The 142,848-nt window shown below is 42.0% G+C and overlaps 6 protein-coding genes across 10 annotated transcripts; 4 read left to right on the top strand and 2 right to left on the bottom strand.

Annotated features, from left to right (window-relative positions):
- Positions 1-33,399: 33,399 nt before the first annotated feature.
- On the bottom strand, positions 33,400-43,622 carry frk (fyn-related Src family tyrosine kinase). The gene is made up of 8 exons (XM_018743809.2): positions 42,937-43,622; positions 41,113-41,234; positions 39,804-39,967; positions 39,355-39,523; positions 38,990-39,148; positions 37,243-37,424; positions 36,388-36,553; positions 33,400-35,227 (listed from the first exon to the last, which is right to left on the bottom strand). The coding sequence occupies exons 1-8, from the start codon at positions 43,299-43,301 to the stop codon at positions 35,016-35,018; spliced, it is 1,539 nt and encodes a 512-aa protein (XP_018599325.1). The 5' UTR covers positions 43,302-43,622; the 3' UTR covers positions 33,400-35,015.
- Positions 43,623-44,990: 1,368 nt separating this feature from the next.
- Positions 44,991-100,750, top strand: nt5dc1 (5'-nucleotidase domain containing 1). 2 transcript variants are annotated; one of them, XM_018743826.2, is made up of 12 exons: positions 44,991-45,439; positions 46,223-46,314; positions 46,875-46,946; positions 48,128-48,237; positions 48,814-48,893; positions 49,004-49,085; positions 83,606-83,780; positions 86,487-86,584; positions 90,555-90,676; positions 94,464-94,637; positions 98,105-98,273; positions 99,256-100,750. In XM_018743826.2, the coding sequence occupies exons 1-12, from the start codon at positions 45,347-45,349 to the stop codon at positions 99,366-99,368; spliced, it is 1,380 nt and encodes a 459-aa protein (XP_018599342.2). In that variant the 5' UTR covers positions 44,991-45,346; the 3' UTR covers positions 99,369-100,750. The 2 variants fall into 2 exon arrangements, with proteins under 2 accessions (XP_018599342.2, XP_029109581.1); XM_029253748.1 differs by lacking the exons at positions 83,606-83,780; positions 86,487-86,584.
- col10a1b (collagen, type X, alpha 1b) lies at positions 49,482-57,760 on the bottom strand. The gene is made up of 3 exons (XM_018743824.2): positions 57,601-57,760; positions 57,066-57,192; positions 49,482-52,032 (listed from the first exon to the last, which is right to left on the bottom strand). Exons 2-3 carry the CDS (start codon positions 57,175-57,177, stop codon positions 50,189-50,191), a joined length of 1,956 nt encoding a protein of 651 aa, XP_018599340.1. The 5' UTR covers positions 57,178-57,192; positions 57,601-57,760; the 3' UTR covers positions 49,482-50,188.
- Positions 100,751-102,580: 1,830 nt separating the features above from the next.
- Positions 102,581-121,331, top strand: dse (dermatan sulfate epimerase). 4 transcript variants are annotated; one of them, XM_018743889.1, is made up of 6 exons: positions 102,581-102,895; positions 105,257-105,717; positions 108,949-109,202; positions 114,470-114,709; positions 118,354-118,561; positions 118,766-121,331. In XM_018743889.1, the coding sequence occupies exons 2-6, from the start codon at positions 105,296-105,298 to the stop codon at positions 120,501-120,503; spliced, it is 2,862 nt and encodes a 953-aa protein (XP_018599405.1). In that variant the 5' UTR covers positions 102,581-102,895; positions 105,257-105,295; the 3' UTR covers positions 120,504-121,331. The 4 variants fall into 4 exon arrangements, with proteins under 4 accessions (XP_018599405.1, XP_018599407.1, XP_018599406.1 ...); XM_018743890.1 differs by lacking the exon at positions 102,581-102,895 and having other exon boundaries at positions 104,697-105,717; XM_029255268.1 differs by lacking the exon at positions 102,581-102,895 and having other exon boundaries at positions 105,682-105,713.
- A 2,541-nt stretch (positions 121,332-123,872) lies between these two features.
- On the top strand, positions 123,873-126,620 carry ndufaf4 (NADH:ubiquinone oxidoreductase complex assembly factor 4). Its single transcript, XM_018743637.2, has 3 exons — positions 123,873-124,147; positions 124,520-124,614; positions 125,378-126,620. The coding sequence occupies exons 1-3, from the start codon at positions 124,015-124,017 to the stop codon at positions 125,678-125,680; spliced, it is 531 nt and encodes a 176-aa protein (XP_018599153.2). The 5' UTR covers positions 123,873-124,014; the 3' UTR covers positions 125,681-126,620.
- A 1,012-nt stretch (positions 126,621-127,632) lies between these two features.
- Positions 127,633-136,895, top strand: gpr63 (G protein-coupled receptor 63). The gene is made up of 2 exons (XM_018743632.2): positions 127,633-128,036; positions 135,190-136,895. The coding sequence occupies exon 2, from the start codon at positions 135,455-135,457 to the stop codon at positions 136,583-136,585; it is 1,131 nt and encodes a 376-aa protein (XP_018599148.1). The 5' UTR covers positions 127,633-128,036; positions 135,190-135,454; the 3' UTR covers positions 136,586-136,895.
- The last annotated feature ends 5,953 nt before the right edge of the window (positions 136,896-142,848 follow it).

The following is a 142,848-nucleotide window of genomic DNA, read 5'->3' as shown; positions in this document are numbered from 1 at the left end:
CAGAAAGATAACGGAACCATACAATGAGAGCCTGCCAGTGAAATCACTTCACTATTTCATTTCTGGCAACTTCTAACTTTAAATGCTGAAACATTAAAAAAAAACTGATGTGGAAAGCTATGGAGAACATAATTCCATGAACTGGAGACATTTAGATCAGTTAAAGGGGCTGCACTGGCATTAGAATATGATCTTTTGCACATCTGAACTAATCTCACACACCGTTCCTGCGATTCAGATGACACTCTCATTTGAGGTTGTCATATATCACCAGAAGAGCATGTCAAAATTAAACCAATTTTCCTGAAGTATTCCCTCCAGGAAGTCATGCTCGGCACCAGGCGCCACGCAATGTATCCTTAAAATGTTCACGTATCCTGACATGGTTCTTAGACTGGGGCTTTCTTTTATGAACCATGTTTCTAGAGTTTGACAGAATTAGATGAAGTTTTGTGGCTATTTTTACCAGGGGTGAAAAGAAGGTATAAAATTTTTAAGCACTGGGAGCAGATGATCTCGTGTGTGTATCAAGGCTATAAGTGCAGTCCCCCTCAGCGAACAGTTTTAACTTTATTATCAACTTGTCCTTGTGCCAAGGTGTCTACACTCACAATAGAAGAGCTTCATTAATCTCTTGCCCAATGCTGGGGCCATATTTCTTCCTTAAAGAGAGAGTTTATTTTGACAAACCATGGGATCGACCTCCGTGATATTATAGGCAAGTGTACTTGTCTTTGAATCTGATATGGTCTCAGGTTGAATGCTCATCCTTATCATTACACCCCCCAGAGAACAATATAAAGCAACAAGGTAACCAATGGAATTGCTAATATTTTATGGTTTTTTTTTTTTTTTTTTTGCAGATGTTGTTAAGGTTTATTGCTTCCACTCCTAATACATATTTTGCTCTTACAATTTGCAGTAGTGTACCAAACAGAATATAAGGTTCAAACTAAATCAGACTGCATGCATTAAGTTATTGGAAGAAGCCCATAAAATGTAATTGATTCAATGGGTTTTGTGAGGGAACATATCAACGTGGACAGTTTATCAGGGGAAAAGTATGTCAACATTAATATTTTTTATGCTGACAACAATAAACATGTCTTTCACAATAGAAAAGGAATATGTTCTTTTCTCCTTAAACTTGTGTCTCTTTCAGTTAGAATTTGCACAGAAGAACTATCTGCCAATAATTGTTATAAAACCAGAAGGCTTGATACAAGCAGACAAAAATACAATTCCTCATAGGACGTCACCAGCTTCTGTCAAATGTCTTCTAAAGCAGTCAGATCGAAGATGCAAAACAGTGAGTAAAAGAGAATATATTTAAGCACTGGAAAAAAAATATTATTATTTAGAATCCTCTATTCTAGTGGAGAACAAGCTCTCTTTAATATATCGAATGTGTTGAAGACAACATGCTGTATGGAAAACTTATCAAACAGTTCAGCTACTGACTATGTTCGAAAGCGCAATAACCATGGTCAACATGGTATGATAAGTTCACATGCTGAAACTGTTCCTATGAATCGGTACAGTCACATTTATACCAAGACCTCTTGCCACGCCCAGTGTCACTGGGAGGCAGGGAGCCCGGGTTGGCTGCCTTGAATGAATTGCTCGGAAATCCAGCAGAATAAATCAAACTTAAGTCCCCCTAATGTATTTATCAGTCCACGGCAAGGAGAGCGCCATTCGTCTGGCAGACCCCTGAGAGTCTCTCTGCGGGTGCCATTATGGGAAGACATTAGGGGCGAGATAAATAAATGAAAAAGGGCATTTGTTGGGGAGGGGGAATGACTCCAGCTCCGCTTGTTCTTTGAGCTTAATTCTCTGAGTGTTGCCGCCTCCAAAGATCTGATTGAATTTCTCCCCTCGCATCCAAGAGCCGAATGATCATTTAGATGCAGTAAATAGAAGTTTGCCTTCCAAAGGATATTTCATCATTTTAAAGGATCCATTTTTTGTTTTTCCTCCATGATCACGTGAGAAACTGCAAAAATATCCAGTGTGGACTTGAACATCATCTTTGACCCAATGTTGTACAGACCAGTTAAAGGTGACATAAAGGAAATACTTGAGTTTTCAAAAAGTCTTCTTATGTATGTACTAATATATGAATATTCATCTACAGAGAATCACAACTGGAAGACTTGCCATAACAAATCAGTGTAAAAAGAAGGAAAGGAATAATTTTTCAGCAAAAACATTCCTATTCCAGCTTTGGTAATGATCATAGCCAGAGCAATTCAAGGTGCTGAATGCTAAGAAATACTCTTATAAATAATGGAGGAATAATGTAATGTTATTCCAGACATGTTTACTCTGCAAATATGTTTAAAGGGACATCAGTCGTGGCTTTAAACAGGGTCATATCATGCATCTCATTCTTCCCCAATGGATTTGACATTGAGATTTCTAGCCATATTTCATGTCTTTGTAGCTTTTGCAATTCTTCAACATTCATTTCAATGTCATTTTCAATGGGTTGGAATGGAGGAGCAGAAGTTACCTCTTTCTTTTTGATGGAGAATGATCCCTCCCAATCCAGATTGAATTTAGGAATGGCATAAAGAGAGAAGAAATGCTTGATGTCACGTTTCAGTGTGTGAAGATGATATGGGGTTAGGTTCTGTGGCATCATAACCTCAATTCTGATAGGAAATGATGAAATCAGGGCTTAATACAGACCTCTAATGCTTGGGCTTAGATTGGGGAACCAGAGGTACAACTTTTTGACGAATATTCCTCCAATATAAGGTAGTGCCTATAGACGTGAACGCTGAGAACATGGAATATTTAGACGGGGGAGTTGTTTATTGCCTTTTTAAATAAAGATAAGTCAGTCAGAATTCATATTTTACTCTGAAGTACAACTGATACCACAGGTAGGTGCAAAATCAAAAAAAAAAATGTTTTGGCAGCTTCAGAAAATGTTTTATGTTTTAAAGAAGATCCATGGTGGAAAATTATTGTTTTTTAGCTGATCTGCCATTTGACAATATAGCAACATTCCCATATTTTCTAACTTTAAAAAGGGAAACAATTGATGCAACCCTTGAAGGAAGTACAGCTTTTCATTTTTAGTTTGCATAGTCCCTGCTCTATGAGTCCCCCTGGTCGTAACCTGGGTAACTGAGGTGGCTCAATTCTAAGGCCTCCCCTTTTTGTGTGCCCGTTGTAATGAGAGGGGAACCAGGGCGTATTGATTTTTTTTCATGGCTAAGCCTTCTATTAGAATCTGACTTTGGATTCCCTCATCCTCTGTTATGATACAACATGTTATGTGAGACAGGTATTGGAAAACCGTCTGGCGACAGCTGCGAGGGCGGTCACCATTCCGCCTGGGGAGAATTAACCCCAAATGACTCCCATATCCTGCATGTCGACCAAATTCCTTTTTGATAGTAAGAAAGCGTCTGTAATGCATTTCAGATTGACACTTTTACATTTGCAGTGTCACAATGGATTCGTTTCACTAGTTGTGGCTTGTGTAATAGAGCGGCGAAATGTAGCCCCCGGGTCTCAAAATGTCCCATCTAGAGACGAGAACAACAGCTCCTGCCTGACTTTAGCACTCATTTCTTGTTGTGGCTCTGTAACATTTTTTCCTTCGACTTCGTCACTGGTTCCACATATCCACGGCAGCTGCTACCTTCCAGCCCTGTACACAGGCCTTCCTGCAGTGCTTGTTTAATCTCAACCAGCAGGGAGTGTAGCAGCGAAGGAACTGGGCCAGAGGGCAAACAGTTTGAGGAGGTGAACAGCTTCTGTATCTATGAGACCTGTCATGAACCTTGACTGTTTGTGCAAAGATGAAAACTGCAAAAAAGGTAAAAACTGTAAGAACCGAATGTCAGTAAGGTTAAAGAGCTAACTGTGGAAGTAATATCATTTCTTATCATCTTTCCCATCCTTCGCAGTAGACCCATCTTTGCTTAAAGCCCAGCCCCCACTCGCTCAACCTGCTTTTTCCTGCCCTGATCCCTCCAGGTCTTGCCATAATTCACAGCACGCTGGAGCTAATTATCTTCAAGAGTTCACTTAACCGTGTGCCAAAGTGCCCCTGGCTCTCTCTAGAAGGGAACTACTTATGGGGCAACATCAAGAGTCTGTGGCACTTGGGAAGTCTTTGTTTTTGTGTAGGAAAAATTTTATCATTCAGGTTATCAACTGTCTTACTGGAAAGACCTTTCCAGTAAGCTGAAAACTAAATTACTTATTAGTAATGTACACTACAACAACAATAAAAATAATTTTTGTAGAACTAAATCAGGTATATTTCACAGGAACAAATCCAAGCAAATGCAATATAAGAAGAAATACAAAATAAAATGGAAAAGGAGGCAGTGAATTATTTTTTGAAGCGTCGCCTCTATGAAAGCTAAAAAGATTTACCACTGGCAGTTATGTGAGCTGCTTTATTCCCATCCGGAGTAGCTTGAAAGGAGAAAGGTAGCAGTTTAAGAAATGGAGATGGTTATGGAGAAGACTCGAGATAAAACGGCCCAGTTGTAGACAATGATCTCAGCATACCTGAAGGATGCAGAGAAGATGAAAAAAAAACACACTTTTGGAAGAAATCTGAACTTTTTACCTTGCCAGTAAATAAAAAACAAGGGCTTTTAAAGTAAATCTCAACTGAACCTGAGGGGCAGAGGGAGTGGGAAAGTAATCTTGTTGCTTGGAAGAAAAATAGCAAACCAAGATGTGGATATGCTGTCTCAAGTTGAGTTAACTGTGGTAGAGCATAAGAATGTGAGGAACAGGATCATAGTTGTCCAAAGGGAACAGCACAAGGAAGTGGCCATGCAGGGTGTGCAGCATGTAGAGCAGGGCTATTAGACTGCTGCCCTGCTGGATCTGAGGCCTGGGGTCTTTGTTCGAACCAGACGGTGTCTCATCTGATTCATCTTGCTGTCTTGACAGAAGGCTTGGAAAATCTTCTGAGCTAGGCTCTCGAGGACTGTGACCTGAATAGCTCTCATGTAAAGTGTGTACAGAGGGTGTTTTAAAGATGCTGCAGTGTGAAGCATCATTCTCATTGTATTCCATCAGTCTCATTGTGCTGTTTTATGCTCGCCTGTTCTGTTCTTATGTCTATGTCAATTGAAAATTGATTACAACATAATAAAAGAGTAATGTTTAATAATCATCATGATCACTAATTTGATGATAATGATAATAATAACCTTTTTGATTTCAGACAGTATTAATTCCATTCAACAACTTAATAATATGTAGGATTATTTAAAGAACACAAAAAGAGGAAGAACTATAGCAGGAGTGCCAGTTTCTAGATATTTCACAAGCTCTTAATGATCTTCCCTCATTCCCTATGGCTATGGGTTAGTTTGGCTTTGCTGTTAGAAATACCTCTGTGCCTGAGTTGCTCTTCTGTCCAGGGAAAAGTGATAGATCATAGTTTCCAAACTTAAGAACAAGCATAGCATGACCCCCCTGTCAAGCCTGCAAAAGACAGATGCACAAGGGAAGGCGGAGCCTGGTACTGAGAAATTAGCATACAGATTTGGCTGTGGAACGGGTGCGGTGGCACAGTGAGTTGGACCGGGTCCTCCTCTCTGGTGGGTCTGGGGTTCGACTCCCGCTTGGGGTGCCTTGCGGCGGACTGGTGTCCCGTCCTGGGTGTGTCCCCTCCCCCTCCGGCCTTATGCCCTGAGTTGCCGGGTAGGCTCCGGTTCTCCGCGATCCTGTATGGGACAAGCGGTTCAGAAAATGTGTGTGTGCGTGTGTTTCGGCTGTAAAGTCCCAGTGCATCCCCTTGATGAACCACCAGCACCATGAAGCCAAGTCTCTTCAGCAGAAAGCTGGCAGATCTCTTTAAGCAAAACGTGTGTTTCCCACAAGTCATTGCACATTCATTGCATCAGCCATATAGGTGTCATGTTAAGGTTTGCCTTGCTTTACCATCAGTACTATTAGTGTTGTGTCAAAAGGCAGCGAACACAGTCATTCATGGGTTAAGTGCAGTTACTCTTTCTTATTTAATTCTGGAGGTCACACTACAAACAGAGCTTACTGCATTATTGTGTGCTGGTTAAAGCTTCTGAATTTGATTAGATTCTAATGCACCTCAAAATGGCAGTAGTACATGTCACATGGAAGAATGATGTTATTCATTGAAATCACATGATCAGAATCATTTTTCCTCCGAAGGGTTTTAGCCCAGCATCTATTCCAACAGTAATCAGCAGATACATTGAGGAAATATTTATATTAGCGACATGGTGGTGCAGTAGGGAATGCTGGTGTGTCACAGGTATTGGACTATGGGTCAGGATGTGGTTTTTAATCCGGCTCTGTCTTTGTGGTATTTGCATGTTCTCCCTGTATTTGGGGAGATTCCTCTCATGCTCCAAATTCATGGGTTTCAAGTGAACTGGTGACTCTAAACTGCCTTTAGTGTGTCATAATGTGTGTGTGTGTGTGTGTGTTAGTCAATAACAACTCTAGCCAGCTTTGGAAAAGAACCACTGCGAAATTAATAAATGTTAGTGTGTGTCATGATGGAACACAGGAGACCAACACAACAGACTCAATCACAGGTGCTTTATTCCAGAAAGGAGAAGACAAAGGTGAGATCGGTGACTAGCTAGGTTTGGTCAATCAGCGAATGTCGTTCGAAGGGTAACAGAAGAGCCATGGTCGAGGATACAGAGCCAAGAAAACCAATCACAGGAGCACAAGGATGGGGAAGGAAGCGATTGGGGAGTAAATAGGGAAAAGCGGTTGTGGAGCGGTAGTAAGTTGCATCTTCTGAAGGTGAGGTTTTGCGAACAGGTGCTTCCAGGAAGCCTCTTTATACCCTGTCGCCCAGATTCCTCACACGTGCAATCGTCAGGCACGCGGTTGGGGGTGTGACAGTGTGTGTCTTTTCTGTTCACACATAACTTAAGCTGCTCAGACTTCTCATGTCAAGGGTTATGGAATGATAATAAGCCTGTATACTGGAAAATAAGTATGTCAGCCACAGCAGAACTTGTTCATGTCATACCTTCTCTGAAGACATTAAACTTGCAAGGAGTGGCCTCTCATTGAATCATCTTCCTAACGAAGAGCACACAGACTGTCCTAGTTCATTTCAATTACAAATGTGTTAATTCCGCAGCTAGTAGAGACTCCCAGGGTTTCTCAAATATATTTTGCAGACACTCTGGGTCACGCAGGGACATTATTTACTGGGAGAAGGTGGGTGGAGAATGGCAGGGGGTGTAGTAGTGATTTACTTTGGCAGGGACTCACTGATGGCAAGGCCTGTAATTAAACAGAGGAGAAATTTATCTCCTCGCTGCCGTTGCGCTCCCTGGGAGGCTCAGCTGGAGCTTGAGGTTGCAGCCACTATCCTTTGCTTTTCCGACACCTTCAGGGGTCAACAGTGATTTAAACTGCTGCGGCTCTGTCAGAAGATTGGCATAACATAACACAGCTTAGTAGAAGCACCTGTGAAAATGTACCCTCTTTTAAGGCCATCTAAGATTGTGGTTTATCTTGTACTTACTAAACATGAACTTATCATTAATTTCAAACTGTCCTGTGATTATGAATTTAATCGCTGACAGCAACATGATAATTAAGGACAGCTACAAATGAGGACACAGCTGAATAGAAGGACAATGCATGTGTCTCTCATATGTTAATGCAATTTGGTGGAGTTAGAGGGCACTTTTTGAGAAACAAAGTGGTTGGCTGACTGGTCCAGGGGAGACAGCACTGGGAGGAATCTAACTGGTTCTAAATTGCTCACATTGGATGTACTCAGTTGCAGGAACCACAGTGTTGCTCCACGGTCCCATGGTTCGATTTGAGTCATGTCCCATTGTTATCATAATCACAACATCCCAACCTCCTAGCAACTCACTGCACTGCTGCATAACACAAAGCCAATGCACTGTTGTGCAGACACAGCTTTGCATGCTTTGCAGATACGATACTGTTTTTCATGCGTCACACCGAAACTGAGAATACGCCTGCCAAGGGCATGCGGCGTCAGGTCCACTCACCTGCAGGGCGATGCATCATTCGCTCCAGCAGGAGTCGAGACACGGTCACAGCTGACACACTAGCCGGGCAATTTGTGAGTGTCGTGATCTCCTGTACCTTCCAGAATCTTCGTGGGTCATTAGCGCTGATATGCCTGAAACTTCGTAATAATGACCTCTTCCACAAGACAACACAGAATATACTGTCTGCACAGGTGACCTGACATTATTCTTCATAATCTATATAAAGTGTTCTATATAAAAAATTATGTGGATGTTACAACCTGTTTAATTCTACTGGTCTTCATTTCTCTTGTGACATCGGAAGAGACAGTTAACAATGCAAAAACAAGTCACTGCATGTTCCAGGCTGCTTGTCAACGATTGAATGGGAATTTCAGTCTTCTCTGAGCATTCAAAACAAATCGCTACCGATAAGGAAGAAAAATGGACAAGAAGCATTTCTGAAATTCTTCAGGACTGACTGGGCCACTTAAAAGAGATGGACACCATCTCCAAAGAAACCTTGACCTTTCAGAAGACATGTTCTAATTTCCTCTGAAAGGTAATTGAGGTGATGATGGATGCTTCGGACTTTCATTGTGTTGATTCATCCACTGCATTTCAAACTCAAGCCGTCAAGGTATCTTTTTATAGTCCTCCATCATTTGGGTTGAATGACCCTCTTAAATGGCTTTAATTGATGCTTAGACCACAATGAATTATCCAATGAGAGTCTTCTGACATTGCCTCACCAAATGACTTGTTTCTCCCAGCAAGGCACATTGATACTGGTTGAGTTTCAGGTTATTTGAACTGAGAAATCCATTCACCACACATAATCTGACCTGGTTTATGATAATCTATTCTGTATTTTGGAACCATAAAAATGACATGTAATCAAAGCACATGTTTTGTAAATTAGAAGATCTTAGGCTTGCATTTCATAAAGGGATATCCAGAAAAAACTATTCCACCAATTTGCTTTGTATCATCTAGAAATTTACATCGGTTTAACTGGTTAACAGCATCTTTCTGAGCCACAATGTTTGTTACAATTTTCTTTGTGCCGCTCTTAACTTCCTTCTTCTTTACCAATAAAGTGTGTGAATTCTGTAACAGATGAAACTGTCTTGTTTCCAGCAGTGTGGAAAATGAAAGCTGCCAGTGAAAGTGAGGAAAAATTCGTAAGGCATCCCTCGAGCACTATAGATGGAAGGACGTGGCCCTGTTTGCTGATAACTGGGGAGCCATTAGCACACACCCTGGCCCCCGCCGCAGGCCTGCTCTTAAGTCTGCGGGCTCGTCCTTCGGGACTCCGGATCTAGGGCCCACTTTTGCATGCATGACAGAAGGGGTCGGAGCCCTGTCAGACTTGGCCTCCGACCAGGAGGTTCCAGGGGAAATGTCGTCACAGTGAATAATCCAGGAGGAGTCTGTCTCCGAGACACACTACTACCCATACTGAGTTAAACTCGAGGGCAAAACTGCTATCAATGGCCGAGAGAGTGTCTTGTGTGAGTCCTGCTGCTTTGGCAACTCTTCGTAGTTATCATTCTGGTCTTTGTGACAACCACGAATGATCTGAGTGTGATGGACAGGCCATGACCCCTTATGTAGTAAGGAAAAAGTAAAGTGAGTAAAGTCAACAGTCAAGATTCTGTCTACAGAAGCTGTGTCTCTCGTGATTGTTGTTCTTTTGCAACATGCTGGGAACCTTAAAGGAATGCCACAACTCCATACATGCATCTCTGTATGCATATCTCATATCATGAGCGCTCCTAAAAAGGCAGACTAATTCTGCCTGTAACCTCAGAAATGATCTCCAACAATTCTCCTTGCTTAACACGGACCTCATCTGTCCATATATACCAAATGAAGCTTCAAAGCAGGGGTTTAATTGCGCATGGAAAATTTTCATCATTACACTAGCATTGCTGATTGGATTTCTTCAGCATAGATGGCAGACAGGAGAAGCCCTGGAGTCATAAAAAATGCCCAGTCATGTCTCAACCATCTCATAATCACATGCTCAGGACACATACACAAGTCCCTTTATATCAGATGAGGACAATAAATGTCAGGTTCTATCCAGTTTCAGCAGACAGCTCCATTTAGTAACCTTTTGAGTTAAACTTTAAATCTGCAGCTGTTTCAAGCAAGATAATAAAAAAATTCAGCTGAACAAGCATTGTGTATAAACTGTGACCAAAAGTAAGTTTACCATTTTACTGAAATGTTACATGCCAGGGCCTCTGTTGGAATATGAGTTCATTCTTCTCATTACTGAGATTTGCTGAGTGCAGTTCCACTACTCAACAGCTTATCTCACTGTTCTTTTAGGAATAAACAAATGAACAGCTGTACCTCTGTTGCTATTCTGTTGCTATAATGTATAACGTCTTGCTGGATGTGTTCCTGATGAGAACAGCACCATCTTTTCAGATTGTCAAAGAGATTCTGCCACGGCACATTTGTAACAATTATTTGCTCCCCACTGTATGTCTCACCAGGCTCTCAGTATGAGCAGAAGATGGATATTTCCCCACCTCTTCAATTCTGTTATGTAGTACAGGTTTTGTCTCAGAGAAAGGTGTCCTTATTTGTCCTTGCAGCTGTTGGTCCAGTGAGAGATGAGTTTCAGACTCTATACACTCAAATGGAGTGGAAAGGACTGCATTAATTTATTGCAAGACTGAACAGATGTCCAGGATATAGAGGAAACTCTTTAAAAATATTGCTGGGGCCCATTTTGGACTTTATGTAGTGCCTAAATAATCTGTGTTAATATATCCCAGATTTTCAGATTTGGGATGTTGTATCAACAATGGCATAGTGACACTGAAAATATTGACTTATGCAGTAACCTTATGGAGGATTTCTAAAGAAAATATTTTCGAACAAATTTGAAAGAACTTTCATAACTCTATTCATGGATTGAGAGCATTCTTGAATGATTCTATGATCGTAGATAATGTTTTAGACAGAATATCATTGTCTTTTTTAAATTCAAGCTTTACATTAATTTTAAACTCTTGTTTTCAGAAGGCATAAGTAAATCTGTGTAAACCATCTTTCCGAGGAAGTTTGAGTGAAAAACGAGTGATTTAACATGACAAGCAATGGCCTATTTTTCTTAAAAATTTTTGACAGAAGTAATCCACACACCTCACAGACTGTTGGAATGTATGTAAATCCAACCTTCAGATTGCTTTAATTTTCACAGCAAGGGGAAATTCATTTGAATATGTCCACCACTCAGTGGCATGTAAATCCACTTATAGGACCTGTAAATTCTGCAAGTGTGGGAGGCTTTGCAGAAAAGATTTGTCTCTGTAAATCTCAGTGTAACCAACATTTATTTAGTCAAAATGCTGAGGTTAAGCCCCACGCAAAGGTGTAAGGAAATAACAACCCTCCTGGCACTTGAGCATCTGTGATGCATGTCTAGTGAATGTCTAGTTCCTTGAACTGCACACTTAATAATCCCTTGTTGTATGATGAATAGGAACAAATATGGAAGATAATGAGTAGAGATACTCTTACAGCCCCAATTGTTTACCGCTGTTCTTATCAGGAAAAGTACAATATTTAATGGAGATTAGGTCATTCTATGCATGTCTCCAGGTCATATGCCCTACCCTACAGCACACTCCCACAAACACCAGAGCCACCCCTCCCAAAGCCATATGCTGTGATCTGTTGACAGGGTGGGAGGGAGGTGTTGGGTCTCACTCAGTAAATTTACAAAGGGCACAGACCTTGGTGTGACAGTGTCAGACATGGCTGTCACCTGACTGTCCCACTGTGCCCACCGTTCAAGTAAAGACCACATCAATGACAGTGACTCCATCTCTGTTGCCTTGCCTTGTCCTGGACTAAGCAGAATCAGTCTCTTCCTGTGAGTCGACTTCACCAACTTCAACATATGTGCAGGTCAGCTTTACCTTCTCATGCGCCTCATCTCTACATGTCATAATCTAAAATACATGAGATAAAATAGTTATTGTTTTATTTATTTTATTCTTTTAAGAATAGACGTGTTTTTTACATTATTAGATGAAATAAGACATAGTTCATTCAGTTAACACTCTGGCACAGTGTTCCAGCAGGACATAAAAAGCACTTTAAGCTTTTACATTAGATTATGAATAATTGAACTCAGCACACCTTATGGACCTTGCTGAGCTGTGCCAAATGGACCATCAGCCATGCCAGTCTTCTTAAATATCCTGCAGTCTGATATCCATATAAGCCCCCCGTCATAAATACTGCCCACATCAGCTGGGCTGTGCTTGAGAAAACACTTCCATTTGCATTACAGCAGTGTCCCACCCATATATATGGCTATGTTAAAGGTGCTAACGTTAGCCTTGCTAACAATGGACTTTTACAGAGCACGTTGACCTCTACTGCTAAAGTCTGACTCTTTTTGGACCTCCAGGGACCTATTCTGGTTGGCAAGTGGAGGTCCTCTACTGGAGTGTGTGCTGTCTGTCGCTGAGTCGGTGCCAAAACACTGCTGCAGTCAGCTCCGGCCAGCAATGTGCAACATCGATGCCACTAGGCTCGGTCCCCAAGCAATCTCATTCTTCACACAATCAACTTTGAACCAGATGGACCCGAATAGTGTGAGCTTAATTTCATCTCTTAAATCCAGTGCATAATTGTCCGTAGCTAAGCTGCTCCAATTAATATGTTTTCACCTTGAAATGACATCCCTCCCAATTACCCTTCTCCGTTGCGGATATGATGGTCTTCTACGAAATGCTGTTCATTTATACATTCCATGCTTTTTTTCCTTTTCAAGATTACGAGTAAGTCACATAAGCTTACGGAAAGGTTCAAACTGTTTGCTTTTGCTGTATAAAATGAAGACAAATAATGCAGGAAAGTTAAAACTCTTCATTTCAATGGAGTAAGTGGAAATATCTGGCTGACCGTGTACTGTACAAATCACACTCAGGAAATTTCCCTTTATTGTTGATATCCTTTGAAATATTACCAAAAGGTATGAAACTCTTATTCATTCCCAAAGTATTGTCAGTGTTTTTCTTTCTCCTGATCTGTGCCTGAATACTGCTTGTAAGAAAAGCTTCCTCGAGCAGAACAAAGAAATGCATTAATCATTCAGAAATGGCTTTTGCCATCCACTGGGATTTAATGCGAAAATCTGTTTTAAGAAATGTTTCAGAAACTCTTCCAAAGGTCAATCAGATTGATATAAAAAAGGCTGATGAAATAAAAGACCGTGAGACAAAGCATTATAAAGTCTGAATTATTCTGACCTTTTTTTGAATTTCTTTGTCATCAAAGGTATGCAAAATATAGTTGAGGCCAGCATTCTATGACCCTCTGGAACAAAGTCACCAACACTGCTTTGGCTCATTATTGCAACCCCTCAATAAAAGTCATAGGTACAGATGGATGGCTTAAATGAGGTACATCCTAGGACACACAGTTTTAATATGAAGAGAGTTTCATGGTGGTATTAGCGGTCTGTCATGTTTTAAATTTTCAGATGCTCCAGTCTGATCTGAAGTGGTGAGAAGCTTTGCAGACGAGAGAGCAACATTTTGTAGGGCTCCTTCAGTGCATAGTGATTAAAGGGTCTTCGTGCTAATTTCCCCCGTGGTTAACAAGCTCTCCATCCCGTTCCCCAAAAGTGGCCTTCTCTTCAAGAGACTTTTCTGGGGGTCATTTTGCAATTTGCTCAGAAAGGGCATCCATGAGACTAGGGCTTTCAGAGTAAGAGTTCTTCAACAGATCTTATTGCTCACAATTAATGGTCTCTTCAAATTCGATAAAAGACATTTCAGTTTGAGTGCTTCATACACCTCCCATCTGGATATTCTAATAATGAAAAATTTTACAGTTCTCATTTTCCTGACAGATTTTGACAAAGTCTGCTTACAATTCAAGTATTGTACTGAAAATATGTGTGACACAAAGTTAATGGTGACCAGAAATGAGAAACCCTTCATGATGAAATTTTGAGGTTTTTCTTCAGTATTTTAACAGTTAAGATGTGAAATTCAAGGGAAATATATAGAAATGAGTAGGTCCAGATGCTCTCAGTCTATCTGCAAAAGAACAAAACCGACACTCTGTTTCTCGTCTTCCCTCTTCATCCCTGGAGAATCACTTTAATGGTCTTTTAAATTGTCTGAGCGTGGGCTCATTAGCCTTACCACCCTCAAGTGTGACTGCCTGGCCAAAGAACAGCAGCATCACATTTTTGTCACGGCATTTTTCATTCATAGTATTTCTACTTCTTCCAGCCAGATTATGAAAATCTAGGAGCATGATACAATTCCTGAAGTCACAGCTCTAAATCAAATGTCTAATCAAAAAACAGAAATAAGATGATATAGATTACCTGTATTACTGCAACATTTGTAAATATCTTTGGGAGCCATCCTGCTTTGTATTCTATGGGTGCGAAGTAACAACTTCAACAGATCATTAAATGGATTGAATTTTTTTAAAAAAAAAGATTAACCATAGAATAACCCAAACAGTTTTATTACATTAAGACTATAATCTTGATTTTTCTGGTCCGAGATGTTTTAATTAAAAGAGTACTTGCATTAATGGTGGTTGGATAAAGCAAACAAGAAACATGCTTGGAATTTGGCCACCCTGACATTGCCAATATTAATTCATTGCACCAAAAGTAATTTCTTCCATCTGTGTTTATGTGGAAATCAAATTTACAGTTAAATATATATTTTTGTGCAGTTGGAAGATCCTTCATGAACTACTGCTGAAGCAATAAAGCCAGTCTGTCTTTTTCTCTCAGTCATACCTGATCTAGTTAATCTAAAGCTTTAAACCTAACGTTCTCTTTTCTTAATTAACTTCTATAACTGCTTCACTGATTGAAGGAAATGATAACAGTAGTGCATATAAACATTTCTTACTAGTGTTTTTCTGTTTGGGAAATACCATTATATGTCCATGTACCTTTACTCTTTTCTTCAAAGTTCATTAGCCAGCTATTCTGAAAAAAGCTCATAAAATAAATATCAGTTTGAGAACTGGACATGTTAATATTTTACTCATTGATATTATGTTTAATGTTTACCTAAGAGGGGAGTGTGGTGGTGCAATGGGTTTGGCCAGAGTCCCCCAGTCTGGGGTTTGAGTCCTGCTTGGGGTGCCCTGCAGAGGACTGGTGTCCCATCCAGCATGTTCCCCCCGCCCCCCTCAAGCCCTGCGCCCCCTGTTGCCAGGTTAGGCTCCAGTTTGCCATGACCCTGCTCAGGACTAGCGGTAGTAGACATTGTGTGTGTGTTTACCTAAATTATGTTGGTTTTGAACATTCATTTGTTGTTTCTGAGCAAAGAAAGAGCTGCATGTTGCTATGCTGGTATACATCCAATGTCAAGGTGTTCTGCAAGCGAACACTTCATCGGTAAGAGGAAGAGAGCATAAATTCATCATGATCAACAGCTCACTTTACTTCGTTCCAGGCAATGATATTTAAAACATTTATCAATGCTGAATTTCATTGTCACAGAATATAAATGACTTGAAATGTTAATTCAATTTAGGTCCAACGACCATCCATTGTTTTATGCTTAGTATGTGATATATACTTCATGTGATCTCTGCCGGTACAGAGCGCCTTACATTGTCCTATATATTTCCTGATTGACATGCTAATATTGCAGCCCCTGTAAAATCATCTATTGCTTGCTCAGTTTGGAAACACAGAAACACATTGATTAATTACCCTGCTCTATCTGATGTGGCTGTTGTCTAAAACCAAAGTCTGGCTGTCTTGCATTGTCTTGAGCACAATAATGTATCACCGACTGATGCCCTTTAATTGAGTTTCAAAAATGGCCTCTGTAACTTCAGACTGCTCTTCTGCAATAATTTTCTATGCATCAGTGGCGAACACTGACCCTGGTGGGAAGCCTTTGTGCCAAGAAATCTTTCTGCAGTTTCCGATTGGGGGCTTTCTCCTCGGGCTAAATTATTTACATTAGGAGACTGCGTAGGTATCCTGGCCATATGCAGTGGACCCGCTCAAATTCCCTTGCAGTTGTAGATCAAGTGTTTCTTCAATCATGCACACGGAGCATACAACCATGGCAATAGATGTAGGAGCGTTTTTTGCTGCATGGTGAAAACATGGCTAACAGCGACACTAAAACAGAACACACATTAGCCCCACCTCCTTTTGCCTCCTAGTCATACAGGCTCATTGTTTCTTGCAAGAGCCTGCAATGTATGAAAAAACATGCACTGGGTTTGACAACTTGTAAATTCAAAAAAGGTCAAATATTCTGCAAGCATTAAGACTGATGGACATGAGGGAAAAAATACTGTATTTCTTATTTATTTTTCTGCAGTTGGTTTTTATTTCATGTAATAGCTTGATAATAGTCACTGTACAGCAAACTCCAAGACAATCTTTCTCAGAAGGAATGTGTGGGGGTGGCTGAAGGGGCAGGAGAAGGAGGAGCTTTGCTCACTTCCTCAGTATTCCCTATTCCCCACTCTACCACATTAATTAACAGATTCTGAAATGAAGAACTCTAATGGAATTACAGTTTAATGGTGTTTCATGTTTTTATTATGGTAATTAATTAGATCGCTGTCATCTTCTCCTCCCAGAGCTTCCAAAATGAGTAGCACAGACCTGACTCTGGTCATTGTGGTGGTGCCCTGCAGTGACTCGGTGCTTTGAGCTGTGGCACTGTCACCCAAACACACTTTCCTAGCAGCTCTCCTAGGTGAGAAATGCCCTCGGGTCCCTCTCCACAGTTTGCAAAAATGCCAAAACCAAATAGGTGATCCTAACCCCCATCTTCAATGCATTAGTGAGCAGATGCGCTTCTTCTCGAATGAGTCGAGAATTCAAGATGAAAACAGCACAGCCGCTGCTTCCTCTGCAGCAAATCTCTAAAGACGCATCTACTATAAGCTCTGCGTCTTTCTACAAATGCTTTGAAGCTGAGCTCAGGAAGATGGCCATCTCTGAAAAGTGGACGTCTCCCCGTTAAAAACACTGTCTATACTCTATACAGTAGATGGGATGAAACTAAAATCGGAAGGCATCTTGCTTTCACGGACAAAATGACCTTTTCAATTTGCAGTGATACTGTTAAGAGGATAGTCATCCTTAAGAATGGAGTGCCTGGCCCATCACTAAAAAAGCAAACCATCCATGGGCTTTGTCAGGGCAAGTGGAAATAAACATCCCAAATGAGCCACTCACATGGCCAAAACGTCCTTGCTTAAGTGCTTTCCTAATCCCCTCGCCTGATTTGCCAATTCGATCCATCACTCTAATGATGTGGCAGCAGGCCAGTCCAATCAAGCTCAATTACCTACTGTCTCATTAGTGACTGACAGCATAACTGCCATCCTCCTGATTGGACAAGGTCATGTCACATGGCTGATGATATCGTGTTGGAACTTCAGCAGACTGCATACCAGAGACAGTTAAAATGCATGTATTACCTGGAGTGCTTTGTTCATTCATTCATTCATTTGTTCATTTCTTCATTATTAATAATGGATTGTCTAACGAAGGTACTGTAACATTCAGGAGATTACCCAGAAAGCACAGAACACAGTCAAGTACAAAAATTCGTTTTGATTCTTCAAATTATTTGGTCCATGATAAAGTTTAAATAATTATTCCTATTTGAGCAAGAACAGCAGCAGCAGAGTAAAAATTATGATAATGTTTCGTTGCACTTTTCAGCTCAGGAGAAGCATTATTGCAGTGATGAGAGAAACAAACTTAATACACTGTCATATATACAGTGTTTTGGCAAGGAGCAATGCCTCTTAAGTGATTCATAACCAGATTTAAAAACATCAAGGCCAGCTGGTACACTGAGGAAATACAAATCAAAGCTGTTTAGCATTTGATGTTAAACAAAAAGTCAAGCTAGTTTTTCCAATGTGTTTATCCATGTAGGTTTGGATGCTGGACAGCTTTGACTGGGCACGCCTACACAAAGTGTTTGCTAGTTGAACGCGTGTAGAAGCATGTTCATGAAACCTTCAGCACCCTGTCCAGTGTTTTGTTCCTTAACGCTTTGTGTCTCATACCAATGAGTGGCAATCTTAGAGGGAGTGCCCAACGAGAGTGGCAGGGGGTAAATGATACGGTGCCCTTTGCATGCTGGGACTCCAGGGTCTGTTTTGTGGGTCACAGATGGTGCACCCTGCTAGAGTGGCTACTCCGGCTGTTCCTGGACACTCTGCTCCGCAGGTCAGCTCTGTCACACCCCTCAGCTAGATGGCCCCAAAACCAGGCCCTTGCACTCCATCCCCCCTGCTACCCATCACTGGAGTGGAAAGATCTGTATGTTGGATGCTGTTTGTTCCAGCCTTAATTCACTTTTAAACATTCGAGTCACTTGGAGGACTGGGGGACCAAATAAGTCTCGTTGGTTGAACCAGATCAAATCAAAGCATATATAAGTGTGCTGTGATTCTGGGAAGTGCCTTTGCTTCACACATACCCTGGTGCTGCACTTTTATTAGTGTACAGCGGGTCGCATGCCTGGCAAGCGCATGGTCTTTCATGAATTTATCACTGGGAGTGCAAGAAAAATCAAAAGAAATCTCATTAGGTCATCGTGAAATGCTTGCTCTTTTGCAGTTTTGGCTTTGAACAGTCTTACAAGAAATTCAGAGACTGTATCATAACTGATCTCATTCATGTCCCATTTCAAAGAGAATTGTAAAGTAACCTTATTTTTTTCAGCTCTTTGTAATTTTTTACTTGTTATTTATAGATTTCACTCTTTTGAGTCATAAGTTTTCTGTTGTCACTCCAGAAAAGCATTTTTTTAAGTTGTTATGGCTAAGATGTGTTTACTTACTAAACACAATTTTCATTGACTAAAGGAGTGTGTGTGCATGTGTGTGTGTGTGTGTGTGTGTGTGTGTGTGTTTGTGTGGAGAGAGAGGAGACGGAGAGAGAATGTTGTGTACTGGGTATTGGCCTTCTGCCATGAAATTACAAGTGTTTATTTTTCACATCAATAAAATTTCAACTGAGGTCAAACTCCTGGCAATGTACAGTGTATATAAACTTCCACTAACCTCCATGCCTTACGTTCGCTGCTTTCCAAAAACCAACCCCCTCTCCACCTCCACCTGTTTTTGTACAATGGGTCTGAAGTGGAGCCTCAACAACGTCAATGAAACCGACTCTAGGTCTGCATGGAAAGTACACTAAACATCTGGTCAAACACATAACCAGTCTTCTAACTCTTGAATGAGTAGTGAAGGTATGTCATAGTACTGGTCTGTGGAGTCATAGCGGTTCAATCCCCATTCACTCTGTGTAGACGTGTGCATATTCTCGTCATGTTCATGTGTGGTACCTCTTGCAGTCCAAAACTGTGTGTTTCAGGTGTACTAGTGAATTTGAAAATTGCCCATAGTATGTACGTATTTGTGGGTGGACTGGTGTCCCCTTCAGGGTATATCCTGCCTAGCCTTTTGCTTCCAGGATAGGCTCCAGACTGCCATAACCCTGTCTAGGACAAGCAGTTACCAGTGATTTCCTAGATGGTGATCTGTAGGTCTGTAGTCTTTTTATGCGGTGGTACTGCTTTTGTTTCACGAGGCTTTGGGAAAAAAAAAAACTTCTTGAAAATTAATAAATCTAAATATTAACGTAAATGTACTGGTATCAAAATTTGAATTCAGTGCATTTGTCAAAAATACTACTTTTTTCAAAGAAAAGCTCTAATAATATAAACTTGCAATCGGGAATATAAATTGGATGTTGACCTTAAACACCTCACGGTTTCGCTCACATGTCTATTTAAATGTCCACTACACAGCACTGAAAATACTTCAGTGTGTAGAGATGTTGTCTGCCACCAGCATTGTGTACAATGAAAAGATTAGGGCCTCTCAGATGAAGCCCTGAAGGACACCAGAAATGGCAATGGAAACGTCATTCACCAAACATTTCTAAGATAATGACACCATAAATCAGAACAAAGAGCTTTCAAGCAAACAACCTCTTCAAGGCATTTTTTAACACATTAATAAACTTTTACAATTCAAAAAATGTCATTTGTATTACAGTATAGTGGTTTTTAGGTTTTGCATACTTTTATCACAGGTTTATCAGGGGTTTCAGCTCGTTGGCCACCCCCTTGACGGGCCTGCTGCGGGAAAAAGGGACGAGGCTGAGGTGGACGGTGGAAGCAATACGAGCCTTCTCGACCCTCAAGGAATGGTTCACGACGCCTCTGATCCTACGACACCCAGACCCCGCGCTCCCGTTCGAAGTGGAGGTGAACACATCCAAGGTAAGAGTTGGAGTGGCCCTCTCTCAACGGCAGGGCAGCCCACCAAAGCTGCACCCATGTGCATTTTTTTCACGGAAGCTAATGCCAGCGAAATGTAACTACGACATAGGCAACTGGGAACTGCTGACCATAAAGGTGGCGCTAGAAGAATGGTGTCACTGGTTAGAGGGGGCCATGCATCCCTTTCTTGCCCTCATGGACCACCCGAACCTTGAATATCTGCAACAGGTGAGGGATCTAAATCCTCGCCAAGCACGTTGATCATTGTTTTTTAGCCAGTTTCGGTTCACAGTGTCCTACAGGCCGGATTCTAAGAACACCTGGGCAAATACCCTGTCCCGAGTGTATCATGAATACCCAGGCCCGAGGCCACTCAAACTAATCTTACTGGGACGATTGGTGGTGGCTCCGATCAGTTGGCACTTTCAGCAAGAGCTCCGAGCGGCCCAAGAAGAAGATCCCGAGCCAGCAGACAAACCAGAAGGTAAGGACTATGTCCCAGTCAATCTCTGACCCTCTGTCCTGCAGCGGGCACATGACTCGCCAGCGGCAGGGCACCTGGGCCACTGACGGACCTTCTCCTTACTCAAGGGCGATATTGCTAGCCGTCCATCTGGGAGGACGTGCAGGAGTATGTCAACGCCTGTGAAATGTGTGCACAGACCCGGACCTCAAACCAGAAACCCGCTGGACTACTTCAATCCCTACCAGTCCCAGCACGGCCCTGGTCTCACATCTCCTTTGACTTCATGGTGGAGCTCCCAGTGTCCCAAGGTAATACCATTATCCTCACCATCCTGGACCGATTCTCAAAGGCCTGTCGCTTGATTCCCTTACCATGACTCCCATCGGCCTTGGAAATGGCGGAAGCCCTATTTCAACACATCTTCCGCATCTACGGTCTCCCGGACAACGCTGGTTCAGGTGAATGGAGCCCCAGTGTATGCAGTTCAGGAGCTCCAGGACTCCCAACGCCGTCGCAGCCGTACACAGTACCTGGTGGATTGGGAAAGGTATGGCACCAGGGGAGCGCTGTTGGGTCCAGCGGCAGACATCCTGGACCCCGCTCTGACTTAGGCCTTCCACAGGGACCATCTGGATCGCCCGGTGCCCCGGCCTAGGACCAGAAAGGTGGCTGGAGCAGCTCGTGGGGTGGGGGGTACTGTCACACCCATACCAGCAAGCTCAGCGACAGCACCTGTTGCTAATTAGCACGGCCAGGTATAAAGGCAGCGCCGTCACAGCATCGGGTGCGGAATCTTACAACGCCCACCTGAGCGGCTTGTGAATTCAGCGTTTTCTTCCCTACACCCTGTTCCCTGTTCCTTGTTCTTGTTTCTCCTGGCTTCTGACCTCTGCTTGTTCCATCGTTTCCTGAGTATTGCCTCGCCCCTGAAAACAACGTCTGCACCTCGGAATACCCATGCCTGTCCCTGACCAACGATTTTGTCTGCTCGTGTGTTTGGCACGGAAATAAACACACCAGCACTTGAGTCCAACCCTTACCTCCGGTCTCCTGGCCTCGGTGCTGACACTATGACATCATTCTTGTTTAGGTGCTCTCGAGGCACTTACTTCTTTAGCTATATAACCTAGTTTGCAACCTTACTCCATTTACCCCGTCAGTTATTTTTAAGTGATCCAGGTTAAAGTTAAATATTTTTATTGAGGTACAACAGCAGGGCTGTTCCAGGAATGTGATCTAGCCATGTTTTGGTCCCAAGTCTAGGTCCTTAACTGGTACACTCCCCACTGGCCTCACTCACTAATGCATGCCAAAGGAAAACAGATGTGAGTGTCACTAGATTATCTCACCAGTGAGAGCACATAATGAGGCCACTTGTCTGTTAGGAAACAGACGCAATTTTGAGAAAGTCGAATGATTCATTTCAGACCCGTAGGCCATTTATCTGCGTCAGACTTTATGCGATGCACCCAAACACTACGGCTGGCCCCCTAACTTTCCTGTCTCCAAGCTTTTAAAGCCAAATCAATCAAAGTTGCCGATGCAGGAAAGTGCAGAAATAAAGACACAATGAAGTGGAATGAGGAGAAGCAGGATTGATAGCATTAGGGGGATTTGGGACAGGTTGTGAAGAATTTCACGCTTAAGTGTTCACAGTGGACAAAAAATAAAAAATAAAAAATAAGCAACCTAAAACAATGCTGAATCAGAAATATCTGGTGGGATGTTTGAGCTGCTGATTGAAAAGCATGTTTTTTTCAGCAGGCCTCTTGGTATTACCAACTACAGTAATGTACTTCTTACTTTCAAAAGAAGGTCTTCACAACAAATTGATGCGTACAAAAACAATATTAAAATTTGTGTCCCAACCGTTGTATTTGGGGAAACCACTCACAGCTTTGTTTTTAGAGTGTTGTTGAAGTGAAGTACTTAAAATGAAATAACTGGTATTTCTGAATTCTCAAAAGAGGCTTTCAACCTTTTCAAAAGACACTGGTACAAAAGAGCCACATTTTGCACTCAGGAAAGTTACGATATGAATGAGAAATTATGGAAATTCTGTTGAACGCATTCATCTTAGGCAACGCACAAGCAGCATGAGATCACAATGTTTCACAAAGGAGAAGGGAACCTTACTCACCTTGCTGGACAGTTCTGAGCTGCACCAGATTTACCTATCACTTGAGCACTGAAACGAGACAGCTGTATATTTTGGGCAGTGCTGATCTGCATACCTGACTCCTCCCACCTCCCATCTGCATGCTACCCTGTACCTTCAAACAACCTTCCACTCTGTTGAAGGGGATCCTAAAGCCTACGGAGCAAAAACTGAGTCTGGTGGATTAGAATGTACAAGCACCAGTGTGTCCAGTTTTGGCACTGGGCATGGAGCTCCATTTCATCCACAGACATCTGCAGTTTTGTGTTTGGCAGGAAGGCCATGTTATAATCAACGGGTGGAGCAAATTACGGTTGGATTTTCTCACTTCGCCCAAAATCTTTCAAACTCATGTATGGTGTAAATGTTCATACACCGTACTTTATAATCATCCCCAGATAAGCCTTTATGCAGCCGCTACTCCTGCATTGTATGTGAATGTTTGTGTACCTTGTTAAAAAAAAATTGTAGTAAGGTTATCAGGATTCATCTCTCCTGCGTTTTATGCACCTACTCGAGCGATGGACATCGGTGCATCAACTAGAAAGTAACAAACTCATTTACTTAAGAATCGCATGTCTGCAGTTATGTCTCTTTCTCTTAATGTAATGCACAAATTGTATTTTTGCTGAGATGTACGTCGCTTTGGAGAAAAGCATCTGCTAAATGAGTAAATGCAGATGTAAATGTATTTCCCCCTACTGCCAAGTGGTAGCTGCACACTTACAGGAAAAGGACTATTTTTTTATAGGAAACTCAGCACGAGTGTGTCGGTATAAATTAAGTTTTACAAAACCTTACAGGGTTCATTACTGTCATTTATGTCATTGTAATGTACACTCTGCTTAAAACAGATCTGACCACAATTGCTTTCATCTATGCGATGGACATCAAACCTAACAGCTATTTTAAGAAGAAAATTACATACGATCTCTGCTTTGATCTTGGTTGAACAGCTTGACCTAATAATTTACAAGCTTTTAGTATTATTTAAATGTTTTCTTGTGCAGGTGTCCTCATGATATAGGAGAACAGGACAGGACTTGCTGTAAAAGGGTGTTGCGCAAATGTTAGACCTGACGTTTCCTTGTCAGAATAATTTGATGCAGCTGTTACCATAAATGTGACAGCATATGTGCTAAAAAAGACTCATTAGCAATATTGTAGATTGTAGCAATAAAAGATTTATTAAAATGTTAAAGTGCACTTTGCAAGTGTCAGGAGGGGATATATGGGCTTCTCCTACATATGATCTTTAAATTATAAAAGGCATTCTCTTTAACTACCTTCTGCGGAGAGCAAAGCTGCAGTCTTCATCGTTTGTGTGTAATTTCACTGTAAATCCAATTCAGCATTAAGCTACTTAAAGCGGGCAATTAGCCAGAGCTAAATGAAAGCTGAAGCCTTGGTTTTTGTGTTTTATTAAGCATTTGGCCTAATATGTACATTTCCTGATTTTTTTAACAGATGTTTCTTCTACCTGTGACGGCCACAAGGTCTATTGTTCAAGTGTAACCGTACACACATTGTAAATGTGCAATTTTCTTTGAGATTAATTTTTTTTTTAACATATCTATACCTATGGGGGTGTGGTGGCGCAGTGGCGCAGTGGGTTGGACCACAGTCCTGCTCTCCTGTGGGTCTGGGGTTCGAGTCCTGCTTGGGGTGCCTTGTGACGGACTGGCGTCCCGTCCTGGGTGTGTCCCCTCCCCCTCCGGCCTTACGCCCTGTGTTGCCGGGTGGGCTCCGTGACCCCCTATGGGAGAAGCGGTTCTGAAAATGTGTGTGTGTGTGTGTGTGTGTGTGTGTGTGTGTGTGTGTGTGTGTGTGTGTGTGTGTGTGTGTATCTATAACTTCACTAGTGAATGCATTGTGTTATGTTTGTATTCAGCCTTCACCCACCTTACAAAGCTAAGGTGTTCCTGAAATTCTTTCCAAAGGTTAAATTCTCACAACTCAAAGATGTAATTACCATTAGTTTTAATGCTAAAAAAGTATTAAACTCTCATCAAAACCTATTAAAATGGACATAATTACTTCAGTAATTGACATTAGCTAAAATAACAAGGCAGTTTGCCTTCTTTAATTACTGTGTAATACTGAATGGCTGGCTACCTGTTCTCATTCAGCTCTTTTTTAGCAGTATGGGTTTCCTCAGGGTCCTCAGATTTTGTGTCTCAGGTGAATTGGTGACTTTAAATTGCCCATAATGTGAGTGTGTGTATGTATGTACACTATGTGTGTGTGTACTTATTATGTTGTTCCAGTATATAGATGGTGTATATCTGTAAGGAGAGGGTAGTGTAGTCTATCCAACATTGTGAGTTACCTTGGATGAAGGAGTCAGCAAAATACCACATAGCAATTCTTATACACCACTTTGGAGAAAAGCTGCTTTATTAATAAATTTAAATTTCTCTTGCTGCTCAGCTATCAGGAGGTACTCAAAATCATAACTTGGTCCTTGTAAAACAGAAAAGTAGAGGCATTAAATGATACTCCTTATCAAGTCAAATTTTTATAACTCCTCTGAGAGTACCTAGGGATAGGGATGAAAAAAGGGAAATGGCTGTACTATGCCACTTACAATTATTTACCTATTCATACAGCTGGGTAATTTTTATGGGAGCAATTGAGGATTTATCAAGGGTACTGAAGCAGAAGCAGGGATTTGAACCCCGGTCCTTTGATTTCAAGGGACCTACTGTCCCCAGTGTTATTATGTTTAGTAATAATGCAGTCATTCCACAAGCATTGCAGCCATAGTCAGAGTCTGCAAGAAGATAGCAAGTTGGAAACGTAAAAGCCCTGTGCTCTTTAGCCTCAATCCTGAACCACGCTTTTAGTAAGTGAGCTTTCCGTCAGTACAGATCGAACGCCCTGCCAGGTTGACTTAAAGGAGTGCGTCGTCAGATCCCATCCAGTCGGTTTGCAGCTTGCGTGCTTAATGAGTGTCTTTGCCAGAGTGGATGAACCATATGGTGGACTGGCGGGATCCTTGGGTAATTTAGCCCCCGTTGCTGCCCGGGCTGTAAACGAAATGATCCAGAGCGTCAACCTCGGAAACCCAGGAGGTCATGGAAGCCTGCCCCAGTGAGAAGGCCCCATTCTGAGGGGGGGGCCCACACGCTTTTCACACTTCTGCCCAACGGCTGCTTTGCGACATCTGCTCATTTATGCAGACCATGGTGCGCGCGAAGTGAGCAAAGGAGGAGTGGAGGAGAGCGCTTCGCTCCGGCTGACTCCATTTGGAATATGACGTGCCAAGGAGGCTCTGGAGGCCCATGGAATATTCTCCAGCTGTTTACCTGGCGGAGCTGTGAAAATGCAGCGCCACAAGCAGCGGGGGCCTCCGCCAGCTCACAACAGCCCAGTCACCGTCTGGAAATATGCTATATCCTGCTCTGAGTTTTAAAACACGACAAGCAGTAGCCATCTCTGATTGAGAGATATTCCAACAAAGCTGCAGGCAACTCCCGCAGATCTGACTGATGATGTAAAAAAAAAAAACTATATGGATGTTTTAAATGGTCTGAATGAAAACTACATAAAAAAAGTAACGTGGGGTTCAGCTTTCTGTGCCCTTATGGTTTGATCACCTCCAACCACATCACTGCACTAGATTAGGGTGACATTTGATTGCAGCATATCCAGAAACTTTGGTGTGTTTTGATAATTGACTTTCACCTCCGAGCAATGATGTCATCAGCCGAACTTGACAAAATGTCTCAAACCTTATCATTTAAAATGGTTTTTCCTAAATTATGAATAAATAATGAATGGGTTGAACTGCTGGTGAACTTTTGAAATGGGCTAATAGAATTATAGTCCACATATGTAGATATTTGATTTTAATTGAGGTTAAAAACAGATAATGGCATATATTCTGAATGCTTGTCCTGATTACCAGCCCAAAAGAGGACAGCAATTCAAAATGAACTGCATGGAAAATCATTTTAGTAGGCTTCAAAATTAATTTTTTGAAATATGGACTTGTAAGAGTAATACATTTCGTACACCAGGGAAAATGCCATATTTATTGTTTCATTTTTTGATTTTGAATAAAGCCGAAGAGAAAGAGTCAGCCTCCTTACATAAATACGTACCATAAATGTTTGTTCAATGGAAGCCGGAATGAAAGACATCTTAAAATGGGTCAGGCAGGCATTTGGGCTTCTGGGCGGGGTGGTGCCCACCTGCGGTCCGTAAACAGATGTGAAACAGAGATCTAGTCTTCATTGCATTCTTTGATCAGAGCGAGGCTCTCCGGGGCCCACGTGTGGGACCTTTCCGGATGCTTCAGTAGTAGCCTTCTAGCACAAGGTGTTGGCTCGTTCCCATCCTGTTTTTTGCCGGCGGCAGACGGGCATCCCCCGTATGGGGCCTTCCCCCCGTAGGGGGCGCTGTTCCTTCGACAAAAGCACCACCTGCTCTGTGAACACTCAGGCCTTGCAGATGTCGGAATGGGCAGAGAAGCTGGACAGGCAGGAGGTCAGAACAACTGATAGTGACCGTGTGTTATGCAGGCGTGCCACCTGACAAAGCCCCCCCACAGCAATTAATGTATAATGAAGACATTAAGGCTGTCTGTAGAAACTACCCCCCACCACCACCCATCCAGAAGAAGGGGATGGACTTTGTCTGGAGCCATTGCTCTCCTGCAGGATGATCTCCTGCCCCTTAGTAGGCCATTAGGGACAGTGGAATCGATGTGCCCAGTCTTGTTGCTGTCCATCCATCATGTCGCCCGTGAGCCTGTCTCCTCCTCGCTGGATCTGGCCATCTGAACCAACACTGACCTCTCACCAGTAACATAATTACATTCAGCCTCTATTCCCAGACAAAAAACAAGAATTTGAACTATGGTATTTTAAAGTCATGAATCATGTATCTTCACCATTATAAGTCATTCATTGTCCTCACGGTTAAATAAGAAATCTAATGAAATCGAACCAGAGACAAATATCTTTGAAATTTCCCTACGGTGGTCTACTTAGGAATTCACTTGGTGAATGGTCACTTTGGCTCTTTGGCTTTCTAAATGAAATCATCCATATCTCATGTACTCACATCTTTTAGAAATAAATCTGATATGTCAAGGTTTATTTCCAATTATCAGGGCAGTGCTTTATTTCCCCTTTTCCTATTAAAGCCTTGTAAAAAGTGCCGGCACCCGTGATCCCCGAGTTCACTACGTAAGGCATATCTCAGAGACCATGTATAAGATTAGATATCGACCAGAACTGTCATTTCAAGATTGCATTTACCTGGGGAATTGCACAAGTATCATTGTGTTGCATGACTGGTAAATACTACGTTCACCTCACCCTCAGCCTCAACCGCATCAGCATCAGTATCTATGCTCACTCACCTTCCTTAACTGCTTGTCCAAGTCAGGGTTGCGGCAGAACAGAACCTATGCTGGAAACAGGGGACACAATGCTAAGTAGAGTACCCCCAGGATGGAACATCAGTCCATTGCAGATCACTAAAGCTAATAATAAATGAAAAAAGGAATAACTACTGTAATATTTAAGGAACACAAAAAGCTGCATTGTTTACATTTATTTATTTAGCAGATGCTTTTCTCCAAAGTAACTTCCAATGCACTCTATGTAGTGTTACGATCCCACACACCTTATTCACCGTGGTGACTTACACTGCTAGATACACTACTTACACTGGGTCACTCATCCATACATCTGTGAAACACACACATTCTCCCTCTGTCACTCACACACTATGGGAGAACCTGCACAGCATGTCTCTGGACTGTGGGACGACAGCAAGTGCAACATGCAAGTTTGACAGTTAATGAAAAACATGTTTGTGTATTTATAAATTGTGTCACTTTTTTGTAATAAACAGCAGCGAGGTGCTGGTAATTTTTGACTTTGTGTAAACTTTGTGTAAATTTACATTTTTGTTGAGATGAAATGCCTGTAGTAAGTGGGTTTACTTTACATTGATGAGATAGCATTTTATTAATTGCTACAGTGTTGACCACTTCTTCAGACTGTTCAAAGGGACTTATCTTAGACACACTGCGATTTTAGTGGTTTGGGTTGTAAGTGATTGATCCTTCGTTAAATGGCTGGAATATAATATGGCGAAAATCAATCAGATGCTTATTGATCTAACAAAAAACATGCACAATCTGAGTTCCGGATCGGAAATTTAATTTACTTGATCCCAGAGGTGAAGAATTTCATGATCTTAGAAATTATTCCCGAAATTGCAGTAGTATTTTGGTTGCAAAACAAACTGAAATTTTGATCACTAAAACTTTGTGTAAATTTACATTTTTTAATTTAGCTGATGCCGTTGTCAAAAGCAACTAAGAATGTTGGATTTTTATACTAAGCTTCTTACAGTTATTTGCCCATATTTACAGCTTGGTAAATTTTACTGTTTAAATATAAGGTAAGTACCAGGGATACAAACTCGGGATCTTCAGTTAATAGTTACAGCTACACTACATACAGTGTAGTACATGCAGTAAATATTGCAAACTTGTCTTCTGCAATATAATTAAAATGGAATGTTAAAATGAAGTATATAAAATGACATTTTCAAATTTCACTACAACACTTGCAGTGATTTACGTCATGCTACTACAGTCTATTCCTTGTATGCTATACAACCAAATTATTTTTAAATGGCTTTCTGCCAATCAAAGTGGAGCAAACAGGATTTATGACAACAATAATGGTTTCTTTTTTCCATGCCGTAAAAAGAGATTTTCAATTCAATACATTTTTATTGTCTTTGAAATAGATCTTTTGATATGTAGGCCTTATATTGCTGACGCAACGACTGCTGGTCCTACAACTGCATTAAACACAGTATCGAACAGCACGTGAAATGTGTACTGTTTGTATTGCTGTTTGTACTCATCTGTTGTCACAGTCAATCACAGATACCTTCACTTACTGTTCAAGCTGGGGGAGTCAGACAACTGCTGGACTATGTCAGAAGAGGCTCATTCAACACCAACTTGGTATAAATTGACGGTGTTAGCATACTTAGACCGCTTGAGTATATTATTAAATAATTATATTATTTACTCATTCACGCAGCTGGTGCTTTTTATCAAACATGCTCACAATATTGGGTTTGTAAAAAAAAAATTGGTTTTCAGTTATTTACCCATTTTTACACTTTTTTGATAATAATAAAATCTAATAATTATATATTTCATAATAAAGGAACAATTCTGGATGAGTGTCTCATCAAGGCTACTCGAGCAGGAGTGGAATTCAAACCTCTGACTGAAGGGGAACGGGTCTAACCACTACGCCCCCTACTGCCCAAGATATTTTTAATCCTTCCTCACCATAAGTATATGCTCTCCTATTACTTTCTGGCCTTTCCCGATACTTTTCTTGTAAAGTCCATCGTTGCTGCTAATTACTAAGTCCATCTGTTTTATGTGCCTGGGCTGTGTCATTGGACATGAGCTCAATCCCTGCTCTGTCTGTATACAATTTGCATGTTCTCCCTGTGTTTGCATGTATTTCCCGTGGGCTGCTCCATTTTCCACCCATAGTCCAAAGATACATGTTTAAGATCAATTGCCTGTGTGTGTGTGTGTGTATATGTGTGTTCCACGGCTCTGGCGTAGGAACAGGTGAATGGCTGTAGGGAGTCCAGTGCAGTGCATCTCACACTGTAAGTCATCTTGGATACAAGTAAATATTACTGTATGTGATTTCAACAAAAGCATCTGCGAACTGAATAAATTTAAATGTAACCGTTAAGTGCTCTGAGGCAAGCTGTTGGGAAGGGTGCAATAAAAAATGAGCCGAACAAACTGAATAATGGAAGTTCCGCAAATCACGGAAGCATCTTCATGAGCGCAACAAATGAGTCGGTATACATAATGTTCTGGGGGAAAGAATAACAATGCTAAATTACTGTCCTATTTTAACAGCTCCATCTTTTTGAGAATCTGCCTTTCTTTATGCAAACAAGAGGAACTGATGTGACTAATTTTCCTTAAGCCTGTCTCATCCACTTGCTTCCTCTGCGGAGAGCAATCGCCTCACGTGTCACCTCTGTAATTTATGACCACGGTCAATTGCAGGAATTCATAAAAACATGTACTTTCCTCGGCGCTGTAAATGGGAAGGAAATAATACGCATTTTAATGGGAGCGGACAGGTACTCCCCGCAGTCCCTGTTCGTCCTTGCGCTCGCCAAGATGCAAAAGAATGAAGATGAATCATATTGCGCCATGACTGATGACCCTGAATTCCCGTGTACACCAATGACATGAGTGCGGCTCGGAGTAAATGCATCTGTCGCTTTTGACTTTGAAAAGAGAGCTCAACACTGACCGTCAGCAAGCTCATGGAACAAGTCCTTTTAATACATACATACATATACATACTGTATATATACATATATATGTGTGTATGTGTGCGTGTATACAGTATATATACTGGGTAAATCTATGTATGTATGTTCTTTTTTCTATTTATATGTATGCAGCTGAAAAAAAAACTGGAGGATACTTTTCTGGGGGTGTCGTGGTTGGAGCAGCTGCCTTTGGCTCCGGAGGTTGCCGGTTCAATCTCCGTCTCCGGCTGTAGTGCCCTTGAGCAAAGTGCTTGCCCTGCAGTGGCTCCAGTACATTTGCCTGGGTACCTAGTCGTGGCCCTGCGAGGAACTTGTGCCCCCCACCCCTTCAGTCTTGTGCCCAGTGTCTCAGGGATAGGCTCTGGCTTACCGTGACCCTACTTGAGACATGTGGTTATTGAAGTTGGTTGGTATTTATCTGGGATACATTTTTTACTACAGTCTAGTCAAGTAAACTTTCCACTTTCATATTTAGTTGGAAACAGGAATGTCAGTCATGGGATGTCACCAAACAAATATTATCCCTGAGGTTAATTCTATTTTGGTTGATAGCGGATGATTTGTTTTGTCTAGACAGTCATCTGTGCTAAGGCTGAATGCGACGCCTTCTTATGATGTTGGGCTGGGTATATTTTTTTAAGTAGGTAAACACAAGATAAAAGGCGAATACATTTCTTTTATATTCCAACACAGGGGAATTTTTCCATTTCTTTGCCCTATTTACTAAGGAAAAAACTACCTTTTTATCGCTAATTCATATCTAGGATACATAGGACAGCAGCAATACCAGTGTGAATGGAGGCAGGCCAGTTTCTGAAAGGTATGCATACATTATGGAGTAATGAAAGGAATGTACACATACTGAAATGGTGGAGGCAATAGAGTTCACATACTGTGTGCTGCATACAGTAAATGTAACGAAGGAAAAGCAGGGTGGGTTTGCGGTAGAGTCATGTCAGGAAATGGCTCCGGGTTTGCACTAAGCCTTTCTGGCTCAGTGGAGTTCATTTATGTGGTCCTACAGAACAGGTCTGAGCTCCATGGAGCAGCAAGGAGTTTACTGTGTGCGAATTGTGGTGCAGGCAGTATCACCTCCTAACAGTCCCCCCCATCTTTCGACCAGTTCTCAGGCGGAATGGAAGAACAGGCCAACAGCCGATCTCAAATTCCACGCCCGTTTCTGGAAGGTCTGATTGGCGTACGGAGTCCCTCCTTTCCAGATGCTGAACACTTGACCATTTGAAACAATTTATGGGTCCCTTAATCCTGTAAACCTGTTTATAATTACTGTGAAAACAAGACAAAACATGCATGAACTTAGAGTGTGAGGACAAGCTTTTTGGGTGGAGACATTTTATAATACTATGCGTTACGATGGAAGCGCAACCAAGTCAAAGCATAACAACCACTATGGTTCAACAAAAGCGGTTGGTCAAAACATTCTTACACGTATATTTTCAGGGTGTAAACACACAGAGAACATGAAAACGCCACACACCCGGAGCAGGATTCAAACCCCACCCCCACCGAGTAGATCAACAGCGTTAGCCGCTGCACCACTGTGTTCCGAAGAAATATTCTACATACCGCGCATTCTCTGTGATTCTGATTTACTCTTTTGTAGTGCAAATGTGTCAGAATATCGGATCTTCATATACACAACACTCATTAGGTTCTGAACATCAGTGCAGACAGAGAAGCTGTGTAGGTTTTGGTTTTTTTAATGCATCATTTTTCATACACAGAGCTACTCATGGATGAATGTCAGTCATGCAACTAATAAGATCATATGATGGTGAGGTTGTGATCCGTGCAACCCTATTTCATAACGTCTTCACGACCGCACTCCTTATGACAAGTCAGGACCAGCTGCCGCAGTACAGGATGTGAAAACATTCCCATGGTAAATTCAGCAGGTAGAGTTCCACGTGGAAACTTGTGCAAAATAAGCTAATTGTAATAAACATATCCTTGCAACTTGTCGTAGGGGTCACGGTGGAAACGACACCACGTGTTGCATAACTGGCATTGTTCATCTGGCAAAGCATCCTCAATAAGATGATGGCTTGCATTCAATAAATGAGTATTTAGGCACTGCAATCAGTCTTTTTGCTGCATTCACCATTACATTTATTCATTGTAACCCTTGCACTTGTGGAATTACAGAAAGTCACACTGGAAGGCTAGAGACAAAGTTTTGTTTACAAAGCTGGCTTATCTTGATTTTCTAAGGGCTTCCAGAAATTCCTGTTCGGTTGAATGACGTGTGAGAAACTTCTAGACAGTTCACAGAAAATGTGTTACCGCCTCCTGGTGGACGGTGGAGGGAAATACAGTCACTCAGCCCATGAGGCCTGGGCTATTAAAAAGCATTCAAAGAGAAAATGAAAACATGTTTTGATAAATTCAGTAATTTAAGTGATTCAAACTAAAAATATAAAATGCATGCAAGTTTTAACATGCTATTACTACAAAATATTGTCCATTGCACTTGTATTTAATAGCTCCACACAACGTACCATTTTTGCTAGGTTTTACAAACAGCCAGATATTGTTTTAATACAGTAGTAATATTTAACACCTGATGATTCACAGAATTAACTTTGACATATTGCTGTCATTTCTTATATTGCAATTCTGATTGTAATTCAGTGGAAAAAATTCACTCTAAGCATTAGAAAGAAATGTACAATGATAACAATTAAATAAGTTGTATAAATTCTTTACAAATTCTCAAAATAATGCACCATTTGTTGTTACTCTGGTCTCTGAAGAACTCCGAATAAAATTTATCCAAATTTTCTATCAACTGATCCAAAGTGATCGATATGACTTTTATACATATGAAATAAAGTATTTAATAAAAACAGCCACAGAAATTCTACTGCATGATTTTATGAGCCTAGTCAGATATTCCTCTCTACCACTTTATTCACAGCAGTGAATCCAAAAATGTAAAGTTTCACCTACAAATATTTGTGTTCTTGACTGCAATCACCCTTATTTTGCATCAAAACATAACTCAAATTGCAGGGAAATTGGCTTCACATGCTTGCAATCACAACTTCAGGTACTTAGCTGTGATTATCTTCATGTGTCAAGAGTCTGAAAAGGAGACACATACACAGCTCAAATTAAATATCTTGCTGGCTATGATTCAATCCCCTAGTCTGTGGCAGCTGATAGAAGTCCTTCAGAAGCAAATGTTAGTTAATGTCTAGTATTTAAAACAAAAATGCTTAAGTACAAATTTGAGTTGAGATCTTTCAGGAAACATATCCAGAGACAAACGAAACACATATGCATATAATCACAGCTGTTGACTACTATTAATAATGTACATGAGTACAGTACTAATGTTAAACTGCACCTGACTAAACAGGTAATTTGGCGCTTTAACCAGGCATTCTAGGTCATGCCAGTCTGTGTGATGCACACGTGTTCAGATGAGGACACCTCCTCAATACCATACAGACCAAAGACACGACACACTTAGAGCAGGAGGTGCACTGTACCCTTTATGGACCAATGAAAAGATCTTCATTTTTCCTCCATTATTTCCACAATTTTTACTAATTGACCCAAAAAAAAAAAAAAAAAAAACTTTTGCCTTGTGATAAAGTTGAGAAACTTCAAAATCCAGTCCAGCAGAGGCAAGTGTTCAAAGACCACAAAGACTTCCAGATTATTCCTCCATTAGTAGGACTGGGGGGGGGGGAGCACTAAGGTATACGGTTGGTGTCTGCATAAGAAGTCACATCCAAGTCAAAGTAGTCCTCCAGCTTCCACTGCAGCGTCTCGAACGTGGGCCGGTCAAAGTCATTCTCCTTCCAGCAGTCCATCATGATGTTGTAGAAAACAGTGGGGCAGTTGGCAGGGCAAGACATTCTGTACCCGCTGGGGAGCACCTGGATCACCTGGTAGTTGCTCATGGCTGGTTCATATGGAACAACGACAGGCAACAAAGCATTAAGGACCAAACAAGGCCTAGTACAGGCCAACAAGCAGCACTCGAATAGTACGAAGACTAATGATCACAACTAGTGTCTGCACAAACATTCCACAATGTTAAATTTCAGAAACTTTTTTCTGTCTGCTTTTACACCAAAGTTAAATTTTAGCAGGACTTTCCTCTGTGTGTGTTTTCCCTCCCCCCCAACCTCAATGTGCAGCATTCTCAAATTTTTGAGACATTATTTAAAGCAAGACTCTGGTAATGTTTCAGCATGTTTTCATTTCCAAATCACTACTTTATTATAACACTAAGTCCATGGTTCAGGTCAATTCAAATTGAATTTTTTTCCATCCATGGTGGACACAAAAATTATCCTTAAAATGACACTGTCGTCTGAAGTATTTACTTCATGGATATGTGTCCCATTTCCTTTCGTTTTGGCGCAGGTTGGTGAAATGGTTCTCTAAAGCCGTTTAAAGGAATAATCACTGCAACTGAAATCTTCTGAGCAGTCAGCTGCAGGGCACATTACTCAAAAAAAAAAATTCTTCCCAGCATCCTCCTCCATCTCGCTATCGCAGTCACCTTATTTATTCAGCCATTTCCTCACTCATTCTCCACTCCACCCAAACCACCACCGCACTTAGTTCCTCTCTTACTCATTCTATCAGGGCTGGATTGTGGTGTTTGTAGCCTTGGGCACTTCCACTCCAAACTCCGAAATGTACAAAAACAGGAGTAAAAAGCAGAGTAAACGCCAACTGAATTACACTGATAGACATGAAGCACTTAAACTATCCCAATGCTAAACCACATGATAGATGGAGAAGCCAAAGAAAGAAGCTTTCTGAGGAAATGCCAAGAAATTCTTGAATTATGTTTTCAAAATGTAATTTAAGTTTCAGCAGCACTCATTTTCTGTCAGTATTTTTCCTTATTCTGTCCTTAATTTCTCATTTTTTTCTGCTTTTAATTTTTTTCCCCCCCTTTCCTTCCCAGGTCCTAAAAATTTTGTGCGCCTACAGTGCACAATGGGAAATCCTGCGCTGCACTGAATAAACATGCAAAGAAATGGCTGTTCGATAGTCACAGTATGAACTGAGATTCAGAACAAAAACAATTACTGAAAGCAGTCTTACTTGGATAAGGCATCTGCCCAAAGGTTATGATTTCATACATTAGGATGCCAAAGGACCAAACGTCCGATTTGATGGAAAACTTGTTAGCGTTGATGGCTTCGGGTGCCGTCCATTTCACTGGGAACTTGGAGCCCTCTTTGGCTTCATACACATTCTCATTGTCCACCTTGCCCAGAGAAAACAGTACAGCTTTAGTTTGAATCCATCTGTGTGGAGCTGCCATGTTCTTTGTGTCTAGTTTCCTTTGGGTGCTCTGGTTTCCTCCCACAATACAAAGATGTGTGTTTCAGGTGAAACTAATTTGCCCTTTATGTGTGTGTTAAATAGCTCTTCTGTATAGATGGGTACATAAGCTTGATGTAGGATATCAACTATGTTGCCTAGGACCAAAGCATTAGTTAAAAATTAATATATCACTAATTTATCTTGACAAAGAAATACCTCAAACATTAATCTGTAACAGGGATAGAAATTCAAAATACACATTCTAACAAATTCCAAATCACTCTTTGGAGCTATGCATGCACATCAAAATGTGAATTCACCCAGATTTTCACCAGCAATAGCAGCTACTGAAATATAAATGACCCTCTGAGGGCCATCAGACTCAGAAGTCAGTTCTTTTACTTTGATTAACACAGAACCCAAACTTGCAGCCTGGTTGTGTGAAGAAAAATTTCCACCATACATCTAACGCTCGTTCATTTTGGAGGAGTGAGCCTCTACAAAAAGACACCTTCTCTGAGGTTTGTCTCAGCTTTTAGACACTTCTCTGACTGTTCTTTAGAATTATACCAAATAATTTGCAGAGCAAATGGCGGGAATAGTATCCATCACTACGGGCCAAGGCCTCACCTTGAAGACCCTGGCTAAGCCAAAGTCTGCAACCTTGCAGATGTTGTTCTCGCCAACCAACACATTCCTGGCAGCCAGGTCCCTGTGGATGTAGTTCTGCTGTTCCAGGTAGGCCATCCCTGCAGCAACCTGGGCCGCCATCTCAACCTGGTCATGGAACTGAAGTTCCTTCCCCTTGTCCTCTGGAGAAGCAGAATGAAGGGTTTTCTTAATATGACAGATGACATGCAAGGCAAATACCAATGTGAACCTACAGCTAAAAACTCTGGACATACTGTGTCATGTCCATCCACTCAGTGGACACAGGGTATCTGTCCCCAACAAGTGAGCACAGAGTAAGATAACACTTGGAGTCATAAGGGTTAATACCATCTTCTCCATGTTGTGAAAGGTGTGTCACCTCAACTAGCATGGCAGGTAGTACAGTGGTTAGACATGTTGCCTTGCACTTGAAGAAACCAAACAAATACTGAGTACCCCTGGACAAGGTCTTTATTCTGAATCATTCCAGCTTTTTTTTTTTTTTTATTTAAAAAAAAAAAAAAAAAAGTATATAAATTACACATCTGTATAAACAGGTAAACAAATTAGTAAGTCTGGCTTTGTGCTTCTAAAGCCCTTATGACAGTTAATAATTCAATGCACTGGTGACTTACAACATATGACAATTAATGTTTTATTAAGATAAATATGTAGTGTTGCAATGAGCACAGGGCAAATTAATGGATATGAACTGTATTGACTTGTTTAATTTTAACCACAATCTCAGTCAAGCTGGCAGTAGCTGTGTGACCAAGCCCTGTGGCTCCACCCACCAGCCACACACACACACACACACACACACACAGATAATGTGTCAGGCGCACAGGAGCAACCAGACAAGAACAACAGGAATGGCAGCTTAAATTCATACAAAGTCCACTAAGTTTCAGCGGATGACGCAGGAGGTATCGTTTGGGAAGACGAAGATTTAAAGACAGACAGCATTACGTCTCAAATTTTATCTGTACTCAGATTGATCATTTTGTCCTGAGCAGGGTTGTGATGAACTGGATCCTATCCCAGAAGCATTAGGTGCAAGTTTGAGGGGAGGACACCCAAGATCAGATGTCAGTCAGCAGTGAAGATGCAGGTTCTAACATACAATGCCTGTGAGAAAAAACTCTAAAGTACAGTACATAAAAATTAAGCATATAACTAGTTACAGTAAAGCAACCTGTTTTACACTTCCTAATGGCACGTTTTATCTGTAAACTCATGTTACATAAGGCAATTTTCTGTATTAAGCTATTACAATGATGTACCCATTTATATAGCTGTGCAATTATTCCAGAGCAATTCAGGGTATGAACCTTGATCAAGGGAACTAGAGGGAGTAGGGATTTAAAACAGGTTTGCTTGATTGAAAGGCTATAATCACTATACCATTTGCTGTCCTTAGAATAATATTGTATGAAAAAAAAAAAGTATTGTCCTCCTGAGAGCCCGCTTCCATTTTTGGCCACTCTAGAGGACACATTTTAAGTGCATCTTCCAAATGTTACACACTACAATGCTGAGTGTTAATGTGCTTCATGTTTTGGAGTGGGGCTTGGGCAATTTCCCAGAAACCCTAAAAATATAAATATTTTTTGCTGGGTTCTAGCTGCATATATAGATCAGTTCTGTTCCCCCTGAAGTTTCTCCTTGTCCTCGCCTTAATGGTACCCCTGACATGGATTGTGTGTGGGAGTCAGAGTGCTCTTACTCTGTAGGTACTCCAGCAAGCTGCCATTCTTCATCAGCTCCGTGATGATGTAAATTGGCTCATCCAAGGTGCAAACAGCATACAGCTGAATCAGTTTGGAGTGTCGCAGCTTCTTCATTATCTGAGCCTCCCGGAGGAAGTCATTGGGATCCATGTTACCTGCAGAGTAAGCATAATTATTGTCATGCCTGGGAGAAAAGGCAGGCAATCTAAAGAGAAACCTTTTTCCTCACTAGACAATGTGCCTTAATCATGTTATCGCCATGGCAGCCCAGTTTGCAAAGATGCAACCGAGCATGAACTCTTGTAGAGTCGCAGCAGCAAAGCAAGGAAGGTTTGCTGCCATTTTAGAGTCTGAAATTTACCACATCTGAGAGTTTTGACTGCAACCGGGGTGGTGCCATTCCAGAGTCCCTCATAGACCTCCCCGAACTGTCCAGTACCCAACTTTTTCAGCAGTTTAATGGAGCTGCGGCTGATTTCCCAGTGATCCACTGTGTTGTAGGAGAGCCCATGAGTCTGGGGAGCTTCCAGCTGGAAGAATCAATACATGTAACACATCTGGGGTTTGACCTTTAGCATTGCTGTTCACTGTTTCACCTCTCTGGCAATTAACTAGTTAACTGACAAGCCAGCTCCTGAGTAACATTATGAAAATAGTTTTTTGCCAATACATCTTTGTGAACCCTTAAAATTCATTCAGGAAAAAAAAAAAAAAAAAAAAAAAAAAAAAAACAAAACATTTATATATATATTCATATCATGCCCATGCATGGCTTAAGATGTAAAATATTAATACAAAGCCATTTCATACCTTCTTACATGGTTCCCCAAGCTGTACGCAGAGACCGTGGTTATTTTCTGAGTAGTACTGAACAAGCTCCTTTAGTGTCAGAAAACTTTTTGCTGTGGACACGTAGTACCCTCCATTATCGAGTTTCCGCACTTTGTAATGTTTCACCTTCCCATTGTCCAGTACTGTGACAGAATAAAACAACTGTATTGGTACTGTTTGCACAATTCATTTTAAGAAAAGTAAGAGACCAGGTAAATAAAACCAGTTACACCAGAGTTAGTAAACAACACTGAGATCGAAGAATCTATTTTCTAACAACACCAGGATGACCAGTTGGAAATTTGTGGCCTTGCCAATTCAAGACCAAAGGCACATAACAGAGGAGAAACAGAATATTGGTGCCAAAGTACACAGAGCAAGTGACACACAAAACATAGAAGCCAACGCGGGGGGGGGACCAAAATATTTCAGCGCTAAACATTACAGCCAAATAGTGTCAGCTAGTGCTAACTAATCAATACATGGCCAGATTTATTTGACTTGTCACTTTTGGTTCTCTCAAGCAACTGGGGAGGGAAAAAAGTGAAGCTCAGTATTTTATTTCACTGACAGGAATAAAACATGCATTTTATGCAGAGGAGGAACTGTTTCAATGTGTGTTCTGGTTTTTATCAGATTCTGATTGCTTTATGAGGACAGAGGTTACTATTATTTGCTGTGCTTTATGGTCCTGTAACGGGGGCGCGGTGGTGCAGTGGGTTGGACCGGGTCCTGCTCTCCGGTGGGTCTGGGGTTCAAATCCCGCTTGGGGTGCCTTGCGACGGACTGGCGTCCCGTCCTGGGTGTGTCCCCTCCCCTTCCAGCCTTACGCCCTGTGTTGCCGGGTTAGGCTCCGGTTCCCCGCGACCCCGTATGGGACAAGCGGTTCAGAAAATGTGTGTGTATGGTCCTGTATATTTAGCACTGTATGCTTTCTACACTTCAAATCATTTTAGCCCAGCTCCTGAAAAATGCAGAAGACAAACACTGATGTGGAATGAGGAAATGTTTCAGCTTCTTTCACACTCTTATCAGCTCATTGCACTAGTACAGTTCATGAAATTACCATACCATTCAACACCTTTTTTTTTTTTTTTTTTTAAATGTCACTTACATGTCACCATTGCAATGTGGAAACCTATCTTGTCCTGTGTGTTTTTTGAAAGAGAATGTTCCGATATACCATATGGCAGGACTCAATCATAAATAACCGAGTTTGAGTATCAAGGGTGGAATTCTGGTCCTTTGCCCCTTTTTTACTTCAATTTCCTTATTCCACAGAAGTTACCTGAAAGCGAAAGTTCTCCTTTTTGACTTTCACACTGTCTGATGAGGAAGGCGCCTGTCTCATTCCCCTCAGACAATAGCATCTTCTCAGCATCTACCCTCTTAGTGTCTTGAAAGTACCACCTATAACCAACAACAAGGGAAAATAACCAGTTAGGAAGCATGAACAAAGTTGTAAATTAATGGTTTCACCAATTCCGGTTCTCCATAGTGTGGAGTTGCCATGGCTCATACCGTCTTGAACGCCTGTTAACCTCAAATCTACCATCAATCAGACTACTACTAAACTCGTTCATAGATGATTTGTTACTCTCTTGCCTCCCTGTTCCTCCAGTCTCACCTGGATTGGCTAGAGGGATGTTAAAATCTTCCATAAACTACTGTCAAGTGTGGATCTTTTAAATGACACATTCATAAACTTAAGCCAGAGTGGAAATCAGATTAAACTCTCATTCTGCCTGCTTTGTCCTGTTGAGAATTTAGTCGCAGATCAATAGTCTCCGCTTTGCATGTCCATAAATTTTGATTTCTCTCTTGGAGAGTTTCCTCACCACATAATGTTAATTTTCAAAAGAGGCTCTGTGATGAACTTTAAACTATGCCCAATTTAAGCAAAGTAGTTCCTGAAACTTGATAATTATTAACCAAGTCTAAACTGGTGAAATGATAACATAAATATGATAAAAAGTTTACAGATTTGCAGTAATACACTACAACCGGAACAACTTCATAGACTATAAAATGGTTCAATTGACACTAGGTGAATGTAGCTGCTCTTTGCTCACTTGTGCTCAGTGATGTGCCAGGGGGCAATTAAGTAATTCAGTGGTAAGGAAACACTTCCAGTCCGAGGATATTGTGGAAAACTGAGCTATTAACACACCCTCATGCCATAGTGTATCGTCTCCGATGAACGTGCTCTGCAAATTGTCCACTTTAACTTATCACAGTACTAAAAAGAAGAGCACTTATGAAATACACCAGCAACTATGTAAAACGGAAAGGGAACAAGATCTTTTTTAAAAAAAAAAAAAAAAAAAAAAAAAAAACACACAACACTATAGCATGTGTGTATGGCAAACACCCTCAGTTTTGCTTAAGTACTCCAGTTTAACCATTAAACAATAACGCAACCTGCTCATTACCTTGAGCGTCTTGTTGGAAATACACAGTTATTCTTCATGTGAATCAGCCCATTCCTCATAGTAAACAGAACTGGATAAAACTGCACTTTGGGAACCCTGTCTTTCTAAATCAGGCCAGGATTTATGTATTTTTTACATCGCAATAATTAAAATAAAAATAAAAAAAAGAGTCACCACAATCAATGTTTGAACAAGAAGAGTACACAAAAAGGCTATGCGAAGGAACACTGTTCTTACAACAATGCCAAAAGAAGAATATCCTCATAGAAGCGTGTATGGCCTGACGTGGTCGGTGGTGTGTTTCAAAGGTGTGGAATAGTATTTTAATCGTACAAGAAATGACATTAAGTACTGTCTCTGTGTTTTTACTCCTTTAGGTAACACTGTGACTGGAAGAGTGAGTGCTCTGTGATTTGTAATAGATGTATTTCAATATAATAATAATAATAATAATAATAATAATAATTATTATTATTATTAATACAAATGTACTCTTATTTATTCTTTTTTAGTCTCTAAATATGCTATTTTATTATGCGTCAGCTATCTATCTTCTATCATCATCATCATGTCTGTACTGAAAGCAACAAACAAAGCTGAAAGCAAATTCCTTGTGTACGTCACTGAAACCTCAGTCTGATTCTGATTCTGATACTTCTAAGAAAAACAAGAGGACTCACGGCTCGGCGTAGAGACTTTCCTCCTGGGCCACATAGTTGGCCGGGACGAAGCCCTCCTTGTTGGCCGAGATGCCCGTGAGCGCCCTGGCGAACCACCAGGGGCCGGTCTTGTTGAGCGCCTCCAGCCGGTCTCCGGCCCTGAAGCTCAGGTCGTCCGCCGTGCGGGCCGTGTAGTCATACAGGGCCACGTACATGTCCCTGGGGGGCAGCGGGGGCAGCGGCCTCTTGGGGGCGTCCACGTGGTCATTCTTGAGCACCACGATGTCTTTTCCCTTGGCCTTGGGCTTCGTTTCGATGTCCGCGGACGACTTGTCGTGGCAGCAGTGGCTCCGAACCCACAGGACGAACCTTTGTCCGATATCCATGACCGAAGGTGCAAGGTGCCTTGTGGTTTTTTTTTTTTTTTTTTCTTTCGGCGCAGATCAGCTCAGGTCATGACGCCGTGTGGGGAGAGCGCAGGCAGGGTGCTGGACTGGGGGACCCCGGACCGCGCCCCCCTTCTCATTTCAGGGAAGGTTTCGCCCCAATCCTCGCAATTTCGGGGGCAGAACACAAACCGCTTGTCTCCGTCTACACCTGAGCGCTGTGTGGGGTATTTCCTGCTTTGCTCCGTTAGTTCAGGGCTCGCTCACGTCATTTACTATCACGGATGACCGCCGCACCTTGAGCAAAACCAGCCCAGCAGCCGCGTATTAACTCTTGCAGCGCTTCCAGGGAAATACCTGTCTGTCACTAAAAACACGCGTCTTCCGTGTGTGTGTGTGTGTGTGTGTGGGTGGGTGGTGTGCTCAACACACAAAACTTTTTTTTTTTAATGTTAATCATGGCCATCTTCCCAGAGCACGGTTTCTTAATCCCAGGCATGAGCGAATACAAAAATCATTACACATAATTTAAGGTATAAATAAGCTCTATATGTTGCACAATAGGGGGGGTGCGGTGGTGCGGACCACAGTCCTGCTCTCCCATGCGTCTGGGGTTCGAGTCCCGCTTGGGGTGCCTTGCGACGGACTGGCGTCCCGTCCTGGGTGTGTCCCCTCCCCCTCCGGCCTTACGCCCTGTGTTGCCGGGTTAGGCTCCGGTTCCCCGTGACCCCGTATGGGACAAGCGGTTCTGAAAGTGTGTGTTGCACAATACTTATCTATAAACCCTGCCTCTTATCTTTAACAGATTACGAATTCCCGCGTGTTATCCACCCCTTAGCCCTTAATGTGGTTAATTTGTATGAATCATTCAGTCTTGAACTGATCGGGCTTGATAAGATATTAATTAAGAAAACATTCAAATGATGAGGGAATCTGCTTGTTGAAAATAACTTGCAGTTTGTACTTTCACCGTAACTTTTTTAAGCCTGCATAAAATATAAATCATAAGGAATACTGCAGAAGCCCTAGCCTAGGCTCCTAGGATACTTTTTTAAAAAAACTTCTTGACCGCTTTTAAACTTGTTGTACTGTACTTTAAATGTTAATAACATGCGTAACGTCACAAGAGGTAGAGACGAGTATAAGCCACAAGGAATGTTTGGTATGAAAATAAAAGGATCCAGTCAGTCAGTAGGGTAAGACGTTGAAACCTTAGTTAGGGCGTTGAGAGCTAAAATCTTCTACAATTTCTACAATTTTTCTGAGTGCTGTTTTTTGCTCACAAATATTGCCCTATTAGTAAATTCTACGCGGTGCACGCGTGTTTAGTCCCAGAGACTGTAACGAAATAAAAACAAAATAAATTTGTAATAAAAAAAATTAATTAATTTCCGAAGGCAAATGCTAGTGCAAAATAGTTTCAAAAGGCAGGTGAAATGCAGCAAAAGGTTTCAGGTAATAAAGTAATTTAGGGGATAAGCCTGCAGCATACAATTCAGATGTAACCCGCAGAAAATAAGGGTTTGAAAATCTGAAGAAGTTAACCGCATGAAAATTTCTAGTAACTGCAGCCCCCGTCAAAATTAATCTCATGTCTCGACATTTTGCGCTGTAATTTTAGTTGCTCCTTTCACTGTTATATTACGGTATCGTCACCCGGAAGTGCCCGTATTACAGGCGCTTAGATTTTATAGCGTCTGTTTCCCAAAACCTCAGAGCACCTCTGAAACGGAGGTGCATATTAACCGCGCGGATTAGTTGTGCCGTAAGGTTTGGTCTATTGTGACCCTGTGGAAAGTCCGGCAATTTAGGAGGTGGCGGTGGGAAGAGGCAGGCTAGCGGAGATTATATTGCCGGGGTTTGAGAAGGCCACGTGTTGCTGTCCGGGCGAATGCATTGGAGGCTCCGGTGCGAAACCCGGTGTATCCGCGGCGGTGACATTGTGAGATAACGGCGCTTCCCGCCCGGCGTGCGTTCAAGTTGAGATCTAACACGACCAGGCTGGTTTTTTTTGTCACTATCAGATCTGCTCTTCGTCCGACACCATGAGCGAGTATTTCTCCCTGTCCGAGTGTGACGTTATCGGCTTTGATTTGGACCACACGCTCTGTCGGTACCATTTAAAGGAAACCTCCAGGGTGAGTTCCACAGCAAAAAAAAAATAAAACGAAAAATGCGTTTCATTCGTTTGACAATTTTTGAATTGACCGACATACACGAAACATCTTCCACGCATAAATCATGTGTGCATTAATAATTTATGTAAAGAGAGCGCTAGTTGCTACTAGACTAGTGCTGTCAGTGACTTGTCTTCTCTGCGGGTTTTGTGCCGCGGCCGCCCGCCCGGGTTCCTCGAGCGCTGCGATCCACGCGAAAAGCACATTTTTCGAAACAATCACGCGCGTCATTGTTTGACAGTTCTGCGTCATTTCATTGCGGGAACGCGGAAGGTGATCAATCATGTAAAGCAGCGCGTGCAGCAGCGAGTGAGAGATGCTCGTGCGCCAAACCGGCATGCAGTGCTCCCTCACTGCGCTGTATTTTAGGCCCTCCCAAACAGTGCAGTGGGGGTGGGGGCGGGTTGAGATCATTATTATAGAATCATTTGATTTATTAGCTACAGCATGGCATCCCTCTGATCAATATTGTGGAAGCACATCACCATCATCATCATCATCATCATGATCGTGTGTGTGGGCTTTGGTGCCTCTCCGGGATGTGGCCATGTGCCTGGAGCGCCCTGCAGAGGTGTCATCTGTGAGCATCACTGCAGCGGGATGCGGCCGGCCTCCTTCTCTGGGTCCGGGCCATGCAGAGTGGCGGTCCTGCTTGTGGGGCAGTGCTTGGTGTTTTCCGGCCCTAAGGTGCATTCCGGTGGTTCCCCTCGAGTCACTCTACCTCTGTGACGTGTTCCTCCGCAGCTCATCTACGAGAGCTTCGCCAGGTACCTGGTGGAGCACAAGGGTTATGACAAAGACCTGCTGACTCTGAGCCCGGCCACGTGGGATTTCTGGTGAGTCTCTTCCTCATAGTTGAAGGTGTTGTTTCTTTGCTAATCGGGAACTTTCATCCATGGCGGTTACGATGTGATTCGTTCATACGGCCAGGAATGTTATGCTAGCAATTTTGGAAAAGTCCCATAATCAAGGGAGGAAGCGTTTGGTAGTTTCGGAGCTACGTTTCGTCACCAAACCGTTTGATGGTCTGAGAGGAACCTTCTGTTGTAGCTTTGAGTGGGATTAATGTTTGCTTTAGGAGAATATCTTGCGCTAAGAGGAGGAAAGAAGTTGACGTGAAAAATTCTAGATAATTTTGGGTAAATGTTGCTGCTGAGATGTTAAATTTGTCACTTGTTGTTGGATGGAGTCAGCATGCAAGTCACACAATGGCTGAAGGTCTTTCCAAGAACTTCTCCCCTGCAAATGTATGCTAACATGTAGGATCATCCCAAAAGGTACATGATATTAGTTGGGGATATACTGATGAACAGTATTCCCATTGGAGGGAAGTGGACATGGGTAAAAGAACTGAAAGTTGTAAGAGATGCTATTTGAAATATTTACCTGTGTCCAGTTTTAAGGGCTTAGTGGTGGATCTTGAAGATGGAAACCTCATTAAGCTGGCTCAAGATGGAACTGTTCTAAGGTATGTAAAAAAAAAAAAAAAAAAATAAATTATTTGCAAAGTTTTGTATCAAAGGTCCCTTCACAACATTGTGATTTATTTATTTATCCCCTCCCCACTCCTTTCAATGGTTACAATGGTGTGTGCATGTGTGGCAGTGAAAATGAATTATGGCAAAAAAGTGATTAAAATACCTGTAGTGGCGAAGAAAGCAGAAATCTATGTTTCTTTGTGTGTGCAATAATGAGGTTGTGTGTGTTTTTTTGCAATGGTTGATTAGAACCCTTATCTGTTTCTTGTGTGTTTTTATTAATTTCTCACAGGATTGGAACAAGTGTCTCTTATAATTGGTTATAGCTCAGTTTTATAGTGTTGCCTATTTGCACGGTAATGTATTGCACAACACAGCCTAATGTACAGTATATCAGAGTACATACAGTACATCAAGCTTCTTTTCTTCCTCTAGGACATCAGTATGCCTTATAAACATTTTGGACTCTTTGTGTAAGTCAGTCACGCACACGTTTGTGATGTGGAAAGGCGGACAGGGCTCCGTTACCATTAAGCAATACTGCTGTAGCAGAGGAAGCGATTACTGACAGATGATCCACCGATGGCGGATGTTGCTTGCCAGCTTTGGAGGCTGCATTCAGGCAAGACTGGTACAGCAGTAGATGCCTTTGCTTCATCAGAGGTCTTTGCACAGAACTGATGCAAGCCAGAAGCTGATCCATTCGTTCTTTTCTCATGTAGGACAGGAACCTCTTTCTTTAACTGGGTGCAATAGAAATGTGGCCCACAGAGAGCCCCTGAGGCCTGTTGTGTTGGTCTGAGATGTGTAACACCTCTGAAGGAAGTGCCTACTGTAAATCCTTGGCAGCAGAAAGGTAGTAATCTTAGGAATGTGGCCAAGGTTTTTGTGGTTCAGTCCCAAGTGGGTCCGTGCTGTCATTCTGAGCAGGCACTTAGTGTGAATTACATTTTTATCCAGATATGTAGCTGCATATTTCCACTGCTGCTATTCAGACTGAGGCTTTGCTTGGTAAATCCAACAGCAGGAATCTTCCTTGAACCTGCACCAGAAATGTTCAGGTTACAAGTCAGTGTCTTTTCCATTGCTGCATCTGGCACCGTGGCAGTAGGTATTAGTACAGAGGGAGCCCAATAAAACCATTCTTTTTTTTTTGCTTTTGCTTGTTTAGGGCTTCACATGGGACCAGACACCTGAGCACTGAAGAGATTATTAAACATTATGGTCCTAAGAGAGAATGGAAGCACTTTGAAAGCCTCAATACCTCTTATACCAGATCAGGTGTGGTTATGTATATGTAAAACCTAGTATATTCTAATTCTCTTCTTAGTGAAATAAATTTCTATTTTTTTTTTTTTTACTTCAAGTATTTATTCAGATATTTCATTTTTTCCAAGTTAGAATTTGTTGAACCATGAGGTAATGTCTCAAAATGTATAACATTTTAAAATTGATGATGTGCATTATATTCCTGCTGATAAAGAAAAGGAAGGTCAGATTATCATAGAGAAAAACCTATTAAGTCGATTAAATCACAGTGATATAGTCACCTATATTCAGACACCAGGACATTTATAATCTAATAGTCTTATCAAGGAATTGATCATCAATTAAAGTCAAAAGTGTTGCAGTTTTATGTCTTTAACTTGGGGACACCAGATTCTTTTTTTTTTTTTTTTTTTTAAAAAATCAATAAAATTCAGTAAAATTATTGGGGTGTGAACTCCACAGCAATGTTCTTCTGTAATTTTTGTAATGTTTTTAATTCTGTAATATAATATTTCTGATTCTATCTGAACAATGTTTTGAATAGTGTTGGTGATGTTAAAGTAGAGAAATTTGTTTTTTGTGTTACAGCTAAGTACTATTTTTATGACAACTATTTTGACCTTCCTGGGGCGCTCCTGTGTGCCAAGGTGGTGGATATGTTGCACAAGGTAACAACTTTTTTTGTTCATATTAACCATGCATATATCTTGTTTCTTCATCAAAGTTACTGTTAAAAAACTCATTCTATTCATTCTGTCACCTCGATTTTTGTTTTCAGCGTGGGAGTGAGGTAACGGTGGATTTATGGAAAGATATGGTTGCTGCCATAGACCACAATTACAATACATCTGCATTTAAAGGTAAGCACAGTTTTCATCTAGAATTACAAAGCAAGTCTGTTAATAGAATAGTTTAAGTGTAATAATCAGTGTCTTTCAAACAAGCGAGTACAAAAGTCATCTTAAAATCTGTTGAAGAAATTTGATACAAGAACAGGGCTCAGTACTAAAAGTCAATTAGATGTAGTGGTCTTTTGAAAGGGAACTGTGAATAAGGAATGGAGGCTATTTTATGGCACTGAATTGCGATCACTGCTGCTGTGAATGTTTATTTATTAACAGATTTTGTTGTAATAGTAGGGAGAGCCACATTCCTGAATTACAAGAAGCCAAAACACAGACAAAATATTTGGAAATAAGGCAATGATTTTTTTTTTTTTTTTTTTTTTTCTCATTATTTATTTATTTTTTATTTTGGTCAATACGTTGTACATAGTGTAATGCATCTTGAAGAATATAACAATGTTGGTGAAATACAGTGTGAATTTCAATGGCCATTTCCTTCTCTGTATTTTACATATCTTACTTGAACGTTTTCTTAGAAATCCAATACGACATTGTGTACAAAAATTGTGTACAAATTACTTAATATGCATGTTACAGATAAAACCTGCTGAGACAGACTAACACACAAAAATAAGAATCTGCTGTAAACTTTACAAGCAGTGAGCACCATGTATTGATGAATTTTAGCAACCTATACATTAGGGAAAAATTCTGGATCTCTCAACTGAAGGTTCTTAAACGTACAGAAAGAAGGGAAGAACTGTTGTACAGATTTTTTTTTCTTTCTTTTTTTTTTTTTTTTTTTTTTTTTTATTTATTTTAACCCAAAAAAAGAATAGCGGTCAGTTTTGTTTTCAATATCCTGTTCTATACATTGCTATATTGTCATCTTTGGTAAAAAGCCTAGTTAATGTTTTCCCACCACTTTACATTTCCTTTATATTCGGTTAAGGTCATACTAAGGGAAATCAGAACAGCCATACTTGTTTTGCTGACAATTTTCATTTCACAAAAAGAATCTGCCATTCTTGGGCTCTGGGGGTACTTAAAAGGGAGGGTAGTTCTTAAAGAAGATGTTCTTTGATTTTAAAATTATTTGCGGATTCAAGGACTCCGTATCACGTAGAAGCGATCAGGAATCCACCGAAAGAGCAGTGGACATTTTCGGCAGCAAAGACACCATTGGCTTCCTCATCAGGCACCTGAACATAGACAGTGTCATGCTCATTAAGCAGAAGGACAGCACTACCAGACATCTGGTCCAGGAAACCATTGTTGTACTCATCGTAGGTGAACATAACAGGTTCGCCGTTTCTGTACAGCGCCACCAGTGCATTGGCCCCATTGACATGCAGATGGTAGGCAAAGTAGTAGATACCTGGGATGTGGCAAGTAAAGATTCCACTGTGAGGATCATAGTGGTTCTCAGCGTTATAAATAACCTGGTCAAACCGAATGGGTTCACCAGATGGAGGGTAAGCCTTAGTCAACACGGCAGTGAAGGCAGAAACATGGGGCTTCAGAGGCACCATTACCTCATGTGATTTCAGGGGCACGCCTTTGTCATAAACGATCTCACCCGGAGGGCCAGGTGGGCCAGGAGGTCCAACTGGTCCGGGAAGACCATCATGTCCTCTAGCTCCTGGAGGGCCTGGGGGTCCCTGAGGGCCTGAAATTCCCTTAGCCGCTAGTCCTGCAGGGCCAGGAGGCCCAGGATGACCTGGGTGGCCTTTAAGGCCCTGTGCTCCTGGAGGACCAGTGGGCCCAACTGGCCCTCTTGCTCCGGGAACTCCATTATCTCCCCTTGCTCCTGGTTCTCCAGGTCTCCCTGGATGTCCTTTTAGTCCCACAGGTCCTGGGCTACCTGATTTACCAGGTGCACCAGGGTGACCTTTTTCTCCTGTGCTACCTGGTGCTCCAACAGGACCTTTTGGACCCATAGCGCCTGGTGCTCCTGGAATTCCTGACTTTCCGTCTAAACCTCGTGCTCCCTTGTCACCCTTGTATCCCTGTGCTCCAGGTATTCCCATTTCACCAATGTCACCTTTAAGTCCAGGAAGCCCTGCCTCTCCCTGTAATCCTCTTGCACCTTGAGGACCTACAGGTCCCACAGGTCCAACAGCGCCTGGTGCACCTGTGAACCCCATTGGTCCGGGTTCACCTTTCTGACCAGTAGTACCTGAGGTACCTGGAACTCCTCTCTCTCCTGGCTGTCCAGGAATGCCAGGTTTTCCTACACCTGGTGCACCAGGAATTCCAGGTGCTCCGCTTGGCCCTGGGGGACCTTTTGCTCCAGGATTGCCAGGCATACCAGGAGCACCATTCTGACCTGGCTTGCCTGGGGATCCTATACCTGGGATTCCATCAGGACCTTTTGGTCCTGGCCTTCCCACTGGCCCTGGGCTCCCATCCCTCCCTGGAACACCTGACTTTCCAGGCTCCCCAGGGATTCCAGCTGGACCAGATTTCCCAACCCCAGGAATACCCGGCTGACCTGCAGGACCCATTGGACCTATTGGTCCTCTCTGACCTGGAGTCCCAGGAATGCCATGTCCCATGTCCCCTTTTGGACCAGGAAGTCCAGGAACACCAGGGTGTCCCTTCAAGCCTTGCTCACCTCTAGGCCCCATTGGTCCAGGCAAACCATGTGGTCCAGGTTTACCAACAGAAGAAAGACCTGCAGGTCCAGGGATCCCGGGAGCACCGGTGGCACCCCTTGCACCTTGGGGTCCAGGTGCACCAGGTGGTCCACCATCACCAGGCTTGCCATTGGCACCAGGCTTACCAGGTGCACCTGGAGTGCCAGGTTTACCAGTTGCAGAGTAACCAGCTGGCCCTGGTGGCCCTGGTGGACCGTGAGGGCCTGGTTTTCCATATCCACTCTTGCCTGGAGGTCCAGCGGGCCCAGGGGGTCCAGGTGGTCCTGGTTCACCTTGGGGTCCTGGCTCACCTGGTGGTGGTGCTATTGTAAATACAAGACAGATGTAATTTATTAGCACTGGTTGTAATTATCAACTTTTTTCAATTGTTTCACTTATATAAAACTTACAATAAATTTTTGAGTTTTATTTTGCTTACTTTTGCAGTATTTTTCTATTAAATTAATAAAATATTTTTCTTGCAGTGATTTTCATGACCTTTTCAAATATAGGAAGTTCATTTTTGCCATTTACAAGAAGACAGTGCAAAGGAATGACTTATGACAATAACAAAACCCATTTATACTTTGTTCCTTGAGAAAAGAACTTGATGCTTAATTAGTTTACAGTTGGTCAGTTTATTTGTATGCGTAATTGAAACTTCATAAACTACATGCTGGTCATCGGATAAGAATATTAAATTAGCCCTTTGGATAGCTGTTCCCTGTGGACATTGTGTCTTCATTAATTTTATTTAAACCATGCTGATAGAGAATTAATTTATTTCTATTTCCATCATGCGTCATGGAGTTTATTTGAACTGTTGTCCTTGGTACTGAGGCTAATATTGACTTAAAGCTTTCATGCTCATCTTCTGCATGCACTTCATAGATGAAATGTTATTTTGTCCTAGACTTTGCAGAATTTTATTCATATTAGAACACAAGCTCATGTATATCTTTAGTTTTTTGGATTTGAAGCTGTTTAACAACAAAATAATTCTCAAGATCACACAGGTTTGTGTTAATTTTGAAATATTTAACAATAATGTAAGGGTTAGGCATTAGCTTTGTAAACTGGCTGTTTCTGTGTATGATGACTTTAAGTTAAGCATTTATGGATACAGCTCACAAATTAGGTTGTGGAAACATGCAAATAAAAATAACTTGAAGGATTTCTGGAAATTTTGAAATTATGAACTAAAAACAATATGGTTTATTAAGGTTTTCTCTGTAGAGCTCCACAAATGACTGTACAGTTGCATCTGGGTTTCCTCATCAGGATTGATAAAATTATTATATTTCGCCTCGGTTAGCAGGTGTCCAATGTGCCCTTTGGATTATAGTTTTGCTCTTGTCTGTGGTTTTGTGCAAATAGGTGTGAAAGTAATCTGTGTATTCCATGCTAATGCATGTTTATAAGACGTGTACAAAATTTCTGTCATTTTCTGCTTTTCGAGTCATGTAACGGATTCCTGTGTTGAACTTTAGTGAAGCAGTAAGCAAATGATCAGTCTTGTTTTGAATTTTCTGTAACCTTAACAACTTTTCTCCTTGCTTCAGGCTTTTTTTTTTAAATTTATTTATTTATTTTTTTTTATGAATTACTGGGAACATCTGCTTGCATCAGCGTAACGGTTCAAGTACTCGGTGAAACGAGTTTGTTCGGTTTTTGCTCATTTAAATTGCATTTGTGAGCCAAAGCAAATTCATTATGAACAGACGCATTGGCTGTTTTATTATTTTGTGTCAGTTTCTGAATCATTTTTTTTAAAAAAAAAAAAAAAAAAAAAAAATCTTTGAATTGGCATTTTGAAGATCGTGATGGATTGTTTGGACATGGCTCTTCAGAGCACAGACCATCAACAGTCATTTATTAATCAATATAATTACAATACTGTACTAATTCATTACATTATGTTTACATTTATTCTTTTAGCAAACACTTCTCTCTAAAATGACTTCCGAAGAACACTATGTAGCAGTATCAGCCCACACCTTTTCACCCACGGTGCCTTACGGTGCTAGGTATATTATAGTACAGTGAGTTACTCATTTTATACACCAGTAAAAAAAAAAAAAAACACTATCACACACACTACAGCCAATGTGGTGTTACCAGTTCACTTAAAAGCATGTCTTTGGACTCTGGGAGAACAAAGAACCCCTGGAGAACATGCAAACTCCACACAGATTGAGCAGGCTCGAACCCTCGTCCTCTCACACTTCCTAGTTGCTGTGAGACGACGTCACTGCTTGCTGTCCCAATGTACTACGCTGGTAAATCTCCATTTAACACTGGAAGTATACATAGATAAATATGGCATTTTGTCCAGTGATGGTTAATTGTGTATTTCCTGATTTAATTTTATTGATTAAAGATATTTGTGAATCAGATGTCACGTAGTTACCATACAGAGGGTAAATCTATCAGCAGTCTCACTCAGTGTTTTTGCATTTCCAGTGTTAAGTGGTGATTTACCAGTGTACAGATTTCTGCTAAATGTGGAGGTATTTCTTTAAATTAGCACAGGCACAGTCTTCAAAAAAAAAGATCACAGTTCTGTGTTAATTTATGTTTTTGTTCTGTGGTTGAACTACGCACTTCCATTACTACATATAATTCCATATTGTCCAGTATCAAGAATGACATTTTATTCTATACAATATTATATAAAGGGTTAAATCAAATTTTAATGTGCCGATCCTCAGGACTCCTTTACTGCAACTTGAGACTACACTGTCCATTATGGATTTTGGAAGTATTAGAATTTTGCATTTGTAAACAAGGATTAATATTTGATATTTTTCTCAGTGCTGTATTTACATATTTACCCTGCTGGTTACAAGATGCGCTGGATGTAATGTAAAATTGACTCCAGTCTCTTTAAGTGGGGCAGCTGTAGTGTAGTGATTAGACCTACTGGCTTTGGCCCCACAGGTCGCAGGTTCAGAACTGACTTTCAGTCATCATACCCTTGAGCAAGGTACTTACGCTAAATTGCCCTAGTAAAATAACCCAGCTGTGGAGATGTGTGAATTGCTGTCAGTAGTTTAACATTGTAAGTCACTCTGGAGAAAAGCATAAGATTAATGTAATAAGTGATTTATATTAATTATGTGTGCTGAGGAATATATATATACGTTACTAAATCTCGAATGTACTTTGTTCTGGAGCAGAATACGATAAAATTTCAGAAGCTGTGCAACCACTTAAACCCTATAAGCAGCGACATTTTTGAAAAAAGCCTGCAGATTAGTGCAGATTCCAAGGGCAACTCTGATGTAACTCAAGCCTTGAACCCAAACTGGTCAACAGCCTCAGAGTACAAGCAAAGCTGCTCAAGTTTGCTTTCTTAGCTGGTTTGCAGCTGCTAAAGAGCCAAGGTGATCTGTGTCTGATGGTTGCAGAGAAATCAAATGCACATCGAAGGCAAGATTTTTTTTTGTATTAAAAGTAATTTTGATAATCTAGTTCAGGTCCATTTAAATAAAATATTTATTTAATGTATTATTAAAAATGCTAATTAATTTTGTTGTGTATATATATAAATATTTTAATTGTTCTTCTGCCTCAGTACTAATGGAAAAATTGTTCCATGTTATATATAGTTCCAGGTTGTTTAAAACACAAAGTGTAATTTCTGATATAAATGCTCAGGAAACTGGGAGCGTTGGGTGTGTCCGGCCTAATGTGGTCACATCTGTTCCGGAGGTCTATCGGAACAGTGTGTGCGTAAAGGACCTTGGAAGGCAACTTGTTTGTGACCCACTGAAGCCACACGGAGGACTCTGAAACTGAATCCAAGGCATATAATTCTATCTGTGTTCAGTAGCTGCTCAAGTCCTTAGCTCCTGCCCCATTGAAGTAACTGCTGCACAGTTTTACTGGGGGGAACACTGGCCAAGTTGTGGCTGGGGTGACATGGCTGAGATTTCGTCCAGCGAAGGGAGACCCGGGCCAAGGGGGAAGCTACTGCAAATGGCCAGCGCAGGGGTAGCTGCTCATTAAACGGTGCAAGCGGTTAACGCTCCTGGCGCTCACTGCACGAAGCCCTCAGCAGTTGGGCCCTTGTCCACAAGGCTCCCGTTGGCTTTGTGAACCTGACAATCTTGCAGACCAGCCTAACCCACGTCCACGTTAACTTGTTTTTGTTTTTCGTCTCAAAAAACTTGCTATTTTTTTTTTTTTCTTTTCCAGAGCAAGCAAAACATACATAATAAAAAATATAATTTTTGCTCATTCTGTTAAAAATCTAATTACACTTTGTTTTAAAGGTTGCCAGCACACCCTCCCGACCCAAGTACACATTAATACAGATATGGCAGTGGAAGGCATCTATGCATTTTTTTCTGGTTAAGTTGAGATCCCTTCATAAGTTCTCAGTTTTTTTTTTTGGTGTAAATCAGCAGCAGTAGCAATAGTAGTTTCTGGTTTGCTCTGCGGTCGATACGGTCATTAAGCACAGTGTCTGATGAGCAGTAATTAAATGCTATAGAACATATGGAGTTGTGTGAGTCTGAGATGTGGCACCAGTTCACTGCAGCACGTACAGCTCCTCTTTTTTTTTTTCTTTCTTATAAAAGAACAGTGTGGAAACTTAAAAATGATGCGAAAGAGACGGGCCATTGCAAAATGAAGTATTAGGTGCTCTGAATGTGCATTGAAAATCGCATTCATTGCCCCCGAGTGCATTTTAGCTTTTCCCTAAGACACTTTTATCGTCGAGTTGGTGTAATTGCTTTCTCTTCCTTTTTAAATACTGTATATTTAAAGGCTCAGAAATGGCTCCAGAATTTTTCATATGTTCTGCCATTGCATGTTTTTGTGTGGGCTTTATCTAAGTATATTATAAATATAGGGGAAATATTTTGGTGCCATTCTAAATTATTGACATGCATTTACAATGGTTTAGAGATGGATGATCATAAAAATAATATTCTGCTTTTAAAATTGGATCCTGAGCTGCAGAAATGCCTAGTACAAGAAGTACATTTTCGTTGTCTTCTAAATTTTCAGACTGGAAATAATGGAATTTTTTGTGAAACAGAATCAGGTGAACTTGCTTAGAAATGTTTCAAATAAGAAAACACAAGAATAGAGCATCATAGCAGGAAGGCCATTGGCCAAACCCACCGTTCCACCCAACCAGTCTGCTCTCCCTGCGTCTGAGAGCATCATCTTTAAACGTGTGTCTATAACTAATGTTGTGCTGCAGGATTTGAGGCCATTCTGTGAACAGCATCTCTGAAAACCACAGGTCCCTGGTGTGTTTAAGTCACGGTGTGTCTCCTGCACACTTTCAGCACTTGATCACCATGGACTTAGGAGGCAGTAGTATCGTGTGCCCACTTACCGTGAGTCTTCTTTGGATATGGCTCCTTGTGGACTCTCACATGGTATCTGTCTGGAGTCGCATTAGCCAGGGCCAACAGAAGGAGAGCGACACTGATCACGCGTATGTCCATCTTCTGAAGCTAAATCTGTGAAGGAAAGCAGCACGAGTGCCTCATTAGTGATGCTTTTGCGAAGATGCCGTAGAAACCCATGGGAACACAAGAACATCAAGAACGCTGCTCCTTTTCTTACATGAGAAAAGTGGAAAAAATCAATTTCAAACCCATTAAACTGAGTCATGATACAGCAGCAGCGTCCCTTGGACCCAAAACCTTCCCCGCTATGAGTCCTCTCACACTTGTCCCATCCGGCCTCTAAATGAGCCTCTGGTTACATACCAACCGTGGAGCTGCCCTCTGGCAGCTCCAGTGCCCAGAGCCCCTGGCAGCACCCCACAGGACCAACTGGGAAGCGTGATCCAGGAATGGACCAGGCTTCCCAGTATGGGGGAACCCCCAGCGCATGGAGAAGAATTGCAGAAGGGTGACACGTACCAGCATGCTTTAGCTCCAAAAAACAGAGGAGTCGGGGAGGGGTCTCTGTGCTGCCGCTGCTGTATATCCTTAGGTCTTTAGTGTGCTGAAAGAACTGCTGGGGTTCAGTTCGGTAAGGCAGGTATTTATACTGTATCTGCCCTTTGCCTCACTACAGAAGGGCCCACTATACAAGCACCTCCCTCCAGAGATGGAAGCCTTAATTAGGGGTGCACTTTGGTGAAGGACTGTCAAATCAGGATGGTAGTTTGCTCTAAACGTGAAGATCTGTGGTTACCTCTCCTTTATTCTCTGCAAACTGTCAAGCCACAAAAAAAAGGCAAAGGCAGATTTTTGTGTCCTCTGTAGCTTAAATAAAATTGCAATTTCTTCCTTACCGATTTGGTCTTCTGTGTTGATTTTCAGACCTGCAAAATTTAAAAGTGGAGTAGAGCATCTGCAAATACAAATTTAAATTAATATTATTGAATATATAAAATAATAATGAAAATACTTAGTTTTTTTCTATATTTCATATTTTAAAAGGTAGTGTTATATTATTAGCTACAATTTTCTAGTAACTTTTTCTTTAGCATTGTAATTGTTCCAATACTCGAAAACGTCTTAGATTTGCTGACCTGGATGAAAGAGATCTATCTGTCTATCCATCCATCAATCCATCCTTTTTGACTAGTATAGCCATTTGCCTTTTACATTTTCAAGGTAAACGGTAGGCTAATAAGGGAGGATTCTGAGTACTTAATGTTTTGACTATGCCCCCAGTGTTGAAATAACCAAGTAGCAATTACCTTAAGGCCTAATATACTTGACCAAAAGCAAACATTTTTTGTTTTACAGTGCAAAATAAAAGTGCTCACTGCTTTCATTCTTATTTTACTTATCTGTTCTGGAACATGGCAAATCTTTCATTATTCCTGTCTTTCACTTCACCCGGTCTATAGATGGTTGAAGCAGTAGTAAAGTAACAAAATTGAAGAAAATAAAAAAGCTTTAAAACAGAGCAGGCAGATGTGCTTATGTCTCAGTTACGGCTCTGCATTTAGAAATATGTAACTTCTTGTGTGTGTGATTTTTAACACCAGATTTGTGATCGCGACCTTAAGGAGTTCTAGTACTTGACTGGTGCACCAGGGGGCAGAGCTGAAGAGGGTTTTTTGCACTTATTTCATTTATTGGTCTTTGGTTGTTATTTATAGAATTATAAGCAAAATGTGAAATAAGTCCTCAGGTCTGGAATTCATATTTCACACTTTTGACATTCATTCATTCAGGTGATGCTTTTCTCTAAAGCAACTTACAGTGTTAAGGTATTTACAACTATTTCACAGCTGGGTAATTTTAGTGAAGTAATTTAGGGTAAGTACCTTGCTCAAGGGTACTGCAGTTGGAGGTGAGGCTTGAACCTGGGACCTTTGGGTTCAAAGACAGCAGCAACGCTAACCACTACGCTACCAACTGGCCCTAAGGGTGATATTTTAATAATGTAGTACCCTATAAATTCTTTCATTGTAATTACCCCACAGAAATACCTACTATTTATGTATAGGGTTTGCTTTGTGAAATCACCCCATTTGGTGAGCTTCCAGTGTAAGGGGGTAAAACTACTATTGTGTTTTATGGAGAAAAAAAATTGGCTCCTGAATGAAAGTATTTCATCTAGAAAAATATGCATCTATCAGACAATCTTCTCCCATGCATTGTAAAATGATTATTAACTAGTATTTAGCTAAAACCTTTGTCCAAGGTGGCTTACAACGCTAGATATACTAACATAGCAGAGCAATGTTAACAGATAGATACACACACTGCGGGCAGTTAAGTTTCCCCTGTTCACCTGACACAGCTGTCTTTGGACTGTGGGAGGAAATCCATGCGGGCATGGTGAGAACGCGAAGACTTGACGCAGATTGAGCTGGGTTTAACTTATGTTTGAATGCACAACCCCAATGCTGTGAGGCACTAGTGCTACCTGCTGCACTACTGCCTGGTATTTATATTCATGACACAATGACACCATCACAATTTATAATATAAAAATAATTTTATACCAATATTATATGTAATCAGATTTATTATATATAATAAAAATTCTGAGTTTTAGCTTGTCCTTTAATTTCATATTTCTATTAATTCATTCATGTCAATGACTACTTGTCCAATACAGGGTCTTACAGGTCTGAAATCTATTCCAGAAGCATAGGGCACAAGGCAGGTTACACCCTGGATGGAGACATTTAGATAATTTGGCTCATGGATGTATATGATATAGACAGGTAAATTTATCAGGGTCGCTGCCTATGTCTTTCACTCTGCCAAAGATGTGGATACTATGCCATTACCGATGCAGTGTAGCATAACAAATGAATATTGGATGCTAGAGGGTCATCATATGCTTGCAAGATGAAGGTCTTATTTACAATAGTAGAAGGGCATATGTCATTAAAGCTCTTATATTTTTTCAGTTTTTTGTTGTTCAGGACACCATCGTATGAAGCCCGAATATAACAGTAGACTCTCACAAATCATAATTTTAACATGCAGCTGAAGTTTGATACATTATCTTTTTATGTTATTTGCATAAATATTTGCAGTAGAATGTGTCACATCCTGTAGTCTTTTTCTAGAATTTTAAATCCAAGGAATCCTCCTGTTTATTACTGCTGTGATCTCTAGCACTGTTTGGTGTCTGCCCACAAACACTATAATTAAATATTCCTGGAGCATTAAGATGCTTAAAACCTTTCCATTTTTAGAACTAAATTTCATTGTGTATAATTTACATAATTGGTACCTTAACATAATGTGTAATTATGTTACCTAATTTCTGTTGATAGGTATTGTTTGTCCTTGCACTGATTGTATTGCTGACTATTCAACTTTCTGTTTAAACAAACGGTCCTATCAAAATTTGTTAAAGTGGTTATAAAGAATTGTTATGAAATTTCATTGCTTTTAAAAGATAAGTTCTATATCCATGTGTATGATTTTTTTTAAGCATACAAAGCTTACATGAAAAAAATTTCCTAAATGGGTTCATCAGCAAAACTAGACAGTCAGAACATGTTCAATGGCCAAAAATGCAGGTCCAGTCTGTATAGTCAGTGACGCATGAACAAATTTATGAAATGTAACAAAAAGGCAAAAATAAAGGGGAAAAGCTTACATAAAAATGAAAATTTATCCAACATAATACAGTTCCTAAGGGCACATCATTATTGCAAATTATTTCTTTGACCAGTTGTCTTTTGATAAGCTTTTTAAGTGCTAGGCTGAAAAGTGTTGTGTTTGAAATGCTTAATTTTTACATGAGTTTTAATAGATCCCAGCAGAAGTGATTTGTGTTGGGTACTTGGTGCACCTGTTGATCTCAGCCATTTTTACATGGAGGCTATTGTGTATGTCTGCTGGACCCACTGTAAATCCATGGTAACATCTTATCATCTAGCATATGTACTCTTTAGGTTCCCGGAAGCCTTAATCGCATTTTTTTCCAGCATATTATTTTGAGCCCTCTCTGTGTTTTATTGCCCACAGTAAAAACTGATGGAGCTCAGGGCTTCTTGGTCGATCCCTTTTTAGCTAAATGAGAGAGCTGCAACAAGTGAAGTCACAGCTTAACAATGTCACAGGATCCAGTAATTCCGTCTTGTTTTCATTCTGAAAACCGTGCAGACCGCACAGTGGCAAGGTTTTTTTAAGCTGAGGTTTTGTTTGGGGCATGTGCAAAAAAGGCACCCCTACCTTAATTTTTTTTTTTTTTTTTTTTTTATTATAAACTTTGCAACCACAACATTTTATGGCCTACATCCAAATTGGCTTACAAGACTGTAGATGTTGACATTTCCGTTTGGTGATACTGCCGCTTTCACAACTGTGTGAATGAATTTTCCACCATTATCAATAGCTTTCTTACAGCTTTAATACTCTTAATACTAGCGTCAATAGCAGAATTTAGTCAGACCTCTTATACGTACTTTTTGGGTTTTACAGCTCTGACCTTCCGTTGAAATGAATTAGAATGAAGAACCAGCTCAATTCTGAGATCCTGTAGTTGTGCATATTGCAGTCATTTTGATATATCTGTCCAGAATGCTGTTTGAATTATTTTCCAGACATGAGTAGTAATTCTTTCTCACTACATTTGACTGTGTAATTTTGGAGGAAGTAAAAACAATACATGTGGAAAGCTATGACAGTTGTAGTTTACTCCTGTATAAACCACGTTATGTAAATTACCTACATGTGTTACATACAGTCTTTAGTGTCAGGGTGGCCTCCCGTGTCTGGTGTACCAAGCAGTTCCTGAAACACCATTTCCTTATGTTTGCTCACAAGTTGTTCTGTTGACTGGGACAGCTGAGATGCATCGCACCACACTTTGAAGGCATATAGATTGAGAGCAACATGAAGCTTGGCAAACCGTGACTCCTGACAGCTAGGAAAACACCAGGCCTCACAATAGTTGCCGAACTGCCCTTGAAGAGTAGTCAGGGTTACACAGTATGGATGTAAATTTTGGTGTGATATAGCTACAATGCATTGTATACGATTGTTAAAATAGTATGCATTTTCAACAGGTGGTGTAGTCGTTAGAGCTGCAATGTTCTGATCCTAAGGTTACGAGTTCAAATCCCTCCAACTGCTGTAGTACACATAAGTAGAAATTTGCCTTAAATTTCTCCAGTAGAAATTACCCAGATGTATAAACCGTAAAATAAATCACGTATGTAGCTTAACTCTTTTAAGTTGCTTTGAAGAAAAGCATGGGCTAAATGAATAAACCGAAATCTAAACTTTATGCCACCCTTCTTGTGTAAAAAGTATTTGGGTTGTGTCGATTCAGATGAATTCCTTTTGGTTTATACGTTGACCCATGTCTTACATTAATGTTTTCTACATTCTGTGGGTGGGTAGATCAATTTCTGCATACCCATTGTGAAGAGGAGGTGAAGGGAGTCAATCATTACAGTTGGAATGAGTGTGCGGCATGATAAGAAATATTTAGCACAACTTAAAATACTTTTTTTTCTACATTTGGGCTTGGAGCTTTGCTTCCAGTCTTTGTCCTGGTAACATCAAGATGTGGCACACCCCAAAAGGAGAAAATAATAACAAGCTAAATTTTCTTTATAGCTTGCTGTTCGGTGGGTGGGGGTTTGGGGCATCACACTACACTGAATTAATTGTGATTTAACATGTGAAAGGTGCTGATGTCATTTTGGGAGTCAGGAGGACGGTTTATTTCAGAATCTTTTACGGAAATCAAATTTTAAAAAAAATTCACCTTTGTGCATACATAAGTGTTGTTGGTGTTAGCCACCAAATGCTGTATTTAGAAAACATAATAGGTATCCAGAGTTTGCTTGCTTATGAAAATTACAGGTTTTCACTGTCTGCATGCAATCATTTTAAGTATTTCACGACGAAATATGATGCACTGTCACAGCTGGCAGCAAGAGATGTGTAGTACACAAGTGTACACACAAGTTTGGATTGAATCTTCTTCCATGACCTCTTATCCTAGTTGTTAAGAGCACAGACTTGTAAGTCGAGGTTTGACAGAAGGAAGCTAACCTGAATGCTGTGTATTTAGCTAAATTTTCTTTGCATAAACACGTCAGCAAGGAAAGCATGCTTTAAAAAAATTAAGTACACATGCAGATGCTGTAGCCTACTGCTGTAATGTGCTTGTTACTGAATCTCTTGAAGGCTGTGTCATTGAACTGAGCAGAAGAATGGACCTCTTTTCCACCTTGTTCAAGTTCTGCTCTGAGAGGGCAAGGGCAGTCCACATGCTACCTGAGTGATGGCTTCTAGGAGGGTGCCACGCAGCAGGAAACCGCCAGCCGTGGTTGAATACAGTTCCACCCCAGGCTATGAGGACTGGGGGGGTAAGCCTAAGAGCTCAAGGCCCTGGGCCTGGTTGGACAGTGTGCCAGAGAATGCTCCATTGGAGGTAGTACTGGAGTTAGTGGTGATCTAGGTGTTAGACGCCAAAGCCACCGCCAGTCTACAGCGTCTCGTTTTTCTTTTTCTCCAGTTTTTCTTTATCCTTTTGTTTTTCTGGAAGGTTCATATGTGTTTATCAAATTATGAACTTCTCAAAATAATTATGGTGGGGAATAAAAAGAACGATGTAGGAGAAAAGTTAACACCAAGCCAGCTAGTCAGACAAGTTAACCACTTCGGCGGTGGCTGTGAGTTGAGTCTCTAGCAGTGAAGTGCTGCCTCTGGCAGAATGAAATGGATGGAATTCTTGTTCAGCTTTCTGTTGTTATATTATTATTATTATTATTATTATTATTATTATCACACACTGTCTGAAACCACTTGTCCCGAGCAGAGTCGCGGCAAACCAGAGCCTAACCCAGCAACACGGGGCGCAAGGCTGGATGGGGAGGGAACACACTGGGACGGGACGCCAGTCTGCCGTAAGGCACCCCAAGCAGGACTTGAACCCCAGACCTGCCAGAGAGCGGATCTGGCCAAGTCTGCCACCCCACCTCACCCCCCATTTTTATTATTATTATTATTATTATTATTATATCATATAGCTTCATAATAATATACAATATTATTTAAAAATACATTCATATCATAACATATTTTAAATAGAAAATTAAAAAATGTTGTAATAATAATAATAATAAAAAGAAGAAGAAGTAAAAAGCTCCCTGTATTTTTTAAAGACTTTTTTGATACTACTGAACTTAACTTGAATCCTATAATAAACTTTTAATAGTTTAATATAATAATAAATAATAAACAAAATTAATTTGTCCCCACATTGTACTTGTTTATGTTCTGTCAGACACCTCTTTTTTGTTTATGCCAATCTTAATAATAGTGCAGAATGAACAGAATGGATCCTCACAGTAACATTTTTTTTTTTCAATGGGATTTCCAAAGACGTCTAGCCTGGTCTTTTTTTTTTTATTTGCTGTTTTTCTTGTTTTGCTTTTGTTCTGTCCATGAACCAGATAGGGTTTGGCAGATTTGGTAGAAGTTTTTGGATGATGTGGAAGGGTTTATGTGTCTGTTTTTGTCTGTGTTTTTGTGACGCAGTGTAAAATTAGAAAACGTTCTGTGTTTCTTCTCCTGTTTTTCATACTCTAGTCATAGGTAAAGAATTATTATCAAACAGTTTCATGATATTGTCAAAATCTGCCTAGAATGGTAATGATGAAAAACTTGACATTAGCTCAAAATAAATTTAAGAACCATAAATAATTTTCTCTTCTTATTTACACGGTATTTATTTTACAGTTGTGGTCATTGTCATTACATTAATTACATTCAAGGTAACAGCATTTGAAGTCTTTACTATAAAGTCTTTGAAAATTAACAATGAAAGTTCATCCATACATACTGGACTCCATTAACTGTAATTATGTTAAATTAGCTGTACACTAGTTGATGTCTTTGTAAATCTGAAAGCCACATGTCCCAGTTAATAAAACCTTTATTTTTTGGAAGCATCTTGATGTATTTAGGGGTAAGTTTTTGTTTTGTTTTTTTTTTTTTTTTTTTTTTTTGATCTCGGAGATAACTGCAATAAAATTAAATTGTTTGTAAGAGTGTATCTTTTGTTTTTTTTTAAACTTTGAGCTAAATTAAAATTTATGAAAATTGAAATGCCTCAACAAAGTTATTGTGGACCAATTCAAACTATAAATGTGAATAAATCTTTTTATAGATCTCCAACATTGATGAACACTAGAAATGATCTGTGAACACTGTGGAATAGAGCTTATTTGATTTGGTTGCACATTCCTGCTCTATGCATGTGTTTTACTGATACCCGTCAGCTGGGTATGGAAACACGGTCCACATTCACTGTGCAACAGAGAAAAATTGTAAAAAGTGGATCACTGAAGACAATAGAATTTTTTTAAAGTGTGAAATATTTAATCTATAAAATATTTGGGGGGTGCGGTGGCGCGGTGGTGCAGTGGGTTGGACTGGGTCCTGCTCTCCTGTGGGTGTGGGGTTCAAGTCCCGCTTGGGGTGCCTTGCGACGGACTGGCATCCCGTCCTGGGTGTGTCCCCTCCCCTTCCAGCCTTACGCCCTGTGTTGCCGAGTTAGGCTCCGGCTCCCCCTGACCCCGTATGGGACAAGCGGTTCGGATATTGTGTGTGTGTATTTGTTTCTAAGTGTGTGGGTATGTCTTTAATATACTTCCCTCAATGTACTGTACATTTTGTATATTTAGTCTCAGTGTGACATGTCGGAAGCAGCAGACGGGTGGATGGGCTTTTAGAATCGGTTTCTGCGGAACTTGAGTCTGTCTGTCGTAAAAAAAGGTAGTACTATACATACAGGACTCTAGTGATCTGTGGAGCTCTGCTCTTTGTCATTGTTTATACTTTGGAGTATTTCTTTCATAGCATCTGTATCAAGCTGTTTAGTTTTCTTATGCTTCACATATTTATAGGTGATGTGTGTGAGTGAATGTTCACCGGGCATGGACAGAGGCTATTGTTCTCAGTGACAGGTTTTAAATATACGCTGTCAATTGTCTTGCGAGGCCTTCTGAGTGACTGTGGAGGTGGGGAAGACTGGGAATGAGGAGACATGGAATTTCTGGCCATGTAGACCTTTGACTGCTGGAGCGAAGAACAGAAGTGAACCTTTAAAGATAGAGTACTGTTCCTTCCTCCCAAAATGGGTGCTTCTCGTGTCCAACACGACTATTACAGGACGGCTTCAGGGGAGAGTGCAGACAAAGTTGGCCGACGAGATGCCTATTGTCTTCTGAAGTAATTAGCAAAGTATGTGTGGCATCAAGCCCAAATTTGGTGTTCTTCCACGTATACTTCCTTGCTCAGTAACCTGAACAGCTCTAACTAATCTATTCGGCAAAGTAATTTTCTTAAAATGTATTTAGTTAAGCAAAAATAAAATATGTGTAAGATCAAGTGACCTCCAACCCAAAGAATGAAGAAACCGGTACCTGGTGTATTGTAAATAGAAAAATACCAGAATATATATTTTTTTAAAAAAGTTTCTTCTTCTTATTTATTATTTTCTCCAAAGTCATTTGTAGTGGGTTTCTAATCTGATTCTAATGATTTATCCATTTATACAGTTCAGTATTTTTAACGGGCATGAATCAAGGACCATAAGTACCTTGATCAAGAGTTCAAGTAGGAGCAGCAGGGATTCAGACCTGAGTTGTTTCATTGGAAGACGATGGATGTTGCCTCTGAGACACCTGTTTTGACACCTGTCAAAATCATTGTTAGAGATACAAGATCATTAGAGAGATTGACTATCTACTGTACTGGCATGGAATGTGCATCCTGCGAGATCCTACCAGTAGCTTCCTCCCACTACGGAAATCTGGCTGAGCTCAACTTCTGCAAGCCGTCCAAGTTCAAACATGACTTTCATTACAGTGGATGGAAGAGAGCAGTCAGTGAGTAAACCAGAGCTAGGCACATAGAATGCCACCAGTGACCCTTTTTGGGCTGAACTGAAACATAGGGCGTCCAAAATGAACACAAGTCTAGCCTGTCCAGTGCCGAGGTCATCAAGTTAGTTTCTCCTGATTGCTAGGATCCTTCCACAAATAAACCAAAACTTATCTAGAAAGAGTGAGGCTTTGAGTCAGTGCCTCATAGTAACTGTCTTAGGATGGTAGTTTAATAATTTCTGGCGAGGCCATGCTAACCAGAATGAATTCATCCCCTGCATTTAATTTTAGCTGATTTTTCTATGTAGTTTTCTCAGTGGTAGTACTTGGTGACAGATGAGGACTAATTTTCAAAGGATGCGAAACCCTACAGTTTGTCCCTGATTTGTATTTACTGAAAAGAGCAAAATTCAACTCTGTGTTAATGCATTTTTGCCCCCTTCTGTGCTTTGGAGTTGCTGAAATGCACAAGAGGGTGTTTTAAGAATCTTTTTTTCCCCCCATTTTACTTCACTAAGTTAGATATATTTAAACGAAAGTTAATGACAGATGACAAGCTTTTGGTACAGACACTTGATTGTCAAAGCACAGTCAGTTTATCCAGTACAGGTGGTCCATGACTTCCAACAGGGTTCTGTTCAGATGACCTTTGTCATAAGTCAACTTTGTTGTAAGTTGTAAACACCTCTATACTGTATTATGTAAACCGTTATGTATACCAAACACTTAGCATGCATAAATGTTATGTTCTTTTTCACTAATTTCACACATTACTCATGTTACAATATTACTAATATGGAGTAACAATAATATGAATACAGTACAGTGTTATATTCTGCATTTTTTTCACTTTCGTTTCTAAATCCGTTTTCTTTCATTTTTTATTTACCACCACAGAACTCACATTTTTGTATCGTCACTACTGTAAAAAAAAAAAAAAAAATATGAGTGGAATCACAAATGAAAATATTCTGTGAATAGCATTTTTGTAAATATAAAAAACACAGCTACTGATAGACATATTGACTGAGTTAATAAGAAGTATGGGTGCCGTGTGACAAAGTGTCCATTGAATGTTATTGCAGAACACATGGAGCGGTCATGGTCAGACATTAGCACCAAACGTCAGGACTCAGAAATAATAAGACTGTCATCATAAGTCCGGGTTCTATTAAGTAGTCAATGTTCTAAGTCAAGGGCTGCCTGTACCACTGTTTTTGATGCTGCGCATTACATGAGTACTTGTAGAATTGAGGGAAAATACAAAGGTGATCATGATAGATGACGTGATGCAAGTTTACAGAGCAGTTAGGAGGTTAGGAGAGAAGTGGATCTCAGATGTGTTTTGAGGCTCTTATTTAATTTTCAGCAGTTCTGAGAGAGAGGGAGCTCATTTCAGGAGCCAAAACTGAGAGCCTACATACTTTTGACTTTGAACCTCTCATAAGTGGGACCACCAAGCAACCAGAGGTGGAGAAGCCCAATTGAGGTGTAGAGTGATCAGCCCTGTAGGTTCCATGGTGCAAATCCATTAACTCTTCATGCTTTGGGAGAGTCTGCAAATATTTATATTGAATAATAGTATATTGAGTTGTATTGAATAATTACATTTATGCGTTTAGTAAACAGTATGGGGGCACGGTGGTGCAGTGGGTTGGACCAGGTCCTGCTCTCCCGTGGGTCTGGGGTTCGAGTCCTGCTTGGGGTGCCTTGCGACGGACTGGCATCCCGTCCTGGGTGCGTCCCCTCCCCCTCCAGCCTTACGCCCTGTGTTGCCAGGTAGACTCCGGTTCCCCCGCGACCCTGTATGGGACAAGCGGTTCAGAAAATGTGTGTGTGTGTATGTAATAATAAACATTTGTTGAGTTGTCTTAAATGACATTTAATTGATATAATTTTTCAGACACTATACTGTTTGATTGCAAAATTAATGGCACACATAGCCTCGCATTTGTTGTATCTTTTTGGTTTTTGCACTGTTTGATGGAAGGATGGTTAAGCAGATGACAGATTTAGATGTCTGTTTTTAATTTGCAAAGCTGCCTCACATTAACATGTGCCAGACAATATTCTTCTGTGGAGTGCAATGGAAATACTTTGCTGTTTGTCTCTTAATCTCTTTACAGGGACATACATGGTGTGAAAAACAAATACCAGAAACATTCCTGGTCAATCTGTTTTATGTGTTTCCATTTTGATTTTGGTTTCTTCTTTCCAGACCTGTTGCGTATGTTCATATTACTGTATTTTAGTTGGAACATTTCCATGAAAAATATGTAGTAATTTTTAACAACAAGATTAAAGCTAATAGTACACAGGTTTCAGATATGAAATCTAGAAATACAGGTAGTCCCCAATTTATGATGGTTCGACTTATGATTTTTTTGACTTTACAATGGTGAGTTGATGATAGACATTCAGAAGAAATTGTACTTCGAATTTTGAATTTAGATTTTTTCCCAGGCAAGCGATATGCAGAGCGATACTCTCTTGCGATGCAGGGCAGCGGCAATAATCCGCATCTCCCTGTCTGTCACACGGAGGTGTGTGTTAGGTGTACTAAATGTATTTTCGACCTACAATATTTTCAAATTACGATGGGTTTTGCGGAACGTAACCCCATCATAAATCGGGGACCACCTGTAAATGTATGCTTTAATTTAAATATGATATTTTTTTATGCTGTGTACCTTTTGATTTTTAGGCCTTAGTCAAATGTATAATATGTTAAAGTGTTGAAGCTCACATCACATTGTTACCATAACCAGACAGTGAACTCCTCAGGTTCCTCTAACACCTGCTCTCAACACTCCCATTAGGGAGAAGCTCTGACAACACTAAAAACTTGCATGTTATATTGTTTTTCTTTTGCAGTAAACAATAGGATTGTTGTAATTAACTGAAAAAAGAATAGCATGGAGATAATCTGCCTATATAAATCGACAGCAAAATTCTGCCGGCAGCTCCATATTTTCCCATAACAATTAGCCTGTGGAGTTGGTCAAGGGTTTTACAGTTGGAATACCGCTGGAATGTGCTCAGACCTCTACACCAAGCGAGTGTCATGAATTGGCTGTGTTGTAATTATTATTTTACATGAAAAAAGCACATGTTGCACATAATGACTTTCTGTATGAGTATTTAAGTATGTTCGAACTGTGTACATGTTCCAGTTAGTAAGATCACGGTTTTGCATCATATGCTCTTCACTTCACTGTGGCCTGTTTGAATTTTGCCTTCAGACTATTGGTTTGGGCTGTATGAACACAGAAGCCTTTCCCACATCCTTTGCTAGACCTACAGTTGTAAATGTATTTATACACAGAGACAACGCTTTGGTTAAAACAGATTTGTGGCATGGGTTTTGCTTTGTGAGCATACTGAAAACTTTTTGGTTTACAAACAAATGTTTTAAAATGTGCTCCTGTTAAAAATTTAAAAAAGAGACGTTATTGAGGAGAGTGAGAATTATCATCATCATTTTATTTTTCTAAAATAACTTAAACACTGATTAATAAGAAAAATCCATCCAATTTCAATAACCATTTGTGCTATGCGGGGTCGTGGTGGTCTGGAGCCTGCCCTAGAGGCATAGGAAAAATCAGCGTACACCCTAACACAGGATGTCAGTCCATCACAGGGCAGTTACACACACATTCACACACTAAGGGCAATTTAGGGTCACCAGTTCTTGTGAAATCCATGTATTTTGGCTGAATCCACAGCCCGGGAGCTTTGAGGCACCAGAACCTCCTGCTGTACCACCATGCTGGTCTTATAAAGGGATAATGTGAGGTAATTCCAACATTTGAGCCAACCATTGCAAAGTCAGGGTCCCATACATGGGAAAGGCGCTATCTAAATACAGGAACAAGGTCATGTTTACTTCATCATGCCGCCTATCAACAGTGCCTAACCTTTGATGTCTGACCAGATTTAAAAAAGAAAAACAGGATAGTATTTTTTCATCTCGTTTTTCATTCTGTTTCCAAAGAATCATGTGATTAACATTAAAACATGTGGACCTTCCATACTGACAGAAAGCTGAAAAACAACCAAAAGCCATCGATCTTTTGTGCTTCAAGTACTTTGTTTGTGCTCTTGTCGCCCTTGTGCATATCTGTCGAGCGGGGTTTCTTCGGTCGCCCTTCTTTTGTTTGGGCCTGAGCAGCAGATGCAAGAAAATTTGTGCTTAATTGTACCAGTAAATGGAGGGGTACTTGAGCGATGCTAAAATATCCTGCTGGGTCTATTCTGGTTTCCCAGGCACCCAGTGAATCTAAATAAAGCCTAGTTACAAGTCAGCTGATCTCGAAATGTGGTGTTTAGATGCTGAAACATCCGAGCGCTCTCAGTGACCTTGCTGTGTTTTTCACCAGGCTTCCTGTGCATTCGCCGGACGTGGGTGATATTTATCTACGTAGCTGATGCTTTTCTCTAAAGTGACTTACGATAACGTTAGCACTGCGCTCTTCACACTGTGCTATTTACAACGTTTCACCCATTTATACAGCTGACTAATTTTTTACTGGAGTAGTCTGAGAAAAGTGCCTTGCTGAAAGATAGTACAGTGTAAGGAGGGATTCAACCCCAGAATCTCTAATCGCAAAGCGACGGTATGCTAACTGCTATGCTACCTGTTATCCGTGGACATCTCGTGGCAAAGTTGTTTTCGTTGTTTGGAACCATGTGACATCTTGTTTCCCCAAATAAATTAATGTTCTTATGTAACTATACTTTCAAATGTGCGGTCTATTTCAGGCATGGCCTGAGGACAGTTTGTAGGGGGAACCTGCACAAATCCAGTGAATTCTTGGCACAGAGCGCTAACTTAGACAAGGCTAGTAGTGCAAAGCAGGTGATCAGGACCCGCGCTGCGTTCTAGAATGTACTGATCCGATGCCCAGTTGTACTGTGCTGTAAAGTCTCTGCATAGCAACACGTTACCAGTGTCACAGTGATTTTGCTGTAGTTTATGAATGTTCTGTCACATTTCTGGCAGCCATTGCAAACTCGGGGGTCCTATACATTGGAAAGGCGTCATCTGAACACAGGAAACGAGGTCATGTTTGCTTCATTCTCTTGCCTATCAACAGTGCCTTAGTTTTGATGTCTCACCGTGTCGAAAAAAAAACCAGGAAATTTTTTTTTTTTCATTCTGTTTCCGAAGAATCGAAAATAGCTGCATTTGCATAGCTGTAAGACCTCTTCCAAAGCAACTCCAGTTCTCATCAGAATGTAAGGCTAAGTTGCTTATGTCTCTTTTCTTTCCTGTTTCGCTTCTCTTTTTGAGTGGACCAGCAAAACAGTTACAGTATGCCTGAGGAATTAAACATTGTGCACGTTTTTAGATTCTCCATTTTGACATGATCAGCATTTTGTTTTGCGCGCCGTGATAACGGCTTCCGTCTGCATTGCGCAACATCAGATGGCTCTAGTAGGATTTTGGTAATGAGGCAGAAATACTTCTTATGCTTTCACAGATCTTACACGTGGTCCTAATGTGCTTGTGTTGGCATGGACAACGTCTGTTACGCAACCGTTTAAAGTGGACGGGTCAGCGAACGGGACACCATCAAATTTGATAGTGGCGAAAGGATGTTGGGCAGAAGGTAGCATAGTAGTTTGAGCCATTTCCATGCAATTCAAGGACTCTGGTACTTACCCTGAATTAGCACACTATAAAGCAGTAAATCATTGTAAGTTGCTTAGTATACAAGCATAGCATTATAAGTCACTGCAAATAAATTTACATTTACATTTACATTTATTTATTTAGCAGACACTTTTCTCCAAAGCGACTTCCAATGGATACTATGTAGTGTTATCAGCCCACACACCTTATTCACCGTGGTGACTTACACTGCTAGATACACTACTTACACTGGGTCACTCATCCATACATCAGTGGAACACATTCTCTCCCTCACTCACACACTATGGGTGAACCTGAACAGCATGTTTGTACTGTGGGAGGAAACCCACGCAGACACGGGGAGAACATGCAAACTCCACAAGACTGAGTGGGGAAGGAACCAATGTCCTCTCACACCACCCAGGCGCTGTGAGATAGCAGCGCTACTAATTTGTTAACTAATATATAATGTGAAATTTTAATTTTTTGGGGGGCCAGCATGATCCTGTTTTATGTACAGGTTTATGGAGTACTTTATGTAGCTGTATCATCTTGCCCATCAGTTGTTCAGTTTTTCACCACCCAGTACCCAAAGCGACAACTCGGAGTGTACAAAAATGCAACTTTTTAAGTCCATCTGTGGTGAAATATAATTTTAGGCCTCTTTCAGCAGATGAATCGAGACTGAAAAGTTCTCTCTTTATTTGGCCCACTTTGGTCTCAGTTTATAAAGGACAGAAATAATAAACTGAACTCAAACTTCAGATGTCTCGCTCTCTCTGACTACATAGTGCAGTACTCATGACATCTGGAATAGCACCAGTGCTCTGTCTAGTTTAGATCAGAATGTAATTTTTTCTTAAATACCCCAAGGGTTCCAACAGCAAAACTTCATGGCACTACTGTGGTCCTCTTATTGAGCTTTAAATATATTAATGGTTTCCTCTTATTGGGGCTTTGGGTATAATAAGTATAGGGGAAGTAAGATGACAGTAAATATTTTATTATGTTTCTTTTCTTGTGGCGGCAAAAATACATCTTTCTGAAACTTGGTTTTATTGATAATGATGTTTTATTTAAGACAGGAGCATTGATGCATCCTGTTACCAATGAGAGCCTCTATGGAGTGGAATGGAGAGTCTGGAGAGTTTTTCCTCTAACCTTAGGATGCCCCTCATAAGTCAGAGGAAATTTAATTTCCATTTTTTCACTTTTCATTTTGTCCATCCACTTTTCATTTTGCCCTCTTTATCTTTCATTGTGCAGCCCTGAGGCTGGTCCAAATATATTTGTGTCTTCCTGTGGCAGAAATTTCAGTCTGTGAATGTACTGGATGACTTTTATAAATTAGCCTGTTTTTATAGAGCCTTGTTTCTCAGTGTTATCCTAAAAAATATTCGTAACTCTATTTCTAGGCATTTTAAAGTATACTGGCTGCTAAGTATGATTCATTCCTTGTGTGTTGTGATTAATCTGAAATATTAATTGCTGAATAAGTACTGGGATCATGATATGCTTAAAGTTTGTCAGATTTCTCAGAATTTTTCTTGCATAACAACAGCTTCATCCATCAAAGACAATGACATATCACTCATTAACAGCAAAAACACAGAGATATAGGCTGCCAGACATACAGTGTTGTACCATTAACTCATACATTAACACAAAACATCACAGTACGCACACAGAACAGGCCAGAACATTTTGCACATCAAATGTTGAATAGAGTCCGTTGTGAATAGTGTTGGACTTTTTTCCATCAGGGCTCTGGTTCTGCCCACTGCCAGAATGATCATCAGGCTGCCTGCTGTGGCCTGCACTTTCCCCATTTCTAGCTTGAAGGCGCTCTTTACAAAGATTGCGGCGTCGTGCCACAGGACCATTCATCAACACAAAGTGCCATAATCCAGTGGTAATTAAAAGGAAGAGAACAGGCTCAGTTTGCCAGTGCCATTTGCTGTTCTTGTCGCTGTTTTAAGCCTTTTTCCTCCTCTGTCTTGAGTCAGCAGCTGTGACAGGCCTTCTTGACTGCGCGTGTCTCGGGTTGGGTCTTTTGCCATATGGGCCCTGATGGTAGGGTCCAACTCAGCAGCACTGAGCCGCTCGATCCCAATTTTTCTACGTCACCTGAAAAACTATGCAGTATTGGTAACAACATGTTGGCTAGTGTGGTAGCAGCTGCTGGCATAGTGGTTATGACTGCTGCCTTTGAACCCAGATGTTACAGGTTTGAATCCCCTCTCCAGCTGTAGTAGCCTGGAGTGAGATACTTATGCTGAATTGCTCCTGTAACATTACCCAGATGTAAAAATGGGTAAATAATTTCAAGTGCCTTAACAGGTTGCTTTGGAGAAAAGCATCAGCTAAGTGGAAAAAAATGTGAATGTAGTGTTGTGAAAGGCTGATGTGTGGTATATGATACAACTAAATGAAAGCTGAGGATCTGAGTAGAGATATAAAATCTGAAGCTTTGCATGCCTTCAGTAGGGACAAGTTTTAGAAGCGGTGATAAGAACATTGAGCTCTGCATTAGCTGATGTCCTAATGTCCATCTGGAAGAGTCGTGTCGTGTATAGGTAGCGTGCTGATCAATCCAGGAAGGCTGAGAAAGAACTCGTTGTGGAAACAGCCAGAGTCATGCATGCAGCAGTAACGTTTCTAGACTCATCTTCACAAATTGCTGGCAACAGTACAGAAGTATTACGATACAGAAACTGGTTTGTAGAACACTGTTAGGGTTTCATTGGGAATCTATCAAGAACCAGTATCTGAAGACGGGAAGAAGGCTTGATGGTTTCACTCAACTATTCAGAATATTTGGAAGTTATCATGAAGGACTGTCTTTGCATTTCTCATATTTTCATGCTGCTTTAGTTAAATTGAGCTCAGCTGAAACACAGCGCCTCCATGAAGGGCCCGGGGAACAAGGCGAGACCCCATAGCCTCCTCTGTTTGTCCTGCTCCCCATAGCCCTTTGAAATCCATGGTCTTCATTGTGACCATAATTATTATTATGTATACGCTCATACGGCCACTTTATTAGGTACACCTGTTTAACTGCTCGTGAACGCAAATATCTGATCGGCCAATCACATGGCAGCATCTCAGTGCATTTAGGCATGTAGACATGGTCAAGATGATCTGCTGAAGTTCAAACTGAGCATCAGAATGGGGAAGAAAGGTGATTTAAGTGACTTTGAACGTGGCATGGTTGTTGGTACCAGACGGGCTGGTCTGAGTATTTCAGAAACTGCTGATCTACTGCGATTTTCACACACACCCATCTCTAGGGTTTACAGAGAATGGTCAGAAAAAGAGAAAATATCCAGTGAGCGGCAGTTCTGTGGGCAAAAATGCCTTGTTGATGCCAGAGGTCAGAGGAGAATGGCCAGACTGGTTCGTGCTGATAGAAAGGCAACAGTAACTTAAATAACCACTCGTTTCAACCGAGGTATGCAGAAGAGCATCTCTGAACGCACAACACATCGAACCTTGAAGCAGGTGGGCTACAGCAGCAGATGACCACACCGGGTACCACTCCTGTTAGCTAAGAACAGGAAACTGAGGCTACAATTTGCACAGGCTCACCAAAATTGAACAACAGAAGATTGGAAAAACGTTGCCTGGTCTGATGAGTCTCGATTTCTGCTGCGACATTCAGATGGTAGGGTAAGAATTTGGCGTAAACAACATGAAAGCATGGATCCATCCTGCCTTGTATCAACGGATCAGGCTGGTGGTGGTCGTGTAATGGTGTGGGGGATATTTTCTTGGCACACTTTGGGACCCTTAGTACCAATTGAGCATCGTTTAAACACCACAGCCTACCTGAGTATTGTTGCTGACCATGTCTGTCCCTTTATGAACACAGTGTATCCATCTTCTGATGGCTACTTCCAACAGGATAACACGCCATGTCACAAAGCTCAAATTATCTCAAACTGGTTTCTTGAACATGACAATGAGTTCACTATACTCAAATACACCTTTGGGATGTGGTGGAACGGGAGATTCGCATCATGGATGTGCAGCCGTCAGATCTGCAGCTACTGTGTGATTCTATCATGTCAACATGGACCAAAATCTCTGAGGAATGTTTCCAGCACCTTGTGGAATCTATACCATGAAGAATTAAGGCAGTTATGAAGGCGAAAGGGGGTCCAACCCAGCATTAGCAAGATGTACCTAATAAAGTGGATGGTGAGCGTAACTATTATTATTTTGATACCTGTCTGATGAAACCAGATCTAAAAATTCCATCCATCCGTTGTCTACAACTGTTTGTGACGAGCGGGGTCGTGGCAAGCCGAAGCCTTACCCAACAACACAGGACGCAAGGCCGAAGGGGGAGGGGACACACCCAGGACGCAACGCCAGCCCATCACAAGGCACCCCAAGCAGGGCTCCAACCCCAGACCTGCCACATAGCAGGCACTAGCTGAACCTGCCACACCACCGTGTCCCCAGATGAGGATATGAGCATAAATATAAAATTATGTATTTTTACAGGAGCAGCTCAGGTGAGGTGGCCAGGTGAAGGGTGCGGGTCAGGTCTGGGAGTTGAACCTGCAAGTTCCCCATCAGGAACACAGTAGGAAGGACCCAGCAAATCAATTTCATATTAAAAGCGCCTAAAAATAGATTGTTGATATTTTAGGCAGCGTGTTTATGCTGGCGCGCCATACTCGGCTGCAGTATTTGTTAAACCCTTCAGGAAAGGCAGGAATTAAAAAACACTCCCCGCTTTAGGTTTTCTCGTACCTCGCCATTATTGTTACCAGGAGTCGCAAATTAAGATTCTCCCCGTCTTTGAGCAGCCACAGAGAGATTGAAAGATGCGTCATGTGGGACGCGATGCGGCAATTTGCGGTGGCTCTTCTAAAAAAAGGTCCGTTGCATTGGTTGTGTTCCCCGCGGCTTTCCTTTCCCAGGGTTCAAGCAGGTGCAGAAAAGAGCTCGTCTTGTATTCGGTGACAGATGTCTGCAGACAAGGGTGTGTGATATGAACAGTGTGACAGTTTGTAAGCCGTCACTGTCACCAACCAAATTGTTTGTCCTATAAAAATAGTGTGTATTTTAATTTTTTATATTTGTTTTATGAGCGCAGGTGGACTCAAGGAGTTATGTGGGAATTTTGAGAACAACAGCGGTCTTGTGCTTTACAATCCCACACCTTATCCACCTTTCCAAAGTCACATTTTGTTGTCTGCTGACGTTTTATATGAATTTATCTGACTTTTTTTCAAGGCGACATAAACTGCTGTGTTTCCGTGCTCGGATACTAATGATTTACCCATTTATAAAGCTGAGTAATTCAGGATACGTACCTTGTTCAAGGGTACTGGAGTGGGAGTGGGGGTTCAAACCCAGTTCCGTCTGGAATATATTTATTATCCTCTTTCAGTTCCTTCAAGTAAGTCGATTCACAATATGGTTTATTGCAACATAGTTCTTTTATCTCCAAGTTTTTTTGTTTTCTTTTTTAAATTGGAGCTGCACCCATGGAATACTGTAATTTTTCCGTACTCTTAATTTCTTTCAAGCTAAACAGTAAGTGAGGGAAGCTGTAGCTGCTATTCATCGCTCCGCTCTGCAGATCAACATGCAGTGTGTAAGCAGAGGTGATGATGAAGATGAGTTATGAGATGCCTTTTCTCCAAGTGCCCATGTGTCTGCATAATGCTGTACATGTTGAAGTTTCTGTATATTATGAGCGTCGATGAACTGTCAAGCTCAAGAGGCTATAATATGGGCTACAGATGCTCCCCTTATATCGTCCTTGTGTAATTGATGCGATTTGGTCCTGTTTGTCCTGTCCTGCTCCAGCTGAGCCCACCTTCCAGGTAAGAAGGAAGGAGGAACTTGATTTCTGGAAGAAGGCTGATGAGCCTCACATGCGCCGCCTCCGTTTACCGCCCGTCGTGCTGAAATAATCCAAATTGTCTCGTGACGTCATCTGCATGACTTCGAGATGTTTATTGTCTCCTATTCAAGGAACCTTTTTGATGTTTGCGGGTCGTTTTAGTGTGAAAAACTGGATCATTCTGGCCTCGCAATTGCATGTAATGCCTCAAAAATGAACGTACGGGAGTAGGAGTATTAAATCTGCTTAACACTAATGGCACCGAACCCTCATTTTAGGCAAATTCCAGTGCCAAGAAAAGAACTATAAATTTTCTTTAGTGTTCGGCCGTTGGCGCAGAAGCACGCTCCTGCCGTCCGTCGAGTGCCACTGCTTATGACACCAATTCCTAATATGTGTCCCGCTGTATTTGTTTCTGAATGTTGATCTTCATTATTCGCTTTAAGGTGTAAGTGGGTCCGTGGGAACGAGATCCCTGCGGGGAAGGGGGGGGGTGAACTGGGCAGGCCAGGGGGTGACCCAGTGACCCTTCGTCCTCTGAACCCGGGCTGCCGAAGCAGCGACGCCGGGCAGAAAAAAGTAACCCTTTCCCTTCCCCCGCAGCCCCTCCAACTCCACATCTGGATCTGTGGATTTTGGAAGGGAATATTGCAGCTGGTGTTCTTTTTTTAATGTAACAGGGCATCTTAGGAGTGGGGCTTTTTGCAGGACTTCGAGACACACGATGCAAATTTGTTGGGCGTCGTCTCTTTCTGCGCTGAGGAGTCAAGCTGATCCGATGTATTGCAGAAATATGGGCCTGCTGCTTCCTCGTGGGAGGAAGGATGACTCCTTGTCAAGTTCCGTATGCCAGAGTTGAATTCCAGACGCTGCGTGACATGCCGTACCCATCAATCATCTGCAAAGATGATCTTAATACAGATCGGAGCGTAAGATTTTCCTCCTCTTTTAACCGTGCCATCTCTCACGCAGCTGCCAACTCTCCACACGTCGTAAGCGTGAAAGCTGAGGCAGAGGCGCATCGTTTTTATCATAAATTTCTATCAAATGCCGTCACGTTTGTGACCCATTTGCGTTGTGTATGTACAGCAGGGTAATTTTCACTGGAGCAATTCAGGGTAAAGGGTACCGTTCTCGAGGGCACTACTGCAGGAAGCGTAGATCGAACCTGCAACTTCTGAGCCCATCTGTTGTTGACACGACAGTGTCCCAGTACAGGTGGTTGCCAGCGAAGGATAAGATCTGCCTGCCGGGAGGAGGGTGCAGTCTGGCACGACCCCGTCACACACAGCGTCACCGACGTTTAACGGGAGGGAAGTGGCTGTAACGTACAAACTTGTGCTGCTTCTCTTCTGCCTAGTTGCTGTTGGATCCAAGAAAAATTAACACATTTACTAAGGGATAATAATCGAGATAGGGGGGCGCGGTGGTGCAGTGGGTTGGACCGGGTCCTGCTCTTCAGTGGGTCTGGGGTTCGAGTCCCGCTTGGGGTGCCTTGCGACGGAATGGCATCCCGTCCTGGGTGTGTCCCCTCCCCCTCCAGCCTTACGCCCTGTGTTGCCGGGTTAGGCTCCGGTTCCCCGCGACCCCGTATGGGACGAGCGGCTCTGAAAATGTGTGTGTGTGTGTGTGTGTGTGTGTGTGTGTGTGTGTGTGTGTGTAATCGAGATTTTAATTTAACCTCATTTGGTGCGTTAACCATTTAACTGTGATTCGTTCCTGTTAAGGTGTATCCCAAACATCTGTGTCTTCGACAGCAGTCAGACCATTACTAGTGGACCTTTGTGGCTAGTGCTTCCGTACTCTGAGTATCTGTATGAGGTTTGCATGGTTAATCTTTTTAATACAGGAACAGCAAAGTAGATGTACAGTACTGGTCAAAAGTTTGAGTACGTTTGCTGGAGAAACATGTCCTCCCCCACGCAATGCATTTAGTTCACATGTTTGGTCAAAAAATGAGCCAGCATGTCTTCGCAGCTCTTCTGCAGCAGTTCCCAGAGATGTTAAATACTGATGGGTTGCTCTTTGCTTTCACTCTTCTGTTCAGTTTGTTCCATACAGGTATTGCTTAGTTTGCTCAGCTGTACTCAAACTTTTGACTGGCAATGCAGATTGGCAGTTTTGATGTCAGTTAATTTTCCAGTGCTGATGAATGAATGTGTGTGTGTGTGTGTGTGTGTGTGTGTGTGTGTGTGTGTGTGTGTGTGTGTGTGTGTGTGTGGGGGGGGGCTCCTTTCTGATGTGTTTCCCCTTTATGCCATCAAGCGGTGATATACGGCAGTGCCACCTACTGTCTGTTTAACTAACAATGAGGGTTTGGGTGCTTTCGCCACCAGAACATGGCACATGCAGGACGCCTGACATTTCAGAGCACTGGCTTGACATTATATACAGTCTTATCATCTTTACATTGCTACCATGGTAAGTGTTTTTAGCTGTCTTTATACGAGTAGGCAACTTCTGTGACATTTTGTCTATCCCTGCGAAGAGAAACTTTATCTCTTATGATCCTCAAGTGTTTAACCACCACTGTACCTGCTATTAATACTTTAGCTGTTTTTACAACAAGGCTGTTTAGCTGTTTCTGCCGGTCAACTCCATTATAATAATGAGTGATAATGAGTAAAGGGGGCGCGGTGGTGCGGTGGCGCAGCAGGCTTGGCCGGATCCTGCTCTCTGGTGGGTGGGGGGTTCGAACCCTGCTTGGGGTGCGTTGTGACGGATTGGCATCCCATCCGGGGTGTGTCCCCTTCCCCTCCAGCCTTGCGCCCTATGTTGCCGGGTTAGGCTCCAGCTCCGGCTTGCCACGACCCCGCTTGGGACAAGCGGTTTCAGCCAGTGTGTGTGTGTGTGTGTGTGTGTGTGTGTGATGAGTACTCTGCTTTCAAAGTTTATCAAGATTGTCAGTGTTTCTCTTTCACAATCTGTGTCTTGCACACTTTGTTTTTGGTAACCGTCTGATCTATAAAAAAGGAACATTAGATGGATCCTTTTTATGGAATCAGCATCCATATGTGGCAGTTAAAACTGTGTTCTATATAAGTAGTACAATGTATGACCACTAGATGGAGATGTTGAGCAGCTGCGCTGTTGTCTAGTCACCACAAGGGGGAGACAAAGTATGAAATATTTGGAGATTCAGTCCTAATTTTTCGACCTCTGGACATCAGTTTATTTGCGACATTCTTACGCACAAAAATGCCAGGGTAAAAGTAAAAGGCCCACGTTCTTCAATTTACGGGTCTGAATTATAAAATAGAAAGGGCAGCAATGCCATCTTAAAAAAATATGGTCTAATTTTTGGTTTTGCTCTGATTCTTTGCAAAGATGTGAGACCATGAGCATCTGAACAAGGAATAGAATTTGATGAGGGGGAAAAAAAAACAAATCAAAAATGGAGTTTCTGTTAAAGTGGTTAAATCTCATATTTGCTCTGGTTCTTGGCTCGGACGGGTCTCCTGCTCTCACGACGGGGACGGCTGGAGGCTTCAGGTATATCCACCTGTCTCTCTCTGGTGGACTCCTGATCCTCTCTCTCACACACGATGCATCACGTGTGGATGTCATGGAGGTAACAAAGATGCCTGGACATATGTGTGTGTGCCCTGTGTGTTCTGCGTCTCCCTGCGTGCCACACTGCACTTCCACTACAACTGGAAATTCAGCAATACCCCAAAAGGCCTTTTGTAAAGAACAGAGCGAGGGAGGATTTGACGTGTAATGAAGTTTTCTGTAACGTTTTCCTTTACCGCGCTTCCTATAAAAGAAAGGGGAAAAAAAAGTCCGCAGTAGTTAGAATAATCGGTTCAGTGAAATTCAGTTTATTTGTGCACAGCGCCACTTCCAGCAGGTTGTGTTGGAGCTCCTCACTGGCCATGATACCAATAGCAGAGATAGACATACGACCGGTGCCATCTCCTAAAAGTGACACAGGAGGAGAAGCTCTCTGGGGGTCTGAGGCCAACTGGCTACCCACCCCCCGGCCACGCCGACACCGCTCACTTCCCGAGCAGCTGGCGTTTCAGCAGTTGGTGCGATGGGCGTGTGGTCCTTCCTGCTCGGCAGCTGATCTTCAGCAAGTCGGCCTTGCAGCTCTCGACCTGGTGAAGTTAACTCACGGCGTGGTCCCCCCTGTGCTGAACACCCCACCACGGCATGGCTTGGTGGCCTCAGATTTGTCCCCACCCAAAAAAAACGCTCCCGTGTCCTTGGCTCAGGAAGGCTGTTGACACCGTACGGGGATTTGAAACCCTTGTTGCTCTCGCAGGCGATTATCGTGACCAGCAGGTCCCTCTGCAGCTGTTTAAAGAAACAAAATGGTTTGTGGGGTGAAGGCAAAACTCTCATATTTCCTGTCCAAATACAGTGGGGACAAATATACTGATGACAACATAGTGCATCAGCATCCCTCCCCCCATTTTTTTGTTTTTTTTTAAATGTGTCGCCTGTCTCCACGCGGACACCCCCACTGGTTCAGTCAGTCAGTCTTTAGGAAATGTGGTCGAGAGGTGGCTATGAAATCACTCAAACACGTACTCATAAACCGCTGATGTTACATTTCTTGTTCTTTCCGGACAAATGAGCAGCGCTTCCAGGTTCTGGTCCACTCCCTGGTCAATAGAAGGAATGCTCGGAGAGAACCTCAGCACGTCCCGATGTCATACGCGCCGTTTTGACACGAGAGAGCTCACTTAGTTACACCGCTCGCTCGTTAAAGTAACCGGGGCGGGGGGGATGTGGTCGCTCGCGCTCCGTGGTTTGTCGTTTTCATACAGGGTGAATCGAGCAGATAAGTTTGTCTGCAGCTCATCGCAGTTTGGTGCACGGTACTCAAGTAGCTGGTCTGTGAAGTGAGAATCGAACTGGAAATAAAAATAATCACGGCAAACACAACGCACATTTGGGTAGCTGTCGCCTGGTCAGGAGTAGAACAGCAGAAAGCCGGTCTTGTTAGCCAAACGCTCGCAAGGAGCACGTATCTCTAGGAAAAGGTGAAGGCCTTTCAACAAGGTGTCGCATGCTTGGGTTGTGTGCCGCGGTCCTCGCGTGGGGAGTCACGAGGGCGTCTCCGTGTCTGCATTTCGTCCCCAGAGGATGCGGGCTGGTACTTCCCCAGCGTGAAGAGGGACCCGGCCAGGTACCTGCAGCCCTGCTCCGACTCCCTCAAGGCTTGGCTGCGCAGCATGAAGAACGCAGGCAAGGTGCTGCTCCTCATCACCAGCTCCCACAGTGACTATTGCCGGCTGGTCTGCGAGCACATTCTAGGGTGAGCGTGAGGCCGGCCTTGGGGAATGCGGGGGGGAGGAGGAGGAGGAGGAGGGGTGTTGTGTTTGATCACCGGCGACGACATGATGCTTGGGGAAATGGGCTCACAAACACACGGCAGCATGCTCTCGAACAGGTAACCCCATATTTGAGGACAGTGACCACGCCTGCATCCCGTGGCACCACGGAGCGTGTGAGTAGTAGGTTAGCTGGTAAGAGAACGGTCACTGGGGCTCTTGTCCCCATTGTGCTCACATTATTTACAGTCCCGCTATGAGCTCTTGTGCAGGTCCAATGCTGTCCTGGTGGTCCTGCGGATCCTGGAAGGCCGATCTGGGCCGGATTCACTGGGGTTCCCTCTTTGCAGTATGAACAGCTGTGGGATTTGGTCTATTGTTCATATCTAATCTCATTAACAGCCCTGTGACCGGGCAGCTAACAGCCTAGGAACTGTGTAGACAATCTGCCTGGTATGATTATTGTGGGAAAGAATGCATAAATACAACACAAGTGGACTAATGCATAGCTGTGGCTTAAGCTATTATGCTATTAACTGTCTAACAGTTTTTCAGTTCTCAGCCAACCTTACTGTTGATGACATGAGAAGACTGAGCTTCTTGTTTCATACATTTTACCTTTACGTTTATGCATTTAGCTGACACTTTCATCCAAAGCGACTTAGTGTTTAGCTACTTATAATTATTTACTCATTTTTCCTACAGCTGGGTCATTTTCCTGGAGTAATTTCAGGTTAAGTACCTTGCTTAAGGGAACTACAGCTGGAGGTGGGAAGCGAACCTGCGACCTTTTGGTTCAAAGGCAACTGCCACTGTACTACCAGCTGTCCCCAGTTATGCAGTTACAGGAGGTATCAGAATACAACCAAAGATGCAGTACAAGGATTCATATCTGAGAATACAGGAGGTCAGAAGGTCACAGTTCCATCAGCCTAGGGTTTCAAAGTTGGTATGGTTGTTGGTGCCAGTTTTTGACATGAAGCTGTAGATGCCAAGTTTATAATGTCTCAGATATTTCAAAGGGTAAAAGATTGTCCACCCTAGAGAAGCAATAGAGGAGACCTCCATCACTAACTCCTGCTCTCCAGGACACCAAATTTTTCTTATGCCGCGATTGGTGGCCGTAAATAAATTGCAAGTTTTAAATTCAAGTCTCTGTCTCACCAACAGAGTGGCCACTGGTCACCTCTTCTCAATTGTCGTTGAGTGTTTGTTGGGATAGCTGGCCATCATGTATAACTGGAAAATCTGGATGCCTGCTGTGTCTCACGAGACCTCTGTGGCTGAGCTGCTTTCCACAGCCATTTCCTGTCCAATAAGATGACCGCAGCGTGTCATTGTTCTTTCACTTGTGAGCGGACTCCGATTTCTCCAGTCGCTCCAGTCATTTACTCCCACATCTCAGCATCTGTCTGAGTCACAGCGTTGGGCAGGGATTCCGACACTCGTAGGCGAGAGATCACTGAGAACGTGCTCCAGCACATCAGTGTTTGAGTCGGTGGATACCTATCCCACGCCCAAGGGCACCCAGTATTGGAGTCAGTTTTTAAGTCTTTAAATACCAGCTCAAGTTGAGCTCTATATGAATAATAAAATGTGTCCTAGTAATGCGGTTAAGATGAGGGTGACGGCAGCGTATTTGCTTTTGGTTGCTTCTCGTAGGCGGTGCAGGTTTGTGTTTGAAACCTTCTTGGGTTTCAGGTAGGAACCTGGATGAAACTGGAAACTCTATTCAGTCCCAAGTCAGGATCAGACCCAAATTTTTTGGGTCATGATCTGATGGGTGGTTCATTATGCTTGTTGGGGAGGGGGAGTTCTGAGGGAGCGGCCCTCTCTAGAGTAATAAGTAGGGCTTCTTCTGCCCCATTGTCATGGAGGTGGCTCCATATCTGCCCCGGTGAAGAATGCCCTGGGTTCCGTTCACTCTCTGTTATGGAGCATGACCTCCGTCCCAATAACATTTCTCTGGAATGAGCCAAATCTGCTGTCTCGACACTGTGACCCCTGCAGACTTAAGTTCAAAACCTTAATGAGATCAGGCTGTTTTCTTTTCTGTTTTCTTGCTCTGGTAACTGCATTGCTTCACTTAACTCACCCTATGAGAGACTCTTGTGTTTTTCCACAATGTTGTTTCAGGTGTTTATTGGCTGTTTAGTGAGAAACTTTGGCTCACCGTGCCTCTGAAACAAGCAAATTCTCACAAACTTCATGAGCAAAACATATTATGTAATGACAAAGTTGAGAAAAGGTTTCCTCAGAAGAAGTTTAAAAAAAGGGACCTTGCACGTCAGATCTCGAAGGCACTGGGATGTTTGGACCCTTACTGTGCTTGCAGTGAAGAGCTCCGTTCATGTAGCTGTTCAGTGCTGGTCAGGTCGAGCCAAACCAGACAAGGGAAGGTGCAGAGTACACCTTCATGATAACAAATCCATACATAGGAGCTTAACAAACGCTTTTTACTTATGTTCCACTGAGGACGATGACTAATATTTTTATCAGAAACTCTTCAATTCCTGTTTGAACTTCGATAAACTGTTTAGCATTTTTATGGTAAGTGTTTCTCAGAAACCCCAGATTGTTTGTTCAACTGTTTGTCCGTGTACTGAAAACTGTAAACCACTTTTGATGAATTTTCCTGTAAGCTCTCAGTCGGCATGCAGCAGAACGTTGATTTGAAATGGTTGTTCCAGGAGGGATTTCGAGGAGCTGTTTGATGTCATCATCACCAACGCCCTCAAGCCCGGTTTCTTCTCTCTGGTACCCCAGCAGAGACCTTTCCGGACCCTGGGTGAGTGCATATGGGGTCCACCCCTCCATCAACACGTGACTACAGTCGTCGGTTTTCAAATGCACCTGGCAAGAGAAAGGAACTTGTGTATGTTACGATTGCAGGTTTTCCATTGCATCTGTCCCGTTCCTTCCTCATGCCGCCAGTTGTGAAATGTCCGATAAATTTCCAGACTGGAGACACAAACAAAAATTTATGGCGAACAATATTATTTATTAACAGGCATAAAGAGTGCAATGTTTTGGACTGGCATGAATATTTTTAATGTCAGCAGTCCAGACCTTACTCTGAAATATGCTTTTGTTTTTGTTTCAGAATAAAAAACGAGGGCAAGTTTAGTTAATAACGGATTTTCAAAGCGATTTCCTTTAAACCTTTAAGGTGTGCGCATACCGTTACCATCTTTCTGGAATGCTCCTGCATCTGGACTCATTTCCTTCCAGAAATAACGGCAGAGCGGTGCGTAATGCCTCAAGCAAAAAAATAAAAGAAGAAAAAAAAGACCAAATCGGGGGAAGGTTTTAGCCCCTTTAGAATCCTGCCACGTTGGCGCAGCTAGCTACAATAGCGATTTTGATTTCTGGGCCCACCACATCGTTTCTCTGTTGTTACTTTGGTACTTGTAAGGAAATACTTACAGGAGATGTTTTATCACCTTCTGCAATGTTAATCTCTGTTTTGTTGGGGAAAATGCTAAAGATCTTGACTTGAACGCTACTGATTCAGGGAGGCTAACAACCGCCAGCGATAGTTCTACGTGAGAACATTCCAGCTTCCAGCGAATCTAAGTGTCGGCCTTCTGTCGTTCTGTTAATGCCCACGTGTTTAGTCGTTGCCGCAGCGATGAGCCGCACCTGTATGAAGTTGAAATGCAGTAGGTGTGTCTACTAGCAGAAAGAATGTCATCTTAACATTTAGGGCAGAGAGTGGAGCTCTTGAGATGTTCTTGGAGCTCAGGGGTGGTTTCAGTTACACCGCTTTAACCTTTAACCTTAATCATAGAGACATAGCGGTATTTTCGGAACCAGACGAGGGTCTCTGACGTGACTGTTTCCGATGATTATTTTCACGGGATGTACTGTATGTGTGACACTTACAAGGATAGAACTTGTGTAACTTCTTTTGTGGTTTATGTAGGAATTTGGAGGCAGATTCCAGAGCCCCATACCTGTCTCTTACTGTTAAACTTTGGCACGGGTGGTTTTTTTTCTCTTGAGCCGCAACTGTAGCTCTTTGGACTGGAAGCGTCTTGGTGTGTGTGCCGGCTTGCAGCACAGGCGTCGGTGCAGCGCCTCGGCGGCACATACCTTTCGTTTTACTTCCCGCGGAGGTCCTGCGGGCCCCTCAGCTGCTGCCACGTGTGTTCCCCCAGCCTTCTGTGCAGTATTTACAGCATATTTAACCTTTGTGTGAACCTTTGCTCGATCCTCCCTCAGAGAACACCTTGTTTCTGCAGGAAGGAAAGCAAAGGTGCTTTCTTTGCCTGCTTACGGAGTGTTATTAGGGTCTTTCTAACAGCCGTATTGAGCCAGCTTCAGTCTCTCCGGTGCCCTTTTTGCCGGGCAGCAGGTTGCTTGTAGACGGAGTCCAGCATTTGGCAGCAAGCTTCCCGCTAAATTATTCTACAGTGGTGACTCAGAAATGGCGTGAGAAATGAAGAATTTATAGTGCATTTAAGGATTTCATTATGTCAGAAAGGGTTAACAGCACTATGTTTGCAGCATTGCGTGAACAGTGGGTAACGTGGAAAATGTTGAGCTGTAACAGTGGGGTCAATTTAAAGGCCAACGCAAAGACCGACTTTGCTGGATACCGGCATCCCGGTCCCAGAACTCTTTGGGAGTTGGTCCGGAAAAGAGCACTTTCTAAAGTGTATTTGATCTATACAAGACGGAATGTTCCGGGTTCTCTCTGGTGGATTTCGGCACGGGGGTACTGCAGCAGGGAGTCACAGGAGTCAGATTCCAGTCTCCATGTGTCTTATCTTGGCTGCAGTCCACTGGGAACCCAGCCCCCGAGAGAAACTGGCTCTAGTTCCCTCTTTAGTGTGGCTTTGTTCCACAGAAACCAAACCCACCAGGAACAAGTTCTTCTTTCTGTAGAGTCTTTTTCTTTTTCTATGCATTTCTTTACCAAGCCATAAGGGCAATGCACATGAATTCAAAACATTATCTGCAAAAGCATGGGGGGCATGGTGGCGTGGCGGGTTCACCTGGCACCCGCTGTCTGGCGGGTCTGGGGTTCAAGCCCTGCTTGAGGTGCCTTGCGATGGACTGGCGTCCCGTCCTGGGTGTATCCCCTCCCCCTCCAGCCTTGCACCCTGTTTTGCTGGGCTAGGCTCCGGCTCGCCGCAACCCCACTCGGGATAACAAGAGGTTGCTGCCATTGGATGGATGCATGGATAGATGGATAGATGGATGGATGGATGGATGAATTTGCAAAGCCCATAAAAGTGTGTCTCTCTGATTACGTCAGAAATAGGTTTTACCCTGAGGTGTAAATCTGCCCCATTGTAGATCTCTCATTGCTATAATTTTGTAACTTTTGGTTTTTATGAATTTCCCTCAGTGACTATGTTGGGCATGAAAAGGTCTATGTGGTAAACTGAGGAAAGTCACAACACGTTGGTAAAAGTGCACTACATACAGAGTAAAATCTGCTATCCAATACCAGGGATTTATTCTCCTGGAGACCTACCCCACCATTAATTGAAAGCAAGTGGCCCTGGAACCTATTCCGCCTACCTCTGTAATGACGCTTCAGAAATTCTACAGAAATTTGTCCAAGAAGCTGACATGGCACTGATCCTTTTTTTGTGTTTTTTCCCCTCATAGTTCTCAGTTACCCTTCTCATTTTACTCTGTATCTAAAAGTATGTCTGTGAGTTGTGTTTTAATGTCTAATTTATTATTATTTATTTTACTCTAAGACATGCTATTTATTAAACATTTGGCCAAAACTTATTCAGGTGAAACTGTAAATATTTATGGAGTTCATTTATTTCAATAAAGCAGTTATTAAAAGAGTTCCAGTTTCGGGATTTGAACCAATATCATTATCGGTTCACAAAATCAGCAGGTGACATGGTCGTTACGGCTGCTGCTTTACAGCCTGAATGTTCCAGGTTTAAATCCCACTCCTGCTGTACTATCTTAGATCAAGGTACTTACCTATAATAGACACAGTTAGAATACTGCTCTCTCAAATGGTAAATCATTGTAAAGTTGAAGCAAGTGGCCCTGGAACCTATTCCGCCTACCTCTGTAATGACACTGATTTCTTCAGAAATTCTGCAGAAATTTGTGCAAGAAGCTGATATGGCACTGATCCTTTTTTTGTGTTTTTCCCCTCATAGTTCTCAGTTACTCTTCCCATTTTACTCTGTGTCTAACAGTATGTCTATGAGTTGCATTTTAATCTCTGTTTTATTATTATTTATTTTGCTCTAAGACATGCTATTCATTAAACATTTGGCCAAATCTTATTCAGGTGAAACTGTACACGTGAAATTGTACGTATTTATGGAGTTCAATTATTTCAATAAAGCAATTATTAAAAGAGTTCCAGTCACAGAGTTCCAGTTTCGGGATTTGAACCAATATCGTTATCGGTTCACAAAATCAGCAGGTGACATGGTCGTTACGGCTGTTGCTTTACAGCCTGAATGTTCCAGGTTTAAATCCCACTCTTGCTGTACTATCTTAGATCAAGGTACTTACCTATAATAGACAAAGGCTGCAAAGGCTTAAAATGAATAAGAATCATTAGATCCGTGTGTTTATTTTTGATGCCACCTTTTTTATCCGTTCCATCCTTATTGTGCTGAATTTGCTTCCGTTCAACCTCACACTGCTACGGCTGTGCTGTGTGGTAAGGTACTCCACAGAGGAGGTCTTTGTCACGCTGCGATGCTCCCGGACGCAGCACTGCAGGACCGCGTTCTGAAACGCGACTCTCGTCTCTCCTGCAGTGAACGATGTGGAGGAGAGCGAGGGGCTTCCCTCCCTGGAGAAGCCGGGCTGGTACTCCCAGGGTAACTGGCCACATCTCCATGAGCTCCTGAAGACCATGACAGGGAAGCCAGAGCCCAAGGTGAGATGAGGAACTTTGTTGTAAAATTTGTGGCGGCGTCCTCTGTGGGTTGAATCTGCGAAATATGACTCCGTAGATGGAAAACATCACGCTATTCTCCGACAGCCCCAAACAGTTGGTGTCCTTATGGAAAATCTGGCTTCCGAAGTTTAACAGAATGATCCCGGTTTTATGAGAATGCAGTGGAGATGTGCATTTCCCACCTCAGCTATACTGGCCCCGCCATGGTTGCCCTGGTCTGTAAAAACCCAGAGGCATTTGCACTGAAGTGAAGAGGGGTAGAACAGTGTACACGTACGCATGCCCTCTGGTGTGAGCGAGGAAGGGTGCCAAAAAGAAGCTGAGAGTTGGAAAAAGAAAGGAGTCGAGGGCAAAAAGCCTGTGGAGTCAGCCAGAGGTGCCAGTCATAATCCAGAGGAGGGCCACCTGTGGGCCTGGTCCCTCAGGGGCCACACGAGCTGGCTGAGTGAGGCCTGCTTAGGGCGGCCCCAAGGCAGCGGGACCTTGGTGCGGCTTGCTTCTTGCACTTTGTCAACCAAAATATTATGATTATTTCATGTTTAAGCTATCTTTTAATAGTGATTAGGGCAGCTGGTAACGTAGTGGTTAGAGTCCTTACTTTTAGACCCAAAGGTCGCAGGTTCGAGCCTCACCTCTGACTGTAGTACCCTTGAGCAACGTACTTACCCGAAATTGCTCCACTAGTATTACCCTGTTGTATAAATGGGTCAATAATTGTAACCTCAACACTGTAAATTGCTTTGGAGAAAAGTGTCAGGTAAATGTAACTGGTTACTTCATTTGAGTTGTTTATACCAATAAAGGTCTTATCTGTTTTTAATGAGGTTTTACTGACTTATTTGCATAGCCCATTAATCTGTAAACTTTACATAGCCTGAATTTTCTTTCAGAAGATGCCATGTGTGGTGTTTTATGTGAATGTTTTTCTTTCTTTAAAATCATTTTGACAGCTCTGCTGGCTTTTTGGGATGATGGGGTACCACAGATGTCTTTGTTTGACATAGTGTTTGCAACTTTATTTGAAGCTGGGCGAGATTTCAAACTGTAGGTGGTGGCCCGAACTCTCAAAGTGGAGTTTGCGGTCCTTCTTCCTTGCTCACTCCAGCTGCAGGATCTAAAGGTCTCTTCAGTGACAGCAGAATAAATAGAGCTTAAATAGGAGATCCGTGGTAAGCATCATCAAGCAATCTTCACCGATGGTGGTCAGACGCACCAGTGCCGTTTGTTAGTTTTTGCTTCTTATGTTTGGTGTAACCAAGGCAGGATGCCAGGAGCACATATCGGTGTCAGTGGTGTGACTGTGTGCCATTCATATTTCATTTAAAAGATTGAAAATATTTGTTTCGGAATTGGAAAAACAAGCATCTGTTTGTATTTATTTCTTTATTTACTTTTTATTATTTATTTATTATTATATAACAGATCATGTAGTGAAATTTTATGGAAAGGACATCAGGACAAATTTGGGTCTGAAAGTGATGTTTTGGAGACCCTTATTGAATTTTAAGAGGGATTCAGCAGTTCTGAGTCGGAGAAGGACCCCACCATACGGGATCCAGTACCAAGAAACTTTGGATTTTGGACCTTCTGTATGTGGGACCGGCAGGTGGCCAGAGGTGGAGGAATGTAGCAGCGGTGTGGCTCGGGCATAGCAAGCGATCAGGTCCTGTAGTTATTGGAGAGCAGATGTGTTGATGGTCTTGTAGGCTGTAAACAGAGTTTGCAACTTGATCCAGGCATCTACAGGAAGCCAGTGGAGACAGACCAGAAGAGGAATCACCTTGCACTCTGCCCATTCCCAAGATATGAGCTTTTCAGAAAACAAGCAAACCATGATTTCCTGCCAGTTCACAATGGGGCAGGTCTGTGGGTCAAGGCAAGAAAGCAGCCCCTCCCCTGGTCAAACCTGCCTCAAGAACCCTGCTTGGAAATGAGACCCAACAAGCCTTCCAGAGCCTTCCACAGAGGCTTGTCTGTGCTGTTTATTTTTGCACCCCCACACGCGCCAGAAGCCTGGTCACCCCTGTTCAAAGAGGAGCTGAGACGCATTCCACTACAGCCTACCAGTGTGTAGGAGCACGTGAGCTCACCCCACACCCAGCCTCTTCCTGATTTACTGCCCCATCCAAATCCCACCCCCAACCCACATTCCTCACAGGAAAAGCCACTTCTCTTCAGCGCCAAATGGTCTCGCTACCCGGTGCTGCCGGGCCTCTGTGTTGACTTTTGATTTTTAATGAAAGGCCCCCTCAAAATGACCCTTTGAGAATTACCCGCTGCGTTCTTTCACGGGGTGTTAAAAGTTAAAAGCGCGCGTCTGCCCAAACTGTCCGAAAACTCAGACGTTTCTCTAATTCTTAGTGCGCCGGTGTGTATCTATAATTTTAATTCTAGTTAAGCGGTCTTTTTCAAGCGAGTGTTCCACTGCTTGTGTCCCGCCAGGAATAACGTACTTCGAGTTTTTTCCATGTCAACTAGGTTTTAGGAACAATTAGGAAAGTGTGCCGTCAGCCAGCGTCTCATTGCTGCCGCCTCAGCGGCGTGTCTGAGCTTGCGCCGTCTTTCCAGTCTTGTACAGCCAAGCGGGACACGGCGGTCGCCACGCTGATAGGTTCTCCTTTACAAAGCTGGCCGTGTTTCTGTTTTTTTCTTTTTTTTTCTTTTTTTGAGAAAGCAGGATGTGGCAGTCAGATTTTGGCGTAAAAATTTGACCTATCGTTAAGAAGATAAAAATAAAGGAAATTGAAATAATCCTGGGTGAGAACGGCACAGCCGGTTGTGGGTTTTGATGTTGATTGGAACCCTGCTGAACCTGTGCAGATTTTGTATACTCTTCCTGCGTTCGCACAGTCCAAGGAGACAGGCAGCATGGTGGGACAGTGAGTAGCGCTGCTGTCTCACAGCGCCTGGGTGGTACGACAGAACATGGGTTCGATCCCTCCTCGGTCTGTGTGGAGTTTGCATGTTCTCCCCGTGTGTGTGGGTTTACTCTGGGTGCTCTGGTTTCCTCCCATTGTCTAAAGGTGTGCTGTTCGGGTCCACCATAGTGTAGGAGTGACACAGAGAGAGTGTGTTCCACTGATTTATGGATGAGTGACCCTTTGTAAGTAGTGTATCTAGCAGTGTAGATCACCTTTGTGAATAAGGTGTGTGGGCTGATAACACTACATAGAGTTCATTGGAAGTTGTTTTGGAGAAAAGCATCTGTTAAGTAAGTAAGTGTTTTAGGTGATGTGATGTCCCTAAATTGCCCACAGTGTGTATATATGTGAATACCTGCGTGTGTGTGATTGTCTTGCAATGGACTGCTGTTCTGCTCCGGTTGTACCTTACCTCACACCATGTGATTCCAGGAGTGTCTCCGGACCACTGTGACCCCTACATTAGACAAGCGGTTATTGATAATGGAGTGATGGGCTGGAACGGGGGGCGCGGTAGCGCAGTGGGTTGAACTGGGTCCCGCTCTCTGGTGGGTCTGGGGTTCGAGTCCTGCTTGTGGCGGACTGGCGTCCCGTCCTGGGTGTCTCCCCTCCCCCTCCGGCCTTACCCTGAGTTGCTGGGTAGGCTCCGGTTCCCTGCGACCCCGTATGGGACAAGCGGTTTCAGACAATGTGTATGTGTGTGTGTGATGAGCTGGAAAGTTCTGGACATTGGTTCTAGGGTATCCATACACCGTATCTCTCTGTACAGAGGATCAGGTTTTTTTGACAGAGAACCTGGTGACTTTTTTCTTCTGAAACAAATCTGTGCTTTGGCCTTCTCACAGGTGGTCTACTTTGGGGACAGTATGCGCTCAGACATGTTCCCAGCCAGCAGCTACGGAAAGTGGGAGACGGTGATGATCGTAGAGGAGCTGGAAGGGGAAGGTGTTCAGCGCAACATTGCTGCCAAACCTGCAGAACCACCGCTGGAACCTCTGGGGAAGAAGGTGAAGTATGAGGTGAGGAGCACATCCACCAGTTCTGTCCAGGTCTGCTGCTTCTGAGAAACACCTTAATGTACTGTGCGTGCGTGTTGTGTGCGCGCGCGCAAATTTCATTAACATTTTTGGGGTTCTAAAGCTTGAAAAATAGACAGTAAAACTGATTTAAAACAAAACTAATTTCTTTGTCAGTTTTTGCAAGGATTGAGGTGGGAGTTTACATCAGTAGTATGAGAGTTGAAGTGAAGTACCTGCAACAGGAATGCCAGTATGAATACATCTCTGTGTGTGTGTGTGTGTGTGTGTGTGTGTGTGTGTGAGAGTGAGAGAGATAGTGTTAGAATAACATACGGAATTCCTGTAGCCTCTTACTTTTCCTGTAACTGCTCACCTCTTATGCGCAACAGCTAATAGCAGTAGTTCTTCTGAAAGGAGCAGTTATGTCTCATCTGGTTTATTCCAGGAAGGTTTGACTGGTTTTGTCGGGAGCAGTAAGGGAATGTGGAAATCACAGCGAGCAATTACACAAGAAAGGGAACTAAACATTAAAAGGCATAGGAGTCCGCGACGCAATGAGACTTCTGCATGCTCTTTTTTATTTTTGTTTTTAAACCGAGTTGTCGCCCAGCCTGCGGACTCAGCCGCTCTGAGGACCACAGGATGTTTTGTTTGATATGACAGGAAAGAACAAATCAGGTCAGCATTTCTGCTAGCTCTCGGTGATACAGTAAACATTGAGAGCTTCCTGCCCCAAAGGACCAGGACTATGCAGGCTTCATCCACCCCACTCCCCAAACCTGCCCCCCACAGCCTTGGCTCTCTCACTTGATGGTTCCCTCTTCCTCCAGTACAGTGTCTTACTGTCACTGATAAAGTCAAACCAAATGGAAGGGATAAGGGTGCAGGTTTTTGTTTATTTTTCCCAGCACCATGTCCTTGAGAGGGATCTCCTTGGTCAGTGTCAGGATTATCTCCTGAGAGACCTCTTCCTCTTCACTTGAGTGAAATGCTCATAGCCATTTCACACTGCAGCTGATAATAGTAAACACATGTCAGGAGCTGTGTTTGAACAACTGAACTGAACGGTTGCAACATGCGTAGTACCAGAATCCTTCAACCTTCCGTCACTTTGATCCGACTATTTTTTTCCACTTCTTCATAAGACTATGTAATGCTTTGGAGCCTTTTTTATTGTGACTCCGAAATGACTCACAAGAATTATTTGTATCTAAGGGAAGCTACTGAAGACCAAACCAGTGCTGTGGTCTTGCTGGTTTTTCAGGGTCTTGGGGAAAAAAAGTTATAATAAATATTTTTATTTCAAAACAGTTTATCTCAGCTGAATGCTGGTTCTTTGATTTTTTTTTTTTTTTTTTGTAAATGCCCTGTAAAGTCAATAGGTAACTTATATACTCTTCTCTTGTGCTTGAGTGATAGAGAGAGTGTTCCACTGATGTATGGATGAGTGACCCATTGTAAATAGTGTATTTAGCAGCTTTGGAGAAAAGTATCTGCTAAATAAATAAATGTAAATGTAATGAAATATAATGTCTTGAGAGTAATCAAAAGGGCAATGTATTTCTGCTGATCTTACCGGGACGAAATCAAGAGTTTCTTCCAAGAAAATGTTGTTTTTATACGGTGGAGTAGCAATGTGCAGATTTTTAGAAGAAAACAAGATGTTATGCTAAATAAGAAACATTTCTTTGTATTCATGGGTGTGCATGTGTACAACAATGAAAATATAGTTGAATATGTATTAAATAATGTATGATTAATTTATTAAGTATTTTTATCATTACTTAATTGTTAATGTAAACCCAGTTGGTATTTACAGTTTTTGACACATTAAGCCTAATGAGTATTTTTATTGGACCAGTGTGTACATTGACTAAGTCAGCAGTAATGAGGAGTGAAGCGTTAACTAGCAACGTTCAGGTTACACATCCTTAACCATGTCCGTGTCCACTATACTACACCTTTAAATTATAAAGGTGACTACCCATTCGCCACACCCATTTCTTTCTTCAAAACATCCCTTGCTTTTCATACTTGTTTTGCCTTCTGTCCCAGGGATGTCTAGTTACAGGAAGTCCCATGAGAATATCAGAGGTGAAACTGGAGTGAGTTTGTTTTCTGCGACATGTATATTTGCACCACCTCCCATTTAAAGTAAAGTTACGTTCAAACTGAAAATTAACGCAAATGCAAATGCGCTGGTCTCGCAACTTAGAATTAGAACAAGAAGTTTGTATGTAGCTTGATTTGTGCACAAATCCAAAGTCACTTTTATCACTCATTCACAAGCAGTAAAAACTTCTGTTTTTTTTTTTTTTTTTTTATTATAGTTATACAGATGTCCGTTGATTTATTTGCTGTTTAATAAAACCATGGTAAATTAAGCATTCTCTCTTTTAGTTTTTTTCTTACTTTTTATTGACTTCAAACGGCATTAAAATTACTTTAAAATTGCAGAAAATAAATTTGAAAACTGTAATCTCCAAAAACTCCAGTCATTTGTGATGGTTGTCCAATTCACGTCATAAGAGTGCACAGTGTTTGTCAGCGTCTGGCCACATTCAACTTTCTTTTAATGTAGTACATTACTCATCTTGCTATTGAACGCACACACTCGAGAGCACCAGACATGAGCTGTAAACACAGTGGTAGGGAGTTGAATGAAAGCCATTAAGTACTATCTTTGTGCCTATTACTGTCAACTAATGGCTAGATGTGGAAATGCCAATTGCTTTTACTCCACCACAAACTGTGTTTATACCTTCAAAACTTTGTAAGCCAAACAAATATTCAGTTTAGGTAACAGAATAATAATTTTTTATTTCACATGATTCCATAAATGACTGAGACACAGGTTCTAAAGTGTAATATGCAGAACGTACGGTACCAGCAAAAAGTGAGTCACTTTTTCCATGAGACATTTGATTCACAAATTTCAGCAGGAAGTCAATTGAAGTCTTTCCAGCTCTTCTGCACCAGTTTCCACAGACATGAGATGCTTGTGTGGTTTCTTTGCTTTCAGTCTTCTGTCCAGTTCGTCCCATTCTGAGGCTGTCCACATGTACTTTGACTTTTGACTGACAGTGTATATGGAAGGGTTCCACTTTGCTGTTGACATGTTGCATAACTGCAGCCTGATCCATCTTCTGTAACTTCATAATAGAACATTTATTCAATCGGATGTACTGTGTTTTTCCTTTCAAAGGAAAATTGGTTCCATGGACAAAGAGTGCATCTGTGCAATCAGGTGAACTATTGAATTAACATGTCATAGGCATATGGAAAATGAGATTGGAAAGACAGCATGTATGATTCAGTCCTCTGGCTTCTTGGGTGAATGAGGAGCTGGTTGTGAGGTTGAATTTTAGAATAGTCGGCAAGACTTGGCAAGTTCCAGAGAGGAGCTGTCAGGTTCCATCAGGGGCAGAAGGCCTGTTTTTGCCAACAGTTGGTGCTTTTATTTCCAGGATCAGGGCATGAAGACACCCTCGGCTGCGTCAGAGCAGTGGGGCTCCTACTTTGTGGACGCACACAGGAGCGAAAGCGGCGAAGACGAGGTGCCGAAGCTGACCTGGTGCTCCTACAGCATCCACACGTACAGCACCGTGGCCATCCCCAGCGTGGAGGCCATCGCAGGTACGGCCAAGGAGAACACTGCCTCAGAGCACAGCTCTTGACAGTCGTTTCACTGGTACTGCAAGGAGTGGGCGGGGTCATGCCTCACCCCACCCCTTCAAGCCCTGCCTCTCATACATCTTTTCTTCTTTCACTTGCATTGCTTCCCTTCTCATGGCTCTATGAGTTAGTAGCAAATGTTAGAGAGAGTGGATGGGTCAGGGTTGAGACATGGCAAACCCTCAGAGAGCAGTGGACAGTTTTCAGGAAACCTGAGACACCTTGCAACACCAAACACAGCAGATACGTCCAACAGGGAGGGTCTGGACTCCTGCATTTGGAAGGGTTTTTTCCAATCAGCAGGAGTTCTCAGTAACTTTAGACAAGTTTTCTTCTCTTGGGGTGATGAAAGGCCAGCGACAAATGAGGTGACTTATATCACCTAACAAAGGAAAACTGTGTTAGAGATCTTCTGTTTCTCTTTCATTTACTGATCCGTGAAGATCTACTGGACCCATGTAGAAACCCTTAGCTAAACGAAACCCTAAACTTTCTAACCTGAAGTTAAATGTCACATGATAAGCATTGTACGTCACTTTGGAGAGGAGCATCTGCTAAATGAATAAATGTAAATGTGTTGTGCCACTCAGTTATCAGTAGGTGCACAAAATTCAAATCTGGTCCTCATAAATGTGAAGGAATGTCTTGTATTAAATGAAACTCCTCGTAAAGTGTATTTTTCTTGATACCAATGATTTATCCCAGGTTATGACCGTTTTTTTTCTTGGCAATTTTGTTTTACATTATTGCAAAGTTTATGCATTTGCTTTAAAGTGTGCACAGATATACATTGTGTCATTTTATTTGATGTTTTCACACTCTTTTGTTTAATTCCCACCAAAAACAAAAAAAAAGCTGAAATCAGGTTAGAATTGTATAAACTATGAACTGGTGTAATTGGCATATTTCTCTCTCATTTTTCAATCTCATCCCCATCCTGCAGATCTCCCACTGGATTATAAATTCCCAAGATTCTCCCCAGATAAACCGACCACCACAGGCTACTTCCCAAGACCCCCTGATTCACTACTGAAGATGTATGGAACTGTACCCTGAGGCCCGGCTGTAGCCGGCTGGGGTTGGGTGGGCTTGGGGAGGGGAGACCTTGCCATGCCTGTAGTCTTTCATGTGAACCATCCATCTCTGTAGAGCACAGGAATCCTACACACCTCAGTGTAAACCATGTGAATGTATTACACAGTACATCCAGGGTCTGTGAACTTCAGTTCTTTTTTTTTCTAAACATCTTTAAATGTTATTATATAATGTGACTTGCTGATGTACCTGTCAAAATGTTCAGTAAATGTTTTACAATTGCTTTCCCTGATCAATAGGGAGGGAAGCCATAGAAGACGATATGTAAATTAGTATATTTGATGGAAAGGCAGTATTTAAGATCTGGAGTTTATGCTGGGTCATTGGAATCAAAATCTGAAACTGCAGGGAAATTCCTGTTAAGTTTTACTGCAACTACATTGTGGTAGAAGTAAGTTCATGTACTGTATACTGTTTTGTTTGTACTGAAGTTTGATTTGATTTAATTTGTTGTGATTTTTTAAAAGCTTCTGTTGATCTGAAAGTGTAATTTATCGATCAGGCATCCATCCTCTACTCTACTCTACTGTATTTTGTTCAGTAAAATTTTAACAATAGCTGTGTAACATAATGAATGGAGTTCAGATTAACTCAGTGCTATGTTTTTGTCCTCTTCTAGATATTAGAAAAATATCAAACCGTATTTTCCATACAGTGAAACACTCTATGTAGTGAAGTTTTTTCTTCTTTTTTTATTTTTCATTTTTAGATACAAAGTTGGCAATGCAGGAGATACAAGGATGAAGTGAAATTTAATTTGTGAGCAGTGTCATTTTGGGCATTGTTGTCACATAGCACTGTCTTTTAAAAAAAAAAAAAAAAAATGACGATCTGTGGTCCAAACTCCCTGGATATATTTTTAGATGGTTTAGTTTCTCACTGAATGCCAGAAAGCGTACGGTTATCGCCAGTCCCGCTTCGTGTTTTGTTTTGGTGCAACAGTAAGATGTTGTGTTGTTGAGTGATTGTGTATAATGTGGAATACTTGTGCTTTACATGCAGTATTTTGTGTGAGAACATGCTTTAGGCCGACTACTGAATGGAGACACTTTCATTGTTTTACATTGACAAAACTAGCCATTATATATTAGCAAGGACCCTGCATTAAAATTATGTTTATATACTGTAAATCATTGTACAATGGTACTGGCTCGCACTGTGTGACATAAGTCAGTCAAAATGTTTATTCTTTTGGATGTGTCTCTGTATTTGGGATGTTTCAAAAAAATGGCTTTAGTTACTATAATCCTGATACTTTAAAACAGCTTGATTTTAAAACATTTTGTACACCCATTTTGCCTTATGTCATAAAAGTTTGTTGTACACGTCCTAGAAATTGCAGGGAAATTAAGAACACCATGTGTGAAATAAAGAATGGTTCTACAAATTTGTTATACACAACCATTCTCAGTGTTTTTTGAGTTGTACGATATTGAGTGCATTTGATTTCTTAGTGGCAGTGGTTAAACCAAGTAAGTAGAATCAGGTGTCTAAATCATAACCATTTATTCATCTTATAAGTTTATTTTAATATTTAATGCAAGAATAATGATCATAATCATGATTCACATACTTTCAAGAAGCACTGTATATTCCTAACAACTTAACTACAACTGCTTTTTAATATCAAGAAACAGTTTATTCACTTTTAATAGTCTAGTTTACAAACAAAATTCTTTAACCCTGATCTTTGTCTGCTTTTATTTCACCTTGTTCTGCAACACTGTAGTCACCTCTTTCAGTTAAAACTAATAGAGCATGTTTACGGATCATACGCCTATAAATTTTGTCAAAGAAAACCAAAAGCCCATATTATATGCCAATTTATTTTCAAATATCTTGTAAAGATGCAAAATGGAAACGTGAAAGATATATACCTTTAAATCCTTTAATTCCAACAACTTGAGGTTTTTTTGTTACTCCGTATACCTCTTTTGGGAATGGCAGCATTTTAAGCATGTCGATCGCTTCACTTGAATGAGATGCTCATAACCATTTTGAACTGATAGTAATAATTAAAACATGTTGGGAGTTGTGTCTGAACAGCTGAACTGAACGGTGTAACATACGTCGTACCAGAATCCTTCAATCTTCCGTCACTTTGATTTGACCATTTTTTTCACATCTTCTTATGACTATGTTATGTCTTGGAGCCTTTTTTATTGCGACACCAAAACAACTCGCATTGGTGCGATGTTGTTGTGATAAAGTGGAGACAAACTAGAAGAATTATTTGTACGTAAAGGAAACTACTGAAGACCAAAGCACTGCTGTGGTGTTGCTGGTTTTGCTGTTGCTGAGGAGCGGAGCTTTAACTATCAATGTGTAGCTTACACATTCTGAGCCATGTCCTTATCCACTCTACCACACCTTTTAGTTATAAAGGTGACTACCAAGTATGTAGTGTCATCGCAATTCTTTCTGACAAACAGAAAACCATTCACATTCATTCCCCATCTCCTCCCAACAACCCAACGAGATGATGTGCAAAGAAACCCTCTCTCAGGAAGTGAGTTCCAGATTTTTCGTCATTAACCCCAACAAATGTGACTAAACATAGGGTACTGCAGAAAGAGGGGGTGGTGGGATAACTAACAATCTGGCAGCCATCAGAATGTCCATTAAGATGTGAAAGCACGGCTCCACCACACCCATCTCTTCCTTCAAAACATGCCTTGATTTTCATACTTTCATACTTGATTTTTCATATTTTCCATAGAACATCTCAAGATTTTTGTGACGCTGTATCTGTGCTGTCTGAAAGGAAGGTACACCGTTCTTTGGAGGTTTTACTGACACAAAACCTCCAAATTCCCAATTCCCGCTTCAATTAAGAATTAACCAATGACAATTAACTTTTGTCAACTTACACCCTAGGCTGGCAGGAACCTTTCTTTTACAAAACTCTCAATGATTTGTTCTTGGTGTAAAACACCACAGTATCCCTCTTTTGACTAAGCTTAAGCTGCTAAGCAGCATCTTGGGGTATGTATGAAACTGTCTCTCTCCAACTTGGAAATGTAGCGTCTTGAGACATCTCTCTCACCCACTAATGTCTCATAAATGCACTCCATGTACCCTAAAGCCCACCATCATCAGCAGGTAGCACCGGGAACCTCCCTCCCTCCCTCCATGTGCTCCTCCTCGCAGAGCCCCAGAGGTGGTGACGTGCTGTGGAAGGAGAGACCTCCACTCTCAGCGCCGCTCCTGAGATCAGTGCTGGAGGAGATCGGCGGTGCAGGAGCTTCATTGTGGAGATCAGCGCTGAGGGATCGGCCGTGGTCCGTGGAGCTCGGAGGTGGGGTTTCGGAGGTGGGCTCAGAGGCGGCGGTCGGTAGAGGAGTGCGAGTCCCGCGAGCCTTGAAGAAGCGCTCGTGCGTGGAGCGGCGCGCGCTGCTGCGGTGACGCCGGCGGACAGACTCGGGCTCCTCCGCCTGAGAGATGACCTGAGAGCAACTCGCCTCAGCCGCGCCGTTTCGACAGAAAAGGTACCTCAGCGCTGAACACCAAACCTCTGCTCAACTCCAGAAGTCACTTAAGGAACTTTTAAGGAACCCTTGGACCGTTGCCATTTCCTTTTCGTGTTTAGACATGCCTCATGCCATGCATGGAGAGTAACACAACCCCGCATTCGAGCACGTTCCTTTTGAACGATCATCTGGGGTTTTCCATCTATTCCTGTGTGATTTTTTAAAATGGTTGCACATTCATCTCTGATCAGTGTGGGCGTTGGGGAATGTTGGAAAAACGTCCTCAAAAAGCTGCTTCTGCTGTTGCTTCCCAGGCTGGAGGGGGAAACTTACTCTTCTGTACACCATGGTAATCCACACCAGATCTGCATTTTTCTCTATGTCTGTAAGAGCCACATCATTTGTTTGTGAGGAATCATTTAAAAAGATTCCGCATGAGTGGCAGTCTTACATTATACATGGATGTGTGCCACAGTTGGACAGTATGGAAAAATATTTTGAATATTTTTGGCTGAGGGAGGGGGTTGCCTGTCAGAGCCCTGCCACAGAAGGCACTTCCCCCAGGTCATTTCGCTCTTACTTGGCTTTAAGGGGTTTGATGGAGCTGCTGGGGTTTCGTTGTCCTCTGCTGTCAGGAACGTCTGCAGCTCGAGAGGAATTATGATCAAATCTGGGGGCGGCTTCAGGGTAAATATGAAAAGCTGCGGGTTTATTCAGTGAACCTTCCCACCAAGTACAGTTTTGCGCCTTGACAATATAATGGGCAACTGGAGAGAACTGCAGTGATTGGGCAAAAAAAAAGAAAGAAATGGTTTCAACTTTTCTTGCTTTTTAAAAAATATTTTTAATGCAGCGTGCAGTTCTACAGAATGTTCTTCAGAAATATTGATTTAGAAGTAGTTAATTGTCTTTAACCAGGAGAGATGAGAAAGTGTGGATTGTTGTTTTAGAGCTGAGGAAACCCAGGAAGAAGAAAATAAGGCTCCACATTTTTCTTTTTTTTTTTTTGCCGCGCTCTCATCTGTAGGTAGATACAAAAGAGCAAAAGGTCAGCTGAAGCCAGCAGGACAGCAGGGAGCTCAGCCATCTGCTTTCTTTAACAGCCTGGCTGAATCCTTACCGCACATATGTGTACTTAGGGAGCCTTTCTCGGCGCAAACTCGAGCTCCAGCCTCCAAACACAGATCTATTTCATTATGTACCCTATCCCCTGAAATCTGACAGCTGGAAGGAGTTTAATGTCAGATCGAAAACTCCACGAGACCAAACATGAAGAAAGGTGGCTTTATGAAAGCTTTAGAAATATATAGAAATATATTTATACAGAAGGGGGGCATGGTGGCGCAGTGGGTTGGACTATAGTCCTGCTCTCCGGTGGGTCTGGGGTTCAAGTCCCGCTTGGGGTGCCTTGCGACAGACTGGCGTCCCGTCCTGGGTGTGTCTCCGGCCTTACGCCCTGTGTTGCCAGGTAGGCTCCGGTTCCCCCGCGACCCCGTATGGGACAAGCGGTTCTGAAAGTGGATATTTATACACACAGCGTACATATTGCCGATTGAAAGAAAAGCCCTTGTGTCTCTTAGGTTTACCACAAAATCGATATAGAATCACAAAATCATTATTGCATTGGTTAAACCAAGCAGGTTAGCAGATTTAAGAGCTGCCACCTTGCTTATCCTGAACAGACACAGTAAAAGACTGACTTGTAAACACAGGTAAATAATTACTCACTGCAACAGTGAAATGCTCAGAGAAGCATCAACTACATGAATAGATATTTATTTTTTATACTTTATGTTCTAAAAGTAACATCTACCACAGTTGGATGACTTCAGAACCTACTTTTTCATTCACAGTTATTCCTTATTTTCAAAACATTGAAAAATCCCTGTTTTTCCTATGATTCTCCAGATTATAATATTTCATTTTTATACATGTTGGTGTTTATATTAAATCATTGGCACATTTGCCCTTGTTGACATTTTACTGGTGTTAGAAAATGAGTGGCCCAAGGAGGGGGGCCAAGGGAGACAGGTTCTCTTGCAGACAACAGCAAAGTACACCATATGAACAAAGACTTGGTCTTGCTGACTCTGGACTTGCTGCCTGTTTCTGTGTGGAAACAAGATCCATGTGGCACTTCTTGAGTTTTGCCTCAAGTGCATTTGAAAGCTGTGTTTGCTGGACTGGGAAGGTAAGGTCACACGTCATAGCAAATGTTGTGTGTTTTTTTCTGGAACTGACTAACATCCAAGCAATCCCGCATACAGCTGAGCCCAATTATTGCGAGCATGTGTGACCGCCGCGTGAAAATGAGGCAAAACAACATGGACGGTTTCCGTAGTGGTGTCTCTGTCTCTCCTCTCATTGCTTTGTTGTCAGATCCCTGGGACATGCAGTGGCGGGCCCTCTAATGTCAAGATGAGGACCTACACCCGCGGGGCCCCCACCGTGTTCTTCATAAGCCTGCTCTGGGCCTTGGCCATGGCCACCACGTTGGCAGGAGTAGACCCCAGCGGAGGGATCCCCTTCGTCGGGGGTAACTACGAGGGGCACCCCATGCTCTACTTTAGCCGGGGAACAGTAGAAGAGCTGCAGCGGGCAGCAGCAGGGACACACCGGCTGCTGGCTGCACGTATCCGTGAGGCAGGCGACACCATGCTGGAGCACCCTGAGGAATACTTACCGCCGTGGAGCCCAGCTGAATTCAGTGCCCGCTGGAACGAGGTGTACGGGAACAACCTGGGTCTGCTGTCACTCTTCTGTCTGCTGTACCCGCATCGTGCTGGGGCCCTGGACCTGGCCAGGGAATACATGGAGAGGATGGCTGCTCAGCCTAGTTGGTATACTTTCTACCTTCCTTCATTCTACCTTCGTGACATTGCATAGTGTTAACACCATGATTATTAAAAAAAAGTATACAGTATGTAAATCCTTTTTAAGGGGGCGCGGTGGCGCAGTGGGTTGGACCGGGTCTTGCTCTCCGGTGGGTCTGGGGTTCGAGTCCCGCTTGGGGTGCCTTACAATGGACTGGCATCCCGTCCTGGGTGTGTCCCCTCCCCCTCCAGCCTTACGCCCTGTGTTGCCGGGTTAGGCTCCGGCTCCCCGCGACCCCGAATAGGACAAGCGGTTCTGAAAATGTGTGTGTGTGTGTGTGTGTGTGTGTGTAAAAATCCTTTTTACAGTGGTGCTTGGGATTTGTCAATATGTGAAATCACTGTTTTTAAGTGACATTCCAAAGTTTCTTATATATGGAGGCACCAGTTAGTGGAACAGTTAGAGGTGTTGCCTTGCATTCAAAGATCCTGCTGTAGAACCCTTGATCAAGGTACTTACCTTGAATTGTTCCACTGCAAAAAACACCCAGCTGCACAAATGGGGAAGTAATTGTTAGCAGATTAGTATACAGACCATACGTTGTAATTTGTCTTAGACAAAGGTATCAGCTAAGTGAAGGTGATTCATAATATTAATAAAAAAATCAATTTAAGCTTTTCCCACGACTGTGAACTCTCAACCCTGTTCACCCTTTACTTATTATCTTACTTGATTTGTCACAAATGACTTAAATATTTTTATTTATTACATTACATAATTCCACATTTTTAATGTCTAAATAATAATAGTTTCTCCAGTTTCCCTCAGCCAGTATCAACAAGGCTAAGTATGGATTCATTTCTAGGAACAATGTTATTTCTGTTTCTTACAAAGGAAATCTGAATAAATTTGGAAGATCTGTCCTCACAGGTTGTGGTTGAGAAAACAAAACTGTTTGATCCAGGAAATATGTTTAGCATTTGTTGAGCCGGGTCCTTTTTTAGCAGGAAATTAAATGTTCAGATGTGAGCTGTGTGCTCTGGATTGGAATGACAGGGGACAGCTTAAGGACGATAGTGAGCTTTTAAGCATTTGCTGCCAATTAAAAAAAGCAAAATCAAAAATGCTTTGCACTTTTTTTGCAAAATGAGTCTCTAAGACAGGTGGAACATGAATGCACCCAATTCATTCTGCGTTACAAATATTGTTTTGTCTTGTGAAGCATTTCGATGTTGTCAGCACACTTCCTTTTTTTAGATGTGGTTTATTTGCTGCTTGGCTGCCAGTAAATCTCCAGCTAACCCAAACGGGTGTGCCAACAGTGTAAGTTACAGATCAGAGAAAAGGAAGGTTGATGTTATTATTACAGTAAACTCTACCTGCCCCATCTTTTTTTTTGAAAGATATTTGTTGCTCCCTCATAGAGACTTCATCAGTCATAGGCAGTTGTTGACATTCTGGGATGGTTCTTAAACCCCACTGTGAACCACAAGACAACGTAAGTGATGCACAGGTCTCTGCCTGTTCTGATGGAGAGACAAAGCAGAACAGCACGCCTATGTTCTGGGAAGTTGTGCTTTAGTGAAGATAAGCTTCTGCTTTTGCACCTCATCAGCACTCATCTTCTCTTTAAGGCTTCAGTGAAACCATCCTGAACCTCTCTTGACAAATGGTGTGCCCAAGAAACATGTGTTTTAACAACATGTACGAGTGGGACTCTCTCATGAATGCTCTTATTATGGTTGAAGAACTTCATTGTGGGCCTTAAAAGTGGTTCTGAAGTCAGTCAGCTGTGGTGGATGTGACCTTCAATTATATGTCTGCCAGTTTGTGGACAGGAACCATATTCCCATGTGGAAATACAGGCTCTCCGGCGCCCGTGTTCAGTCTACTTTTTCTAAATGCTGATCCATAAAAACGGAGCGATACAAGACAGTGTAATTCGGCAAATATTGGACTGTAAAAAACATTATGTGATTTTTCACCCGCTTCAGAACACTTTTACAGGACTGGGGTTTTGGAACAATTCCTGATGTCAGTATTTTCTTCATATGAATAGAAAACAATAATTTTCGTCTTATACAGCATATTCACATTTACTTGTGTGATGAATGCCAGTGCATATGGTGAAGGAAACAAACTAACTGTACTTAAGAGTCACACATCTGCAGCTATGTTTCTTTCTCCTAATGTAATGGACAAACTGTATTTTCTATGAGATGTACGTCGCTTTGGAGAAAAGTGTCTGCTAAATGGATAAATGTAAATGTGTATTCATCATTTAAACAGATGGAGAAAAAAAACTTTAGGTTCAAGTTAAATAGTCTTTGTTAAAGTTGGGGCACTTTGTTATTGCTAGATGATTGTGAAGCTGAAACTTCTGAGGAGAAGAGTTGAGGATAAATAAACTTGCAGACTGCGTTAAAGACCTTGTGTGAAGTTGAATGTTTCAGACTGATGACTCCTGTACTAGGATGTAAGGCATTGACCTAAATGTAAAATTAATATGTAATGGCTTTCATGTTGGCTATTTCTGTCCCTAAAAATCTGCTGCAGCATTTTTAACAAGAAAAAAACATACTTTTAAATTCTGAGGTTTTTATTTGGTAAGGGGAAGGAATTAAAATATTTGGGCATATAAATGTTTCAGGGGGTAAATAAAGAACACAGTACACACTGTACATCAAGCTGCTGAAAATACTCCTGCATACATATGCATTTTTGTGTATAAAAATATGTGAACTCATTACAAGTCCAAGTACGTCTTCCTGGCATTTGTGCAAGTATAAGTGGAACCATTTTAAGGAACTTTACACAACTAAAAATGTACTTCAAATGTAAGGACATCTCTGTTCTTGTATCTTATTTGCAAAAAAGTTTTCTGAATGCTGAGTGAAGTTTAAAGTAAATATTTGTGCAGCTGCTTTGTGCTCATTGTCTTCACAGAAAATATTTTGACCAGTCGTGCTGTTATGCATCTTATCTGCCAGAGGTTAATCAAGAAACCTCTAAACCAGTTGGCTTTAAACACAGTCTCCACTGTTCGTGCAATATGTCATGAACCTCAACTTTTGTCCAAATCTTAATCATGAACCACAAGCCTGTCCTGTGTCTGTCTACAAACCCTTAATACAATCTCCAGTCTCTGTCCGTGCTGAGATATAGTGAGATGCTTTTTCTGGCTGTAGATCAGGTGCCTGGTCACTTGCTGGCTTTACCATGTTCTTCAGCATTGGTTTCCTTTTCTTTGTCTGCAGGCTGGTGAAAGATGCCCCCTGGGACGAGGTGCCCCTGGCTCACTCCCTGGTGGGCTTTGCCACAGCCTACGACTTCCTGCATGAGTACCTGAGCAAAACCCAGCAGGAGCGCTTCCTGCAGGTGATCGGCAACGCGTCGCGCTACATGTATGAGAAGTCCTACAGCCGCGGCTGGGGCTTCCAGTACCTGCACAACCACCAGCCAACCAACTGTGTGGCTCTTCTAACCGGCAGCCTGGTGTTCATGAACCAGGGTGAGTCTGGCAAGATGCCAATTTGTGGCTTTCCTTTGACATTATTTTTCTATATTGTCAGTGTTTGAGACTGTCACTGTGATTTGAATTAACATGAGGTTGAAACGTGAAGATGTTTGTTTAAACCCCACAGCACTCTACAGAAAGTAGAATACCACACACACACACACACACACTTTCTGACCCGCTTGTCCTATACGGGGTCGCGGGGAACCGGAGCCTAACCCGGCAACACAGGGCGTAAGGCTGGAGGGGGAGGGGACACACCCAGGATGGGACGCCAGTCCTTCGCAAGGCAAGTAGAATACCCTGCTGTATAAATAGGTGAAATCTCGTAAAATGTAATGATAGGAATATGTGTAAATACGGTTCTTTGCGTCCAGTGACTAGTACTACTACTACTACTAATAATAATAATAATAATGATAATAATCATCATCATCATTATTACACAAAGAAAATCATTATTTAAAGATCATGGATGGTAAAATAATACTTCTAAAAACTATTATAGACAGGTTGAAAAAGCCCATCTAGCAGCACTGCCTTCATCGAAACCAGCTAAATCAGTATCCGTCCTAGCTGTCTATAATTTCACAACAAAATTGAAAATTGCATCACATGAATATTCTTCTGAAACTTCCATTCTTTGCACATTCATTATAAATATATTTTAACTAACACATCTCTGCTGACCAGATGCATAATTATTGCACATTGTCCTGTAATTTCTGCATGTCTACCTTTAAATTTTTAAGTCTTGAATTATATTTTCATTATTCAAAGTTCCTCCTAGTATGTTTGGTCTGAGCTTTTTCTCACAGCATCAGAAATTCCTGGCTTGAGTTGAACTTATTCTGCACAGCTGCTCTTAAACTGATACGCCAGTTTCTCCACTGTTGGTGTCTTTCCACTCAGTTTCATGATCTTCTCCTGAAGTTACTCCCTGTACACAGGAGATAGACCCTTACAAGTGCTGTTGTTTGCCTTGATTGGCTCTGCTCTGACTCCTGCCTATCTGTTTGGCCTTGTCTGTTTCATTTGTGTTGGCAAAGATGTTGTCAGCTTTCAGAAGTTTCACTGGAGCCGGAATGGCTCTCTATTTGGCCCTTTTTGGTTAGATGTGCAGCACTGAATCAAAGGCATTTTTGTGTGTACATGTTGCTGCTTGAGACTGCGACAGAGTTTTTAACATTTATTTAGCATAAAATCCTAAGTCTCGACATCATCGAACCTTACTACTACTAACTACTAATGCCTACTACCCCTCTTGGGGCATAGGCCGTCAACAAGGGCTCTCCAGGCATCTCTGTCCTGGGCCAGTTTTTCCAGTTTTCCCCAGGTGTGGCCCATCCTCTTGGCTTCTGCATCCAGGTGGCGTCGCCATGTGTTTTTTGGCCGGCCTCGCTTCCTTTTGTCTTTGGGGGTTCCACATGAGGGCTCTTCTTGTAGTGTTTGAAGCTGGCTTTCGCAGAGTATAGCCGATCCATCACCAGCATCTTTGCAGGATATTATCTTCTACTGGTTGTTGTCCTGATCTCTGCCATAGCTCTTGAGAAGAGCTATGACAGAGATCAGGATCATCGAACCTTAACCACACCGAAATTGTAGTGTCCCCAGCATGATGCATGGCCTAGGGAACTGTTTCTAGAACAAATAGAACAGCTGCTGAAAAAAAACCTAAAAAAAGACAATAAATGATAGTGGGCTTAAGGAGATTACTGCACATATTGCAGTTTCCTTAAGTCCCTTTTTATGACAGCAAATGGGGTATTAAGTAAGTGGATGTGTGCTGAGTCAGATGAATTAGGACTCCCCCTCTCATGTTTTGGGAAGTTTTCTGTAAACCACAGGAAAATCTCTGCTTGCCTTCCAGCTGCAAACCAGGCCTGTTAGCCTGAAGAAAAGCTGCAAAAAAACAGCTCTTTTTTCAACTGACTTTAAAATTATTATTTGCTCACAGACATTTTCCATGTGCTTTAAAAGCTAACTGTGCAACTTTCTAAGGCGACAGGAGGCCAAAGTGCAGTGTGTCTAACTATTTGTGTAAAAATTCAAGTAGGTTCTCGTAAAGATTGAAAGATGCCTCCTTGGCAGATGATCCGTGGAGACCAAGGCTTTGTTTTCACCTTTGAACAGCCCTTCATTCTCAAGAAATTGTTTCACTGCTTCCCCTTGCGTAAATGTTTATTCTTCTATTACAGTATGCAGTTGTGTACTCATAGACAACACGGTTCAGCTCTGTGCAACACAATGAAGTTAATGAAAACAGCATTTGGGTAATCAGCACATTTGGTAAAAGTAATGATGGTGTGCACAGACTTTTTGGATGATGAATGCCATGTTCATGGACTGTTGGTCAAGAGAATCAAGAAATTAAACCCAATATGTTGAGACAGGCACCTTTTTTAAATTTTAATCAGTGGGGTTGTGCAGTTGTTTGAGAAGCACCCTCTAGAAAGGAAACCTCTGACAATGTCTACGCCAGATGATGATATTATGAGTTGTTTTATATATCATTGACATGCTGAGAGAGTTAAACTACAGATTTACACCTACGGCTGAATGCTACTATTATTACTTAATCATTTAGCGGATGTTTTTCTCCAAAGCCACTGGATACTGGGTAATCTTTACTGTAACAAAGCAGGGTAAGGACCATGGTTATGGGAACTGCAGCAGGAAATGTCACACTGTCAGGATAAGCACCTTGTTTAAAGCCCCTCCAGGGACTCAAATTAGCAATCTTCAGGTTAGAAATGTGTGTTCCTAACCCAGCTGTCTTTGGGTTAATGCATTCCTGACACAGCAGCCTCTGATTTCATATTAAGCAAGGAATTTATTTTATTATATATAATATAATATATTTTATATTATTTATTTAATACCGTGCCCCAATGACCAGAGTAAAAAATTATATTTCCCAGAATTTATCCTCTCCTGCTGACTCCATGGTTGATTCATATAGACCTGTTGCGTGCAAAGCCTCCTTCTCCTGTCTTTCTTCTGGCATGGAAACATGATAGTCAGAACATTTTATATGCTCTGGCAACCAAAAAGACACCATGTCATATCTACAAAGCACAGCTCACCCGGGGTCCAGATGGGCAAGGAAAATTCCAGATTTTTTACACTTATCAATCATTCTGAATGATCCTACCTGAGCTGTGCAGCTTGGCCACTGCACCACTCTCAGTATTTAATAATTGTAATTCCACTCTAACTAGAAAATGTATATTGAAACAAATTTAAAATAAACAGCTGGGTTATTTCTGGAAACCATGAGACCAGCTTTGACCTTGCAGCTTTTTGGTCCCAAGACAAGTTCCTTAACCGCAGTTCTATTTGGTGTTAATTGGTTTTCTCAGATCAGAGGAGTGCCATTTGATGGTGGGTTCCAGATTCCTGCTGCCTTCTATGATCCCCAACTGCAAATCCCTTCGAGCCCCCAGCAGGACAGCATCTCGTAATCCAGGCTGACAATAATTAGGTCCTTGCTTGTTCTGCAGGTTGGAAGGCAGCAGCGGCTCTGATTGTGTCTCATTACATCAGAAGGGGTGGACAGAAGGGCTCATTACGGGGATGTGAGGGTCAGGTGAAGGAGTTGAGACTGGTCTGGGGTGCAGCAGAAACATCTCCCTATTAGTGTTTGTTTCTGATTTGGTGCTGTCATCTTATCACTTCTCTTACTCTGGAAAGAGAAGACCAGGTGTGGACTTGCTTGTCTATAGAACAGCAGTCCAGGGCCTATCAAGGCTTTTACTCCAGAGAGCCACCATGCTGTTAGGGTAGCAGGTAAACACGGTGATTAAAAGCATGTGCTTGTAACCTGAATGTTGCTGGTTGAAATCCCACCCCAGTTACTGCTGTTGTACCTCAAAGGGAAAAAAAAAAACTCCAATAAAAATACCTGGCTGTACGAAGCGGTTGAAATAATGTAAATTGCTTTGTAACTGTGCCAGTGAACAAATTAATGATGGAAACTGTAGTACAACTTACAACTGTTGCTTGTGTCAGAAAGCGTAAGGATATACAATAATTTCTGGAACAGACTAGTGTTTTTGTTTTTAAAATATGTTCCTTCTACAAAGAGATAGATACAGTCATGACAGAGACTCTTGGGAGTGCAATGTTTACCGTATATTTCCTATTGAAGTATTTGCATGTGCAATGAAGTAACAGTTCAGCATTATAAAGCTAAACAGCAAAAAGATTGTGTGGTTTCCCAGGGAGGAATTATGGGTGCACATGTGGTGAGATTGTGCTTGTTTTACTGCGGTACATGTCTGTGGTCTCTGTTTGATGTCCAAACGTGTTCAGTGTAAACTTTGTTGATTTCATGGCTCAAGCTAAGCAGAGTATTGGCTGTGTGTAGGTGGGGTAGGTGAGGTTGGTTGGGCAGAACCCCCGTAGAGGGAACCAGTTAGTCAGCAATGAACTGAGAATATTCCTCTGTCCCGGGATGGACACTCGCAATGTGGTCACAGCTGGGGATCATAAACCCACTCACGCAAATGGATCTATGAAAACTACACTGACGTCCAGCTTGTCAAAGTCAGCTAACTATAAGATATATTTTTGTTATTTACATGAAGTAATTTACATTGTAGAGCTACATTTCTGCTGCATTTACAAGACATTTGACACTTCTTACAAGCAAGAGACAGATTATTGTTAGTGTGACACTTTTCACCAAAGCATGTTACAATATTAAGTTTGTATGCTGAATTATTTACAATTATTTACCCATTAATATAGCTGGTAACATTTTTTTACTGGAATAATTCAGGGTAAGTACTTTGCTTTAGACTACTACATTTACAGGGGGGTGCGGTGGTGCAGTGGCGCAGCTGGTTTGGCTGGGTCCTGCTCCCTTGTGGGTCTGGGGTTTGAGTCCCGGTTGCAGTGCCTTGCGACAGACTGGCGTCAATGGGACAATGCAGTTTCAGCCAATGTGTGTACTACATTTATTCATTTAGCAGATGCTTTTCTGCAAAGCAATGGAACACAGGATATGCCTAAGTACATTTCATAATTTACATTTACACATAGATTCTAGATACAACAGTAGGCGGTAGGATTCCAACCTGTGGTCATTTGATTGCAAGTCATCGACTCTAACCACAATGCTCCCTCCTGCGGAGTACATTTTGTTCCGTTCTTTCCAAGTTGTGTGTGTATGTGTCTTTTGTGAGTTGCTGTAGGAGTTGTTTGCTGGTCTTACAGAAAAGGCTTTATAACACATGCTGTATTCTCCTATATCCAAGGCTATCTTCAAGAAGCCTACCTGTGGACCAAGCAGGCTCTGTCCATCATGGAAAAGTCCTTGGTCCTCCTGCGGGACGTGACGGATGGGTCACTGTATGAAGGTGTGGCCTATGGGACCTATACAACACGATCCCTTTTCCAGTACTTGTTCCTGGTTCAGCGCCACTTTGACATTGGGCATTTTGATCATCCATGGCTCCTGAAACACTTTGCCTTCTTGTACAGGACCACCTTACCAGGTGAGTTTTGCTCTCTGATGACTGTTACTGTATATAACCCACTTTGACCAACCACATACTGTAGATATGGTCAATACACACAAGCATCACACAAATAGCACCTAGACCCTCAGATCACCATGGTGCTCTCTACCTTTACATTCTTGTGGTGTAATTCTATTTAATGGTTTCTTCCCTTTATCTTTGTAAACAGTTCTTCTGCACAAAGTAACATGACTTTGCACAAAGGTTATAGTGTAGAAGTTAAAAAGTATACAAATACACAAAGGAGGTAGTTTTCTAATATTCTGACATCCAGCAAAAAAATTGCCAGGCCAAGTAATTAAGAAAAAACCAAACCTCTGGAGTTCCAAGTACCAGTGGCTGCCGACCCTCCTGGGTATTCTAATTTATTAAAATGCAATGATGACCACTGGTGTTTTGATCGAACAACCACCAGCGAGTCAGGTGTTCTCCGGTGACCGACCATTAATACTGTTTTGCATCTTTCCTCCGCATGTCTTTCCACTATAAAATCCTTGGACTTTCTCTACACTAATGCTGTGTACAATGGTGTTGTGTCTCACTGAAACTCATACTTAATATTATATTATCACACCTGAGCAATATACCCTCGTTGTTCTTATTCACTGACTGGAATGTGCACGAGGGGCGCGGTGGTGCAGTGGGTTGGACCACAGTCCTGCTCTCCGGTGGGTCTGGGGTTCGAGTCCCGCTTGGGGTGCCTTGCGACGGACTGGCGTCCCGTTCTGGGTGTGTCCCCTCCCCCTCCGGCCTTACGCCCTGTGTTACCGGGTAGGCTCCGGTTCCCCGTGACCCCATATGGGACAAGCGGTTCTGAAAATGCGTGTGTGTGTGGAATGTGCACAGTATGTAAGAATTTTCTCTTTCTAATTAAAATGTCCAAAAGTCAATGTGAATTTGATTACCTCCAGTTTTTTCAAGGGATTCAGATGGAAGCTTAATTAGTTTTAAGTATAATTACTGTTTACAATGTAATTTGTCTTGGGAGTGCAGAATTTGCAAGGTTTGACTGGCACTGGTAATTAAAGATACATTTTTCTTTGTAAGCATATGTCTTTCAGCTAGACCTGAACCGAGTTACTCTAAACAGGAGGATCTAATGAATATTCATTGCTGTTGTGCTCTAGGTCTCTTGTGGTACAGCCTTAAATAATAAAATATAATTTTGCACAGTACAAAGACCTTCTGTGTAAAAAACACCACCATGTACCAAACATGTTGCAGCTTGTTTGCGTCACCCTGTATATCTGTATCACATGTGCAATAAGCGGGTTAAGCGTGAGAAAACTTTAGTGCCAAAACCTCTGGAATGGGAAGTAACCGCTCCTTTGCTGCTCATGTGTGCAGTTATTGCTTTCTTGGAGAAGCTGCGGTGAGATTGTTTTCTCCAGTACCCCTCGGTGGGTTCTCCTAAGGTCAGGAAAAGGACAGTAGGACGGAGGCCAACAGGTTAGGCCTGGACAGCCTGTGGCAGCCCGCCAAAAGCAGCTTCACTGTAACTCCAGGCGAAGACGTGCTTGGCGTGTGGGTCATGATCACTCGTGGGCTGGGGGGTTTGGCAGTCCTCTTTCTAAAGTTCCAGCTTCCTTTCTCTACACTAAATGCTGAAGCTGTTATATCCTGGAAAAATAGTTGGAGACATGTCACAGCAGTGTGTGTGTCTGTGTGTGCTTGCATGACTGCAGAGTGTCACAAATCACAACATCATATGTAAGACAAGGAAAACCTGCACTGGAAAAGAGGAGCAGCTGTCAAGTCCATCAGTAGGTATAGATGAACACTGCAGATATTTGTTATAAACCACAAAACAACTCGGCCGAAAATGACTGGATTCGAAGATTCAAAACCTCAGAAAACCAGGCCGAAACAAAAACTTTATTTTTTGACCTTCGCAAAGCTACTCTTTATGGTAAAACAACTGTTTTAAAAAACACCTTTCTGAGGCCAGTGTCCAAAAATGCATAAATGGTACTAACACACAGGGGGCGCGGTGGCGCAGTGGGTTGGATCAGGTCCTGCTCTCCAGTGGGTCTGGGGTTCGAGTCCCGCTTGGGGTGCCTTGCGACGGACTGGCGTCCCGTCCTAGGTGTGTCCCCTCCCCCTCTGGCCTTACGCCCTGTGTTGCCGGGTAGGCTCCGGTTCCCCGTGACCCCGTCTGGGACAAGCGGTTCTGAAAATGTGTGTGTGTGTGTGTGTGTGTGTGTGTGTGTGTGTGTGTGGTACTAACACACACAAAAAAAATGCAGCCCTGAGGAGAGACAAAAGTTACTGTGGTCTCATTTATACTTTTTTGACTGCATCTGAATGGGTTTACATTTTAAGTGAAAGAACTCCTTCAACCCATGTCTGATGCCCAGTATTAAATACGGTGGCGAATGTTTTTAGGGAGTTTAAGCAGTCTTTTAAGACTTACTGGGTCCCATGATTGCCCCACATAATTGTACTCTGGCAAGAAATATGAAGATATTTTAATTGACCAAGCGCTCCCTCATTGCAGTCTCGTCAAACATACAGGTAATGGGATCCAAGGGTAGCTTCATGAGCACCAGAATGAAGTGAAAATGCCTTAAACAGCCTCAACAACCCTTGGACTTAAAGATCACTGAACCATTGTGGGAAGTTGTGGTGTGTAGAGTGCAGAGATGTTCTCCTCTTTCATCCATGAAGCAGGATGCTTTCCTCTTTGATGAACCAGTAATCCAGTGTCCCATTACACAGTTCAGTTCAGTGGCCCGAGGGCTGAAGATGTTCTGAACGCAATTGTAGGTCCTAATCCTTGGGTTACTTTAAATTCGTATATTTTTGTGTTCCGTATGTATCGGACTGAAAAAAACAATGTTTGTGATGTCTTATTTTTTCCATTTGGATCACGTGCTTTAACAGCCTTTGCAAAAACAGCCAAAATTCCAATAAGGCATGCCTGTCCTGAGTAAAGTACTCGCACAGGGACTATTCTATTTGCGCTTATTTTAATAAATAGTTTTGTTGATCCCAGGTCAGACATGATTTATTGTGGTTAAATATTTACAGCTGGTTGCTAGGTTGAAAGTGCCTTTCATGCCAAGCTGCCATTGTTTTCCTCAGATCCTCAGAATGAGCAGAATTACCGTGAACCTCAGACAAGTTAGAATCTTAGAATTTGTTTAGCCCCAGACTAAGAGAACTGTTGACTCACACACAAAGAATGTCTTTTTTATTGTAAGCCATTCTGTAGCAAATGTCTGCAAGTCAGTGTATTACAAAGTAGATTTGAATTTGCTTTCTGTAATATGATTTGAAAAACAGGCAGTAGCCTGTTGTTTTATAAATTGTAGTCATTTATATTGTTTTAATATTTATTTAGGAAATTTATTGTCATAGATTTTGTCCCACCGTATTGCACCGTACATTTTCTGTAGTACACATATAACGTAGTTTTTTCCCTGTAAAATACTGTAATTTGTAGTTTTACAGATTTTAGGTTGTTAAGAAAATGTAACAATATGCAAAATATGTTTTTAATCTGATGCCTCCACAAGATCAGCTTTATTGCTCATGTTGACAGAAAATGTCAATTTTTTTATGAAAATACCTCTTAAAATCAGTCCTGAGTTCCAATATGTTTTGTTATCCTGGCTCAGGATTCCAGAGGAGTGTGGCCATTGCTGACTCCAACTACAACTGGTTCTATGGTCCAGAGAGCCAGCTGGTGTTCCTGGACCATTACGTTATGCGTAACGGAAGTGGGAACTGGCTGGCAGACATTATCCGTCGCAGCCGGGTGGTGGAGGGCCCAGGGCAGGCAGGAAAAGGCCAAAGGTGGTGCACACTGCACACGGAGTTCCTCTGGTAAGAGTCCAATCTCCTGTCCACACTCAACGTAACCGAGCTGGAATGGAAAATATTGAATTCTGAAGCCTGATTTCGACATGAGTTGTTTTACTTTAACTCCATTTAAATAATGTTGATCTCTGCTCTGCTGCAGAACTATCATGTCCATGAACAAATGAAGCTGTTGCTAATGTTTATATTTGTATTTTTCTCTTTGTGCAGGTATAACCCTAACCTGACCTCTACGCCTCCACCAGATTTTGGTACATCCAGGCTGCATTACTTTGAAGACTGGGGGGTTGTCACCTATGGAGGTGGACTACCAGCTGGGGTCAACAAGACGTTCCTCTCGTTCAAGTCAGGGAAACTGGGAGGACGTGCAATATATGACATAGTGCATATGAACAAGTACACAGACTGGATTAAAGGATGGCGCAACTTTAATGCTGGGCATGAGCATCCCGACCAGAACTCTTTCACTTTTGCACCCAATGGAGTGCCCTTCATCACGGAGGCTCTCTATGGACCAAAATACACTTTCTTCAACAATGTGGTTATGTTTGCCCCAGCAGTCTCTGAGAGCTGTTTTGCATCATGGGAAGGACAGGTGACTGAGGCCTGCAACTCAAAGTGGTTGAAGTACAAACATGGCCTAGCTGCTGACTCCCATGGGAAAGTGGTGGCAGCTCTGGAGAGACAGGGCATGGTGTTCATTCGGGGTGAAGGAAGGGCTGCTTACAATCCTGACTTGAAGATAAGGAGCTTCCAGAGAAATCTGCTTCTACTCACTCCTCAGCTGTTGATCTTAGTGGACCAGATCTCTTTGGAGAAGGATAGTCCGGTGAAGTTTGTGAGCTCCTTCTTTCACAACACTGACCAGCCTTTTGAGGAAACCCAGAAAGACGGTGTGCATGGTGCTTTTATTAGGCACAGGGATGAAGTGTACAAAATGTTCTGGATGGATGAAACGGGCTACAGTGAGAAAGGAGTTTTGAGCTACCAAAGCTACCCTCGTGGTTACCCCTATAATGGTTCTAACTATGTGAATGTGACTCTGCCTCTCAAACGATCAAACACCCGAGAGGCCTTTCTTTTCTTTGGGCCAGGTGTTGATGTTCAGAGCTTCAGCTTGCGTGGTGATGCCCAGCGTGTGGACATCTATTTGGCCACCAGTGAGCACACTTACACCATCTATCTGCTCACTGGAGAGGTCACAAGCAAGCCTCTCTTTGCCATGGTTCTTCAAGACAACAAGAAGATTGTCTTTGAGAAGTCAGCAGAGTTGAAGGACAGCCCCCCTGATGAGGTAGACGAGTACACCAACTTGGTGGAAGACCACCTCCAACACGTCAAGCCTGTCTTTCAGCAGCTTGAGAGACACATACTGGCACGAGTCCTTAATACTGACAGTTTTCGCAAGACAGCTGAACGTCTTCTGCGGTTTTCTGACAAAAAGAAGACGGAAGAAGTCATTGGGAAGATAATCCCATCATCAAAGAAGCAGGGGAAGAACAAGAGCTCCAAGAAGGGAAATGATAAACTGTCTGACACTCTGCCAGACATCTTTGGGCAAATTGAAGTGAGCGAGAAGAAGGAGAGGCAAAGGGCTGTGAAACAGGTGAATGACAACTCGGAAGAAAGAAATGATGACTCAAGGGCTTTCATTGATTATGGGGACACTGGCAAAAGCAGGAAAGCAGGCTTTATTAAAGGACGGAAATATAATGAGGTTCATATGGTGGCCACAGCCAAAAGTGAGGATTTGTCGAGCTCAACATCTTACATTAGGCTTTTCCTAATTTTAAACATTGGCACTTTCTTCATGTTGTTGGCTTTACTGTTGACACGCTTTCAGAAGGCACAAAGTCTGCACACGCAGAGGTGTTTTTACTGCATCCTTCTCATTGACAGCTTCATCCTGCTCTGCTTGTACTCCTCTTGTTCACGGGCACAGTGCTGACATCATCACCGCATCCGTGGAACATCAGCTAGCAGGCCTACTGAAATGTTGTTGTTTTCATTGGGTGAAACTGTTGAACCTCAGTCTGAGCCAACCCTACCTAACAGGTGACCAGAAACAAGTTAATTCCAAATAGGAATTGATAGAATACCATGATTAGCCAACCAACCTCTGAGATAATAAGCTTCTGTGGAGCTTTAGAATGGAGTCTATATAAATCTTGTCATGTGGTTGAACTTTCTGCCTCTTACTGAAGATCTTGAAGCCTGGCCACTAGAGTTCAGTTTCTTGAAGAACTATGCACAGTGTTGAGTTGTACTGAAAATACCAGAAATGTAAATATGTTAAAAATTATATTTTTGAGGTGAAATTTTCTACTCTTTGTTATTAAAAATGCAAGCAGAGATATGTATCTCTTAATTGTTTCTTGATCTTTTTTAATGTTGTGAAATATGCCATTCATCATTAACAAAGACAAAAGATTATGCAAATCAGTAAGTGGTTTTCTTGTAGGATGTCACATTATCTCTCAAGACTGGAGAAGAGCTAATAGTCCACCACACAAAGCATAAAAAGTTGAAACCCACAGATTTCCCATTGATACAACATATCCATAATTTTACCCAAACCTGGGTCTCATTCCCTTATGCCATGTGTGTTCACTATCAAGCATTCCTACTGTTTGCCAGAGGCATTGTTCGTTCTTGTGAACAACACACCTTTTCACCAACAGAACATCTTTAAAACTTCTGTCAGTCTTGCTGAGATCATCAGTGTAAAACTCCTGACACATCTGTCTGACTACCATAAAGCCCCAATAAAGCTCTGTCCTCAATGCTCATTTGTGTTTACTGTCCTTATACAAAAACCCAATAATCAAATAAGTCATCGAGTCAATTGTCCTGCATACAAACAGTAAATAGTGTAGTTAATGTAGCTATACATCTTTCTTTTAAAACCAACCAGTCTTAAAGCTTTCCTCACTTCCTTATTGTCAGCTATATGTTTAGTTTTGAATATGATTCAAATAAGAGTTCAAGGTATATAGAGCCAATCACTTATCACTATAAAGCCAAATTTCTGCAGTTTGACTAATTTCTGTATCAGCTATTTACAGGAGTTTGACATATGGCCTTACCAGTAAAGCACAACTAAATCAGCATATTTTAAATGTGAGAGTCCATAAGTGACAAAATGATTCAGAGCGGAATGTTCAGTGCAGAAAGAGCCCATCAGAGCCAATAAGGCCTCCTCATTTTACATTATTATTACAGTTTTTACTTGCTTAACAGACTCCTTTTCTCAAAAGCTGTAGCTTTTACATGTTAAATTCCTTGCGAAGAAGTCTTGTCTCTTTCTGGTAGACTTATTGAAGGCCAATTATTAAGTGTAAGTGATGACACACACACACACATTTTCAGAACCGCTTGTCCCATATGGGGTCACGGGGAACCGGAGCCTACCCGGTAACACAGGGCGTAAGGCCAGAGGGGGAGGGGTACACACCCAGGACAGGACACCAGTCCGCCGCAAGGCACCCCAAGCAGGACTCGAACCCCAGACCCACCGGAGAGCAGGACTGCGGCCCAACCCACCGCGCCCCCCTGTAAGTGATGACCAACTAGCAAAATTTGCGCAACCTAACTCCAGTGCCACAATTCCACTATCACCTCATGATGGCAACATTTCTCATCCTGGCAGTTGAAGAAAATACCTTATGAGTTTTGAAGCATGATAAATATTAAAGTAGATTTTGCATTATTTCCAATAAGTAATTTTAACATTATAGAAAGCATGCTACAGTGTTTCTATGCTTTGTCATGCTGAAAGTTTTTTTAAGATAAAAATTATGACGTATATGTCAGATCACCACATCCAGGCGTCGAAATCATAACATCATCTCCAGTCCACTTTTCTGGGTTTATCATAATCAAAGGCCGGAACCTAATTTTTGACTATGATGAATTATGAATGCAAAGTCCAACACTGCACATCACAGATGACAAACTGCTTTGTTGTTGCCTGTCACTCAAAAATGCGCAGTGTTTTTTAAAGTTGTCTCTGGTGTACCTTAAATTGAGCTGAATCATGTCTCGCACAGCTGGATAGGTGATGTTCATTATCTCTGTCAAAAGGAAGGAGCAGCCAAAAAAAGCCCCTGTGGAGTAGAGACAATGCAGGCCAAAAGGACAGCTAGTAGTGTAGTGGTTAGAGCAACTACCTTTGGACTCAAGAGGTCATAGGTTTGAGCTTCACCTCCTACTGTAGTACCCTTGAGCAAGGTCTGTCCGAACCGCTCGCAACACAGGGAACCAGAGCCTAACCCGGCACACAGGGCATAAGGCCGGAGGGGGAGGGGACACACCCAGGACGGGACTTGAGCAAGGTACTTACCCTAAATTGCTCCAGTAAAAAATTACCCAGCTGTATAAATGGGTAAATAACTGTAACCTTAACATGGTAAGTTGCTTTGGAGAAAAGTGTCATGTAAATGCAAAAGATTTTGCTCCAGCGATGAGCTGGCTGAATGAAGGCAGTCACAATTATCAGCGAGAAGAGGGAACAGAACCGATCGGGTGCGCAGTACGTCTGACACGGACCGAGCAAAAAGATGCAGAGAGGCGTCCCTGGTCCCCTGCTTCATTCACAAGCACCGGCCGAGCTGCTCTTCCACTTAGGGCGTTGCAGTTCAGCGGATGACACAAGAAGTAAAGAATGTTTCACTTTCCTATTCTCCGTCTACTTTAAAGGGACTCTGTATGGTGTTTGTCGCAAGCAGAATATCAGTACCAGATGGTTACTCGTCTGAACACAGGCAAGCAGCTTTCTGAGAAGTCAGGGCCTGTGTCAATTCCGCACTACCAGCCTGTACCAGCACAAGTCTGCAATAGCTCATTAACAACGTAATAAACGTGTTAACGGTAAGTTTGGACGGTTTTACCAGTTTTGTGCTTAAAATGAAAAAATGAACATTAAAGGAAATTGTCATCAAATCCCAAAATTTACATTAAATGGAAAAGGCTGTCTTTCAGACCAATTTTTCAGTCCCATAATTCTCATCATGTGATTATTTGCATTTTGCTGTCATCTGCTGGTCACCCGATTCCTCAGAAAATACTAAATAACAGCGCTTTATTTCACGTTTTTTTCGTATTTTCTAGCTTATTTGCTTTAGATTCCGAATGTTTACGATCATCCATATTTTAATAACGTAAATAACTACTTTTTAATTTTTACAGCTGTCATTCAAAAGGCCTCCGACCCACTAGAGGCCGCTCGGCAAACGGAGCGCGGTTGTTAAATTTATAAAGTGTGATCGTTGTCGCTCTCCTTGGTACCTCTTCAGTCCGAGCATAAAGTTTCCCGGGGGTTATGTTGAAGCGTAAACGGTGGTCGGCCTTTCACTTCTTGAGAGTGGATAAGAAGCTAGAGCCATTTCGCTCACCGTAGTGAATCGTGTTGTCCGAGTATAAAGTTTCACGGCGTGAGTTTAACTCTTGCGACAAAGAAGATGGGGTCACGCGTTACGCGAGCGTTGAGAAATTTTAACTTGGAAAATCGGGTACACAGAGAAATTGACAAAGCTAAACCTAAAGTGGCCCCTCGACATCCTTCGACCAAAAATATTGAGCAAGCTTACCAGAGTAAGTTAACTTTCTGTGAGCAAACTTTCACATTTCGTCTGTGATAGTGACTGTGTGTGAGTCAGGATCGGATGATAACGTGTAAAATTGCTGTCAGTCAGTGCGGCGCGGATGAGGTGCAAAAATTAGCTCCCATTTGCCAATGATTTGTTTTTAAAAGTGAGCATTAAAATGGACTTTTATAATAACCGTACGTGGAGGAGCAGGAGGAAATGTCCTGGGCTCGCAGTGTGAACAACTTGTTTTAGTAGTAGCGGGAACATTCCAGAAGTCTTGCCTACTGCCACGGTTGCTGTACATGATGAAGTTGAAGTTGTATAACCGGCTACGCATGATTTGCTCCCCATGATCCATATGGACCATATATTTCAGCTCCTGATCTAATGGAATCCATCCATAAGAAGAACGAGCCTCTTTTAAGGCTGCTGAAGTCGGTGTATGTGGAGTCCAAAGACCCTCCAGCCAAGGTCAGGGCCTGCTCCTAGAGATCTCTCTCTCACACAAACACACACACACGAAGTCATCATCTACTACTTATGTCAAGCTGTCATCACTACAAGAAGTGAGATTTGAACCTGCAACCTTTGGGTCCAAAGGCAGCTGCTCTAACCACTACCTTGCTGAAGGGTAACAGCAGGGAGCAAGGATTTGAACCCAGGTCCTCTGATTGCAGTGACAAGTGCTGACCATGATTATGTGGTTAATCATACAGAAAGTTTCCCTTGTAGTACCTGTGAATAAAGTACTTACCCTAAATTGCTCCAGTAAAAAAAAAAAAAAAAAAAAATTACTAAGCTGTATAAAAATGGGTAAATAATTGTAAGTTGCTTTGAAGAAATGCATCAGCTAAATGTATAAATGGGTAAATAAGCAACTTAATGTTGTAAGTCACTTCAGAGAAAAGCATCAGCTAAATGAATGCATAATGATTTACGTTTATTTTTGATTACCGAGGTGTTGAATCAGTAATATAGACGTACACTCCGAGGGGATGCTGAGCAACATTTATGTACGTTTGAGTGCTTTATATCAGTGTCGCCTGCCTCTCTGAACCTTGACTAATCCCAGAGGTTAAATGAGGTCAAGGCTGTCATATTTTAAACACCTTACAAATGTACCTTTTGCTGAAACGTTAAAAGTTTTGTACCTTTTGTTGCTTACATGCATGCTGCCACTCTGGTCTTCTCACTTATCTAACGTGCTCCAATCTGCACTTCTGAACTCATACAGCCCTTGCAACTTAAGAAAACACAAGTGGAGGAACGTCGACTGCTGAAGATCAGTCTGCCTAACAACCCCTATGGCATCAGTGAAATCACAGACGTCCCAAAAGGCAAACTGTCCATTGTGGAGGCTCTTAATGCCCTTAACCAGCACAAACGTGACCCCAAGACGTGGACCCCCGAGAGAATAGCCCAGGAGTACTCTTTAGACTTAAAGGATGCGAAGGCACTTCTAGAATTCTTTATCCCCTTTGATGTAAAAATTATACCACCCAAGTCAAAGGTCACCAAAAAGATAGAAGCTAGTTAGCAGCTGTACTCTGTAGTATTCTTGGTTTAAGTAGACATTTTCAATTTTTTGTGTACATGGAGACTTCTGCAATATTATTTCATTGTGTATGTTTTGTTTTTCACTTACTACAGTACCAAGTAGAATCAGTGTTGTAGTGGAAGTGGGAAGAATTCAATGCAATTAGTATTGATGCACACTGTCTGACTTATGTCAGTATATAAATATTTAATTGCATATTTTCTGGTATCTATTTATGTCAAGATTATGAAAAACTGCCTGTGGTATTTTTAATATTCATACTGTAAATTGAGCCCTAGATGTTATGTAAGGATTTGTGAAGCCTGACATATGTGATACATTTTCACGTAGTAGATGCTGATGTAATTAAATTTTTGTCATTTACGATGCCACAAATAATACCAAAATGGGAGATGAATCCAAGAGGCTCAAAAATAACGTAAGATCTTTGTCTTTTCGATGGGACACGTGGTATTTGTAGCAACCCAGTTGCGTACTTTTTAAGGGTGGATGGAAAATCACCTGGACTAAGTTTGAGAAATAGAAGTATAAACTTGTGTGCACTATTTGTATTGTACCTCATGGCCCTAAAGGCTTGACAGGACACCAAGGACAAAGATGGGCTAAGAGAAGACAAAATAATGGCAATAATTATGTAAAAGTAATAAATGTTTTGTTAATATAGGGCATTATGTCCAGCTGGTTCTGGTGGTTTGGCTGTGGCTATAACTCTCCAATTTTTGTCCACATTTATTTACAGCATTTGTTAGGTTTTCTACGGTATTTTATACCAGGTCAATTTGGGTGGTACTGTAATAACTCAAGTGTTTTTTTTTAATGGCTGAGATCACATAGGAATAACTAATTTAAATGAGCAGCTCATAATTTTATAGCTAGGAAGCCTGTAGTAGACTAGAGGATAAATCACCCAAAATAAAACTGTGATACTATATTTATTTCACAGATCATGTAAAATACTATTGCCTTCCCTGCTTCTCCATTATTGCTGATAATGAATAAAAGGTCGACTTTATAAACATAGATAGCTCGGTTACAAAACATTTTTTAAAGGAGAATCAGATTTACAGTCAAAAGATTTTAGTCAAATTTACAGCCAGATTTTAGTCAAAAAGATTGTTTATTCGAAAAACGAGTCGTCAGCGTTAAAAATTAAAGAGAGTTCTGCGGACACCTCCTCCACGCGCGGTGCGAGTCAATGGATCCGCCCACCGCCAAAATAGACCGGAAGGACGCCGCGCGTGGAGTTTCAGTTTCCCAGGGAATTGTGGGATTGATGGAACGCGCAGATCCGAGTCGTTAGATAAAAGTTGTAGGGGGTGGTATAAGCTTGCGTTTACAAAACAAGAGCAAGCATAATAATGTTTTTTTTTTTTAAAGCATATTGCATTTGTTCAAAATATTTAAAAAAAAAAAAAAAACAATTTATTCCAATGCTGCATGATTTATAGTCACGAAAATCCATGTTCGAGACCTAGGAAACACTGGGGATGAGTAACCCAGGCGAGGACTGATCATGTAGCTCACTACCTCGGCGTGCGGTGCTTTCCAAAGTGTTATTCACACAAGGAATATATGTTTGCATTTTCCACCAAAAAAAAACTATGAAATCAGAGGCTGCACACGTAAAACTGGTCGCGCGTGAGTAAACTACGTAAAATCCGACCGCACTCTACTTTTTTTAACAGTAGCGCCTCAAATCCGATTTGACAGCAGCTTTGTCAGTGAATACAGAGTCGCCTACACTTTCGCGTTTCACCAGGAGCTCCGGCAAATCCCATTGGATGGAATATCCGTCAGTCAAAGAAGACCCTCGCTCTGATTGTTCTACTTCCACGTTCCAGTAGGAACTCCCACAATCTCGATTGGATAAAATTCCTGTCAGTCAAGAGAGTCCTCCACGCTCATTGTTGTACTTCTTACCGTTGATCGGCCGCTGTGCTCCCTTCCAGTGGGAGCGGGTGTGCGGTGGGAGCTTTGTGTTCAGAAACAACTGGAGAGAAAACATGGGCTGAGTTGGTAGCGGCATGTACATCCAATTCTCAAACTCACCGTGCTAAAATAAACTCGGGAATGGGAAATATACCAGTGAGAAATCTGGGAATAAGAGGTAGGGCACAAAATGATGAGCACGTCTGATTTGAGCAGCGCTTTCTCGAAAGAGCCCGAAAACGCAGCCGCCACTTAAAATAATATCCATTATTAGATATATTAATAACCATAACGTCTGCGAGCTGGATAGCTGCGCTGCCTGCTGTGGATTTTCATTGACTGCCCCAAGTGGCTGACGCCAATGTCTCCGGCACCATCCCAGTGAGTGAAGAAAGAGGAGAACAAGGTAAATCAGTGTACAGTCACTCACTGGTATTCATGATGATGTATTTAATATAACAGTCTAGGAAACATCAACAGCGTATCAACACAGCTCATGGCTTTTCGCTTTACGGGCATAGTGAGTGCAAGTCGAAACATATCGTCTCCGAATGAAACACTTTTGAAGATTTCTTATGCAACATTGTAGCGGTTTATATCGATGAAATGAATCATGTTGCTTTAAACGCATCATTTCACCCATGTTACTATTACTTATTGCTTCACAGTTACCCAACTGCACCAAGTCTTGGAATATAATTATATATATATCACATAATATCATATAATATCATAACATCATATAATATATATCATATCACTGTAAGACTTGGTGCAATTATATATATATTATATATGAAACTGTAATTCAAAACCGCAATAATTTTCTTTAATTTTTATGCTATATTTATTTTTTTTTATTCTGAAAACTTTGTAGGCGTAAGGTGCTCTTGGGAGGGTTGAAATATGCAAACCCAGTTGTGTGGTGCATCGAGCTGAATATTTAACCTGTTTCTCAGTGCATGTGGACCGCTTTATTCTGTAATAATTCGCTAGTAATAAACGTGATTATGGTTGGGTTTTATGCAGTCAGTTAAGGGCTGTAAAGAGGACCATTTAACATCATCTGCGGATACCAGAGCTTGGAGAATGCTGGAGTAATCACTTTGCATAAATTATTAATGATGCAGTCATTTTTTGACTGTTCTTATTTATTATTGTTACATGAAAGTGCTAAATAGCGATGAATTTTGTGAGAAATTAATTTTTTAACCGATGAATAGGTTAGATTTGCAATTATTTAGGAATTGTTAATGTATGGTGACAGTGATTTACAAGTCCAGTCCCAGATTTTATTTCCATCTTTGTTCCAGTCATTCCATCAGATACGATAAAGTGGTTACTTCATAAATGACTGGTGCACATCCTCCACCCTGTTCAGCGAAGATGAGGCCCGGGAAGCCCTCTTGGGTGACACTGATAAATTTGATCACAGGGCACTTTTAATTCTGCTTTATGTGTCTCAACATATGACTCATTCTGCTGCTGTGCTCCCGATTTCACGGTTGCTAATTCAATGCCTTGTTTCTCCGCGACATGAAATTGCATATGGTTGTGTGGTTGTCAGGTGTGACAAAAGCAAAGATACCGAGAGGATGAAATCAGTGATGAAATGTTGCAGAAAGAATGTTTCTATATATGTGTGTGTGTATGTGTTTTGGTGAACTAAGAAGCAGTCAGATTTAAAATGTCTATAAATTATACATTTGCTGGGAAATTTATCTGTTGTAATTATTTACATTTATTAATTTAGCAGACACTTTTCTCCAAAGCAACTTCCACTGAACTCTTTGTAGTGTTATGAGCCCACACACCTTATTCACCAAGGTGACTTATACTGCTAGATATACTACTTTCACTGGGTCACTCATCCATACATCAGTGGAACACACACACTCTGTCACTCACACACTATGGGGAACCAGAACAGCATGTCTTTGGACTGTGGGAGGAAACCAGAGCACCCAGAGGAAACTCACACAGACACAGGGAGAACATGCAAACTCCACACAGACTGAGTGGGGATTGAACCCACATCCTCTCACACCACCCAGGTGCTGTGAGACAGCAGCGCTACTTGCTGTGCTACCACGCTATCAATTATTGTGCAAATGAAAATCAATATGTCCCCTCTCCAAATTCCCCAGTGATTTTTGCAAGGATTTCCAAAGGAAATTTTATAAAAGGTATACTGCCAGCATAATTCAAAAGAAAATTCCATCCATCGCCAACAACCGCTTGTCCCCAGCGGAGGGTCGCAGCGAGCCGGAGCCCCGCCAACAACACAGGGTGCAAGGCTAAAGGGGGAGGGGACACACCCAGGACAGGATGCCAGTCCTTCACAAGGCACCCCAAGCAGGGCTCAAATCCCAGACCCACCATAGAGCAGGCACTGGTCAAACCAGCTGTGCCACCACACTCCCTCTCGAAAGAAAAAAAAAGAAAATTCAAGACTGAAAAATGAAATGCAATATCATAACTGCAATTAATTTTTCCTGTGCATTCATGTATAATGTGGGTTTGATCTGGGTTTTATGTCAATTGAAATTCAGCATTCCTGTTTCTGCATTTCTGAAGTCAGCCATGCACATTTTCAGAGAAATTGAAAATTACAAAGTAAATTTTGGTATGCAGTTATCAAAGCCTTGCACAAGTATGTGTGTGAGAAAACTGTACAAACTTAAAGCTGAAAAGGAGAAGCAATCCTTTTGTCTCTGATTTTATTTCCTAGGTCTAATGCCATTTTTCTGCTTAACTGGAAAAAAAAATTTGGTCATCTTTTGAATTTTCCTTTCCATGCTCAACACATGGAACCTGTCAGTAATACTTTGGCAGTAGGGTAGTCATGTGTTAGAGGTGTGGTAAGCACAGTTACCATGATAACAGTAGCCAAAAGAAGCAATAGGTCTATGTGGCATGTACCATTTGAATTAGGGACACGCTATGCTTCCGTAGAGTACAGCTCCACTGTTGAGGGAACACATTCGCCCAGCTGCCCTGGTTGCACTGAGCAACTGCAATCTGAATACCCACTGCTGCTTGCCTGACAGCATCTGCCAAGGCATGTGAAAGCAGTCCTTGCGTGATTCATTGCATTTTCGTCCACTACCTTGTTGCTATGGAGACAAGAGACTCAAGGCAAATATAGATCAGTAAGTAAATAAATACACTGTGACTAACAATCACTGCAATGTTTGATAATCATCCTGTTAGCAACCTTGTTGCTCTCTCAGTACTGAGGAAACACTTGGAGACCAAAGACATTTTACAGAAAGATTCAAAAAAAAGATTTGATACAAAATGAAAATTCGCAATAAATGCTATGGAATGGTGTGTGGGTATATACAGTATATACTCTATTGCGTTTTGTTGTTATTAATTACTTTCTTTAGCTGATGTCTTTTTCCAAGGCAACTTAGAAGAATAGCTTCACATGAAATAAGAGAGTGCTTACAGAAAGCGTCTATGTATTTTTTTACCTATACAAATTGTATTTTACGTTCCACAGAAGTTATTCGTTTTTTCATTGGCTGAAAAGCTGAAATTTGAAGCAGTCAGTCAAATATTCTCTGTTACAAGATGTATATACATGTAAGGTGTAGTCAAAATGGGGTTCGCACAGTTAAAGCTTCTTTTCAGAGGCAATTTATCATTCGCAGGTTACGGCGCCTCGTTCAAAAATCAACAGTTTTGCCAACAGTTCTAACAGGTGAACTGTTCCTATAGCAATTACACCTGATTTAATTGCTTGTCGAATGAGTAATAGTCATGCATTTTGTTTTTTCCCAGTTTTAGTCATTTGCAAAATATATGCTCCAGTTGTGTTTTTGTATGTATTTTGTGATAGAATAATGTGTAATACATGTTCTGTGCTCGTGCCATTCCACCGTGTGTCTTAGAGACCATTTAATTGTGACCGTGTTGTCAAACATGGGAGTCGGAGCAGCAACTACACGATGAAAGACCAGACTCTGTTGCTAGGTTCCACAACTGCTCAACATGCAGCGTTATCTGGGACTTGCAAGGTACCACGCGGATCTTTTTCTCGTGGTTACTATGGTTTCGGTGAATATATCCCCCCCACTCTATGGAAAGCCACTGTCTTTAATTTCTTTGCAGCTCCTTGGGCAGTTGGAATAGTTCCATTGCCTGTGTTTCTGTGTGAGATTTATGGTACATGTCCCCCTGGTGAAATTGTCAAATTGGCACATCCTGTTGCGAATCGGGGTGCGCGGTGACGCGGCGGGCTTGGCCGGGTCCTGTTCTCCGGCGGGTCTGGGGTTCGAGTCCCGCTCGGGGTGCCTTGCGGCGGACTGGTGTCCCATCCTGGGTGTTTCCCCTCTTCCTCCAGCCCCACGCCCTGCGCTGCTGGGTTAGGCTCCGGTTTGCCACAACCCCACTCAGGACAAGTGGCTTCAGCCCATGTGCATGTTGCTAATCCATCTGAACCGCTCGCCCCATAGAGGGCACGGGGAACCGGAGCCTAACCCGGCACACAGGGCGTAAGGTCGGAGGGGGAGGGGACATACCCAGGACGGGATGCCAGTCCGTCGTAAGGCACCCCAAGCGGGACTCGAACCACTGAAGAGCAGGATCCGGACCAACCCACTGCACCACCGCACCCCCCTGTGTTGCTAATCAAAGGTGGTTAAACGTTGTCAGAAAAGGGTTAAGTATGTATGATCTTGTGGGTCAGTATCACTCTTATTTTTGAAGGATGCTGGTGTCTTCAGAAGAACTGTGTCATTTCCTGAATTTCTTTGGTTGCGCAGCCGCCAGACAGAAGGCATCCAAACGTGTACGTGTTAAATCGGGCGATTAATTTTAATTAGGTGCATATTCTATAAATAGTGGATTTAGGATCAAGATTGCCTGTTCCGTTTTTTGAAATTAAGAAATTATGTTAAGCAGAGAATACGCAGGTAAGCTGTAAATGCTTTCAGTCATTATTAGATATTAGATGCCCGTTGCACAATGTATCGCAATACTTCTAGCAATCCTAAGGTTTTCAGATAATGCGGAAGCAAGAGATAAAACAAAAGTCAGTTGTATTGAATGGTTTTGCCGTTAGACTGCATGCGCTGCATGGGGACACCTTGCACGACTTTGATTCTTAATGCGGCTCTATTTTTAGCCTGGCGTGTGCCTTCAGCTTGCCAGGGAGGTGGCGAATGTAGCTTCCCACAGATGCGTGCCCACCTGCAGCCCCCACATGTGCCCCTGTTTTTTTACACAAGAAGAGCAGTAGGTGCATAAATTAGGAAGATGATCAGTCGCAAGGTGCAGTATTTGTATTCAACAGCATCCTTATTATTATTATTATTGTCTTTCCTCCCCACATATACAGCTATCAGCTGTGTTTTTAACTGCATCACTTTTTATTTATTTATTTATTTTATTTTTTTTTTTTTTTTTACAGTAAATGGTATTTTACATGCTACATCTGCAGAAAGTAGTAGGGTTAACCATATAAAACAATACATGATTAGTCTGGTAGCTGCCATACTTGTTATGCTGACAGATGATGTCTAACATGGTCTTTAGGATGTAGTGGCTGATATTCGTATAGTTATCTGCTTTCTCGTATTAATTTCTTCAGGCTATAAATACTATTTGCTTTTTTGTTTCCATCAGATGGAAGTTCAGGAGGGGCACAGCCGTTGTTCCGGAAAAAAGTTGACCTCAATTGCTTCAGTAAAAATCTTGCTATATAAATAGTACATAAAACTGAAACTGCTATCTGTAAAGTGGCTCTAGTTAAATGGTAATTTATTGGCGAAAATTGAGATTTTTGTAGGTATTTTGGCTTTGTGAATTGTGTTTGCATTGATTTAGATTACAAAAATTGTAAAACTACTGCTGGAAATGTATGTGTACATTCAAAGGCCAGTTGATAGATATGAGCAACCAGTTGTCAATCACGCACTTCTGTTCTCATTCAGTCTGCACATGTAAAGGTGCTACTATAAGGACAGAGCTGTTTTCTGACTCTTAATGTGGACTTTTTGTGTTTATCCATCCTTCTGCTATAACATCTGCTTGTCCACTGCAGGGTTGTATGGTGCACAGCTGGGACTGGGAACACACTGGAAAGGACACCACTCCATCACAGGGCAATCGCACACTCGTTCACACATAAAGTTCACTCACACACAGGATCTGTGGACTGTGGGGGGTATCCAGACTAGCTAAAGGAACCCCACACAAACATGAGAGAACTTACAAACTCCATGCAGACTGAGCTGGATTCAAATCTGCAGACTTTCAAACCCACACCCCAAGAGAGGTGAGGCACCAGTGCTACCCACTGTGCCACTGTGCTGCCCACTTTTTAGTTCAGTAAGTGTAAAATGGATAAAGACAGAAAACACATTAATTTTGTTTAGTTTTGGAGATATAGGCAAAATATTTAAAAAAAATGTGCCCAGAATGGACAAGCCATCAGCCCATTAAAGGAAGTGCCAGAAAAATAGCAAGTGACCATAATGTGTGCTGTTGACATTGAAACCAGGTTTAAAATAACTGTATCCAATGTTTACATAAGTGATAAGCTTTTTATTGCAGCCTCAAGTTGTTCCCAGGGGACATTTGCTTTTGCACCACGTTACTCTCTGCCAAAATCTCCTTTAGCACCATGAGAGCAGGACACAAAGTGCTTTCAGCTGAAATATCTGGTCGTCAAAACAGAACGACAAACATAAATGTGACATTTTCCTACTTTGATTTCTACTGCAGACCAGGGCTCCCATAAGTCAGGCAAAATGTTTATTAGATGTGTATATTTGAGTGGCTCTTTGTAGGAGTAATGAATGTTTTGTGTGCTTTAATATATGGTTTATATTTATTGTGTGAATAACCTCTGCATTTCTTTTCATAAAGTAACTAAATTAAATCAAGTGTACAACTTCCTTGTGTAATCTTCCAGCATTTCCCACCAGCCGATGGTTCATCTGGAACGACAAACGTTAAATGTAGACGCAGAGCAGAATGGATCATTTAAAAGTAAATATGACAGAATCGGACTTTTCCGAAGTTAAGAATTAGCTGCACAAACTCTTACGTATTTTGGATTGTTCCTCGTAAACACGTACAGCGTTTGTCATTTTTGTTACTGATCGCCAACGGCAAGCAACACCAGACACAATCTGTAAACTGAGCATCTCTACAGAATGAACCTGGTCCCTCATTCCTGCTCTTGAGTGCGTTGCTGCCAACTAGTGTCTGTTTGCAGGAACACACTTACAGAGCAACTTACGATGTTAAGCTACGTGCAGTTATTCACCCGTTTCTACAGCTGGGTAATTTTACTGGAACAATTTAGAATAAGTACCTTGCTCAAGGGTACTACAGCTGGAAGTGGGATTCAAGCCTGCAGCCTTTGGCTCTAAAGCCAGCAGTTCTAACCACTACACTACCAGCTGTATTTTTGAAAATGGGAACGTGAACAAAATACAAGTGAAAATGGAAAATGTTCGCATGCGTTCATAACAAGCGGTCCCAGTGTACATTGTTATAAAACAAAAATAATTTTTGTTTTGTTCTTCCTTTCTCCCTCCTAGGGTCTCCCAGCTCTGCAGAGATGAATAAAGCTAAGTACAAGAGTGCTTGAGCAGAAGGCATCGTGGTGGACAACAGGGCTTCTGTGATGATGATGATGATGATGATGATGATGATGATGCTGGCCATGCCTGCACTCCCCTGGGAAGAATGGTTTTCTCGGCCGATAACCCCACCATGGAGGCAGGGGAAACCAACAGCACCTTCATAACCTAAACAGAGAAACGTGTGAACCTATCTCAGCTGCATCTAGGTGCACAACGTGACATGGCTGACGTTTCAGCTGAGAACAGTTCCTCTGATTACCAGGCATTCATGGACAGGGGGACACCTACCTTCAGCCCCCAGGACAATGAGCAGAGTCTCAACCTGCCTCTCCAAATCTTCTTTCTCATTGTCATCATCTCCATACTGCTGGTGGCTTTCCTTGGAAATGTGGTCGTTTGCCTCATGGTGTACCAAAGGTCCGCCATGCGCTCGGCCATCAACATCCTGCTGGCCAGCTTGGCTTTTGCAGACATGATGCTGGCCATCCTGAACATGCCCTTTGCCCTGGTCACCGTGGTAACCACTCGCTGGATCTTTGGAGATGTTTTCTGTCGGGTGTCAGCCATGTTCTTCTGGCTTTTTGTCATTGAAGGTGCCGCAATTCTACTTATAATAAGCATTGACCGATTCCTCATAATTGTCCAAAAGCAGGACAAACTGAGTCCTTACAGGGCTAAAGTTCTGATAGGTTTCTCCTGGGTTTTTTCCTTCTGCTTCTCCTTCCCTCTGGCCATAGGCGAACCATACCTTCAGGTCCCCTCCAGGGCGCCACAGTGCGTTTTTGGCTACACTACTGAGCCGGGCTACCATGCCTATGTGATCCTCATTACATTAGTCTTCTTTTTTGTGCCCTTTATGGTAATGCTGTACACTTTCATGGGCATCCTCGGTACAGTCCGTCACAACGCAATTCGCATCCACAGTCACCCAGACAGCATCTGCCTGAGCCAGGCCAGCAAGCTGGGTCTCATGAGCCTGCAGAAGCCCTTCCAGATGAACATAGACATGAGCTTCAAGACACGTGCCTTCACCACCATCCTCATTCTCTTTTCAGTCTTCACAGTGTGCTGGGCACCCTTCACCACGTACAGCCTCATCTCTACCTTCAATCGGGGCTTCTACAACCGGGCAAACTTTTTTGAAATCAGCACCTGGCTTCTCTGGCTCTGCTACCTCAAGTCTGCCCTTAACCCTCTCATTTACTACTGGCGGATCAAGAAGTTTCGGGACGCTTGCCTTGACCTAATGCCTAAGTACTTTAAATTCCTACCGCAACTGCCGGGTCACACGAAGCGAAGGATTCGTCCCAGTGCCATCTACGTGTGCGGAGAGCACCGCTCGGTCGTGTGACACCCGGATCCAAAAGACACCTTCTTTTGCCCCTTCTCTGTTCCGCTTTGTAAGTGTCTGGGAAATCATTGTGTAATTCACCATTGTTTGAAAGTATAACATTGATTTGACTTATAAATGACTGGTTTACAGAATGTGTAAATTTACTGTTTATATGGATCCTTCCGAAAGGGTCTAACAATGAAATTATTACTGGTTTCAATATTGATATTTCTATTTTGAGCATCCGTGCCTACAATTTAGTCTATGCCAGTTCGAATGCTGCTATATCTGGTGATAATGTGCAGTTTCAGTGTACTGTACTTTAACTTGAATGTAATAAAAAATTAGACGTTTGTTACATTGCTAAAACAGCCCAACTTTGAAGTCTTTAATTCAATTCATATTAACTGCACTTAGTATAATTGTGCGAGATTCGTTTCTGGAGAAATGATTCTGAGAGAAGAAACAAAGAAGCCCAAAATGTCAGCAAAAATACATAAAGAAATTACAGAAATGTTCATTTTTGAAGTTCCTCTACAAATATGTGTGCCGCCTACATGGTGGAAAGAAATAAGAATGGCAGAGACTATTCAGCACACGGGCTTTGTTTGCATTCATCGTTCCATCTGTACCTTGGGTAATGCACACAACGTGAAGGTGAAGAAAAAAATGGGTTTGTTTCATGGCATTAAATTATGAAATTAGCTAGAAGCATCCTCATCTTCCATTCAGGGATGTACTTTTGCTGAGCGCATTAAGGTTGCAACCTGTCTTCTCAAAATGAAAACCTTTTTTGTTTCCTTTTTCCTTCCCCATTGGACTTCTTTCTTCTAGAGAAATAATATATAGACAGACTTGCATTCAAGTGCAAAGATGCTGCTGTCTTGAGGGGTTGCCAGCACCTTTGTTGGCTCTGGGCACGTACCTCATGTTTGTTAATCAGGTGCATCTTTCTCTTCAGGTGCCTCTTATGTTTTCAAGGGGCACGCAGGTTACCTAACAGTTCCTGTTTCTCCGCTGTGTGGAAAGACGTCTCCTCCACCTTCACTTATCGTTGTTATTATTTCATTGGCTTTCTCCTTGTAACATTTTTTTTCCCCAGCAGCTTGTGCCTTACATGCTATGTAACAATCATGAACATATCTGATCACGCAGAATGAAAGATTTTATGTAGCAGCTTTCCCTTTTTATAAAGAACTTCTCCACAAAAGTTTGTGGTAATGAATAAGGTTACACTGAGAATGGAAAATGTGTCCAGTGGCCCTATATGACAAAAAGGTCTTTATTATTCTAGAACAACTGCAATATGTTTGAGTTAGGGTATCAGCTGCACAAACAGTATTCAGCATCACGGTTTGACTTGACAGGGGGCGCGGTGGTGCGGTGGGTTTGGCTGGGTCCTGCTCTCTGGCAGGTCTGGGGTTCGAGTCCTGTTTGGGGTGCCTTGCGATGGACTGGCGTCCCACCCTGGGTGTGTTCTCTCCCCCTCTGGCCTTGTGCCCTGCGGTGCCAGGTTAGGCTCCGGCTCGCTGCAACCCTGCTCAGGACAAGCGGTTTCAGACAGTGCGTGTGTGTTTGGCCTGATTGATTGTTTAATTTAGCATAAAGATTTGCAATATGTGTAAAACATATTAACTTATTTCACATGTTTAAATCTTTCTTTAGTTTTTTCATTATAAATTTTGTTAAAAGACTAAATGGAGTGTGGGATACATCATCGTTATATAATATTTAAACCTATACAGGTATTTATAGCCAGGAAAAGAGGCATTTCTGAGGTTGTGTGTCGAATTCCAGCTGGGCGGAATACAGGCACATGCGTTTTCTCACTCAGACGAACTACTTTAAAATGTCATCCTAGTGTTTTTCAATGTGGCCCGGCAGCCTCAAAGCAAAGCTGTCCTTGCTGCTGTTTCTGTAGCCTGGCAGAGTCCTTTTAGATAAACATTATTCTAATGCAACTGATGCAGAGGTGATCCTTCTCAGGTTTGCAAATATACAGGACAATGTTCTTAATCAGATTCCTCTTAGGAATTCATTAACCATCCAGCGATGACTAATGAGCGTGTTAGGGGCTTTGAAGCTTGCTGTGGCAAGAGCTGCAATTACTAAGCAACAGAAACTTGAGGGTGTTTTCATACAAGTCTGTTTTTTATTTACACAGACAGCAGGTAGCATAGCTATTAATGAAGGTGGCTGGTCAAACCCCACGGGCTGCTCATACTGCAGTACCCTTGCACAAAGTACTTCACTTGAATTGCTTCTATAAGAATCACCAACTGTACAAATGGGTAAAAAACTAAGTATCTGTATGAAAGCATCACCTATGCGACTAATGACTTTACATGAAAGGGATCTATGGCTGTACCGAATGCACGTCAGTTCGTGACAGCATTTCTGAGAATGAACTGTAATAACTGCGAAATAGCATTTTAACAGCCGCATCACGTAATGCTCTAGGCAATAGGTTCTACAGGGCTGGAGATATTTTTGCTGGTACTGAATTTGTGCAGCACTCAGAAAAGCCACTTGCCATGTTTTGTTTTACACACATAGGTAAAATATGGTTTAAACACAGGCAGTGGACAGTACCAAAAAAGTTCTGTGGATTCATTTTTAATGTCTGGGGAGAAGGCCACCCCGCTGTTGCTCTTTAATTACCATCGTTTGTGTTGCCCAGACCCTGCAGCACCTTTGGGAGAAGTTAATCACACTGCGTGAGCAATGGCAGCTTCTGTCACTGAATCACCGGCCAAACGCTCCGAAATTAAAAGCTGTTGAGCTCCTCTTGCAGAAGCACTGCCTCCACACTTCCCACATGCTGCCCACATGGTCAAAGCCAAAATACACAACACTTTCAAGGTTACAAGGACCACAACTTTGCTTCAGAATGACAGCTAATCTAGACAATTAAATTTCAAAACATGCAGAATTACAGTCTCATTTAAAAAAAGGAAAATAATTGCAATTTCGACAGTAAAACTGTTAAACCCTTTCCAAGGTCAGTAACGTGGACTTTGTTCAGTGTGGCCATTGACTCCAGGTCAAGTAAAAACACCAAGATAAGACAGGGCTTTGAAACTACCCTGCAACCAAGGTATGCAGTTACCTCCAAATGGAGTCAAAGAATGTTTTAAACTCCTGCTATACCAATCAAGACTGGTAATTGAACTGATTGTTTATTATGTACAAGCGATGAAGCCAAATAGTTAGAATATGCATCAGCACATACTTAATAAGAATGACATAACTACAGTGTCTGAAAATGTTACCCCGAAACCACAGTGTGCGGTTATTGTGCGTAGCCCTATGTTTAAAAGTTAAGTTGTTTTATCACAGCCAATAGTATTTACTTGAATCACTAACAAGTTTCAGAAAGGCAGCTAGACTTAAACCCTACATCTGTCATGAATACAAGATTTACATTTTTTAGTGCAGATTGTAACATGGCATTCGTCCTTATACCAGATCCCATTATAAATGTACACTACGGCTATAAAATATATTGTAGCATCCTCTACTGTAGTGCTCCTACAAGTAGGAGTGGAGACTTCACTATGAATAGTCATCTTTTTTAACGCATATTAGAGTTGTGTTAATGTGTGTGTGTGTGTAATTCATGTGTTAGCATTGTGCCCACTCTTGATAGGAATGTGTGCATACTGGGTGGTACTGGGATGGGAACCAGTCCAGCACTAGGGAGGCTGCCTTGGGGTATTAGTCCTCCTGGAGGAAAGTGGCTCCCTGCACTGAAAGGCTTTGTTTTCATTCTTGAGTGTGAAGCCAAGATGTCAAGCTGAAAAATGTCTAGTCTTGGCAAAGGAGGTGCTAAGCATCACAGAAAGGTTTTCCATGATATTACTGATGGTATCGTGAAGTCGGCCATTCGTTGTGACGGTGTACCTCTCTGATCTGACCTACGAGGAGACCCGTGGTGTGCCGAAGGTGTTCCTGGACAGCGTTATTCATGATGCTGTCACCTGCACCGATCACGCCAAGACGAAGACCATCACCGCCACGGATGATGGATATTGTCTTTGCATCAGCCTCATGCCGTATGGCTTTTCTAGCTAACATCCAAATGAATGAACAAAAAAAGAACATCCTTAGGCGGAAAGGGCAGTAATTATATTTTTCTCCCTGGCTCTATCCTCTTGCTGCCCCATGCGTTTAAAAAAAAAAAAAAAAAAACTCTGCATATTATGGAAACCACACTTGTGTTTTCATTCTTCATTCACTCAGCACTACAACACTTTAAAAACTACTAAAGGTGTTAAACTGAATTAAAAACTATGATTTTATATTAGTTTACTCAGAAAAACTGCAACCCAAGATTTCATATACCAGTAGTCCAAATGAAAACACAATACAGTACTGCACTTTATTTATATTATTCTGCTTTAGTACTATTTTAAGAAGAATGTGTGAAAATAGAGGGAGAAATGTTTTTTAAAAGCCATAAGATACAATGTAACACTAACGCAACTTAACTGTTTACACATCCATATGGGTCACATACACAGTATAAGGCCGTTTTCAACTTGCGGCCAGGTGGCCGGAAGTCGACGTAATTCGAAGACCGCCTGTACTGTATATGAAGCCCATGCAGCCAGTCAGTCAGTCACGTGATCTCTCTGCGGTTCCCTCGCCGAACTGGGGTCAAAGGGCATCCTTTCCACACCACGACTCGTAGGGGCTTCCGGTCAAAATTATTATTGGTCACTTTTCTCCAAAGCAATGCACAATGATTTTCTCTTTTATACACATAATAATACAGCGGGTCAGGTGAGTACCTTCCTCAGCGGTACTGCAGCCTCAGCACCGGTGGGATATCGAACCCGACTCCGAGTCGAGTTAAGCCTTAGGTACCGTCTCTCAAACTGCCGCTGGGAAAAGCATGAGTCTTTCAACTCTCACGCAAAGTGTTGATTAGTAAACAGGTAAGGAGTCTCAACATATTTCAGACCGTACAAGCTCGATTTCAGCTACAAACCGAACAACACGCCGCACTCACACCGCCGTTTGGACCCGGAATTCGGTTTCCTTTTCACCCGCCTCTTTGACACAAAGGCCTACACACGAGAGCTGTGATTGGCTTCGTACAATGATTAGTAACGCTTCTTGCGAGTAATTGGTTGCATCGCAAATGATTGACAGCTATAGTTTAACCTGTAACATGATTGGCCGTTGAGCAGAAGAACGGCGCCGCTGTCGCAGGAACGCGTCGAGTGGAAAATCGCGCGGGATTTCGCCTGCTGAAGCTCTCGTTGTGTCCGTGCGTGGCACGGGCTCGCGGGTGTTCTTCCTTCGGTGAAACCCTCTTATTTTCAAACAGCAAGTTCATTATTCCGACAGTGCTCTCATCACCTACAGTTCAGTGTGTACTAACAAGAAATGTAACCACTGTGGAAACATCAGATGTGTTTTCGTTACACACGTCGTGGTTTTATTATTATTTTTTTTTCCTTCCATCCTCTTGATTTCGACTAAATAATGATGCAAAATTTTAAATGTTGTCCAGCACCGTTTGCACAGAACAAATATGTATTTTCCAAATATTAAAAAAAAGCCCCCTGGCGCCACTCGTACGCTTCCAAACTACGTGCCCATGGGGCTGAGAGTTTTCCAAGGTCAAGTTTCCTAAGGTTATTTTCCAAGAACAAATTGCATACATTGGCCACACGGTGGCGCGTTAATCCGAATTGGTGGGCGTTGAATGTACGCCGTTTCGAAGAAGATTGAAGATTGAAGAAATTTACCTGAAAGTTAATCCTCCATGTTTTTTGCATCATTACATGAAATTGTCACCTTTTACGGTTTTATCCACCATGCCGCATTTCCTCGTACGTTTATTTCCTACCAAGGGGGGCGCAGTGGGTTGGACTGGGTCCTGCTCTCCGGTGGGTCTGGGGTTCGAGTTCCACTTGGGGTGTCTTGCAATAGACTGGTGTCCTGTCCTGGGTGTGTCCCCTCCCCCTCCAGCCTTATGCCCTGAGCTGCCGGGTTAGGCTCTGGTTCCCCGCGACCCCAAATGGGACAAGTGGTTCAGAAAGTGTGTGTTTATTTCCTACCCTTCAGGTCCTGTACAAGTCCAGATGAGGAAGCGGGCAGGCAAAATCATCACTGATCCCGGGCACAAACTCTTTACACTTCTCCCCTCTGGCAGGTGTTACAGAGCTCTGTCTGCCAGAACCACCAGATACAAAATCAGTTTTTCCCTCAGGCATCACCCTCATGAACAGTTAACACTCCCCTATAGGTCTCCTGTCAGTGCGACAATC

The sequence above is a fragment of the Scleropages formosus genome, chromosome 1 (assembly GCF_900964775.1).
Source record: "Scleropages formosus chromosome 1, fSclFor1.1, whole genome shotgun sequence".
Lineage (NCBI taxonomy): Eukaryota > Metazoa > Chordata > Actinopteri > Osteoglossiformes > Osteoglossidae > Scleropages > Scleropages formosus.
Note: the sequence above shows the minus strand (reverse complement) of the source record. Positions and strands in the feature narration are given on the sequence as shown.

What these genes read in the sequence shown, in the direction of transcription:
- frk (XM_018743809.2), bottom strand. Translation starts at nt 43,301, where the DNA reads ATGGATATCGGACAAAGGTTCGTCCTGTGGGTTCGGAGCCACTGCTGC. An exon ending in GCTTAGCCAGGGTCTTCAAG is followed by an intron (nt 36,554 to 37,242) that starts GTGAGGCCTTGG and finishes TCTCTGGGCAAG; the next exon opens with GTGGACAATGAGAATGTGTA. An exon ending in TGGGCAGATGCCTTATCCAA is followed by an intron (nt 35,228 to 36,387) that starts GTAAGACTGCTT and finishes CATATGAACCAG; the next exon opens with CCATGAGCAACTACCAGGTG.
- nt5dc1 (XM_018743826.2), top strand. Translation starts at nt 45,347, where the DNA reads ATGAGCGAGTATTTCTCCCTGTCCGAGTGTGACGTTATCGGCTTTGAT. An exon ending in ATTTAAAGGAAACCTCCAGG is followed by an intron (nt 45,440 to 46,222) that starts GTGAGTTCCACA and finishes GTTCCTCCGCAG; the next exon opens with CTCATCTACGAGAGCTTCGC. An exon ending in CAGGGAAGCCAGAGCCCAAG is followed by an intron (nt 90,677 to 94,463) that starts GTGAGATGAGGA and finishes GCCTTCTCACAG; the next exon opens with GTGGTCTACTTTGGGGACAG.
- col10a1b (XM_018743824.2), bottom strand. Translation starts at nt 57,177, where the DNA reads ATGGACATACGCGTGATCAGTGTCGCTCTCCTTCTGTTGGCCCTGGCT. An exon ending in ATATCCAAAGAAGACTCACG is followed by an intron (nt 52,033 to 57,065) that starts GTAAGTGGGCAC and finishes TATTTACAATAG; the next exon opens with CACCACCACCAGGTGAGCCA.
- dse (XM_018743889.1), top strand. Translation starts at nt 105,296, where the DNA reads ATGAGGACCTACACCCGCGGGGCCCCCACCGTGTTCTTCATAAGCCTG. An exon ending in ATGGCTGCTCAGCCTAGTTG is followed by an intron (nt 105,718 to 108,948) that starts GTATACTTTCTA and finishes CTTTGTCTGCAG; the next exon opens with GCTGGTGAAAGATGCCCCCT. An exon ending in CCTGGTGTTCATGAACCAGG is followed by an intron (nt 109,203 to 114,469) that starts GTGAGTCTGGCA and finishes CCTATATCCAAG; the next exon opens with GCTATCTTCAAGAAGCCTAC.
- ndufaf4 (XM_018743637.2), top strand. Translation starts at nt 124,015, where the DNA reads ATGGGGTCACGCGTTACGCGAGCGTTGAGAAATTTTAACTTGGAAAAT. An exon ending in TATTGAGCAAGCTTACCAGA is followed by an intron (nt 124,148 to 124,519) that starts GTAAGTTAACTT and finishes CATATATTTCAG; the next exon opens with CTCCTGATCTAATGGAATCC. An exon ending in CCAAAGACCCTCCAGCCAAG is followed by an intron (nt 124,615 to 125,377) that starts GTCAGGGCCTGC and finishes GAACTCATACAG; the next exon opens with CCCTTGCAACTTAAGAAAAC.
- gpr63 (XM_018743632.2), top strand. Translation starts at nt 135,455, where the DNA reads ATGGCTGACGTTTCAGCTGAGAACAGTTCCTCTGATTACCAGGCATTC.